At 41.2% G+C, this 144179-nt stretch overlaps 1 protein-coding gene across 2 annotated transcripts; it reads right to left on the reverse strand.

The window, feature by feature from the left end:
• Nucleotides 1-17576: 17576 nt before the first annotated feature.
• LOC126298367 (uncharacterized) lies at nucleotides 17577-121575 on the reverse strand. 2 transcript variants are annotated; one of them, XM_049989667.1, is made up of 4 exons: nucleotides 121475-121575; nucleotides 121306-121402; nucleotides 109678-109813; nucleotides 17577-23922 (listed from the first exon to the last, which is right to left on the reverse strand). In XM_049989667.1, exon 4 carries the CDS (start codon nucleotides 23808-23810, stop codon nucleotides 21765-21767), a length of 2046 nt encoding a protein of 681 aa, XP_049845624.1. In that variant the 5' UTR covers nucleotides 23811-23922; nucleotides 109678-109813; nucleotides 121306-121402; nucleotides 121475-121575; the 3' UTR covers nucleotides 17577-21764. The 2 variants fall into 2 exon arrangements, with proteins under 2 accessions (XP_049845624.1, XP_049845625.1); XM_049989668.1 differs by having other exon boundaries at nucleotides 121293-121402.
• Between the last annotated feature and the right edge of the window lie 22604 nt (nucleotides 121576-144179).

Here is a 144179-nt window from a genome sequence, read left to right on the forward strand (position 1 = left end):
CACGGGGTACAGATGGGAACTGCTTCCCGGAAGTCAACCTACAAAGAACATCAATCGAAGATACTATACACATATCATGTTTTGGCGTATCGATCCGTGTGTCGACGCCACATAGCCCCCCCTTCAGTATGGAGTACATACCCGAGGGTGGGGGGGGGTGGCGGGGGGGTTGATAGTCTAAGTTGGTTACAATGAGTTCCTCCGCATCTAACGGCACGGGCCGTGTGGGAGGAGAGCATGGAGCAAATCCTGGGATGTTGATTTCGAAGTCGTGAAGCGACGTCGGCGGTCGAAGTCATCGGCCGGTGCGGGAGCGCTGGTATGGAAGGGCGTCGGCGGCGGGGAACCTGATGATCACCTTTCCACTCGGCCTAATGTAAGCACGTAGTTTACCACACGTAGCACTTCGAGGGATTTTGAAACGCTTCACTACACGTTGCGACACACCACCTAACGGGTCACATGAATCGTCACACGCAAGCAGCACCGACACAGTATCACCACTAACGACAACAGACAATCCACAAATGTCATCAGGATGAACGTGGGTAGAGAGCTCGTAAGTGGCGCCTGCTAATGGTGAGGCATGCTGAGCCGGTGGGGTGGGGAAACCGTGGCACAGCGAAGGCGGAGTGTTGTGAGTAGAGAGGGGTGTGTCTGTGTGGTGGGCGTGGGATGGTAGGGTCTGGGTGGGCACGGCGGGAGCCTGCGTGCTACACCAGTTAGAAGAGCGGCGCGGTGTGCTGTCGCATGAGGACGGGACTGTTATATTAGAGTCCTGGGAGCCGGGGACTGGGCTATGGGAGCCGGGGGGTGAGAACCCCCGGAAAGAGTGTGGGCTCATTGATGGGGCTTGTGCAGGCGTTAGTGTACTTGGATCATGAGCGGAGGAAGAGGGCCGATGACAGCCGGAGGGTGTGGTGTCTTCACCGGTAGGCGAGATAGGAGAAAATTCAACATGAGCCGGTTTAACCCTGTTGAGGGAGACGATAGTTACTGTGCCCTTAATTACAATGTCCATCGTGTTACTCGTTCGTTTGATGACTCTGAACGGACCTGTGTAAGGGGGCTGTAACGGGGCTCTTACAGTGTCGTCCCGAAGGAACACAAAGTCGCACGTGTCGAGCGCCTTGGGGACATATACGTGCGGAGGAGTGTGGCTGGAAGGGGATGGGGGTTGAAGCTTGTTACAGTGTAACCTCACCCGTTCTACTAGGGACGGCAGTTCAGAGGGTTTGGCGACTGGAGTAGGAGCAACAAGTTCGCCTGGCAGTGTAAGGGACTGACCGTAGACAAACTCCACGACTGTGCCTTTAAGGTCTTCTTTGAAGGTGGTCTGCAAACCGAGTAAGACGAATGGCAGGGCTTCCGTCCAAAGGGGGCCATGGCAACGTAGGGCCGTCTTAAGTGTCCTATGCCACCATTCCACAAGGCCATTGCTTTGAGGGTGGTACGCTGTGGAATGAATCTTCTTGATGCTGCACAGTCTACATAGTTCTGAAAACAAGGCCGACTCAAACTGACGGCCTTTGTCGGTTGTCAAGTAAACAGGGCAGCCGAAACGTGAAAGCCAAGTGTCTATGAAAGTTCGTGCCACTGATTCAGATGTAATATTAGTTAGTGGGGCAGCTTCCACCCAATGGGTGATTCTGTCTATGACAGATAGCACGTATCTGTAACCCTCAGAGGGGGTGAGGGGGCCCACCAAGTCGATGTGAACGTGCTGGAAACGACTGGGAGGAGCAGTGAAGCTGCCTAGTGGGGGCGATGTGTGCCGCGAAACCTTATTCCTTTGGCACGGAATGCAGGCACGGGCCCATGCTTGGCAGTCCCGCCGCATGTCGTGCCAGACAAAGCGCTCTGCAACGAGCCTGGTAGAGGCCCTCACTCCCGCGTGAGCTAGGTTGTGTAATTTGTCGAACACTTGCCTCTGCAGAGGTTTGGGTATGAAGGGGCGCAGTGTACCAGTTGACTCGTCGCACGAAACCTCGCCTATGACACCTGGGAAGGTGGACCGTACCGGTTTGAGTGCTGAGCTGCTAACAGAAATGAGGTCCATGGTATCCGTATCGGCAGTCTGCAGCTGAGGCAAGTTAGATAGGTCTATCAGAGTTGTGACAGCACCAACACGGGACAAAAAATCTGCGACCACATTATCCGCACCCTTGATGTATCGTATGTCGGAGGTAAATTGCAATATATAGTCTAAATGACAGAAGCGTCTAGGCGGAGGGTCGGCCGGAGGGTTCTTTACAGCAGCGACCAAAGGTTTATGGTCTGTTAATATGTAGAAGTCCCTGCCCTCGACCTCAGCGCGAAATTTTTTAACGGCCTCGTAGACGGCCAAGAGCTCCCTGTCAAAGGCTGAGTACTTTTTTTGAGCGCCGTTGAGCTTCTTAGAAAAGAACTGCAAAGGGGAGGTAGTATCTCCAGACGGTTTGGCTGAGGACTGCGCCAACTGCGGTATCACTGGCGTCTGCAGTTATGAACAATGTAGCGTCCGGATGTGGGTGGGCAACAGTCACTGCATTGGCTAGAAGGTGCTTCAGCTTGTCAAAAGCTTGTTCCATGGCGGGGGTCCAGGGAACTGGGCGGATACCAGTTGTATTTTTGCCAGCAAGGGCGTCTGTTAGGGGAGCCTGAACCTCAGCTGCGGCTGGCAAATGCTTCCTATAATAGTTGACTGTTCCAACGAACCTGCGTAGTTCTTTGAATGTGTGAGGGCGTGGCAAGTCCAAAACAGGTTTAAACAGGTTTGATTTTATCCTCGGGAGGAGTGAGGCCCTTAGCTGACACTATGTAGCCTAAGAATCTTACCGAAGTCTGGTGCAACTGGAGCTTCTTATTATTTAGTTCAACACCAGCAGCGGTAAGGGTGTCTTTAACAATCTGCAAGTGTTCCTTGTTCTTTTGCAAGGTGGGACTGAAGATTAGAATATCGTCTAGGTACACAAAACAAAAATCCAAATGAAACAACACCTCGTTTATGAATCTCTGCCAAGTTCGTGCGGCGTTGCGGAGGCCAAAGAGCATGAATCGGTACTGGAAAAGGCCGAAAGGTGTTGTAACAGCTGTTTTCTCGATATCCTCGGGAGCCATTGGAATTTGGTAATACGCCCTCTTACAGTCCACTACTGAGAAATACTTGGCGCCTGCCAGAGCATGGTTAAAATCCGCGACGTTAGGAACTGGGTACTTGTCTATGATAGTCCGTGAGTTCAACTTAGTATAGTCGCCGACCATACGCCAGGTGCCGTCGCTTTTTGTGACGAAGTGGATAGGCGACGCCCAGCATCCGGCAATTGGTTCAATCACACCAGCCGTTAAGACCTCGTCTATTTGTTCGCGAGCCACTTTCATTAATTCTGGCTTGATACGGCGTGGGCCGCAAGAGATAGGCGGTCCGTCTAGCAAGCGAAGTTTGTGGGCGGTTCCGTTGGTAACCACGGCAACGCACGACGCTGTGCGAGAGGCGTCTGCCTGTGGCGTAGTGCGCGCAGCGGCCGCTAGGCTGGGTTGTGGCGCGGACGGCGAAAGTTTGTATGAGTGCCAACTGTTGGTTAGCTGGGAGTTGCCAACAAGTAAGCTACGCGAAACAAGGTTGGTACACTGTGTACTAGTAACCGAGGGTGCCGCTGTCGAGCTTGGTGGCGCTAGCGGGCGCGAATGAACAGCTGGTGGCAGTCTGTCAAAAACGTTAACCTGCGCCGTGGAAGTTAGCTGCCTGAACGAGGAAGGAGATGAATCAGCACTCGGATTTACACGGTTCGGGCTGGCGGGAGCGCGGAAACTGTACAGTTTATGCGGTATACTGTCACAAATGCACTCGGGTGCGAGAACACTGTAGTTGCACTGACTAACCTTGTGTGGCGCCGATGCGTCGTCTGCTGCAAGCCGCTGCCGTGCTGAAGATAACTCGTTACTTAAGTCGTTGAGGCGAAAACCTAACTCCAGTTGTTCCAGACGCAGGCGTGTAGACTCAACACGCTCCGTGAGCCACTTATTGGTCCATGACAGGAGCTCGGGGGAGGGGTTGTTACACTTCCTAGCCAGGCGGACCTGTTTTGTGATAGTATTCGCGCATGGCAAGGCACACGGGATGTGTTTCTGCTTAGGATAGTAGAACACTGTGTTTTTGACGAGGTCAGGCCACAGTTTGTGGTGTCGTAGGAAGTCTATTCCCACAATGGGCTCGCTGATGTCAGCCACCAGGAAGGACCACTGCAGGTTGCACTCAGGCGAGAGGGACACTGTATACGAAGTAGAACCCGAGCACGACAAATTAGATGAGTTCACCGCACGTAGGACAGTTTTTTGTGGTCGGATCTTGTCAGTAGCGAGACGGGGTGGAAGTAGGGAAACATCTGCGCCCGTGTCGATGAGAAAGTTTGTGCCCGAGTTCCGGTCGCGGACATAGACGCGCCCTTTCGAAGCATTAGCGTTGGACACAGAATGGAGCGTGGGACGGCGCCTGTTGCTTACCTCGCAGGAGGTGGCGCCGCTGCCTACCTGCGATTGAAGTTTGGGTATGAGCATGGCGGTTTACAATTGCGTGCTTGTTCCCCGAATCTTGAGTGGAAGAAACAGTATTTATGGGGGGACGCCTGCTCCTGCGAGTGGTCAGGCGGCGGCGGCCCAGAATCTTCTGCTGGGTCAGATGCACTGTTGTTTCGCGGACTTGAAGTTGCCGGTAGTGCTGCGAGCTTGACTGACTTAGGTTTCGTAGGGCGTCCACATTGGGATCCGGGCTGTGGTTGGAAACTGGCATAGCTGCCAGACTGTTGGGCACGGCGTTCACATTGTAGAGCGGAGTAAGCTCGGTCGGCAGCGCGCAAGCGTTCGCTGTTAGGTCTATCTTCGTAGGCGGAGATAGCGGTTTGAACAGACAGAGGCAGCTTTTCCGTCCAAATCTCGGTGAGTGTGTCGTCTGGCATGTCGCGTTCACCGACGAGAAGTCGAAGACATCGCCACAGCTGAGACGGAGACCTGTCGCCGAGGCGTTCTTCATAGACGAGCTGCCGAACGTTTTCTCTTCTTGTCTTCGAGACACGTTCCAGTATTGTTTGTTTAGCTGTAACGTATTTCTCGTTCGGAGGAGGTGACTTAACCAAGTCGTAAATTAAGTCGACGCGGTCGTGTAGGTGGTTCATGAGACATGTGAAACGAGCGTTGTCATCGAGTGCACAGACACTGAAAGTTTGCTCCACCAGGTTGAACCAGAACTCCGGGTAAGCAGGTTTAAAAGCTGGAAGTTTCGGTAGGTTAGACAAACCGGAGGTTGAAGCGTGCTGACGGACGCTCGCGCACGCAGGAGTAGGCAAGTCAAAGTTAACTTGGCGTCGTGGAGGCGGTAGAGAGGAAGCTGATGTGCTGGCTGTGTTGGCAGTTCCTGTAGGAGAAGCGAAGTCCGTTAGCACGAACCCCGGCGCGGAGCGAAGCGGGACCGATTGCTGTGGCGGAAGGCCAAAGTTGTTCGACAGGTTGTGATGCCATTGATCTTCAACGTCTGCAGCGAAATTGTCCATCACGGAGTCACTGAGAGGTTGCTGGGGCCTGACACACTCAAATTAATGCACTGATGAACACTCGGAGTAACGGACTGGCGAGTGTCATTCACGTAGCGTGCAGCAGGCGCGGAGTGATACACAAGTGAAGCTTGCACATTCGAACAGGTGTCCTGCTGTGGCACATTATGAAAACTATGCTCCCCTATATTTACAGCACTTGCATTAACGTTCGGCACCCATGTATAAAGGCTTCTAGTACTGCTATGTGGCGAAAACTGGATTACTTCGGGGCTGACAAAGCCGGAGTCGGAAACCGCTGGCGGCATGTTCAAAACAACTGCACCTGACGAGGTCCCTGGGTTCTCAAGGCTGTAGGACTGTGGATATTCACGTCGGACGCCGAACACAGCTTGCGTGCTCGAACCTACTTGCTGTTGCTGGTGAAAACCGGGCCATTGTGTAATGAACAGAGGTCCATGCGGAACACGGAAGCCGGCGCGGCAGTCACTTTTAACTCGAAATTCGAAAGTCGGGGTCACCACTGAGGAAGGCGCAACGGTGGGAAGGTAATAACCACGTCTCTCGCTTCCTATCACAATACTTTATTCATAATCAACTGTACAGCACGGGGTACAGATGGGAACTGCTTCCCGGAAGTCAACCTACAAAGAACATCAATCGAAGATACTATACACGTATCATGTTTTGGCCTATCGATCCTTGTGTCGACGCCACATGCCTATCTACCGGCGCTTTCCCACTTGGTAAGTCTTGGAATCTTTGTTTTTAATATATTTTTCCCATGTGGAAGTTTCTTTCTATTTTATTTACATCATCATTATATATTATATAATTATATATGTATTAAACTCATAAATTATGAATTGTGAAATAAGAAAATGTGCAAAGTTTTATGGCCTGACTTAAATGTTTCACAGCTATAGACACGAATGTCACATCTGTGGTCACACCATGTCTATGAATGTGACATCTGTGGATGTGAAAGATTTTATAAAATGCTGAATTTAAATAGCTACATTCAATTCATAAATAATGTATTGTGTATTTAATTTAAACTAATCAACACATATCTTTCATGCAATCATAATCACAGGTGGTTTTACTTCTAAATGTAATGTAGTAATGGGCATAGACGTAGCACAGTGAAGATAACCATGCACAAAAATTTACCTTAACTGCAGCCTTTCCTGTTACAAGTATGTCAGCAACTACGTACATAATGTCCTTGACAAAACGGCTACTTGCTAGTCTTCATCAATATTATGAAAATACTAATGCTGCCCTCTGTTGTGATTTATAACAATTAACATCTGTGTCTATGGACATGGCATAAAATTTAAGACATAAGTTTAGAATATTGCAAAACGTAGCCCTTTTTACAATTTCTTTTTATGTTAATGTTATGTCAATGTCTGATACGTGTATTTTTAGAAAATAATGTGTTAATACTTGTAACATATAAGAAATTTGTTTTAAACTAATTACAACTGTTCAAAGTGGAGCTAAGGACAGTCCACAGATGTGACATATCACTTTCTGTGGTCATTAAATGAAATTAAAACACAAATTTTTTGCCATTATAGAACCTTACAACATATATTTTAATAACTTTTATATAGATTTAATGGCCTGTAAAGATTTGTATACAACATTGTGCTGGAACACGAAAGATCCCTTTTGTTATGTCATTGTTATGTTATTTATTGAGCATCCATTTTATCATATACAATGATATAAGAGTTGTCATGATACATTATATGAGTTTGTAATTATACAGAAAATTAATAACATAGGCCTACAGTGGTAAAACATATATAAATATATATCTTGAGCAGCATATAGTAGAGAATAACAAAACGAACAATAATTAATTATTTATAGTGCATACTAATTTCATACATTTGTTTTTCATATATGTCTTATCATTATCATTGATGACTGTAGTGGACAATACCAGAACAAACAATAATTAATTAATAATAGTGTGTACAGGCAGACTATGTTCATACATTTGTTCAAATATGAATTATCATTATCACTGACCACTATGAATAACAGAACAAGCAATAATTAATTAATTATAGTGTGTACAGGCAGACTATTTTCATACATTTGTTCAAATATGAACTATCATTATCATTGGCCACTTTTATTTATTTATTTATCTCTTGTTCCAGTGATGCATGTTGTGACACTATCACAGGATATGGAAAGTGTCAATTTCACAAGTTTTTGGCCAGAATTTATGGTAATACATAAAACAAAACAAAAACTGTAAACAGTAACTCAGGTCCCACTACAAAAAATACATTTTAGGTATAGATTACACAACAAAAAACAGTAAACAGTTCCTTAGGTCCCACTACAGAAATACATTTTAGAGAGAGAGAAAGATTACAAAATATTAAGTGTTATAGAGAAATAAATATTGCAATATACATGTTTACAATCAAATGTTCTGAAAATCCATGTACTCTGTAACACTGCAAAAACATTCTCTTAATAACATTTTTAAAAATGTGAAACTTTTCCATCTTTTTGATGCTTAAGGGAAGAGCACTAAAAAGGATTTTGGGGTGATATATTGCACTTTGTGATATTGGGCTGTTTTGTGTGTTTCTCTGTGGAAATCATTGTTTTGTCTTGTTGGGTAGTCATGGCACTCACTATTTAAAGAAGAAAATTGGGGGTGATATATATATATATATGAGAGAGAGAGAGAGAGAGAAGGAAGGAAGTGACATTATCTGAAATTCTTTGAAAATTTCCATGCAGGGCTCTGTTGGTGCAGCCCCTTTCATTATTCTTAATGCTCGTTTTTGAATACTGAATGACCGGTTTGCCAGACATGAATTACCACAAAATAAGGCACCATACCACAATAGACTATGCATAAGAGCATAATAAGCATGTATTACTGTTTTTTCACTGCAGCAGTTTTTCAGCATTCTGAGCATGTAGCAGCATTTACTTAGCTTTTTATTGAGCATTTCGATATGTTTATCCCACTTTAGATGCTTGTATAGCCAGATACCTAAAATTTTTGTCTTTGAAGTTTGTAAAATCTTCTGTTCACCAAGTTTTAAAACTAAATTGGGCTTTACTTTATTCGATACATGGCTGAAATTCATCCATACTGGTTTTTTTTTCTCATTTACAAATAAACAGTTATCTCTAAACCATTTTCCTGCTTCTTCTTTCGTTATTTCTACTTTGTGTTGCAAGTCAGTCTCATTTTGAGCTCTAATAAAAAGACTTGTATCGTCTGCATACAATACAGCATTAGCTAGTGTTAAACAGTTTGGTAGGTCATTTATGAAAATCAAGAACAAGAGGGGTCCCAGCACTCCATTATTAACTTTCTTATATTCTGAAAAGTAAGAGGTTCCTTCGTGAACTATTTCTACTTTCTGGTATCTGTCTGACAGGTATGATTTAAACCAGCTGTGAACAGTACTGTGTACACCAAAGCTATATAGTTTCCCAACCAGTAATTCATGATCAGTCACATCAAACGCCTTTGATAAATCTAAAAACACCCCACAGTTTACTTCATTGTGATCTATAGTGATCAGGAGAAGTATTAGGAAATTATATACAGCTGTTTCAGTTGACCTATTTTTTCTGAAGCCATTTTGCTCACTGATTAATATTCTACTTGTGTTCAGGAGAGCAGAGAGTCTTTCATGCATTATTCTTTCAATAACTTTTGAGAAGCAGGATATCAAGGATATGGGTCTGAAGTTTTTTACATCGTGAGGATCAACATTTTTATATAATGGTTTTATTATTGACAGCTTTAGTTCTTTAGGGAAAATGCCAGTGCTGAAAGAGGCATTAATTATGTCTACAAGAGGATGAGCAATATTTGTGCTGTGTTTAAGTATTTTATCTGGTATGCCATCAGTGCCACAAAACAATTTATTTTTTAGTTTGTTGATTGCATTCTGTACTTCTTGTACACTTACAGGGTATAAGAACATAGTTTTAGGATTTGTGGAGATGTTATGTTTAATCTTTGTTTAAAGTTTGGAAGGGAGGAGACGAGGTACTGGCAGAAGTAAAGCTGTGAGTACCGGGCGTGAGTCGTGCTTCGGTAGCTCAGATGGTAGAGCACTTGCCCGCGAAAGGCAAAGGTCCCGAGTTCGAGTCTCGGTCGGGCACACAGTTTTAATCTGCCAGGAAGTTTCATATCAGCGCACACTCCGCTGCAGAGTGAAAATCTCATTCTGGAAACATCCCCCAGGCTGTGGCTAAGCCATGTCTCCGCAATATCCTTTCTTTCAGGAGTGCTAGTTCTGCAAGGTTCGCAGGAGAGCTTCTGTAAAGTTTGGAAGGGAGGAGACGAGGTACTGGCAGAAGTAAAGCTGTGAGTACCGGGCGTGAGTCGTGCTTCGGTAGCTCAGATGGTAGAGCACTTGCCCGCGAAAGGCAAAGGTCCCGAGTTCGAGTCTCGGTCGGGCACACAGTTTTAATCTGCCAGGAAGTTTCATATCAGCGCTCACTCCGCTGCAGAGTGAAAATCTCATTCTGGTAATCTTTGTTTGTCTTTGGGTTTTTATGAGGCTTTGTACAATACTTGCAAAATGAAGGTTGAATATATTGGCAATACATAAAGGATCACTTATAGTTTTTTCCTCACTTTTAATAACAAAGCTGCCGTCTCTTACCTTACTACTGCCTACAGTTGTATTTATCACATTCCAAACTGATTTCGTTTTCTTGTTGCCCTTGCTTCTACTGATGTATGAGTCATTATCTAACTTTTTTCTGGATTAATGACTTTCCTGTACAATTTTCTGTAACAGGTGACATACTGTTTCGGAGTTGGATTTAGCCTGTACTTAGCTTTCTAAGTCACTCTCCAGATTTCATTATCCCTTGTGTTACCCAAGTATTAGGCTTGCTTTTTGTTTTAACTTTCTTAAGAGGGAAAGCAATTTCATAGTTATGTTTATAAGAAGTTAAAAATCACTCAAATTTCATATCCACGGTGTCAAGTTTGTCTAAATCCGTCTGAGTTTTTTAATAAATAATTAAAAACCCTAATATTGTCCTCATGTTACATCTTCTGTAGATATATTTCTCATGTATTCTAGAATTTCTGCCCAGTACATTATTTATTGCTTTGTGGTCGAAGAACCCTGTGTCAGTTACTTCAATCTAGATTTTGCAAGTCAAAAAATATGTGATCTATTATCATTTCAGTGTGTTTTCCATATCTAGTGCATTCATGGACAGATGGCGCTAAATTTCATGAATATAACAAATTGTTTAGTTTTGATACTTTTTGACAGTTCATTTTAAAGTTGACATTGAAATCACGAAGTACAACAATGCTCTCTGTAAAATGTCTTAATTCACTAAAAAGTCTTTCAACACTGTCTAAAAACATCATAAAGTTCCCTGATGGGTAACAATATATGCACACAATAATTATTTTGGGTTCTATAAGTTTGCACATACTGTATTCGAACTCTTTTTCAATGTGTTTTATCTTACTGAGTTTAATTTATTTACATTCAATTCCTTGTTTAACATATATACATGTTCCTCCCCATTTAAAATTGTCTCTACAAGAGCTACTGATCATTTTGAATCCTGTTATTGTTTCTGTACAAGCTTGGTTTTCTTTCAGCCAGTGCTCACTTATACATAAAACTGAAATATCCTTTAATTGACCCATCAAAAGCACATCTAGTTCATCAATTTTACTAATCAGACCCTGGACATTTTGATATAATATAGCTAATGATATGTTGTCTTTTCGAATCTCTCACACTGCTGACCCCGTTGTTTGATTGCTCCCTGTCTTGAATAAAAAATCCTTTAGATGGCCTGGTGGAGACACTCTTCTTTTGCTGTAGGGGCGGGTGGTTTCTTAAGCTTCTGGAGATGTAGTTGATACTGCTGTTGCTGATACCGCTGGTATAGCCTGTTCCGTTTCTGATGACAATTTTTGTGTTGCAGAAGATACTGTGGACTTGTCTATCAGAGGCAGAACAGCAAAAGGTTCACTGTTCATGCATCTGTTTAATGAGTGAAGTAAGTTTTGAATTTTTTGTCCTAGTAGTGTTTTTCCCTTACCGTTCAGATGTAGACCGTGCTGTGTGAAATGTTCTCTCTCTAGGGCATCTATAACAGGAAATGTGAATTCTGGAATGCTTTGCAGATCTTCCCAAACTGTCGATTGGCCTTAGTGATCTCTTTATTCACGATAGAAGCGTTCATAAGGTTGTGCCTATGTGGAATTCCAACAACAATAATTGCTGGTATTCTTCTTTCAGTGCTCATAAGTTTTTTTTTTTCAGATTTTTAGTGGCTTTGGATAACTTGTTCATGTATACATCATTAGCGCCCCCAATTATGACTGCGTATTGACTCGAACTGGAGAATTTTTCATCATTTATGTTCCGTGTGATTTCCGCCATGGGTGCCCTTGGTTTTACAACGGAAGAAGCGTTTACACAATAATCGTCACATAAGATTTCAGCAACGCCACATCCATGGCTATCAGAGTGTATAGTCACATTATATCTGGTAGCTTGTGAGGTTGTTTGAACCTGTTTATGTACACATTTCACAGTAACCTTAGGTGTTATTGTCTTCTTCACTTTCTGCGTATTTAAAATTGTGGTCACTTGCGCATGTGTGTTTGTACTGTTTTCATTATATGTTTCAGTCTTCCGTGCACTTATTTCTGTTTCACGTGCACCGAGATGACTGTTTACTACTGTATGGAACAGGTTTTCACACAGTTTATGATGCATAACATAGTCACAGTTGTTGGTGTCATTTGTATTAACATATTCACAGTTGTTATCTTCACTCGTATTGTCATAATTACTATGCAGGGTTTTCATCATATTTTTCAATATATCTGACTACCATTCACACATTTCCATATCACGTTGCAGAGAAGTCTAAAAACACTTTCATTTTGTCCCTCAGTAAACATTTTGACTGCCGCCTGATGACTGTTGCACGACAGCACACCACACTCGCAAATAGAGTTATTAAAGGGACTAACAGCGAAACATTCAGTATGGTACCATTTTTGGAATGTAGAACAAATTCTGATCCCTTTACAAACAATTCTGCTGCACAATATACACTTTACAGACGCACAGAATTTACTTTTCACAGAACAGTTCATAAGTACTTCTATACGAGACGCCATCTCTAGTCCTGATCCTTTGTTATGCTGTAATGCACATTGTAGTGAAGATTAACACGGATAATATATTACTGGTAGTTGTTTCACTTTATGAAACTGCTTACCACATATCCTTGTTCTTTCCTAAGGTGTTGTGCACAGAGTGTGAAGCTTGCACATGCTCAAAATGCCAGGAATTGAGATCCCACCTGGAAAATATGCATGGAAAAGAAATGGTGACAAAACGAGTTGAAGTCTGTGGCAGATAAGGAAACATATCTACAGTGTGTTTTGTTCTATTTGCATTGGTTTGTAATTCTGCGGTATGAAACTTTGAGATCGGGCAATGCTACAGAGCAATCTCTTACTTCCATCGTATTCACAAACCTGTAACTAGGCTGCCATCTATCAACGTAACGTAGATCTCACAGTATGCTAGAGATCAATCTGTCACCTCAGATGGAGTACCGTTATTATTATTATTATTATTATTATTTTGGGGTGGGGGAGGTGGGAGGGGGGCGGGGCAGTATTAATACTAGTCTCCTTGCGTGTGGCTTGTTCATTGCCGACACTTTCTGTGTAGTAATTGTTTTTCCCCAATTGTAACTAGTGTGATATCAAATCTCTCCCCCATAAAAAATCATGACTCAGGTATAGTTCTTTGATTCTTCAACCAAAGACATGTTCTCATTGTGGTGTAAAATTTTGTACAGATGTGAGGTGCAATTCAGGTTAAATGTATTTTCTTGAGAAAGACAATTTTATAAAACTGTTAAGTGACTACTGATTTATCATAATTGATACTTGTATATTTAGAGTAGCAAGCAAAAGGCAGAACATGTCTCTTAATAGGGTGGGTGAACTCAGCAGAATGCAAAACATACTCTTCAATGTGCTCCCAGGCTGGCCACAACTTTGGTAAGAGTTCTTGTGGTAGGGGGTTCCATATTGTAATCACTGCAGGAGTAAACGATGTATTTACTAACTATCCAAACAACACATAATCTTAAGACAGTAATAAACACTATTAGCAAGAAAACTGTCACTGTTGTCGGAAGTCCACGTAGGCATGATCTTTCGGATTAGTCATGTGTAAACAAAGAAATAAAAAAAAGCCGATAGGAAATACTAGAAAATATGCAAGGCCTATTGAAAAGCACATTTCTTAAGTGTGGATTCCATAGAAATAAATTGCTATACAAGGCATGGCATGCATTTTAATAAAATGGGCAATATGTTGCTGTGCCAAGAAATTAACCAGATGCTGGAAGCAGTAACCAGGCAAGACGATATAGTTTATGTTGTTCCAGCTCCTCCACTAATGCCAGCAAAATCTACAACAGCAGCAAAATCCACTACCCGTACAATAGAACCAGTCAACAGGCAAGATGATTTAGCAGTTTCAGCTCCTTTATCAACGCAAACAAACCACACCAGCAGCAGAATCTACTACAGTTGGACAAAAATAACTGCAAGAATATTGATCAGTAGAAGATGAAACACCATCCACACCACCACCAGCTGAAGAAGTATCAGAAGGAAACATTAGACTTCGACTCAGAAGAAAAACAGCTCCACCAAAACCTTTCCATGTTTTTTTATTGGCAGGCAGCTCACACAAATAGTAAGGTAAATGGTGCACTGAATTTGTATCAAAATGTGCAGGGATTAGGCAGCAAGCTAGGTGAAACAGAAGTCCTTCTAAATGACTATTTAAAAGAAACTGCAGTCTTATGTGTAAACGAGCATTGGTTGAAAGAGACACAGTCATGTGCTGTCATTATTCATGAATTTGAAACGATAAGCGTGTAGAGTTAATAGTAAGGATAGTGATAAGTGGTACATGCATATATGTTAGGACAGGTCTTGATGCAAAAGAAATTAAATATAGTAATGCAGAATGCATAGAAAAAGACTTTGAATACTGTGTATGAGGGTTAAAGAAACTGAAAATGTTTATTGTGTGCATATATAAATCACCATCAGGGAATTTTACTTTTCTTCACAACCTTGAAATGCTGCTAAATCAGCTCAAACAGCAATTAACAAATACAATTGTTCTTGGAGATTTTAACGTTAATTTTAAAACTAACTGCAGTAAACAACAACTGACCAGTGTGTTCTTATCTTATGATATGACAGCAACAGTAACAAGACACTAGATGTTTAAATGGGTCTGAAACAATAATTGATCAAGTATTTGTCAATAAGAATAAGTGTGAGCATCTTACTGAAGTAATAGATACAGGGTTCTCGGATCATAAGGCAGTCACGTTAACATTATATAATATATCCTTTTCGGATCCAGTGGTATATGAAAAACACAAGAGAGAAAATATTTGTAAATGAGGACAGCATAAGGGTTTTTAATCACACGTTAAAATATATAAATTGGTACATAGAATCAAACTGTGATGTAGATAAAAAATTTGAATCATTCCTAGCAAGTTATTGGCATTGTTATGATATCGCATTTAAACAAGTCAAAATTAAAACCAAAACAAAGACATGGGTAACACAGGGAATAAAAAAAAATCTGCAAAAAATTCTGTTGCATTAAAACAATATGTGAAAATTTACAGGAAAGTATATAAAAAAAGTTATTATAGTGGCTAAGAAACTAAATAATGGCTCATATATCAGGAAAGGTACTAACAAAATAAAATTAACCTGGGAGATAATAAAGATGAGCATAGGTACACAAAAAAGTAAAAACAGCATTCTTGTAATTAAAAGCGAAGGGAAAACAGTTGAGGGTCCATTGCAGATAGCCAACATATTCAACACATATTACACAAATATCGCAACAAAACTAATTCAAGGAAGATGTGATTTCAGCTCCAGAGTGCAACTATCAATTAATGATAATACCATGTTTCTATACCCTGTTACTGCATTAGAGGTACAAAATGCCTTAAATCAGCTAAAAAATAAAATTACATGTGACTGTGATGGGATTCCAGACAAAGTAATAAAGAACAGCACAAGATACATACATTCTCCACTTGCTGACATGATTAACGTGTCAATTAGCACAGGAGACTTTCCAGAAAAACTAAAGAAGTCTATTGTCAAGCCCATTTACAAGAAGGGTGACCAGTCTCATGTTATCAATTACCAGCCTGTATCATTGTTATCTAAATTTTCAAAAGTAATTGAAAGGGTAATGCATTTTCTTAATAAAAATCTAATTGTAGTTAAGGGGCAAAATGGTTTTAGGAAAAATAGGTCAACTGGCACAGCAATTTATAACCAGTTTGGCCAAACACTCATTTGTGCTCCAAAAGAGGGCTACAAGGATAATCAGAGGTAGGACACACACAGAATCATGTAAAAAAGTTTTCAAGGAACTACAAATCATGACTCTACCATGTATCTATATTTATGAAAGTATATGTTTTATGAAGGCACACCAGGAACATTCTTTGTTAAACAATCAAGTTCATAACTACAAAACGAGAAATAGAGACAACTTTCATTGAGAAATTCACATAAAAGCTATATATCAAAAAAGTGTTCTTTATCAGCCAAAAATTTTATTTAGTGCACGACCAAAGGAAATTAGGAATACTTAAAATCATCAGCATTCAATATGCAGTAGCTTATTTCCTTTGCCATAATGACCCAAAATGCTCATTGAAAACTAAATTTTATTCATTTATTATTCTAATCTAGCATATTATGAATGTTGTTATGCATATGGTTTCATGTTATATGTAATAATATTTTATTTATGGACATATAACTGTAAATCTTTTCATGTCCTATTTTCTATGTAAGGCAATGTATGACAAATCATTTTTATAATGATGAGATACAAGGATTTCCAAGTAAATAAATAAAAATTTCTTCCCAGCAAAGTTTACAATTGCAGGATGGTCATTTGTGGATCTGCTGCAACATGTCTTCCCAACACATCCCACAGATAACAGATAGCAATTCAGACGGGAGAATGGGCATTCCAGTTCATTCCCCATATATCCTCTCGTCCTGGAAGCTCCTGCACCTGTGGTGTCGTACATTGACATTCATAAAAATGAAGTTTGGGCCGAGTCGAATGTACTCTTGGAAAGACACATGTCAGGAAGCAGTAGAGTGTCACAATGATGTTGACTGGTGAGTGCACTGTGTTCAAAGACTTGGAGGTAGTACCTCCATGCAATAGTATGCCTCCCCACACCTGGACCAGCAAAACAATCATGTTCGATGGTGTTCCTGGGTGTGTTGTGTGTGGCTTCACAAGGCAAGAAATGGGAACACATAATGCACCCAAAAACATTGTGTTAACATGATTGTTTTGGTGGTACAGGTGTTCTGGTGTGTGATGGTGAGAGTGTCTTGGTGAGAGTTGATCCGGGTGTTGTAGTAAAGATGGGGGAATAATGTTCCACCGATAATGTGTATCCAATAAAAACATTTTGCAAAAATGAATGTTGATCCATTTGTAATAGTGAATGGTGCTTGTTAGTCTTCATATACTTGCAGTATACTGAAATATAAAAATAATAATGCCATTAAGTCCTAAAAAGCTTTAGTGATGCCTTATGACTTGCTAAAGTATTATTAGATTTTACTATAGAATAAATTTATGAAAGCTGCTCATATGCACTTGAAAAATCAAACTGCTGTTCTTACTGGAGTTGACTACACAATACGCTGTGTGTTCCTATAGCAAAAAGTTGGAGGCGAGTTCAGGGAAACACTTGTGAAGGACCTGGCATCCTCTTGTGTTTACTCATCAATTGAAAGCAATTCCTTACTTAAATTGAGGGCTGTAACTGAATAAACATCTTGCATAAAGTGTCAAAGTATGGTTGCATTGTTGTTTAGGATGGGAAAAACATGAACTATTTAATAAACAGTTGAGTGTATTTTATATACAAAGAATGTTTCAGAACTGCTCAATTATTTAATTACCAGTAGCTGTTTACTATACAGAGCATGTTACTATTTGACGAACTGTTCTGGAGAAATTTAAAGTTTCACTAAACATTTAATCAAGATCACGACAGGGGTTACAACTATGAAATTTCACAGCAATATGTTTATATAATTTGAAATTACAGTCCTTCCACTCTTGAATATATGTGTTACTTGCATTACAGTTGATTTTGCATATGAAACAGCAGAATTCACAATTATTAACTAAAACTACGTTATTTTTCATAGAGAAATATGTATTGTGCTACATCTGAAAAGTATGTTGCATCACACTAAATTCTCTTCATTGCATTGCCTGTACAACTGAACACCAAAACATAAGGTTTCATAGACTTAAAAAATTTGTATATATTACCAATAACCAATAAAAAACATTTTTAATATATAACACTTTTTTGTAGAACAGAGAAATCATTTGCTCGCATTGGTCCAAGTCAGCTAGTTTGTTAAAGAATATGCCACATTTTGTATATCCTTCATAAGAAGCATTTTTCTGCTGTTCCTTTCTGTTTCGATGGTTTCAGTGCAATAAGAAACCATAATTATTTGCTGAGACCTGGGAAGAATTTATACCTAGCCCTCCATCTCAGTAACAAATTTATGGTAGGCAATGAAAATCTCTTTAACTCCATTTTGTTAAACTTTACAGGAGAAGCAAAAATGGTTTATTTATATATTTAGTCATACACATAATGTTGCAACATATGTAACTATATAGTAGAAACCTAGCTACTGACAGATTAGAGAAATCCATGCACTTTCAAATCTCTCTCTGATAACAGAGTTATGAGGTTTTTATTGCCTACCATCAAAATGCAATATTTCATAAAATTTGACTGACTACTTACATAAAATACACAAGTGGTACCACAATTAATACTCTAAGCACACTTTTGCATGTAGAGATCATGATTTCAAGTTTATGTGAGAGAGCATTATAGTATTTGTTTTTTAATCAGAACTATATATTGGACAAATCATATCTGCGTAAATTTCCACCAGTTTAAGATTTGTTTCCACAACACAGATATATTGCAACATACTAACTACAAGCAAAAACCTACACTCCATTATATAAAGACTTTCGTTTAGGTAGTAGGGTACTTTCAAAAGAACAGTATGACCATACTAAACATCAAACATGGTATGAGTTCATACTTTATGGTCTAAAACAGTGGCCACCAGGATTTGGAATCTAGTAGAGGTTTATTTTTGCTTCTAAAGTAATGTTTAAATGGCAGGATCTTTAGCCACTGTAACACTGTGTGTCATCAATTTCTGACTTCTGGTAGAATATCTTAACTACAGTTAGAATGCTTTCCATTTCAATTGACAAAACAACTACATATTACATGAATCTTTGTGAAGCCACATGGGATCAACCAAACATAACTAGGTAAAGTGCTGCTAGCCTATCTACAATTGCATGAAATCTTGCAGCTGCATACACCTTCTTACACATATGAATCTTAATCAGGTTTGATTCCATGGAATTTTTTTCTACATATGAATGTGCTATCAAGTGGTGCCTCACTTCAATAGAAAATATAGTGACCCCAAGTATTTGAAAGCAAACATCATGTCTGTGTCATCTCTACTCGCAATTGCCACTAAATCATCCTTATTCTTCCTCACACATGTGTGGGTTGCTAGATTTCAGTATGTCATCTAAATGTGTACAAATTACTAGAATCTGACATTTAAAACAAACACTGAAGACAAGCAGCTGTTCATCTGCAGATAACTGATTTGTGGTGCACAGATCTACACAAAAAATATGTAATGGCTCAAGTTTTTGAGTATGTAGGTTCTAGATTGACAATGACACATGCGCACCTAGACTGAATTTTCTCCTTGTTTATGTGACCAGAAGAGTGGTCAGCCAGGTTGTGTGCCGCTGATCGAAAACAATTGTAATCAGAGGAATACTGTGGGTGGGGTAGGATTTCCCATTTTAATGCGTGCAATATCAATATGAAGAAGATGAATGGACAAAAATAATAAAGGAAGACTGAAACATGAAACTATAAGTTTTGTGTGGCAAAAGCAGGAACAAGATCAGAGGCTGCAAAAAGGCAGCATTGAACCACTGACCAAAGTTGTATGGGCCCCAAGTACTGTAAAATTAATTTTTCTTTTTCTTGAAAGAAACAACTGGACAGCATTGGAACTTGGACTTAGATACCAATTCCAGCAAATAAGAGACATTGACAGTAAGTGGATTTCAGAGTAAAAAGACTTGCATCTGGAAATATCAAAATGTAGACTATAAGGACATTTAGTTATCAAAGGGTGTGCTCAGGTAAAAGTATGTGACCATGAGAGGACATATACTCCACAGGATGAGAATTTTTCTTAGTGTGGTAAACGAACATGTTTATGGAACAAATGAATGTACACAATGCATTCCTGCATGGAGAACTGACTGAAGAAATTTATATGGAATTTCCTCATGATATATAGATTAAGGAAGGACTTGTGTGCAAACTAAATAAAACTTTATATGGACTGAGGCAGGCACCACAAACTTATAACTCCACATTTGACAATTTCTGATGGAAATTAGATTTCAACAATCCTAAGTTGACAGATATCTCTATGTTGAAAGCACTGATTATTATACTAATTACTTGATACTGTATCTAGATGATGTAATTGCTGGGAATCATAGAAGGAAATTCACCAATATTGAGAAGAAGTAAAACTTTTGAATGTGAGAACTTGGGGGACCAAAATTATTCCTTAGCAATATACAGGGGAACCATGACAAAATGTTTTAGTCAACATGTTTACCTTGAATACTTACTGAAAAGAATTAACATGGGAAGGATTTACTGTAAAAGACCGATGGAAATCAAACCCAGTGAAAACACTTGTGGTGACACAGTTGGAAACAGACTGCACAGAGAATTAACCGATTGTTTGATGTATATAATGACAGCTACAAGACCAGACATACACTCCTTTAGCACAGATAACAATGATGAAGCATCACGGCATGGGAGCCATGAGGCCATGATAGACCTAATTTCCATAAATTCTGGGGAGGGATGGGGGAGGGGAGGAGGCAGCACAATGAGCTCTCGCGCCACGTTGTTCAATCACAACCCAGATGTGTTCGATCAGGTTCAGATCTGGCCAGTTAGGGGTCCAGCACATCAACTGGAACTCGCCACCATGTTCCTCGAACCACTCCCTCACACTCCCGGCCTTGTGACATGGCACAGTTTCTTCTTTACCCTGTTCTCAACTCACCACCTCAAGAACACAACAAATGGTGCACGATTCTATATTTAGGGAAACTCTCACTGAATGTAGTCATAAAGCTTAAATCCAGGAACTTAAAAAGTCATTTTATGCACACAACACTGTTAGACACTTTTTGCCAATGGTAAAGACAGCACGACAACACTTCCTGGTAAAGACAGAACGACAACACTTCAGTTTTGCAAAAGAGTGCAGAACATATAAAATTACTTGTGATTGTAGCAAATTCTACGTAGGTCACTCTGACAAGGCAATGTGCACTCGTTTGAAGAAATACCACAGGAGCTGAAAACTTGAAACAGGAGATTCCACTTGTGCAGACCACCTGCTTAAAGAAGGCCCTAGTTACAATGTGCAACATGAAGTATTACATCACATCCATAAAGGAAGGAAGATGAACTACATTGAAACAATGGAAATTAATATACATATGCTCATCTGCCCAAGCTTAATACTGAATGAACAGACATAGCTCCCTGATTTGTCACTTTAACTGCTGATACTCATAATCCCACCAAGGCCATGCTGAAAATTACTCCTCTTACTCATACTATTTTAATTTGTTTTAGGTAAAATTTCACTGCCTCACAATCTTATCTTTGTAGCCAATGATAATATAACACGCAAAAACTGGTTTATGAAATAAATAATAAATACTGTAGAATATTACATAAATGTTGTGTGTGCCTACAATCATAATACATAAAATATTCCTTCAAGAACTGATAGAACAGACAGTTAAGGTAATATCTAACATATTGGACCACTTGTGAGCACATTCAATCACTTATTCTCTAGATAGATTAATACAAACTAATTGTATTCAATGCTTTTATTTTCCATACAGTCAAAATGAAAACTGCAGTGGATTACAACTTCTTGCGTTTTGCAACCCTATCCTCAAGACATAAATTATCCCTTTTATTTCTCTCACGGGAAATGGACTCCCATCTGGAAGATTCCCCCTTAGGAGAAACAATGACGCTGGTATAAATAACCTTGCCTTTCTCGTAACTAGTGTTAGCGGGAGTGACGTTGCTACGTCTGGAATTGTCACCTCTCATATTTCCTCTTTCGCACTTGGACTCTTTAGTGTCGTCTGCCTCAATAATTCTTTTGCCAGGTCGAAGTGTAACAGTGCCGGGACCAATAAAATAAAAATATTTGTTAAATGTCTCTAAATTAAAACATTTTGGGCAAAGAACGATTTCTTCGCTACTGTCTTCAGTGCTACTGTCTTCGGCACTACTGTCTTCGGCGCTACTGTCTTCGGCGCTACTGTCTTCGGTGCTACTGTCTTCGGCGCTACTGTCTTCGGCGCTACTGTCTTCGGCGCTACTGTCTTCAGAAGTGGCTGCACTCTGGCCACTTGTATTTCCAGCGGTGGTGCCACTTGCTTTTCTGATAACCGTTGTCGTATTTGCTTTTCTGATGACAGTGGTCGGATTTGCATTTCTGATGACAGTGTTGGTGCCTGCTCCACTAGCATTTCCAGAAAGGGTGACACGTGGGACATTGGTGTTTCTGGGGACGGTGGCACTAGGCCCACTGTCACTCCCGGGGACGGTGGCGCTCGGGCCACTGCTGCTCCCGGGGAGGGTGGCGCTCGGGCCACTGCCGCTCCCGGGGACTGTGGCGCTCCCGGGGACGGTGGCGCTCGGGCCACTGCTGCTCCCGGGGAGGGTGGCGCTCGGGCCACTGCCGCTCCCGGGGACTGTGGCGCTCCCGGGGACGGTGGCGCTCGGGCCACTGGCGCTCCCGGGGACTGTGGCGCTCCCGGGGACTGTGGTGCTCAGGCCACTGGCGCTCCTGGGGACTGTGGTGCTCTGACCACTGGCGCTCCTGGGGATGGTGGCACTCGGGCCACTGGCGCTTCCTACGACTTCTTCCTTAGCTGCCCGGATGGTGATTATCTCAATCCACTGACTGTTGTCCCTGGTGGCAGTGGCATTGACATCGGTTCTCCCACGTGAGTTATCAGTGGTTGTTAAATTACCATTGCCTACTGCACTGTTACGATGATGACAGCGACGGTGGTGATGACGGCGATGGTGACCTGCGTGTGGCACTGCGAGATTATAATCGGCATTCACAGGGGCAACTACTGCCAGTGGTCTATTTCCTGTAGACGGCTGTGGACCGAGTGGAATAGGTTTAGCTTCTGGCAGTTCTTCGGGTGAAGAAGTATTTGACTGGGACAGTGCTGTGTCTGGTGAACTTGTAGCATTTGCAAATTGGTTAGCGACAGGAGGATGGGTAGCTATGTGCATGCAGGATCCTCTACGTTCTACTTTTGGGGATCTGTTAGCTTCTGGTGGACGACGTGCTGCTGCTGTTCCTGCTCCTCCGCCTCTTCCTTCTGACTTGTACCCTCTTGAACTTGTTCCTGCTGCTGTGCCACCTGTATCACCACTAGGTCGAACTTGCCCTGCTCTTGCAGTGCCCCTAGCTTCTGCAGCTCCATCAGCTTCTACAGAACCATCTTCCTCATCATCCTCAAGAGATACTTCAATCCATACATATTCCTCTTCTCCATCAGTTTCACTAGGTCCTGCAAACCTATCATCTACTACATACCCACCAGGTCCTACATATCCATTATTTGTTATAAGAATCTCTTCCTGTTCACTATCACCATTCAGATCAGTCCTTATCAGTTGTTCTCTACCTCCTTCATCGCACACAGGAATAAAAAACTGTTGCTCGTAGACAATTTTATGTTCTCCTTTGGAATCACGGAGCATAGAGTTGTAAATAGGACATTCTTTAACGCATTTTCTAGAGTACTGCCAAACTGGGAAGTGCCATACATTAAAAGTAGTCATCCAATGGATGGTTCCATTGCAGCTTTCATCTAGCGGTGCTCTAGTTCGTGGCGGTGTTCCGACAGGATAACCACGTACACGTACAACCATGATCGGAGTCGGCTGACCGCACGGTTTCAGTGTTCCATCGATCTCATGACTGCAGTCTCCTTATAAGTTTCTCTCGTTGATGTTCTTAGAATGAAATCTGGCAATTTTTAACCTGAAACAAATGCCAAAGATAACAATAATTAGTTGAAGCAAGCTTTATGATCATTTCCAGGAAAAGTTCTCAAATGTATAGATCAGTCTATATTTATTTACATCTACCGCCACCATGGAGGAGTGACTTAAGGTTTTTTTTCTAGGAAATGTTTTAATTTGTAACTCGTGCCACATAAAAAGTTGACTGTCACATCATTATCAAGTCTACAAACTCAGTGATATTAATGACATCTCATTTCCAATTTAATGAAGCCATTATACTGCAAAAACACCATGTAATATATTGTAATGTCCGTGGCTAAATCTGTATGCCATATACACTGAAGCACCAAAGAAACTCCTACAGGCATGTATATTCAAATACAGAGATATGTAACCAGGCAGAATATGGCGCTGTGGTTGGCGACGTCTATATAAGACGACAAGTGTCTGGCGCAGTTGTTAGATCACTTACTGCTGCTACAATGGCAGGTTGTCAAGATTTAAGTGAGTTTGAACGTGGTGTTGTAGTCAGCGCACCCGCGATGAGGCACAGCATCTCCCAGGTAGTGATGAAGTTTAGATTTTCCCGTACGACCATTTCACAAGTATACTGTGAATATCAGGAATCCGATAAGGCATAAAATCTCCAACATTGCTGTGGGCGGAAAAAGATCCTGCAAGAACAGGACCAACAACAACTGAAGGGAATCGTTCAATGTGACAAAAGTGAAACCCTTCCGCAAATTACTGCAGGTTTCAATGCTGGGCCATCAAAAAGTGTCCAAGTGTGAACCATTCAATGAAACATCATCAATATGGGCTTTCAGAGCTGACGGCCCACTTGTGTACCCTTGATGACTACTTGACACAAAGCTTTATACCTCGCCTGGACTTGTCAAGCTGGCGGAGGCTCTGTAATGGTGTCTGGCATGTGCAGTTGGAATGATGTGAGACCCCTGATATCTCTGGATATGATTCTGACAGGTGACAAATACATAGGGATCCTTTCTGATCACCTGCATCCATTCATGTCCATTGTGCATTCCGACAGACTTTGGCAATTCCAGCAGGACAATACGACACTCCACATGTCCAGAATTGCTACAGAGATGCTCCAGGAACACACTTCTGAGTTTAAACACTTCCACTGGCCACCAAACTTGCCCGACATGAACATTATTGAGCATATCTTTGATGCCTTGCAAAGTGCTGTTCAGAAGAGATGTTCACCCCCTTCTACTCTTATTGATTTATGGAGAGCTCTGCAGGATTAATGGTGTCAATTCCCTCCAGCACTACTTCACAGTTGTGTCCATGCCACGTCATGTTGCACCACTTCTGCATGATTGCCAGGGCCCTACATGATATTAGGCTGGTGTAACAGTTTCTTTGGCTCTTCAGCGTATTATAAAAATGGATGCATCATATTTCTGTAGCAAATTGTTACATCTGTTTGGCAGCCAAAGCCTTTTTGAGTCTAAAAATGTATTGTCCCGGGGCAGTAAAGTTAAATAAGAAGAATACTGGAAAAGAAGTTGTATCCACAACAATGAGAAAGGTCATATTATTGATCGATATTTCCTAGTCATGATTGTCGGGGAGTAAAAGGGCAGATAAAAGGTTTATTATGCTTCCACAGAATTTGTTAATACAGTGGTAGACGCTGCACACATGTGCCAGCAAGTCACCTCCTGTCCATTGCCAGAACAGGGTACATATACCAACACAGTGCACAAATAAAGAAATTGTTCCATAAACCCCATGTTCTACTTGAATGCTGCACCATTATGCATAATAGTAAAAATCTCATATTATAATGGCAATCCATTCTTTCACATTATTTTTCAACTGACTTTCTTGTGTAAATACTTGAGATTTGTTCAGTTTTTTTCTAAGTGTGATGGTGCGATTTTTTGCCAAAGATGCAGTTTCGGTACTAAAGATTAGAAGTACTGGTATTGCTGAAACTGTTTGAAGTAATGTACCTGAGGCTTGGAAGAAGTGGACAGCATGCAGAATATAATTTCAGCTGTAAGGTTATGCATGCCTGTAAATGTCAGTATCAAGGACTCATAGTTTGTACTGACACTTCCAATTTAGCAATAAACGGCATGAAAAATTCAAACTGTCACTCATACTTAAATAGCCAATATGGAAACGAGACTCCTAAAGTGACCTATATCTGATTTGCAGGATGAAAAGACTTAGCACTGTTGAAGAACTGATATTGGAGACCTCTAGAAGTGCTTGGATTCTCTTAGATGAGTTGTCACCAATTACTATGAATCATGAGAACAGTTTCAGTGAAACCACATTTCAGATAGCATCTTAAACAGCCAAGGAATTAACATAAATGGACATTCACTATACCTAGAAAAGTGACTTCATCTACAAAGAATACTTGCAGAAAAAGCTGCTCTTCACTGACAAAAAAGCTATCACGGAGCTTTGTTCATATACATAATAAGAAAACATTCATCAAACTAACTTATCACAACACCTGATAAAGCAAACGGCAATCACTGGACAGGCACAATTTTTTTTTCCATGAAAACAACAGGAGTTCAAGCTGTTTCATTCTGAAAATGGATGTCTGCTTATTTCTTGGTGGTATCAAGGGTATTACTCATTGGCATCTAGGTACGGAACAAAAGCAAAATTGCTGATTGGCTACTGTACTGCTCTTCAAGTGGCTTTGTCAGATTATGCAGAACAGCTGTAAACATTTCCTCTCACTCTGTTCTTGTCACAGTGTATGACCACATTTCCACTACCAGACACAGACATAGTGTCATAACCGATTCTTCTGTAAGAACCTTAGTACTTTCCAGACCTGACACATTTGAACATTCACCTTTTTTTGAGGTGAAGGAGTATCTTGGTGGTAAATTTGTTGCACAAGATAAGGACCTCCAGAATATTGGTGTAAACCGTATGAGTGTACAGCAAAGTATCACAAAGATACACTCAGCAGCGAAAATGGTTCAAGATATTCAGGATACAGTGATAACAAAATGGGAATTAAGTCATTTTGCTGAGCAATAGGAAGGCTGGAAGATTAGGGATTAACCTACCATTGACGACATCATCATTTGAGATAAAGCACAAGCATGGTCACCATGCAGATGGGAAATGAAATCATCCGTGTCCTTTGTAAAGGAACCATTTCGAATTTCATCTTAGTCACCTTCGGGAAACTAAAGAAACCAGAATCTGGATAATTGGTCTGGAATTTGAAACTCATTCCTCCCAATTATGAGTATCTTGATCTGTCTGGGTGCCAGTACCACTGCACATGAGAATCTAGGGAATGAAGAAACTGACAGTGGTCAAACAGGAGTGTAATGTGGGATTTGTTAAAAAAATATCCCATACCCAGCATGTAATAACTTCAATTATTAAGGTGGAAAGCCATATGTGAAATAGAAATTGATGGTTAGTGGAAGAAACTATGAGATTAATGAACATGGCACTGACTACACAACTTAGAAAAACATATAACGAACCTCTTAGAGAGATGGAAAGAAATGGTGTTAACTTCATTTGTAAAATAATTGCATAATTGAGTGAATTGAGAAAGAGTCAACTCAACATCCTCTGTAAACATGCAGAGACTGGAACATGTTCTGTAACACCTGTTGCCAACTTTACACCCATATGGTAGACAGTACAGTATTGTTAGGTAAAGATCTGTAAGTCACAAAAACACAGACCAACATAAATTTTTTTTTATACAGCTGCAATATGCAGGACATATCAGCCTCATAGGTCCCACCACTGATGCAGTTACAGATAATCATCATTCCAAGTGTAGTAATATGTCATTCACAAGAGTTTCTCATTAAAAAACCCTAAGTGTTCCTCAGCCAAATATGCAATATTAAAAATCAATGAGAACAAATAAATTATACACATACACCTGAAAGTTAAAATGTGTGTGTACTACAACTACTCGGCCCAGCTCTGAAGTTTCAATTACAGTTTAAGATACATATGCTGAAGGATACGCAAAAGATAGAAAAGTCATCTATAAACAGTAATGAACAGTGCAGGCTATATTACAGATACTATGCCGATTATTGAAACACCAAACCAAATTACTTCCCTGAAGGGTAACTTGCTCTGATGGATAAATTTTTGTGAAAGGAAATGCCCAAATTTGTAGCAGTATTGCTCAGCCCAGAAATATTTTTCAAATGTTAGCGGTTATGAAGCTGTTAAAGGATTCTAAGTCTGCAGCAGGTAGCATAAACTTGTTTAATGACCAAGAAGATGCCTACAAGACTTTGCCTCCAATGAAAATGTTTGTGTATTTCAATCTGCAGCAGGTATCATAAACTTGTTTAATGACCAAGAAGATGCCTACAAGACTTTGCCTCCAATGAAAATGTTTGTGTATTTCAGTCTCCAACTGAATCAATGTATCAAGAGTTGAACAGCACTTCTTGGACCCACTTTACAAAGGGTTACTCAATTTTGATGTCTTTACTGACATGATCACACACCACTTGTTACAGCCTCTTCACTATACAGCTCATCAAAGTAACAGTGGATACCTACTTGGAGATCCAGAACTTGTTTCTTAGCTTTAAGAGGACATTACAATGGTCTCTCACTACATGCTGACCACTTGTCCTCCATATGGAGAAGGAACTGTAACAATCATAATTCACACTTGGTGGAATCAAGTACAACAGCCTCCTAATTCCAGTCTCTCTATGTGAGTAGAAAGTAGAATCCTATGCACACTGTATGTAAAAATAATAATCGGCCACTCTTTTGGACAGGATAAGTTAAGAGCAGTCTCCCTTTGAGCAAAGCAGTAACCACACTGATCTGCCTGTGCCAAAGGTCATTCTGACAGACACCAATATTGTGGTTGTTGAAGTGAATTCAGGAATTTGTCATGAAATGGGACAAGAGTTATCATGGTGGTCTCTGATAAAGTTAACCCCATCCTGTCATCCAAATTTGGGGTTTCTGTGGTTTCCCTAAATCAAAGGCCGTGATGGTCCTTTGAAAAGGACACAGCTGGCTTACTTAACTGTCTTTGTTATATTCAAAGCCTGTGCTCTATCTCTAATAATCTCTCATCAACAGGCATTATACCATAAACTTCCTGTAGTAGCTGGTTATAAATGGGTGGTAAGCAAGACTAGGGAAGAGAGTTGTATTTTGTTAGCAAACGCACCCAGTCAAGTCCACCCCACCCCTCTTTGACTAGTCAGCCTAAAGCTCACCCGTTTTATGAAGACTACAGCCCTCAAGCACGAGTGAGTCAATATGTTCAATAACTTTCAAAAAGTGTTTCTTGACAAAGTCTCCCCTGTAGAGGGAGCCTCAGTTCCTCTGTATAAGTCTCGAATCCACTCCCACACTAGTAAAATCAATAAGTCATTCTAATGGAGAAAGTGCTCTCTATGTTTTCTTATCTTGGTGGTGATTCCAGGATGATTAAGGAAAGCTTGTAGAATGGATAATTCCTTGGAATATATGTCTAATTCCATTTTAGAGCCATCTCCTTCCGATGTTGAGTTTTTCTTTAAGAAAGCTTTATGCTTTGCACCAATTCATTTCTTTACTTGAAGAATGGAGTGTAGGTTGTTAGGGAAGTGGATCACATCGTTCCATATTAAAACAACCCTCATTAAACAAAGGGTAGTGTAGAATTCTATTAATATGTTTTTATTACAAAGCATGGTGGTCTGTTTATTTGAGTCAAATGTGGAACACTATTTCATACGCAGACAATGGAATACACATTTTCCTGGGTGAATATACACTAAACCCGAGTTAATGTACTTTTTTTCATGTTATGTGACAATACACTTTCCATCAGACCTGAAAAAATTGTGGTGCCGATGAGGTCGACACCGGCATTGATATACGTTTGTCTCTAGACTCCGAGCATCGTCTTTGGGTTTTTCCGCCATGTCAGTTTTTTGTGAGCCTTTGATGTGTTTAGGTGAATAAATGAACTACTGTTAAATTGGTGTTGTTTGGTGTAACCCACCCGAACATCCACCTCACTGGTGACCCCAATGATTTCGGCCCAGCGCATAACGCCGGATTTTGTGATCGACATGTGTCGTGTTCTGGGTGATGTACACCCGCCAGGACTGCAACATGATGCCTCTCGCTCCACGATTACACCGATTTCACTGGACGATTTCGAGCCTGCAACAGTAAGTGAGGTTAGGAGTGTGCATGACTCTGGCTATGAGACGCCTTTGTTCCCGCCACATGTGCCATCCCTCATTGACGGTGCATTTACCTCTTACGGATCTCCGTGCAGTGCGGGACCAATGCCGATTTCTGCAAATGCTTCGTTGGACAACCTATCACCACCAGGACAACAATTTGCCATGCCGCAATCCGTACAGTATCACGCAGATTCCTGCATGTGCCTGGAACTGCTTCGTTCACAGGTCAACCTCCTCAGCATCCAACCACGCCTGTGCCTGCCTCGGTTCAGCATCAGCACATGCCTTCCTACTTCGATACCTCGGCCTGCAACACCTCCATCTCTGTCCCACTGCTACGCCTCAGTGTTTTGTGCCATGACATTCACCTTATCCGCACACCATTTTGAGTGGAGTGACTATGTACAGTGAACATTCACACATTCCATCCCAAGTTCGACATCATTTCCCACACTGTGCTTTTGGACAGCCCGCACCTCTGCAGCCTCCCTGCAACACAGGTGGCCCCGGCTCTGATCATATGTCGAGCTTTCCGCAGACTAACATGAGTTCTCAAACTTTGAACTTTCTCTCACCTGCCTCCCATGGGCCGGCTTCCGCTACCATTCTCGGCGCATCTCGGTGCCTCATCCACGTCGGTCTTCCTCAACGTGTCAATCTGAACACACCTGCAATGTGTTGAGCTTCCACAACTGCAAGCGACACATTACGGTGTCTCACCCGTACCAGTCATCCGCGTCGCGACGGATTTTGCTCAACCACAACGCGTCACCTTCACACTGCCATCTGAACAGCCATCATCGCCACATTCCCTGGAGGCACACTCTCCTGGAATACTACAGCAACAACAGCTCATTTCAGGCAGTGCCCCGGCGAACTCAACTCAGCCTGTTCTTCCGAACATTCTACAACACTTACTGACGCTGCCGCCATTTAATCCCGACAGAGCAACGACCTGGTTCAAAATTGTGGAAGAAGTGTTCGACCATTACAAACTCGACGAGTCAACCAGGTTTCTGTGCTTCATCACCCACCTGCACGACCAGGACGACTTGATTGCTGACCTGGTCAACGCCCTGGACTCTGCTACCTGGTACACTCTAGCCAAGAAGACAGTTCTACATCAGCTTGCACGCTCAACTGAGGCAGCGATACAGCAAGTGCTCCACGTCAAGCAACTAGGCAACAGCAAACCTTCCCAGCTCTGGAGACGGCTACGTGCCCTGGTCAGCGACGATCTACTCTCTGACACAGCTCTCCTCGCCATCTGGTCAGATAAACTATCTCCTCACATCCGCTTTGCTCTGGCTCAGAGGTCTCCCGAACCTGTCGAGCAAAGAATGACAATTGCTGACAAGCTACACGATGCATCACTGCTCTATTTCACCAGCCTGACAAGTCTCAGGTTCAGGATGATCGTCTTGTGGCTGGGGTCGCACTGTACCGATTGTTCCACTCGCTCCGGGAAGCAGTAAACAAGCAACTGGGACATCACTGGCTCCGCCCACGGTCACACCCCCTCCTGCAACCGAACCTGCTGCAGCCACTGAACCTCAGCCACCACCTCTGGCTACAAACTTTTCACAGGAAATGCAACCGCACTATCCATACTGTTACTTCCACACACAGTTTGGTGAGGCGGCATGGAACTGCAGACCACCCTGCTGTTCCCAAACGCAAATCGCAGGTAGGTCCGGGTGCCGTCTCCTGCGCACAACATGACAGGCACCCCCGAGTGCTCCATTCTGTCCGGGAACGGCCGGATAATTGCGGACGACTTTATATTAAAGACATTTAGTTGGGACACTTTCTCCTAGTGGACAAAGGCGCTGATGTTTCGCTGCTGCCTACATCCTTAGTGTTGTTGAACATCCGCCCTCATCATACTTCACTGCAAGCCGTGAATTCAACTAAACTACAATGCTCAGGTTCAATTTGCCATGTCGTTTCACTCTCCGCAAACTGCAAACTCAAGTGGACTTTTTTTAGTGTGCATTGACTTCTTGCGACACTACAAACTTTCACCGGACCTAGTGCGAAACACCATGTTTCATCACTCGTTCAAGACTCACTTCCCCTGTGTTCCATGGAGCAAACCCCCACGTGACACATCAGTCTGAGCTCATCTCATCTGTACATGCTCGTCTCTGCCGACGACGTTACAAGAAACAATGCACAAGTGCCTTGTCAAGCTTGAAAACGTCGCTCGCCTACACAAGGAAAACTTCGAGCTCTCCCTCCGGCTCCATGAAACTCAGCTCCAGCTCTCCGATGCAGCAAAGGAATTACAGACACTACAGCAAGGACAAAGCAAGGTCAGTAAGTGCACCAAATCCGCTTACAGCCCCAGAAATCGAGCCTCCGTGTGCTTACCTCCTGCTACCATCCCTCGTAACTGTACTATCAAGTCTGCCATAATGTGTACTGACAGTTCCGCAGGGCCACACCCCCTAAACACGGCAGCGCAATGAGTGTCATGTGTTCCCAAACTGACGGCTCCTATCCCGCCCCTTGTGGACAGCATCTCAAACTATGCAACCTTGGCTCCTGCGCGCCGCCGTGCGACTGCCACTGAAAACACAAACAGTGCACTCACGCCAAGCGCTTCCCTCGTGACCGTGCTCTCGGACAATGGATTCACTAACGGCTCACGAACTCTACCGAGCTCACCTGACCATGGTGCCACTGCTTTGGGCCGGCGGCCGTCTTGTTGCTTTAACTCCTGAGACACTTTTCTGCCTCGGCTCCTGCTGGATCCGCTGAGTGGCTCTGAACACCACGAACACGCCTCGCCTGCCCCGCCCGCCACACTTTGTAAACAAACCGCCTCCTGCGCTGCCGGCAACATTTCTGTCATCACCAATGGCACGGTTCACAAGCTTCGACTCACGCCATGTCCCCTGATCTCCAGTAAACCACATTGACTTTGCCCCGAGCACCTCTCTGACCTTAAAAATCAGAGATCTGAACTACTAAGCTCTGGTGTCATTGAACCCTCTGCCAGTAGCTGGTCTACGCCCATACATATGACACCCAAGAAAGACGGGTCCTGGCGCCGTCGACTAAATGCTAGAACAATTATGGACACCTACCCCATACCCAACATTGCCAACTTTACCAGTTCCCTCGCACGTGTGACCATGTTCTCTGTCATTGATTGCAAATGGGCCTACAACCAGATCCCCATGGCACCTTAAGACATCAAGAAGACAATTCTGCTTTGCATATCTTGACGACATTTTTGTGTTCAGCTCCTACGTCGAGGACAACATTTGACATGTGCAAACTGTTATGAACACTCTCGCGGCAGCAGGCATTGAGACCAACCGGACAAATTGCAGCTACATCAACTCGCTGTCACTTTTCTTGATTTTTGGGTCTCTGCCGACGGCATTTCGCTGCCCCCTGAGAAAGTACAAACAATACTGAACCTACCCAGACCTTCGTCATTCAGAGAGCTCCAGTGCTTTCTGGGGATGGTTAATTATTATCACCCCGGGCTGCGGAGATTCAGGATCCACTGACAGATGCCTTGGCAGGCAGCAAGACTTCTGGATCTCAGCCCGTTCCATTGACCCCTGCTACGACTGACTCTTTCACTGCCATCAGAAATCATCTTGCCAAGGCCTACACCATTGTGCATCCTCATCCCAATGCGCAGCTTTTCATCACCACAGACGCGAGCAATACTGCCATCGGCGTAGTCCTTAGCCAGATGATCAATGGCCAAATTTCGCCTCTGCAGTTCTTCTCGCACAAGCTCACCAATGCACAACGGAAATATTCCACATTTGACAGGGAGTTGCTTGCTGTCTACGAAGTGATTAAGCATTTTAAAACAGATGTTGAGGGACACCTTTTCCATGTTTTAAAGGACCACAAACCCCTGGCTGCAGCCATTACAAATCCGCCAGCTGACCCGCCTCCTTGCCGCTTCAGATAAATGGACTTCATATCTCAGTTCACCACCGATGTCAGACACATAAAGGGTGCTGACAATATAGTTGTCGATTTCCTTCCACGAGTCAACGCCGTCCATTCGCTGTTAGACCTCTCTGAACTGCCTAACCTCCAACCCGCCGACAAGGAAACACAAAACCTGATTTCAGACTCTACTTCTTCACTACACTTCATCCGCAGGACCTTCCGGTGAGATCTGGTGTGACGACAGTACGGTCATGTTACGCCCCCTCATCCCAACCAAGCTCCGTCAAGCTGTCTTCAACACATTGCATAATTTATGCCCACTCCAGTGTTCGTGCGTCCGCCCACCTCGTAGCAGAGCGCTTTGTGTGGAGAAATGTCAACAAGGACTGCAAGCAATGGGTACGCTCCTGCATCGCGTGGCAACACTGCAAAGTACACATGCACACTTCACCCCCCCCCCACCCCACCCCCCGCCCTCGGCTCCTTTCTGATCCCTCCTGGGCACTTCCAGCATATTCATATTGACACTGTTGGCGCTCTCTCCCCCTCTAACAGCAATTATTATGATATCTCATCTATCGACCGAACAACTCGCTGGGTCGAGGTTGCCCCCCCCCCCCCCCCTCCAATATTACGGCAGAAACTGTTGCTCGAGCTTTCGTCGAGTCATGGGTATCACGTTTCGGATGTCCAGCTATCATCATGACTGACCAATGCAAACAATTTGAGTCGGCCCTGTTCAACGGGATTTGTAACATTTGCGGCATCTGGTGCATCCATACCACAGCACATCATCTGCAAAGTAATGGGCTCACTCTCAAGGCGGCTCTTTGATGCAACTACTCTCTATGGACAGAGGCCCTTCCCCTTGTGCCACTTGGCATTCGTGCGATCTATAAGGAACACCTCAAAGGCACAACAGCTGAGTTCGTATACAGCTAGAACATTGTTCTCCCTGGCGAACTTGTGAGCCCTTCCGCTTCTTTCCCTCAGTCTGATTTACTTTCCTTCGTGGACCACGTCAGACGCCACTTCGTCAACCTCCACATCCCTCCGCCCGCCAACCATTCCCGCCCTAAGGTTCACGTCCCAAAATCTCTGGACAATTGCGAGTACGTCATGCTCCGAGATGACACTGTCCGTGCTCCCCTCCAACCTCCATATCCCGGCCCATACCCAGTTCTCTGGCGCTCAGCCAACACCCATGACATCCAGATGAAAGATTCAGCTGTCACAGTCTCTCTCAACAGACTTAAGCCTGTTCATGTTGAGCCTTCTTCTACCCCCCTTCAGGCCACAATCACGCCACTCACTGTCATGGCTCACGACTGGTGTCATCTTTCTATGAATAGAGCGAAGGAAAATTTGTTTACCACTATGACAAATAACTGAACAGTAGTGGAAACTATTTAGAAAAACAGTTTAAGAAATGCTTTTCTTGTAAAAATACATTTTGTTTGAAAAAACGTTTTATTAGTTTTTTCCCAACCGTGTCTTAATTCCCAGACATGTCTTTTATAACATTCCACTGTGCCTCTTAATGGTGTCACTTGATCGTCCCCTGTTCACAAATCCCAAGTTTGCCAAACCTGAATTCAACTGTGACCATCCGGGAGAACAAGCAGAGCTTAGTAATGAGGCACTGAGAATTATCTCCCTCACACGCATGTTCTGCATCAGACCAAATTCACTGAGAGCGATTAAAATCCCACCAAGGCTGAAACAATGGAAGATCTCGTTTTTCCTCCTCAAAGTTACAAGGTGCCACAGGCTTGATGAACAGCAACGAAGTTCAATCTGAATGGAATCAGGTACACAACAAAAATTGTGAGATGTCAACAAAAAGCAGTTGGAGCAATTTTATTATTGAATATTTTACCAACAAGAAATGGCACTGCAGAATAAATACAGGATACGAATTTATAAATTTCCTTTACTTCACGCCTATGGTCACAAATTTTTTTGTCATCAGACTACCAGTTTTGTTGTATAACGACCATTTTCAGATCTGCAGTAAAACATGGGAAAAACATAAATACAACAAGCAGATTGTCTACAACTTAAAACAATAAAATAGACCGTGATGAAAAGTATTACTGACATACATGCGCATTTGCGCGCTTTAATTATGATGAGGCATAACTGTTTTATAAAAACATGCCCTAATATACTGGAACCATAGTGGCATTGTCAAATGCAAAACAAATCAGCGTCAGCATTGTCAAACATATATAAATAATAGTATACATAATAGTCGTCTAATCAGCAGCAATACTGTTCAAAACAAACTTTTGCCATACAGTAGCCACAAAATGTTTGTGTTGCAAAAATGGTTCAAATGGCTCTGAGCACTATGGGACTTAACTGCTGAGGCCATCAGTCCCCTAGAACTTAGAACTACTTAAACCTAACTAACCTAAGGACATCACACACATCCATGTTTGAGGCAGGATTCGAACCTGCGACAGTAGCGGTCGCAATAGTTAACTGTCTACAAGGAAAAAGTTAACGAGACAGCAACTGACATACGCTCATGGGGCGATATTGTAGATAATGACATAAATAATAAACAGCTTTCCGAGTACACAGAGCAATATAAAAATAACAAAACAAATAGCTAAAGAAACCCAATGAATGAAAACACAGTGCCCCACGTAATCAGCACCCTCTGTTGGCGCTAACGCCAGAACTCCGAACACCGCATAGGCAAAAAATGGTTAGAGGAATGTGACCGCTAGAGGGCCCTTCGTACCCTGCAGCACGCCCTTCCAAGAAGAGAATGATAAAACCCTGTCCAGTGCACGAGCAAGATTATCTAGTTAATGAAGTATATTATGTAAACAGAGAAGAACAAGAAAACACTAGAATTACGCGCACAACGTAACAAAATGAAGTAAATACATAAGGAACTCTGTCCTACGTGAAACTACCAGGAAGATAAATAAAACAGAGGCGTCATCTGATTAGCGTCGAACATTCCAGACAAAGTAAATTATATGCTGGGCATGAAATAGCCCAGACAATTTAGCACTTTTGTTGGCGCTTGTTTTTACACTTTAAAAATTACAAGCTCTTCTAATAAATGAAGAACACGCATACTATTCTCAGTGTTCCCTAACGAATGTCAGATTCAGATAAATGGTGACCCAAAGCAGTTTTATTCCGTGGATGTGAATGTTCTTTAAACCTCATGTTCAAAGAGCGGCCTGTTTGAGCGATATAATACTTGTCACAGTTACCACAACCAATCCTGTGTACTCTGCATCTATAAAATTTGTCATACGTCCTTTTCAGTTTATGTTTTACTTGCAGTTGTAGGATGTTGTTAACCTGAAAGCCACATCTCACATCAGTTTTCGTAAAACATTTTTCTATTTGCAGGGACATTCTGCCATTAATTTCATAGGACTGGTTTTCGTTCCTTCTTTACCGACTCTCTGTGTGTGTGTTCTTTGATGTACCAACAACAGCCGGAAAACTGCGCTGCGGCACGACGCGGCGCAGCGCGGTTCGCCGTCCACACTGAGCGCGCACAGCCTTTTTGGGCAGCGCTGCGCGCTCAGTGTGGACCCGCCTTTATGCGTTTCTTTAGCCGACTGTAAGAGCGCATGACGTCGTTTACATAAAACCGTCAGCTACAGCAATTTGCTTTAAAATGCTGAGTTCTTCACATATTTTACTTTTGGCCAAAGTTAGACGAAGGAGCCGGTGTATCGTGGAGGTGGAGGAGGCCTTTTTGTACCTGGGAGGATAGTAGAAACTGGCACTGATGATACTATCTTTACAAGAAGGTTTTCTGAAAATCGAAAACTTATTTGTTGTGAACTTTCCTAATAGTAAGGTCAAGGTAGTTAATGTAGGTATCTTTTTCAACTTCAGTAGTAAAAGATACTTTTGGATGCATGCTACCTATTGCTTGGGCAAATGCGTTGACCTCACTGGTGTCGCCGTCTATCAGTAATAAATCTTTTGCGACAAAAATGAAGTGTCCATAACGACAACAATGCGAACTAGGTATTGAACTTCATTTCTGCCAAACAATTCCACCTGAAAATTAATGTTTACTAAATGCATTTCTTAGCAACAATACGACAGAATTTGCTTTATGCGCAGGAAAAAATTCTAAGCATATACAGCCGACTAATGGTTTTAAATATTTTCCATGTTACAAAAGGCAGAACAGAAAGGCCACGGACATTTTGGTATCACTAAATTCCTGAAATATTGGGTGTTCCATAAGTGCACAAGCAATGTTTCTAGCTCTGCAAAGGAACCGGCACACCTGTAGGCATTTTGTGATCACCATAAAACACTCCAGTTCGTTGCTCAGACAGTGTGGCACGTGACGAATTGGTTTTAAACTAGTATGAACTAGCAAATTATGAATGACCTTGGAAATAAGTCCGAGAAAATAGCACTTCTGACTGGTGTGTCTGTAGCATCTACTAATAAAACAGCTGCACAAATTAGAAGCTTGAAAAGTAGGAGAAGTTCATCAACTGACAATCTGAGATATTTTTGCTTCACTCCAGTACTGCAACTGGCTTTTTCTGTCTGTGTAAGACGGAGAAGTTGATCCTGAAGTGTTCTTTTTTTCTGACGAAGTGTTGCTGCATTTATTAGGGTATGGGAACTCCAGTGGCGTAGCATGGTCGTAAAGGTTGGGGAGACTCTGGAGTTATTATAGGGAGACAAAATAGTACAATATACAATAATTTAAACAAATGAAACAAAATTCATCAAATAAAACAACAAAAGCTACTACTAAAACTACCACCGCCACTAATAATAATAATAATAATAATAATAATAATAATAATAATAATAATAATAATAATAAAATAATACTAATGAAATAATATAAGAGCACTCATGCTTCGTTCACTACTTGCTGTAGTTGCGGATAGGGTCAAAACCAAACGCAAGTACTTAGTTGTTTCTTCATAAACGGAGTCCAAATCATTGTTGGCAATGTACTTTAAGAGGATTCTTGGAGATAAAGTGTTATTTCTCATCAGCGTTTGTTACATAGTTCATTTTCAAGTTGATCTTGACGGAAAAAAGGTACTGTTCTAATAATTGAAGCAGTTTCAACTTTGGGAATTCTTTTTGATAGCTCGGGAAACAGTTTCTGTTCAAAAGTTCAACAAACTGAATTTGGGGAAAAATCTTCAAACCACCTTTCCATCTGAACAATGTGCAAATCCAGTATCTCGTAAGTTAGTGCCCTAAGAGATGGCTTGACTGTCACTGAATGATTAGTTGCAATTCAAACACAAGCTGCATTTAATGCATTCATCAACTAATGTTTCCGTTCTTAAATGTCGTAAGTTTCTCAAAACAGTTCTTATTTCATCGAGGCAAGCAGTTATACTGACAGATTTTGACTGAAGAACATTATAGAGATGATCAAAGCACCCTCGGTAGAAGCAAAGCAAGTAGACAAACGTAGGATCATCCATCCGTCGTTTCATTTCCACAGCACAGCTCAAAGATTCTGCATCCCACTGAGAGTGTGTATCATCAAATATATAATTAAAAAACACTATATAGCCCAGAGAAATGACTGGATGTTCTTGAAACTGCCCTGGAACGAAAGTTCCAGCTAGTGTTGCTTGCATGTAGCAGTTCAAATCCTTTCCCAGTTAGCAATACAGTTCGTTTTGATGCTTTGCTGAAAAACGAATGGAATGCAGTAAGGTCACTTACAAACATGCGTACTTGTCGTATGATTTTGGAGGTGTGTAACAGTACCAAATTCAGTTGGTGTGCGTGACAATGAATAAACAGCGCATAGGGACAGAACTGCTTCACCAATTACTGTCCTCTTTCTCTGCCCGCCATTACTGAAGCGCCATCATATGTTTTTCTTTTCCTTCCACCCTCCATTCTTTCAATACTGCATGGATAATGTTTGACAAACCTTCAGCAGTTCTATCTCCAGAATCATCGTAAAATCCAACGAATCTTTCCTTAATTTTGTCTGCATTACAGTACATGAATATTATTTGACTCTTGCATGACACGTCTAATGTTTCATCAGCCTGAATCGAAATGTAATTGCAGTTCTGAATTTCATATTTTTATTTTCTCATTAACTACCAGAGTTATCATTACTATTACATCATTCTGTATATCTGGAGAAGTTCCTTTAAAGGTTGAAGATGATGACAGATGGTCTCGGATTAACTGATCTCCTTGAGGTAGTAAATCCAACAATACCAGATAGTTTTGTTGCTGGAGGATTCGTCTTCTCGATGGCCGCGAAAGGCTAGTTCTTGTCTACAAAGAAATACAATTGCCTGAAAAAGACGAGCGAATACTCTCCTGCTGGATGCAACTTGTTTGTTGTATTTTATTGCTGTCAGACGAGCGGCTTCAGAAAGGGCGTGCTCAATTCTACTTTTACCCAATAACTGAAATGCTTCTTTGTTCTGCAGGTGACGTTTTGATATCCGATGCTTTTGTGCTTTCCTGTCAAAGCTTTTTAATTGTACAACTGCCCTCATTGCATCATTCCTTTTCACCACCGAACAGAAAACATATATAACAATATAATCTGTTATTAACTGCATTCGCAGTCAGCCATGAATACTTTTCGTACCAGGCAGACTAAAAAGTGTGTTTTTGTTTGGCTTCACGTAAAACTACACTGATTGTAGGTGTAGCTCGTTTGTCCTCCAGTTCGTACTTTTCTTCGTACGTTAATGCAGAAAAAGACGTTTTTACTAAATATTCTGTAAGGTTGGCGACACAACGAAAATATGCACAAAAATCACACAAGAATGTCTATGAACACAAACTGCGAGACTGATCACTTCCGTGTTAAAAGCCAGCATAGAAGCGGCAGAGACTAGTCTCGATACCTGCTAGCAAGTGCAGCGCACCGGCCTTCGTGGAAGAGAGAAAAATGGAGGGGAGCCGAGAATGCCACTAACACTCAGGCGCACACAGCCAGGTAAGGGAAGGGAGGCAGAGACAGAGCAGTCGAGTCTCAAGCAGGCGGATACACCAATACTCAGGGTGCGGCGGCGCGGGCTACAAAACTGATGTCTCCACACATTTAGTGCTCTCAGTAGAAAGTTGTTTATATTTTTTGTTATGAATTACTATTGCATCTTTTTAACGCAGGAATTCAGGGGAGACTAAGTCTCACGATACGCCATTGGTGAACTCACAGAACGGCTGGCATTAAAGTTCTGAAAATCCTCTTCAGTTACATCAAGCAGCTCAACAAGAGAGAAAAACAAGAGACCTGTGTGCAACGCTAATTACTAGACTGAACTTTCTGCACCAAACCATATGTTCTGTGAGGTACAAAAATAATATACAGCAACTTTAACACCCCCCACCCAAGGGAACTAATATAATCTGCAAACTTACCTGAAAATTTATTCTTATTCTCATATATATTTGCTGCGCATAAGTCTGAAGGTTGTTCCTGACTTACACACACACACACACACACACACACACACACACACACACACACAGAGAGAGAGAGAGAGAGAGAGAGAGAGAGAGAGAGAGAGAGAGAGAGAGAGAGAGAGGGGGGGGGGGGGGGGGCGCTGCTGCAGCATCGAGTATCCCACTGTTTGGCTGGACAGTGCCTCAGTTGCCTGCAGTCAATAGGGCCGCGCATCGGCTTCATTCGACAGTGTTGTGCATGTTACTAGTCTGTATTGTTCTACCTTACATTATGCTGTCACGCTGTGACTCAATAAATAGTTGTTGGTTTCTCATGATAATGTCTTTTGTTGTCTTCAGAGATAGACCACAAAGGGGTGACGAGTAGAACTTTCATGTGCTCACATTCACGGGCTGTTTTTTCGTGTAACTTCCACATCTAGACAGCTTCTCGAGCAGCAGCAGCAGCAGCACCAACACCAACAACTTAACCCTACACTGCATACTGTAGCATTTTTGCTACATGTAAGTTATTTGTTCGTAAATGTGTAGAATTCCAACAGATGGCAGCAGCACTTGTGTCAGAGTGTGTCCTTGACTTCTGTGAGCTTATGTGTTAACACCACAGTTTAATATATACAGTCGCGACACTCCCACTGATTTTTGTTATACACCGCGACAACAGCGCCCCAAGCGGTGAAGCTACGCTGCTGAATACGGTATTCAGTAAATGTAAACACTATCGAAATTTTTAACACGGTTTTTACCAAAGGCAGCGTACGTAGCGCAATCAATTGCAGTAATAATAGTAAGAAGACACCACATTTGTCATACTTCAGGTTTCCCAGGGACCCTGAGAGGTATGAAACATCACATTAGACCTCTCTTTATTTACGATTTTTTTCTAAACTTACGGTTTTTTCCTAAATGTATTGAATTACTGAATTTGTTTTTCCTTCTTAGGAGCAAGAAATGGTTAATAAATAGTAGAAGACAGGTCCTGCTGCAAAAAGATGTTTTTTACTTCCACAATAACGTGAAGTTTTGTGCGTTACATTTCGAGTCCCAACCAGTACATGAGCGCGGAAAAAGAAGACATTGGTATGGAATGCAGTTCCTACGGTATTTGACGTGCCGAATAAGGCACAACTAGTGACGATGAAGAGAAAGTTGTCATACAAACGTGAAAGTGTTACTGCAAAAACAATAAAACTGTCTCCTGACACAGAAGAAACAGCTACCACAAGTGTTACTACACGAGAGAAACATATAAGACCACTAACAAAGGAATCTGCAACACAGGCATCTTTTGAATATGGAATGCTTAGATTACGTGAAATTATTCGTGTGTTGGAAAATCGTGTGAAATCTAAAAATGTGCAAATCATTAGACTTCGTACAAAATTATTACATGACAAGGAAAGTGCCCATCGCAAGAATAAACTGCGATCACGTCACAGGACAAGTACAAAGGGACAAGCTCATTTTAAAAAGTTTTGGTTCCAAGTACTTGAAAAAAAAAGATGCTCTCGATTTATTGATAAGCCAAATCAGTATACCACTGAATGGAAAACGTGGTGCTAGATGGAAAGATGAAACTAAATTATTTGCCCTTAATTTCTTGTATTATAGTACTCAGGCATACAGTTTTTTATTACACTGTTTTAGCCTTCCATCAGTACGTACCTTACAAAGGTATGTGGAAGATATGCAACTAAATTGTGGGATAAATAGTAACATATTTCATCTTGTAAAGCAGAAAGTGCAGCAGTTACCAGAAACTGATATAATTGTTAATTTGTCTACGGATGAGATGTCACTGATGGAAAATTTGATATATGACAGCTCTATGGATCGTGTTATTGGATTTGAAGACATGGGTTTCATACGTACATCTGTGGTTGCCAATACTGCATTAGTTATAATGATTAACGGCATATTCTAAAATTTTAAACAGCCATTTGTATATTATTTGTCCAAAGAACCAGTAGGCACCTGACGCGCATATTTTGTGAAGTTGTCAAAAAATTCACTGAGATTGGTTTGGTTGTAAAAATATGTGACTGACCAAGGCTCGAATTTTGTGGAGTGGAGGCACAGACTGGGTATCACACCAGTTAATCCATGCTTGTACACGAAGGGAGTAAGATCTACTTTTTTTTATGACACCCCACACTTGATAAAAAGCATACGTAATAATTTATTCAGGTATAACATTATCCACACAACAGATGAAGGATGGATTGGCACTGCTTCATGGAAGGACATTTGTCAGTTGTACTCAAGTGATTGTGAAAGGAAGTGCAAGTTGGCCCCCAAGCTCACTATAAGAGCTGTCCAACCGCCAGCATTTTCAAAAATGAAGGTAAGCACTGCAGTTCGTGTGTTTAGTCATACAGTAGCAACAGGGTTACTTGTTGCCCCATATCATCTGCTACTGCAGATTTTTGCCAGAAAGTCAACGATATTTTTGACATATTTAATGCATATAGTGTTTAAGGGCCTGCATCCTTAAGCAACTGCATTGCAAGTGCCTCAAGACATTTGGAAATATTAAAGACAATGAAGCCATGGATACCGTCATGGAAATTTGTAGACGTTTCCCATCAACATCTACAAATTTTCCATCTGGGATGAAGTGTATTAAAGGACTTCTGGGGTAACATAAGCGCTTTGAACATGTTTGTTGATGATGTTTCGGGTGGAACCAAGCTATATTTATTAACACGCAAAATTTATCAAGAACCACTGGAAAACGTTTTCTGTGATAAGGCACAAAGGTGGTTTTTGTAGCAACCCATCACCGCGACAGTTTTGGGCTGCATTCAATAATTGTGCTTTAAGCAAATTAATGAACACACAGTGTAGCTACCTCCAATTGTGTGGGGATCAACTGCGGTCAGACAATAGTGGATATGAAAGCAGCACCCAAATTACTTGTTTCGCCACTATTGGACATCAGTGGCACGAGTTCAGTGATCAGACTACCAAATGTGGAAGTCCAAATAGACCTCGGAGAGGCAAACAGCACGATATACACGTTTGGTTACGTATTATAAATGTAGGACAGTACTTTTAGATGGCAGCCAAGACTTAGATGCATATGACAAGGTTTATTGTCATTTTAAAGGTTATGAAGGCAACTTTGGAAGCCTATTTATTTGTACAGAATATGTCAAAGAATTTTTAACTCATTGTGAGAGTAAGATGACTTCTACTTTTGATGAATATGCTCAAATAAGTAATTGTGGTGCTTTCTTTGTGAACATGTTGATGGACATCCACAATTTTCCACCTGGGTGCTATGCTGAAACCAAGCTGCTGTTAATAAGACTATGTGAAAGTGAGGCTCTTTAAAATTATTAAATTGAGGAAACAGGACAGTCTGTAGGAGCAAGCGAAGAAATAAAAAAGGTGATGAGGCTGGCTCATTTGGGTTGCTAAAGTGTTAGGACTGACTCATTCATTTAATTTTATTTTCAGTAAATGTATCAATGGGATATAATAAAGTTTTGAAACAGTCATGCTTTTTGTTGAGAAAACCTGATACCACGAAGAATAAGATGGTAATTGTTTTTTTGGAAACAGGCTTCCCGCAAAACAGAACGCAATGAAAAGTGATCTCTCTCTTCATTTTTACACAAGGAAGAGCATCTATATACTTCATATGTGGGATATACAGTATGTATTCTCTTACTTTCGGTGGAATAAGTGTGATTGTATGCTACTTCTTATTTCTTCAAGAATGTTGCAGCTTATGTCACTTCATTCAATAGTTTGTGCTCTGTTTACTTATATTTCACAATCACTTATGTCTCTCGCTGTTCTCCTAACACTTGTGAGGCAAAAATATACTATTTTGTAAATTACATACAAAACGAATAAAAAACAAACATTATTTTAACGCCGCATCTGCCGTCAGAGGAAGGCGAGCTTTCTGGCTGCCTGCTAGTGTCACTTGAACTTTCAAATGGTAACAACTTTCAAATGGTAACAACTTTCACAGCAGTGAGTGTCGCGACTGTGGTAACACTGTTGTTCCTGAAATCTCTTAAATCTCCGCTGTATTGTTCATTGTATCTTTGACAAATGTGTTCTGTGATCTGTAATAGCGGATGTCTACTGATATCGAATTAGTGTCTGCATTTACGAAGCAAATACGAAATTGTGAAGTCTTCAAAAATCATTTTTCTACAGAAAAGGTATGGAATTATAGATATCATTGTTGAATCTGTTTTCTTTTGGTTCTATTGGGGAAAATAGATCAAAATGTAAGTGTAGCATTTTTGCTACAACATCCAACAAAGGTATTTTTTACTGTGTACAGTAATTGCCAGATTCATTTATTTGTAGTTGTTTCTTACATAGAAAATTGCTATTTGAATCTAAATAAAAGCTTTTGTTGCTTATGGAAGTAGTAATAGATGTAAATTATTTTTATTTTAGAGGCACGGACGTATAATTCATTGACAAAGGTCGGAAAAAAAGTTAGAGGAGGATGATATTCTTGCCATCCTTGAGAAATCTTCTTCACTTCCAGAATACATCTCATCAGATGACTCAATTGCTGACCCAACTGTAAACACACACACACACACACACACACACACACACACACACACACACACACACACACACACACACACACACACACAATAGTTGACAATACTGAAGAGCATTGTCCAACAGACTCTGAAAACTGTAATAATGAAACTTCACACGTCTCCACAGTTCCAGAACCAGATTCCTTGCCTCATATGCCTAACCTGAATGATAAATCTGTGTCATTAAGGAAAAAGCTGAGAAGATATCATGTAACATGGAAGCTGCGTAGTTTTGATTTTCCAGTTGATAAAAAATATTCAAGGGGGACCTCCATCTACCAGATGAAGTTTGTGCTTTGGAAACACCATTTCAGTTCTTCAAATGTGTGTTTACAGATGGGTTACTTAATCACATTGCAGAACAAACAATATTATTCAGTGTTCAAATAGATACAACAAAGCCATATAATACAAACTCTGAAGATCTTTCAAAATTCATAGGAATCTGTATCTATCATCTCTCATGTCTGCAAGAAACACTATGCTGTATTGGAACCCAACCGTGGGGGGTTATCTGTGATACGTGAAACAACGTCGGTGAATAAATTTGAGAAATTGAGGCAGTTTTTGCATTTCAGTGACAACACCAAGGAAATTCCTTATAATCAGCCAAACTGTGATAAGCTGCATAAAATTCGTCCAGCCGTAGAGTCACTAAAGAAGCAGTTTTCCACAATACCACTTGAAGATAATCTTGCAGTAGATGAGCAGATGTGTGCAACAAAATCAAGGCACAATCTAAAGAATTATATGCCTGATAAGCCACACAAATGGGATTGCAAAATTTTCATGCTGTGTGGTATATCTGGCTTCACTTATGATTTTGAAGTTTATACTGGACAGGAAAATCTTCCAGCACACCACTTGCAAAATGAACCGGACTTTGGTGCCAGTTGCAATGTGGTTGTCAGATTAGCACGATCTACTCCATAGCGTGTGGCTCATAAGTTGTACTTTGACAACTAATACACATTACCTCTAATGACATACTTGGCATCTCAAGGAATTTTGTCTCTGGGAACTGTTAAGAGAAACAGAATTCCAGACTGTAAACTTCCAATGGATGATGATTTGTAAAAGGAGTCAAGGTGAACATCTGTGGAGTATGTGACAAACGTAAGTGGAACAGATGTATCCTCTGTAGTATGGAAAGACAAATGTGTAATATTACTGTCAACATATGCAGGGGAACTACCAAGGTGTGCAGCCGAAAGGTACAGTCGCAAGAAGGAACAGAGAGAAGTGATATGTGCTCCTTATGTGATACAGGAATATAACAAACACATGGGGGGGGGGGGGGGGGGGGGGTACGGACCATGTCAGTCTGCTTGGACGCTAAAAAATTGTAATGAGGAGCAAAAAAATTGTACTTCAGACTATTTTATCATCTAATAGATGTTGCAACCATCAATGCCTAGATTCTCTATAAGTGTGTTGCAAAGCAAAATACAGGTTTAAAAATACTTAAATTGTTTGCATTTCGAATGGACGTTGGGAGAGTGTCTGCAAAGTAGGGGGAACACAAGGAAAGCGAGGTAAACCAACATCCAGTCCTCAGAATGAAGCGAAAAGGTCTTCTGTTGCAGCCCAGCCAACAATTGATGTACCGAGAGATAGTGTTGCTCATTGGCCAAAAGTGATGGAAAAGCGTCAACGTTGTAAGCGTGCCAGCTGCAAGGCATTTACGGTAGTCCAGTGTGAAAACTGGAGTAGCTCTGCGTGTGAAGAACATTGATTGCTTCAAAATTTATTACATTGAATAAGGGTGTTTTTTTTTTACAAGGTTTGTTTCTAAATATTTCATGGTGACTGAGTTTTGCAAAAATGTGACTATTTTTTTTATATTGTGCTGAATTACATCTCAGAAGCTATGAAATATTGATTGTACAGTTTGTTAAATGATGCTAATATACCCATTTCATGTCACACTGCATATGTAGCATTTTTGCGTAGTATCAGATATTAGTCTCACTGCATGATATAGTGTTTCCACACATTTTTGTATTGTACCCATAATGTAATAATAAATGAAAATTTGAGAAATCTTTAAAGTTATAATTCATTTCTTTGCACAAAATTACTGAAATAATTTTTTACCATGATTTAATAACTAAAAATAAATTATTCGTGCAGTGTAGGATTAACATGACAATTTCGATAAAGCTCATGGCTATCTTGAATGTTCAGGCTCCACTGTCTCAGATGTACCCACCACCATTTCCGTTGTACGACGATTCTGCTGAAAATTCGGAAACTTATGAGCAACGGCTCCTCCAGCACTTTGTCGCATTTAGAGCAACAGATGCAGACACTTGTGAGGCTTTGTTTTTGTCTTTGATACCTCTGCTCATGTACCAATTGTTGGAACCAGCCGCCGCCCGCAACCACTATTGCTCATCATTTGCAGCTGTTGCTTCATAAAAGTGTTCCTTTTCAGTGGTCGCTGGCCTGTACCTGGTGTTGCCTTGCCAACTTCCAACCTAGTAAACATCTAGTCGTGACCAGGGGTGCTTCTGGAGTAGTTCTGGCCCATCGTCATATGGATGGCTCAAAGCAATGTACAGATTTTGTGTCTAAAATGTTCAATGCAGCTCAGCAGCACTGTTCACAAGTCTAAAAACAAGCCCTTGTAATAGTTGATACCATATGAAAATTTCATATATTTTCTAAGGTAAAAAGTCCCACATAGTCACAGATCATAGACCTAGTTTCACCCTTCCACCGCTTTACTTAACAAAGATGCTTACCACTTTCAACATGGGGCCTCATCTTTGTCAGGATACAGTTATGAGACCCATTTGTACCCTACATTACAGCACCCAATCGTGGATGTTCCATCTCAGCTGCCCACCAGTGCTGATCCATGTTTCATTGGGGAGAAATTGTGTTTTCAACTTTGAACAAAAGAGGGATAGACTGTCAATGCTTTCCCTATTAACAGCTCCAGGACTGCATCTGCATTAGCTGCAGATCCAGGGCTTTAACAAGTTGGCAAGATACGACAAGGGTGGCCTGACGGTCCACCTGGCTGGACACCCGACCTGTTGAACTTCTGTGCCTTCTGTAATGTCTTCTGTGTTCCGTGGTGTCATTCTGTTGTCAACGGAAAGGGGTACTCTCCATATTGTGATTACAGCAACACTGCATAGGGAGGTTCTCAACTTGTTACATCAACATCACTGGGTTGCCTCTCTCAATAAAAAAATTGAGACACCAGCATGTCTTCTGGCCTGGTATTGATTGTGAGGTGGAATGCCTGCTGCAACGATTCAAATAGACAGGCAGCACTGCACACTACTTTTTCCCTTCTGGCCAGGGCCCATACTACCTTAGGAAAAAATCCATATAGAGTTTGGACCTTTTTAGACACTTTTTGGTTGTTGTTGTCTTTTCCAAATTTCCTTGTGTTGTTTGTTGTCCCTCTACTACAGCAGGTGCAACAGTCAAGGTGCACTGTTAAGCATTTTTTCTATTTAAAGCATACCTTACACAATGGTTTTAAACAATTATCTATTTTTGGCTCAATACTTTCAAAATTTCTACTAGTGCAATGGCATCCACCACATTACGGCACTTCCTTTTCATCCGTATCCAATGGCAAGGTCAAACATATCGCGTGGACTTTCAAAATGCAAATGCATAAATATGTTGCAGAATTTCTGGCAGAAGAGGACATTACATCCTTTCTCAGTTCTTATAAAATGACCCGAACCAGGGGAAGGAGCTTGGGCGAAATCTTGCAAGGCCAGTGTACCTTCTCCTGCTGCTGTCTGCAGTGGCACCAATGTCTTCACGGTTTGCGCCCCCAAATCTGATCTGGGCCCTGTAGCGTAACATGAGGGAGGAACACGCATGTGTCTACACTTCTGCCCCTACTCACTGGTTTGGGCCCAGGACAACTGCTTCAGACACTATGGATATGTCACCATCAGCGTGTCATCAAGGAGCTGGCATGTGATCACCCTCCCCTCAACCCCCCCTTCCCAAGGAAAGAGTAGTAATCAAATGGCTCTGAGCACTATGGGACTAAACTGCTGAGGTCATCAGTCCCCTAGAACTTATAACTACTTAAACCTAACTAACCTAAGGACATCACACACATCCACGACCGAGGCAGGATTCGAACATGCGACCGCAGAGGTCACGCGGTTCCAGACTGTAGCGCCTAGAACCGCTCGGCCACCCAGGCGGCGAAAGAGTAGTAATCCACACATTACTACACCTCCACTGACATTATCATGGCACACATCACATATATGGCTATTGCACTTATAGTCAACCAGAGGCTGATTACGGTAGACGGTGCCTCAATTACCTGTGGCCAACAGCAGTTGGCTCCTGATAACCGACTGCTCTTTTGTATATGTCACTAATCTGTATTGTTCTACTTATGTTATGCTCTCATGCTGTGACCTAATAAATAGTTGGTGGTTTCTCACAACCATGTCTTTTATTGTGGTCTGAGTTGGAACAATATGCTCTTATCCTTAAGACTTAATACTGCAATCCAGTAACCCCTTTAAATGTTGACTGTCATCTGGCTGCCAGCAGCCACAGCAGGCAGCTTTGTTGCACTGGCTGTAGCCTTGTAGCTGTCAATATGTTAAGCAGCGCACCATTGTACTGCAGGACAACAGTGCTATGGAGTTTGGTGTAGTTATGTACTACAAACAATCAATTGTTCACTGAGTTCAATAGCATTTCCTCTTTCAGGCTACAAGGAATAGTGCATCGCAGGAGACAAAATTGCAGAACTAGGGGTTTGAAGAAGTAAAGGGTACAGCAATCAGTCACAAACAACATTTATTGCAAATTCAGATTTCAGTCACTGTATGGTCATCTTCAGTACAGTAAATGTAAGTAAAAACATTAAAACCACATGTACACATACAGTCCAACTTGAGTAGTCCAGTTCTCACCTGGTGCCTGGGAATGATCATTTAGAAAATAGCAAAGCTGAAAGGCTGTCTGCATGCTACTTTTCTGAGCATCTGTGAACAAGTTTAAGGATAGTGAAATCACAAGTAGCTGAGAAGTTGTACGACATAAACACATCATAACTCAACACACAATCTTAACAGCATGACAAGTGGCATATCTGGCAACAGATGACAACAGAGCATAATACCGCTGCTTCAGACAAGTGTTTCCGAACTCACCAATCACAGCACATTGTTGATCATGGGTCTCCACAGCAGACAACCTTTACATGTTGCCATACTGACCCAACGAAATAGTCAATTACGACTGCAGTGGGTACTAGGTCATGGAGGTTTAAAATGGACCAACAGAAACTTGTTACATAGCCAGAGAAATCACATTTCTTGTTACACCATGTAGATGGCCACTTTCAGAAATATTGATATCTAGGTAACCAGCTGCTCGAAACACACATTGCCTGGACACAAGCTGGTGGGGGGCAGTATTATGCTGCGGTGCACATTCAGGCAGTATTATGCTGTGGTGCACATTCGGCTCAGCTTTAAAGGGAAGTGTGGTAGTAATCGAAGATACCATGATGGCTGTAGACCTCTTTAACATTGTTGCAGACTACTTGCATCCCTTCAGGATTGGTATCTGGCCTGACAGCAATCACATCTACCATGACACGTTAACTGTCCATGTTACAAGACAGAACAATGCTACAGTAATATAATTGTGTAGGCTTCCGCAGCCTGAGTCAGTTGACATAAGTTCTCTGGTATGGTACCGTGTCATAATGTATAAAACTACTGCTGCTCGAGACAAACCAACGTTTCAGCCACAGTTGAAGCAGCCTTTTTCTGGGCCTATATGTGCACCAGTATACCCAGAAGGAGGCCGCTGCAACCATGGCCAAAATGTTGGTTTCTCTCCAGCAGCAGTAGTTTTATACATTATGACATGGTACCATACCCAGAAAACTTATGTCGAATGTTGCAGTACTTTGAGGAGCACAATAGCGAATTCATGTTGATGTCTTTAACCACCAAATTCAACTGATCTGAACTGCACGGGACACACATGCTACACTATCATGCACTCGCTCCTTGGTCACTAATGTCTGGCCCTAATTGATGATAATTGCATTACCTGTGAGAAAACATCTGGTGTCACATACATCCAGAAATCTATATCAAGCACTTGTGGAGTTCATGTCAGCACAATTATTTTTGCAAAGCATTCCTAAGGTGGACACCAGTGTCGTACTGAGCAGGTGGTTGCAATGTCAAATTAATTTTCTGCTTTATAGAAAATGGGAGAGGGATCAAAGTTGATGTGATTTTATCATGTAACCCTTTTAATAGCAACACCAGTTTTGTAGTTGGTTAATGTTTAGCAGTATTCTCTTTCCAATTAATTTATGTAGCATTACAAAGCACATTTGTGTGCTATTAAAAATCTCTTAACTGTTATATGATGCTACGACAAAAGCCAAGAAACTGTCTGTCTGAATAAAATCTGTACATCATTCAAAAATTGTGACTTTAATGAAATATAGCTCTTCATATTTTATGAAATATTTGTTTTGTTAAAAGTGACAAAATAATTACTTAAGGTTTGTTTGCAATGATATATTTCATACATTTCACATGTTACGAGCACTTCATTTAGTTACGAACAATCACTAGAAAGCACTGACAGATCTTTCCTTCAATGCCACAGCCTGTATGTATTTGAAGATTTTCAGTTTTAACAAGGTTCAACTTTTTGCATACATGCTCTTTAGCAGTTGACATTGTCAGTGTGCACTAGAGTAAAGTAAATAAGAACTGATCCTGTAGATGCTACTTGAATGGACATGATGCAAGAATCATGGCAGAACAAGAGGATTTGAGAAAGTGTTGACCGACCTTCCACATGATGAGTTAATGATATGAAGATTTGCATGCAAACAAACCAAGATGTGCTAGTTCCAAGCTATTTAAGTATTTTATAGTTTGTAACATTTTTCCTACCTTGGCTACCTGAATCTGTAGATTTCAGCAGACACTGGGCTGTTGGTGTTTTATATTTTAGTGCTGCCAGCCAAAGCTATACTGAGTGCTACAGCATTGTAATAGTTGTTGCTGAGTGCTGTGTTACATTTACACTGATGCATAATTTTATAAGAAAATTCTCATCACAGAAGATATTAGGAAATATGATTTTAATTTAGATTCTGTGAAACATGAGTTTTCATTTCCAGCAGCACTAACAATACAAACCCTCCAGAGAATTTAGGCATCTGGGAGTGCTGATACATCATGGGGCAGCATATTGTGCAGTGGGGATGTAACTGCATCCACATTGGTGTGGCCAGTGATGGTTGCAGAAGAGCTCATGGACACTTGTGGTTAATGACTCCAAACAAGCTACTCACCTCCAACATTCACCACACAAATTCATTTACCAAAACTGCTGCTCAAGGACTTAGCTTCTGGGCCCACCTGAAACCCTTATCAGTCAAGTTACAACAACTATTGCTATGGACTCATTTGAGAGTAGGAAGCAGAATGCAGAAATTATTATTATTTGCCTACTGATTTACAAACTATGCCTTGTGGCATGAATGTTTTTGTACAGTGTTTAACTTCAATGAAGTCTGGCCTGGATTTGACAAAAGTGACAGAAGTTAAAATTTTACAAGTGAACCAATAAAGAGAAAAATGGTAAGTTATCAGTGACAACAAATGATGTTGCGACAAAACAGCTCCGGTAGCGACAGCGACAGCGACAGCACCAGCAACAGTGACAGCACCAGTGACAGCACCAGCAACAGTGACAGTGACAGCACCAGCAACAGTGACAGTGACAGCACCAGCAACAGTGACAGTGACAGCACCAGCAACAGTGACAGCACCAGCAACAGTGACAGCACCAGCAACAGTGACAGCACCAGCAACAGTGACAGCACCAGCAACAGTGACAGCACCAGCAACAGTGACAGCACCAGCAACAGTGACAGCACCAGCAACAGTGACAGCACCAGCAACAGTGACAGCACCAGCAACAGTGACAGCACCAGCAACAGTGACAGCACCAGCAACAGTGACAGCACCAGCAACAGTGACAGCACCAGCAACAGTGACAGCACCAGCAACAGTGACAGCACCAGCAACAGTGACAGCACCAGCAACAGTGACAGCACCAGCAACAGTGACAGCACCAGCAACAGTGACAGCACCAGCAACAGTGACAGCACCAGCAACAGTGACAGCACCAGCAACAGTGACAGCACCAGCAACAGTGACAGCACCAGCAACAGTGACAGCACCAGCAACAGTGACAGCACCAGCAACAGTGACAGCACCAGCAACAGTGACAGCACCAGCAACAGTGACAGCACCAGCAACAGTGAAAAAACAGCAACAAAAACTAACACAGCAAGAAACACAATACCACAAACAGCAAAAAGAAGTCTGGGATTACACACCACATGCTCTCCATTACCCAACAAAGGTCTTCTACCATTACCTTCTACACCTCCTGTGTTGCCTCCAGCTTCTCTATAATGACCAATGACCAACAGTACTAGGAATCACACTGAAAGACAATTACACCAACAATTCTCAGTGTTTAATGTAGATGAAACGCACAGCCAGAAGGCTTCTTTTTTCCTCCCTCATCAGAGTCAGACATGATGACACCACATGCTGATGTTTTACTGTCATTTGCAGAAATGTATGATTTGCCAACAGCCAACTACTGTAAGACAAGTGTTCAATAAGTAATGATACACTTTTTTTTCTTGGACAATTTTGGATGTGAAATTTGCTATTGGCATTGTGGGATGTTCTCACTTCTGCCCCCATAGTTTCATTAACATTTGATAGGTGGAGGTGCTATGCATAACCTTCAAAAAATGGCATCTGTATCAAAAGCACGTTCCAAACAGAGAGCTGTTACCAAGTTTGTTTTGGTGGAGAACCAGAACATTGCAAATATTCATAGGCACTTGCAGATTGTCTACGGAGACCTGGCAGTGAAGAAGAGCATGGTGAGTCATTGGGTGAGGTGTCTGTCATCACTGCAACAAAACTTCATTGGACTGTTCATCTATCCTACAGCCCAAATATCTCACCTTCCGACTTCCTCTGTCTGGCCCAATGAAGAATGCACTTCCTGGGAAGCAGTACATGGATGATGCAGCAAGACATTGGTGTCAGAACCAATAAGTAGTGGTACCATGAGAGCATACAGGCGCCCCCAATAAGGTGGCATAAGGCCACTGCATTGAACGGCAATTGTTGAAAAATAGGGTTTTATACGCAAAAGAGTGGATAGTAATATGGTGTATTGGCATCCTGAACAAAACCCAAACCAACCTGCTTTCAGAAGGGGGAAAAAAAGTGCTCCATTACTTATTGAATGACCTCTAAATAAACACGTGGTATCTGGTAGACCTCTGTGCTTCACACTGCAAGTGCTCATTTGTACATCAAGAATGTCAAAACTGATTCAACATCAGAACAAATTCTGCAAATGGAACAAGCATTTAAATCACTCAACAAGCCAATCCACAAATAGATCACCACCACCACCACCACCACCACCACCACCACCACCACCACCACCCCCCCTAGTTTGGCATCACAAGAATTACCCTGCTTCTGTGGCACTCAAGAACAGGCAGTCCACATCAGCCACATGCAGTTCCTCAATGCCCACTATGTTCTGTTTCATATAACCAACGTAACAGCCATTTCTGCAACAGTCTGCCCGTGCCATAGTAAAATAAGACACTTAGTGCTGGAACAGTCATACTCTGAGGAATTATCTGCTGAAATGAACATCCATGTGTTAGAAATTCTGTGTTACTCATGTTCAGATATACAACCACTTTGTTTTCAGTTTAATACCCATGCAGCAGTTAATAACATGGAAATTTTCAGCAGACTGTTCACCATTATCACCAGGAGCTAATAGTAAGTTGCAGGTTCATTTGCATGCCCACAGGGGGCTCCCTGGTGCAGCTAGCTCATTCATTATCCCATATAGGCCAAATTGAGATGGCACATATCACAAAACAAACAGCATTTTTTGTCTCCATTTCAACAGGTGCAATGCAGTTACAACTGAGTGACACGAGTTTTGTCAAGAGTATAACACTGCTGCCTGTACACCTATGGATCTCTCATTGCACCACTGGCCTCCAAGGTATCATGATCTCATGGTATGGGATTCTTTTTTTCGTGTGGTTGTTGGTCAGAATCTCTCCGTTCATGCACCATCCCTCTCCCCCCCTTCCAATATCTCTGGATGAACTGTGACACTGTGTACAACACCAGCAGTGAATGCTCTGACTTGAGACATGCTCAGAAAAGGAAGGGATGTGTTTCATTACTATAGTCTCAATTGGGAATTGGCAACCATTTGTGACCTGCGGGCCTGATTCACACACAAGCTCGCATGCTGCCTCATCCCATGATGCAACAGCATCACTCCTTGTGCCTGTATCATTAACATTTATCGGACAAAGTTCACCCCATCTTCAGATGTTTACATTTATTTGTGTGTCAGTATTGTTTATTTATATACAACATTTTACAACAACTGTTTTAAAATCTTCCAGTGCAAAATTCTGCAGTGCCGTTAGTAAAGAAACTATGTTCATGTTACATAAATAAAGGCAAACATCTTAAAATGGGATGCCAGGCATTCTCAAATGTTATGGAAAAATACATGCCAATAAAGCCACCTGGTTGCCACTAATTTGTTATAAATTACTTTCAGTTTCAACAGTTGTAGTATTCTAATACGTGCACAACAGACAGGAGTTATTTACTCATGTTAATACGAGAAAGAATAGAAACAAAAAATGCGGAAACAAGATAGATAGGAAATCCCAGTTGACAACCAATTAGGAATAACTTTGTGAGTTTTGGCGATATGTAGGTCATTCGAGTGTTTAAAATACAGGGTGTCTCACTCAAACCTCCCAGATTTCAAGGACCCAGGAGAGAAAAACCACAGTAGATACGACAATGAAAAATGCACCACATTGTAGAGCATCTCAAAGATTTTATATTCCTGCATCAGAAGTGTCAAGTATCATTGCCAGAGTGCAGCATGGTCACATGAATTGAAAATGGAAACTCCACAGTAGCATGCGCAAGCAGTAGTGTGGTTTGCAGAAATAAAATCGCCGATTACTGAGCAAATAAATTATCGTCGTGTGTATGAATTTGATCCACCTGATGTGAAAACAATTAAGGAATGGTACAGGAAGTTTCTAGCAACAGGAAGTGTTCTGAAACATACTGGCGGTGGCACGTTATGAAGTTTCAGAAGAGACAGTGGAGGATATGAGACAAACATTTCTCAGGAGTCCACGTAGGTCAATTCGCCAAGCATCTAGGCAACCTGATGTACCTTTATCAACACTGTATCGTGTAGTTCACCAGCATCTTCGTATGTGTGCTTACAAAGTGCAAATTTTGCAACGTCTGATGCTGAACGACAAACCACACCAACAGCAATTTCCTGCGGATATGCTGCAGCTTATTGATAGGGATGCCAGCTTCCTTGAAAGATGTTTATTCTCAGATGAGGCAACCTTTATCAGGAAGAGTTAATACACATAATATTCGGATTTGGGGTTCGCAAAATCTGCACGTCATCACTGAACATGTTCATGATAGCTCTGAACTAAATGTCTGGTGCGGGCTAATGCACAACAGGATTGTTGGACCATTCTTTGCAGAACAAACAGTGAATGGGTCAGTATCTGGGCGTGTTAGAGCAGTTTGTGTACCCTCGGATACAAGACTTGCAATCCAACATCATTTTCAACAAGATGAAGCTCCGCCGTATTGGTCAATGGCTGTTTGCAAGTTCCTGGATAGGAAATTTCCCAATCATTGGATTGGATGTGGAGGACCCATTGCCTGGCCACCATGTTCTCCCGACATTACGCTGCTCAATTTCTTCATGTGGGGATTTGTGGGGGCCCGCGTGTATGCGACCAAAGTGGACGATATTCCTATGTTGTGACATTGTATCACTAATGCGATTACAACAATAACAGAGGAAATGTTACAAAGAACTTGGCAAGAAATTGAATATGGACTCTACATTCTTTGCACTACAAATGGTTCACATGTAGAGGTGTATTGATGATAAATAAATAAATTCTTTGATATGTTCTACATTGTGGTGCATTTTTAATTGTCTTATCTACTGTGGTTTTTCCCCTGGGTCTTTGAAATCAGGGAGGTTTGAGTGGGACACCCTGTATAGTGTGCATTATCCACAAGTACTATTAGCATGCATTTTTTAAATATTTGTCCAAAAATACTTTTGATGGCTGATTGTATACACACAGGTTGTTTCTAGTACACTAAGTAATTCATGACATCATTTCTTTGTTCATTGTAAAAAGTTTGAAAGTCTAAATCACTTGAACACTTCGTATATTGGCTCTATTACACAGAAATCAAACTGGTAAAGTGTGAACAGAATGCCAAGTTGTTAAACACACACACACACACACACACACACACACACACACACACACACACACACTCAATACACATTGGTAATACTGAGAATATTTTGGTCAGCTTCAGTACTGTTCATCAATATTTCTAGTATTGCAAATACGACAATATTCACTCTCAGACAGTCACTATATTGACATACTGATAATACTACTAAATGTATGAGGGCCCCTGTTCTGTGTGACTTTCTAACACTGCAGATAATAGGCTGAATCTTATGTCTTTAGCACTGTATGATTGAAACCAATCATGGTTCAGTCTGGACCACAGTCCACCTGTTGCCCACCCACGGTCTAGATGTTTGTCCTGAAAGTGTTACAAGTCACACTGAATATTTTACTACAGTGTCACCATCCAAGACTCAATAAGTCAGACAAAAGAAAGCATTCCTGCCACAACACTAAGAAATGTGTAGAAAATCTGAACCACTGTTCACATTTGGCCTACAGTGTGCTAATAATCTGAAGGCATGATTCACCTGAGCCTACAGAATTGCTGAATTTCTTTAGGATGTGAATGGTACAGGTTGAAGTTAAACACTCTACGAACTCTTCAAGCTGTTCATGGCTGCTCTTCTCATAGTAATTTATGCAGTCCACATGTTTAAATTGCTCACATGCAGAAACAGGAACTCTCAAAAATTATTAGTAGCATTTTATGACTTCTTCCTGTTCCATTTACATATAGAGTGCAGGAAGAATGATTGCTAGCACACCAACTGCTGCAAGGCTGAGAGCAGACACAGCAGAGGTTTACGCTTGTCACCCTAAGCCAACCAGCGGCCATAGAGTTCACTATGTTTAGTGGAGTAAATAGTGCAGCACTGTGCATTAATTTGTATTTCTTGATTGAGTTTATACTGGTGCACAGGAAACTGGGTACAATATCTTGTTCAACATTTGGACTTTTTTTTTTAACTTTACACACCACCACAAGATATTCTGTACTTAAAGTGGAGCACATGGCTGCTGGCAAGCGTGAGCCGCTGCTGTGCAGCTGGCAGCATTCCATGTTTTTAACACCTCTGAGAATGCTGCAGTTAGTCTAATCTTGTCTTCACTATCCTTATGGCAGTAATACTTAAGAGGTTGTAGTATATTCCTATTCAACACAAAGTTGTGTCTTTAAACTTTGTAAGTAGGCTCTCACAATGTAACTTCAATCTATCTTTTTAACATTTGCCAATTCAGGTTTTCCAGCTTCTCTGTGACAACCTCTCACAGAAAAAGAAGTCACCATTTGTGCTATCCTTTGTATACATTCAGTTTACCCTTTCAGTCCCATCTGGTGTGAGTTCCACACACGATCAATATTCCATGCATAAAGGTTTTTAAAGCACTGTCCTTTGCAAATTGATTGCATGTCCCTAGTATTTTATGAATGAACCAAGGTTTGTCACCTACTTTACCTATGACTGAGCCTATGTAACTACTCCATTTCATATCTCTACAAATTGTATGAGTTAAGCGATTCCAAATGTGACTCCATAATACTCTAGCCACAGTACATTACGTTTATTCACTTTGTGAAGTGTACAATTTTTCATTTCTGGACATTTAAATCAAGATGGCAATCTCTACACGTTTGATGTTTTCGGGACCCGTGCTGGTTGACATGGAGCATGTCATTCTGTTAGAGATGTCTCAATGTCTCATTAGGTTTGAGCTCAGAATATATTCTAAGACTCTACACAAATGGATGTTAAGTTCACAGCATGAGGGGAGGGGGGGGGGGGGGGGGGGGGGAAGGCTCTCTTGCGATTGCGTGACTGCCGGCAGACACTCGGCACTAGATGCGATGCTCTGCTGTGGCTGCTGGAGGCCTCATGGCAGTCATCAAGTTGTACAAGAGATTGATCAATTCCAAAGTTTGAGTGTCAACTAACCCATAACAGGGAACACAGATAGGAAATATAAGAGCATAAGTTTTAGAATACTCGGGACCTTCACAATGCATTTCTTCTAAAGCGTGCTTCATGGGACTGTCGAGAGTATAAACATTTTTGATGCCACGGTTTCTTGGCACTCAGACTGAGAACAAAAGGATCAGACTCTCGCAGAACAGGTTGATGGGCTGAGCCATAAAAGGGGGTGTAGTCCTCTTCTCAGGGAATAGCATGTATGCACCCTGGTAGGCCTGCAACATTAAAAGTAAAAGGAAAATTTGATCATTTTATTTGAGATAAGTCACGCGTTTGGCAAGAGTAGAAGAAATCTGTACTAAACTCATTACTTTTAGCATGTGCTGTTGACAGGGAATATTGAATCCTGGGTTTGAGAGTATGCAAATTCAGTGCAGCATCTTATTTATTCCTTGTATATTAGTTTCAAAAGCCAAAATACAATGGGCAAGATCTGCCATTTGAAGAACTGTGAAATATTTCAAGGCAGTTGGGCACCAGTAGTCACTCCTTTTTTCTACGTTACTAATGTACCTGTGACTACTATTGACAGAATGTTAACTTATTTTCTGTGGATGTAAGTTTTTTATTTATATATTTACATGAGAGAAACTTTTTCGAGTGAGTCACTGTAAGTACGATATTACTCAGCAGGTGAACCATATACCTGGCAGTAGTGAATACTAATTGGTAACATGCCTAGGTACAGCCGTGCTCAAATTAAAGTAGTGCACATTGTTACCTTACAGTGGAAGCTTGCTGTTAATAAAATTGAATTAATTTATGAACAGAAGGAGAATGCTGTGACAATGCAGATGATGGAAAAGGTGACAAAATGTGGAAACTAAGCAAGTAAATGGTGCACAAATTATGGTAGAAAGGAAAAGATGCTGGGACAAGCAGAATTGGAAGTATTTAATCCACAGAAAAAGTGATCGTGTTCTTGCAATAAATATGCCCTGACAGCATGAGTAACTGTGCTATTTGGTGGCAGTTTTTGGAATATTATTAATACAAAGAAATAGTAATTTCACTAAACCTTTACGGCTTATGTCGTACAAAATTGAAAGCTACAAAGAAACTGACAAGGGGGAGGTTTAGATTAGTGGTATTCTAATAGACTTCTGAGAAGACTAGTGTTTACAAACTTATTCTCAAGTTTTTTTTGTCAATTTTGGTGTATATCTTGGTGTGAGGCAAGTTTCTCAGGTAGCTCCCTGCTGCCAGAAGCAGCACATCATGTAAGTCCATTTAAATCTGTGTTATTACACACCGTAGAGTTTGATCAGTGTTTCTACTAAAAAGTAACTGTTGGTAAATCCATTTTTAGTAGAGAAATGTGTATTTTAAGAGCCTGTACAGCTTCTGACCTTAGCCTACAGTGAGAACTCTGCAGAGCATATTTTAGTGTTTGTTCTCATTATATTTTGTGAACATACGAACTTCAGCAGCACCATTGTTAAGTAATTTTCTCTCTTGCAGAAGTCTGTCTGTACTTTCCCAGTTACTCCTGACTCTTTTGTTTATATTTTTGTCATTCAATTTTTACACAGCACAATAGGCATAGGGACAGTGCTAGTTGTTTGCGGACGCAAGGAATCTTAGCTGCTGACCGTAAACAGATGGAATTGCATTGACCATGTCAACAGCTGATTCTCAAAGCTTTGGCAACATCAGGATGCTGGTGTTGTGACCTGTGACACCTCTGGTGCCATTGGAATCCTCTAGTGACCAGGTTGTCACTGCATCTTGTGATACACAACATCTGACTGTTATGTCTCCACTCGAGTGTGTGTGGCGGACAGTGGTGAGTCCGCACGTGTCTGGATGGAAGACCAAAGAGGAACAGGCCATACGCCTGGCTCCTTAAACCACAGAAACAGGCAAGAGGTGTTACCCAGTGTTCGTAACACTTCTGAGAAAGCATGGGATGTTTCCCCTGGTAGTCCAGCAGCCGATTTTCCTGCCCAGTCTGTGTCAGTGCAGACAATGGGTATGCTAGTCATCGTGAGCTCCAACATTAGGCAGGTAATTAAATCTCCTCACAGAAATAAAAGGCAGTGTGGGAAAAAAAATGCGTCTGCACCCTGTAGGTTTCTAAGCGGTCTTTTTCCAAAATATGGAGGAGGCCCTGCTGTCGGCTATCGAGTGCACTGGGTGCAACCACCTACAAATAGTATCATGTGATGGTATGAATGACATGTCCTGTTTAGATTCATAGGCCATTCTCAATTCCCTCTGGCGTTCCAGAGAGATACTGAAAATTCTGTGAATATGTTTCCTGATCAAGCTGTTGTAATACTGGGTGACTTACACTTGCCATCCACAGATTGGGAGACAGATTATCAAAACTAGTACCAGAGACAGGCATTCTTGTGGCATTATTCTGACCGTTAGGTCCAAAAATTGATTCAAGCAGATAGTTAACCGACGAACATGTTATCTTAGATCACCTAGCCAGAAACGGAACTGAACTTACCGAATCAGTTAATGCACAGGAAAACTGTGATAGCAACTACAACTACAGGTATTACAAGAAATGTTAAGAAGGGTAGGAAGAGTGAAAGCATACAAACAGCACAGTACCTGAGTAGTCAACATAAAAAATGGAAAAATTCAAAAGCATCGTTCAATATGCCTCACACAAATATGTTCTGAGCAAGGTCTGAAGGAGCAGGAGAGACCCCACTATGATTTAATAGCAATAGTTAGAAAACTGCTACGTACACAAAGAGAGCACTACAAATCCAAGAGAAGTAAATGCCTAGCGGACAATCAAAAGCTGAAGGGAAAAAAATGAGGTTAAGGAGAGCAATGAGAGAACTGATCAGAGGTCTGGAAAGTGAAATTTTGTCCACTGATCTGACTAAAACCATAAAAGGTTTTGGTCTAATGTAAAATTAGTAAGCAGTTCACAATAATCAATTCCGTTACTCAGCGGCCATACAGACATGAAAAATTAAGAGAACAGGGAGGGCGAAATACTGAATTTGGCCTTCTGAAATTGTTTCACTGTGGAATATCATAATATGGACCCTTCTTTCAATCATCATCTGAATGTTGAAATGGCAGATCCTGACAAACAATCGCAGAATAGAAAAGCAACTACAATCACTTAGCAGTGGAAAGACATTGGGAATAGACGAGATTCCTGTGAGATTCAACAAATATTATCTTCCTGTGAGATTCAACAAATATTATCTGAAGGAACTTGCACCTCTTCTAGCAGCAGTTTATCATACATAACTGGAGTAACAAAGGGACTGCGAAAAAGCTCAGGTCATTCCAGTTTGCAAGAAGGGTCATACGACAGATGCATGTAATTATAGGCCAAAACTGTTGATATTCGTCTGTTGAATTATGGAATATTTTTTATGACTTTCTGGAGAACGAACATAATAACAATGGATTTTGCAAATGGAGACCTTGTGAAACTCAGCTCACTCTGTTCCTCCATAGAGCTGTAGACAATAGGGCTCAGGTTGATCCTACCGCAGAAAAGCATTTGACACCGTCCTGCACTGCTGTTCAGTGGGGAAGGGGGGGGGGGGGGGGAGTATCAGACCAGATTTGCAACCAGATTCAAGATTTCCTTGCAGATAGAACACAAGAAATCACTCTTAATGGAAGAAAATTGACATATGTAAAAGTACTTTCCATGGTATCCCAAGGAAGTGCGATAATGTACATAAGTGATCTAGTAGAAAGTGTCAGAAGCCCTTTAAGACTGTTCGCTGATATGGTTGTCTACAAGAAAGTAACAAGACCATAATAAGTTCATACAGATTTGCAGACTTACCTATATAGGATAGATGAATGGTGCAGGCTCTAGCAGTTGACCCAGAACCTAAATAATGTAACATATTGCGAATACATATGAAAGGAAATCCACTGCTGTACAACTACGCTATTGATGACAAATGGCTGTAAACAGTGTCTACAGTAAAATGTCTAGGATTAACTACCCGGACCGACCTTAAGTGGAATGACCACATAAAACAAATAGTAGGAAACACAGGTGCCAGATATATTCACAGGAAGAATCTAAAGGAAACTTCCTACATAAACTGAAGACATGGCTTACAAGGCACTTCTTCGATTGATTCTTTAGTACTGTTCATCAAATTGGGACCTCTACCCAGTAGGAATCATGGGGGGGGGGGGGGGGGGGGGGGCAAAGGGAGGGAGGGAGGGAAAGAGAAGAGTGATGCGTTTTGTCACAGGATCGTTTAGTCTGTGCAAGACTATTGCAGAAATGCTCTAAACTCTCTGTTGGCAGATGCTACAAGAGAGGCACTGAGCACGAGATGTTTACTACTGACATTTTGAGAGAGTTCTTTCTGTGACAAGTCAGATAATGTAGAAGTTCTTCTACACCTATCTCTCAAAGTGACAATAAGGACAAAATTCAAGAAATTGGGGGTAGTCACTCTTCCCATGTGCCATTTATGAGTGGAAACAGGAGGGGGGGAGATCACTTAGTGGTACCAGAAGTACCTTCCGTCACACACAGATAGTGTGGAGTAGTGATGTAGATTCAGAGTAGAGGGGAAGGTGTGGGATTGGACTGAATGGTTCAGTGTTTTCAGGTATGTAGTACCTTACCCATAAACTGTTCACCTTAGTGGCCTTTCATTCATGAGATGTCTACCAGATGAAATGGCAACATTCTGTGAAAGTCCATAGCATGTAAGGTCACCATCTAGTACGATGATGTTTTGAGCCTAACGTAAAACCATCTTTTTCTTCTATCTCTGTTTATTGTTGCTCTACTTTCCCTTCTGATTACAGCTTTGATAGTGTTTCTTACAAGAAAGGACATAGAAATAAAATACACCTTATTTCATATTTAATATGCAGCAGGCATATGGCACATAGCTGGCACCTTACAGGGCACTACCATTCATCTCTAGTTGTGGAAAAAGTATGTGTACATGAAATTTGTTTTTAAATCTTGCCTGCAGAAACGAGTTATCATTACAAATGAGTTGGTTTCAAAAAAGACTAACTACATACGATTTTTACGGAAACATTACGCATGAGGAGCCCACTAGTTTAGTTAGACAAAACGGATTCACACATGTTACTCTGTGAATAAACACTGCCAAAGTAATAGTATCTGAAGAATACAATCCAAAGTGCCAGTCAACGTTTATTGGTGGTTGTATGCAGGGCACTGATGTTACAACATGTACACTACGTGTAAAATGTTGTTTTGGAGTGTTACAGAGGAACCACATTATAGAATTAATGGCAATATTTTTTAGTACCACTGCTTTGTTGGAATATTTAACAGCAAGTGCACATATGAACAAACTGAATATCACTGAAATGGAAAAAAAAAAACATTATTGCTTTCATTTAGAGCTGAATAAAATATTTTCTTGTATTATATCTAACTAACCATGTAATAATGTAAATAAAATAGAAAGAAACTTCCACATGGGAAAAATATATTAAAAACAAAGATTCCAAGACTTACCAAGCGGGAAAACGCCGGCAGACAGGCACAAGAACAAAACACACAAACACACACACAGAGTTACTAGCTTTCGCAACCGATGGTTGCTTCTTCAGGAAGGAGAGGGAAAGACGAAAGGATGTGGGTTTTAAGGGAGAGGGTAAGGAGTCATTCCAATCCCGGGAGCGGAAAGACTTCCCTTAGGGGGAAAAAAAGGACAGGTGTACACTCGCGCACACACACACACGCACACATATCCATCCACACATACACAGACACAAGCAGACATATTTAGGCAAAGAGTAAGGGCAGAGATGTCAGTCGAGGCGGAAGTACAGAGGCAAAGAAGTTGTTGAAAGACAGGTGAGGTATGAGCGGCGTCAACTTGAAATTAGCGGAGGTTGAGGCCTGGCGCATATCGAGAAGAGAGGATATACTGAAGGGCGAGTTCCCATCTCCGGAGTTCGGATAGGTTGGTGTTGGTGGGAAGTATCCAGATAACTCGGGCGGTGTAACACTTTGCCAAGATGTGCTGGCCGTGCACCAAGGCATGTTTAGCCACAGGGTGATCCTCATTACCAACAAACACTGTCTGCCTGTGTCCATTCATGCGAATGGACAGTTTGTTGCTGGTCATTCCCACATAGAAAGCGTCACAGTGCAGGCAGGTCAGTTGGTAAATCACGTGGGTGCTTTCACACGTGGCTCTCCCTTTGATCGTGTACACCTTCCGGGTTACAGGACTGGAGTAGGTGGTGGTGAGAGGGTGCATAGGACAGGTTTTACACCGGGGGCGGTTGCAAGGGTAGGAGCCAGAGGGTAGGGAAGGTGGTTTGGGGATTTCATAGGGATGAACCAAGAGGTTACAAAGGTTAGGTGGACGGCGGAAAGACACTCTTGGTGGAGTGGGGAGGATTTCATGAAGGATGGATCTCATTTCGGGGCAGGATTTTAGGAAGTCGTATCCCTGCTGGAGAGCCACATTCAAGGTCTGATCCAGGCCCGGGAAGTATTCTGTCACTAGTGGGGCACTTTTGGGGTTGTTCTGTGAGAGGTTCTGGGTTTGAGGGGATTAGGAAGTGGCTCTGGTTATCTGCTTCTGTACCAGGTCGGGAGGGTAGTTTACAAAACCTTTCACCTGACTCCACCAAACTCCTGACCCCACCGACACCTTGCACTCCTACCTTCTACCTACTTCCTAAAATTCACAAACCCAAACATCCAGGCCGTCCCATTGTAACTGGTTACCAAGCCCCCACAGAACGTATCTCTGCCTACGTAGATCAACACCTTCAACCCATTACATGCAGTCTCCCATCCTTCATCAAAGACACCAACCACTTTCTCGAACGCCTGGAATCTGTACCCAGTCTGTTACCCCCGGAAACCATCCTTGTAACCATTGATGCCACTTCCCTATACACGAATATCCCGCACGTCCAGGGCCTCGCTGCAATGGAGCACTTCCTTTCACGCCGATCACCTGCCACCCTACCCAAAACCTCTTTCCTCGTCACCTTAGCCAGCTTCATCCTGACCCACAACTTCTTCACTTTTGAAGGCCAGACATACCAACAATTAAAGGGAACAGCCATGGGTACCAGGATGGCCCCCTCGTATGCCAACCTATTTATGGGTCGCTTTGAGGAAGCCTTCTTGGTTACCCAAGCCTGCCAACCCAAAGTTTGGTACAGATTTATTGATGACATCTTCATGATCTGGACTCACAGTGAAGAACAACTCCAGAATTTCCTCTCCAACCTCAACTCCTTTGGTTCCATCAGATTCACCTGGTCCTACTCCAAATCCCATGCCACTTTTCTAGACGTTGACCTCCATCTGTCCAATGGCCAGCTTCACACATCCGTCCACATCAAACCCACCAACAAGCAACAGTACCTCCATTATGACAGCTGCCACCCATTCCATATCAAACGGTCCCTTCCCTACAGCCTAGGCCTTCGTGGCAAACGAATCTGCTCCAGTCCTGAATCCCTCGACCATTACACCAACAACCTGAAAACAGCTTTCGCATCCCCCAACTACCCTCCCGACCTGGTACAGAAGCAGATAACCAGAGCCACTTCCTCATCCCCTCAAACCCAGAACCTCTCACAGAAGAACCCCAAAAGTGCCCCACTTGTGACAGAATACTTCCCGGGACTGGATCAGACCTTGAATGTAGCTCTCCAGCAGGGATACGACTTCCTAAAATCCTGCCCCGAAATGAGATCCATCCTTCATGAAATTCTCCCCACTCCACCAAGAGTGTCTTTCCGCCGTCCACCTAACCTTCGTAACCTCTTGGTTCATCCCTATGAAATCTCCAAACCACCTTCCCTACTCTCTGGCTCCTACCCTTGCAACCGCCCCCCGGTGTAAAACCTGTCCTATGCACCCTCCCACCACCACCTACTCCAGTCCTGTAACCCGGAAGGTGTACACGATCAAAGGGAGAGCCACGTGTGAAAGCACCCACGTGATTTACCAACTGACCTGCCTGCACTGTGACGCTTTCTATGTGGGAATGACCAGCAACAAACTGTCCATTCACATGAATGGACACAGGCAGACAGTGTTTGTTGGTAATGAGGATCACCCTGTGGCTAAACATGCCTTGGTGCACGGCCAGCACATCTTGGCACAGTGTTACACCGCCCGAGTTATCTGGATACTTCCCACCAACACCAACCTATCCGAACTCCGGATATGGGAACTCGCCCTTCAGTATATCCTCTCTTCGCGATATGCGCCAGGCCTCAACCTCCGCTAATTTCAAGTTGACGCCGCTCATACCTCACCTGTCTCTCAACAACTTCTTTGCCTCTGTACTTCCGCCTCGACTGACATCTCTGCCCTTACTCTTTGCCTAAATATGTCTGCTTGTGTCTGTGTATGTGCGGATGGATATGTGTGCGTGTGTATGTGTGCGCGAGTGTACACCTGTCCTTTTTTTCCCCCTAAGGGAAGTCTTTCCGCTCCCGGGATTGGAATGACTCCTTACCCTCTCCATTAAAACCCACATCCTTTCATCTTTCCCTCTCCTTCCTGAAGAAGCAACCATCGGTTGCGAAAGCTAGTAATTCTGTGTGTGTGTTTTGTTCTTGTGCCTGTCTGCCGGCGTTTTCCCGCTTGTTAAGTCTTGGAATCTTTGTTTTTAATATATAACCATGTAATAATGAACATTCTGGTCACCTTTGCATTGTTTTTCAATTTAATATTGACTATTTTAATACGAAGTTTAGAACAAACAATCACAGAGAAAGTAAAGCTGAAGAGCAAACAACTTTATTTAATAGACAAATTGCATTTTTTCCTGAATAACATCAAAACTTGTTTTAGTTTTATGTCATTTCTTCTTACAAATAAACTTATTTCCATATTAATTAAGAGGTTAAAGCAGGTCAATTACAATTGGTGACATTTGAAGTCACATTGATGTACGTAACTGCATTTTGCACACAATCGCAGCTTGTCCATGCACAGCTTAACTAAAGCTATCTATGCATATTATATGTCTTAACCTGATAGTTGCACTCCTATAATGAAGTAATTCTTGCAGTAACAGTACAATGACTTGCATACGGGTTAAGAGACGGTAGCACAGTTTAACATTTATCATGGTGCTTCACAAGATTTGACATTCTGAATATTTTTCTCGGGATTAAGTTAGGTAAATTCCCATGCCTACGCAAATAGTTGTCATCAAGGAGCTGAGTAGAACACTTCCATTATATGGGGCAAAGTCTACAATAAACATGCACTTCATCACAAATTCATATCCAATTTTTATACTGGCAGAGCTGTCCAGATTATTAGGAGGAATATTATTAAGTATCTACCTCTCCCAATTGGTGTTCGAAACACTCCAATATTTCTAGGTCCCTTACTGCAACTTTGAACAAATTCTGTAAGCGCCACCAAGTAATTCAACAAGATCATTTTTACTGGCTAGAACAAAGTATGACATTTCAAAAATTTACAATCCATGTTAAGACAATGAGTTTAAGATTAATTTTTACAAACAGAAGTTTGGGAAGAAAAACTGGAATATCTATACTCTGAATGGTGAAAGAAGATTCCTGACATGTAACAGCACTACTATAGTCCACAACAGTGGCCTCTGGGCCGGGAACGTGCAGGACAGCTGCGCTGCTAGCTAATCAGTGCTTGGTCTATTTCTGTGTTCTGTACTGTGTGAACTCCCGTTATATTTGAGCATTATATTTTGGTGGTTGTGCATGAAACTGAGTGGTTTCTGTGGTATTCCGTGTATTCTTCGAGTTTTGTCAAAATGGCTGAAACACCTAGAAGGATCCAAATATTTCCCAACCAGGCAAGGAAACCTATTTCTGAAGTGTTCATGTTCTTCAGTTGGGGGACAGTTTCTGGTGGGCTGGTCTGTGATGTTGTCAATGTGCAGGAACATAACGTAGTTGTTGCCTGTGCACTTTCAGTCAAGCTGACAATGCAACATTCCTTGTGAGCCACAGAGCCAGGAGCCCCATTAATGCTGTCGCCCACTACAGCAGTTTTTAACTGTGAAGGGCGAACGACTACCATAACAAAGAGACATTGCCACATAGGAACAAACATGACTGGTTGCGGCAGGCCCATGAAGCAGCCTTGCTAAGCCCAATTTATCTGTCGAGGCTCTTCTCTGGTTGTACAACTATAGTGTATGCACTCAATGCAAGAGACACAACATGCATGTGCATAGAATGACATGTAGCCACAATTGACGCACACTCTAACCCAAAGAACCTACTATAAAATGTAAGTAGTCCTCAAGAAGATTAACTTCTACTCAAAATTCATCTCTTAGGCAGCAGGCCTTGCATCGCCTTAACTGTGTCACAGGGCCACTTTTTTTAACACATGTGGAGCATAGAATTCAGACATCGAAGAATAAGCAGCTCCACTGGCTATGTACTCATGGGAATATGCTGGTGGAAAAGGCAATTTATTTCTTTCGCCTCAAAGATATTTGAGTAGCTCATGGCAGCCCAATTTCTGCCATTCCCAATGAAGCCCCTTTGTGTCAGCAGTTAGAAATTCTTCATTTCTGGATGTTTTATTAATAATTGTGCACTAATACAGGGTGTATACACAGACAAGGAAAAAAAATTCAATTTTTTCCAGATTTCCCAGCTCAAAATAAACTTTCTCCCAGGTGAAAATACACTTAAAAAATGACAGTATACTTTTCCTCAGAACTGTAATACTTATCGATCCGTTGAATCATTATGGTTTTATACACCAGTGTAGAATTTTCCGGCACATTACAAAATGAAACTTGGGCGGGAGAAAAATCACTTTTTTGAAAGATCCATGATTTGCAGTAACATGTACGCTGCATATTTTCGTATTACCAATTCCACCAAACACCACGTGTTACTTTCCAAAGCATTGAAATCTAGACTGCGAGGTGCTTGTGTAAGAAAGTGATAGGTCATGTCTCGTGATCTCCCCAGCCAATGACGGCGGATATTCAGTACATAGGACACGTGATGTAGTCCGCCAATAGCGTTATCAGTCAAGTAGCGCGGCCACAAACAGGGAGAGTTAATGGTTTAAATTACTATACATGGCATTGTTAGAAAAAAAAAAAAAAAGCAAAGCTTTTACATATAATATTGGTCTCAAAGATTAATAATCTAAGATAATGTAAGGTTTCACACATAAATTTGATCTTTTATGTGTGTTACACTTTAAGATACATCACACAAATGTGACAGTAAAATTTTTACTAACGACACAAATGTCTGATGATCTGGGCTCGAAATTTTTCTAAATGGTCGTCCTCAAAGAGGTTTTATTTATTTATTTATTTTTAAGTGAGTCAAATGGTGTGTTATTTAAGAAATTCATTGTACATTCTCACACACAGTTCATCTTGTGTAAAAGAAATTTACTTTGGAAGTAACACTTTTCAAACCATTTGCAATATTTTCCCACAACGTATTAGGAATAGGTTCGTTTTAGTAATAGCCAGAGAGCGCCAGATATTGCACGTCACCGCACCTGTGCAACTACAATAACGCTGGAAGCCCATGTGTTCATAAGTGTAAAACATTAAAAGAACTTACATTATGCCATAAAAGAAACAAGACATAAGAGGACAATCCAAGAGCATCGGAATTTTGTGAACCATACCAAAATGCATGATTCAGCTTAAAGTGTACACTTGTATGTCCAAATTCAGATGTAAATTTTCTTTGAATACCAGTACTTTATTACCTAATGTTTGATTCTTTAGTATGGCTTAATGCCATACGTGCCAAAAGATGAAAACATGCACTTTAAACTCAGCCAACAATTGAAACTAGCCAATGGTGTGGAATGAAACACTGTTTCAAATAAATAGACTGCCCTCTGTGAGAAAGGTTAATAAAAGCAAAATTTCTTTAGCAAACTGACAAAAATAATTTCATTGTTGTGCAAGACGAATAATGCTGGATTGTCAGAAAGATGGAAATAAAATATAATCTGAAACTAATAACTTATTTTAGCCTTCCGTAATTATGTGAATGTATTTTAATTCACTTGATAGCTCCCAGCTACAGAAATCCATCTTCTTTTCATTTGATGTGAGCGCAATAAATGAAGAAGAAACAGCAAAATCACTTGATATCTACATTTACATTCATACTCCACAAGCCACCCAACGGTGTGTGGCGGAGGGCACTTTACGTGCCACTGTCATTACCTCCCTTTTCTGTTCCAGTCGCGTATGGTTCGCGGGAAGAACGACTGTCTGAAAGCCTCCGTGCGCACTCTAATCTCTCTAATTTTACATTCGTGATCTCCACGGGAGGTATAAGTAGCGGGAAGCAGTATATTCGATACCTCATCCAGAAATGCACCCTCTCGAAACCTGGCGAGCAAGCTACACCGTGATGCAGAACGCCTCTCTTACAGAGTCTGCCACTTGAGTTTGCTAAACATCTCCGTAATGTTATCACGGTTACCAAATAACCCTGTGACGAAACGCGCCGCTCTTCTTTGGATCTTCTCTTTCCCCTCCGTCAACCCGATCTGGTACGGATCCCACACTGATGAGCAATACTGTAAGCCTCTTCCTTTGCTGATGAACTACATTTTCTAAGGACTCTCCCAATGAATCTCAAGCTGGTACCCGCCTTAACAACTAATTTTATATGATCATTCCACTTCAGATCATTCCGCACGCATACTCCCAGATATTTTATAGGAGTAACTGCTACCAGTGTGTTCCGCTATCATATAATCATACAATAAAAGATCCTTTTTTTCTACGTATTCGCAGTACATTACATTTGTCTATGTTAAGAGTCAGTGAAAAGCAATGGTCCCATAACACTCCCCTGTGGCACGCCAGAGGTTACTTTAACGTCTGTAGACGTCTCTCCATTGATAACAACATGCTGTGTTCTGTTTGCTAAAAACTCTTCAATCCAGCCACACAGCTGGTCTGATATTCCGTAGGCTCTTACTTTATTTATCAGGCAACAGTGCAGAACTGTATCTAATGCCTTCTGGAAGTAAAGGAAAATAGCATCTACCTGGGAGCCTGCATCTAATATTTTCTGGGTCTCATGAACAAAGCGAGTTGGGTCTCACACGATCGCTGTTTCCGGAATCCATGTTGATTCCTACAGAGTAGATTCTGGGTTTCCAAAAACTACATGATACTCGAGCAAAAAACATGTTCTAAAATTCTACAACAGATCGACGTCAGAGATATAGGTCTATAGTTTTGCGAAACTGCTCGACGACCCTTCTTGAAGACTGGGACTACCTGTGCTCTTTTCCAATCATTTGGGACCTTCCGTTCCTCTAGAGACTTGCGGTACACGGCTGTTAGAAGGGGGCAAGTTCCTTCGTGTACTCTGTGTAGAATCGAAATGTAAACATGGGTCATGTGGAGACTACCCACAACAACTCAGACTGCACTGTGTATCAGTCCCGAATCTATGGTATTTCCAAACCGTGGGAATCCAAACACTAAAACAACTTTTCAAAAAGTGTTCATTTTGTAGTATACATCTTTCTGAAGAGTCTCAAACAGAAAACTTATGTCTTCGAGGAAATGTAAGCCACGCTATTTGGTCTTGATGTCCCTAAGTGCAGTGCTACACCTCTTCACACAGCATTCTTCTATTGCAAATCACTATTTAATTCTGTAAAATTCAAACGTGTTTATTTTGTAATGGATGCCATCAAACTATACCTAGGACAGTGGAAATTAGAATGTCCCGTGGTGCCTCTCCTGTTTCCAGTTGGCCAGTTTGACATGCTGCCCCTCCTTATAAAACTCTCAAGTCTGGATGGGATTATTTTTGACCAAGAGAACAAGAATTCCTCAGAAACTTAGCACTATTTATTGCTTATTAGCTAATAACTTTCTCTTTTTATGACATATTAAATATAGAATACATAAAAGCCAGTAAAGACAAGATACATGCAAGACAGTGCATGTTTTTTCAATCCGTAAGTCATGGCATTTTTTTCCTCTCTGAACTTGCAACAGTTTTACATGGCGTGCTTTTCTTTCTGGGAAAGAATCTAATACCTCATCAGAGGCTCATCAAACATTTTGCTACATGAAAAAACGAAATGTCATTGTCTAATACTAAAAAAGTTGTTAATACAAATAGTACCCAAGACTGGTGTGGTTTGTCAAGTTGATTACGTGTATTTTGTCACTATCTTCCAGATAAAATGAAATACTGTCTAATATTGCAGCAATTGTAACACACACCAAATAAACGAGACTGTTTTGGAACAAGTGGTCATATAATTCACAAAGTAGCAATATCAAATGCCAAGGCCTACTACAAGCAAAAAGCTTTATGTTAAGAAATAGTTTCACATTCCATTCATAGGCACCAGCTTCTCAAGCACGAGATCGTAAAGTAGTGGTTCAAAATTTTTGTAAAAATTTTGAATTGTCATATTCTTCCAGAACTTGTGTGATGTCCCCATTTCTTTTCCTTCCTCATTCTAACGAACAATATTGTCATCACTAATTCTGTAGCTATTCCTGCCAGTGTCTAAACTTATTCTCCGGTCAACTTCACTAACCCTGCCACAATCACCAGTTTAGTTATACCGCACTTATTCTCCTGTTAGGCATTATTACGTGTTCGTCCAACGCGTTTTCAGCAGTACTCCCACAACAGAACTTATGCACCTGCTAGCCAGGGACTGTACAACTGGCCCTTACTGGTATTGCAGTCTGGCCAAAAACTTTGCCAAAATTTCATTTTCTTGGTTACACAGAGAAGGTAACATGTAATCTTTTTTACCTGCTATTCCTGTTAGTCATTCATTTCCACTCTGGTAGTTTGAATGTATGGCTTTCACTAGTAATTACAAGAATGTTGATCATTCGCAAACCCAGTCAACAATCTAAATAAACAGTGATTGGCATTCACCCATTCGGCTTTATTCCACTCAGCACATGTAGCCCCGTCCCCTTTTGTTTGCAGGAAAGTATCTCTAGATGCAACAGGGATTCTCCTGGCAGAAACCTCTTGTACAATATGCACACATTCAAAACTCAACTTGATACATTCAGATCTCAACTTATAATGTGTTCAAAAACCATCAGGGATGCATTTCAAAATCATATGAATAATCGATAGACCAGGGTGCACTGGATGCTAGGTGTTTTGTGAAAAAAAGGTTTTTTCCTCTAGAATATGAATCTGTATTTGCCCCATCACCATTGCCTGGCATTTTCTACCTACAATTTCTGTTTCATAAGGTACAATAATTGCTTGTGCCGAAAGTTAACAATACTGCTTCTGCTGTAGGATTCCTGCTGGATGAACTATCAACGTTTTATTTCTGTTTGTGCCCATCTGATATTATCAGGATGTTTTGAATTCAGCCCTGATTTTACTACACATATGATCCCAGAAATTTGCTCTCTATTGTCCCTGTCCCTAGTATGTGGCAGTGCCTGCTATGAATTTGCCTGTCCAGCACATTTCATTTAGTGAGTTTTTATGGCTCTTAAGTGGTGGTCACTACAGTTTAAAACAGAGCTAAGAAGTCAAATTTATGCTGTTCTTGCTATACAATGACCATTGTTCATTTAATTTTTTTATTTACCCACGAATTCTCATCATAGCAACAATTCCATTGTGTCCAAATCTTACAAAGTAAATATTCAAAAGCCAGGATTAAGGAAATTACACTAGAAATACTATTTTAACTATTATTTACAGTCTGCTTGATATTTTCCACTTCTTCCATCTGCTTATCCCAGAGCTCACTGTATGGTTTACGTAATAGATCATTATAATTTATAACAAATTTTGTTGCAGTGAAGAACACACCTCTGCCACTTGCCCCACTTTCAGCTCTCTATTGAGAATATCCACTATTGAGAATATTCACTTTTAATTCCCTTTATTTATGTCTTTCACAAATATTACTCCTTTAGTACAATGATTATCTGATGTATGTACTTATCCACCCTTCATAATACATACATTTTGTATGCAAACTGTCTGCATTGTAATGAAGTGGTAAATGATGTACATGCCTTTCATGTATGCCTCTACATAAGTGTGGATGTTTCTAAGAAATACATTGTAATAATTTCAGAGAAAACTGAATTGTTTTGTCTTTTATAAACCACAGTTCACACCTCTATTTTTATATACCTCAGCAGAATAATAGTACCTTTGATTTCTTGCCACTGCATTTAAGAAAGTTCACTGTATTTTCTTAAAAGTTGGTTAAAAAGCATATGGTTCCACCATTGTGGGAGTAATTATCCAATATTCGGTTCAGTTCTCTATTGCGTACCCTTTAAGTTGTCCTTGTATGGCCGAATGGATTCTTTCCACATCAAACGACAAATTTGGGGGTGGGTACTATAAAGTAAATAATTTTTTAGAATTATCTTTTTTCTACATCCCTTTCCTGCCTAACAAGAACAATATTAAGTCCACCTCTTTTTCTGAAGTCTCATCCAACTGAGAAAATCCTATCATTTTCATGGTGTCAATATTTCAGCTCCCAGCAAAAAGAAATCACATCTGTCACTTATGTGTCACATCAGATACTAGGATCTTTGATTGGCAATGCAGAACAATGCCTTTGGGTAGAAAATTTTTTTTACTGAATGTTTTAGCAAAACGCTTAGTGAACTATAATTGTAAAATGTGTATTATGATGACAGAGTCTGTGTTTCACATTTGTTGTTTCATCATAGTTATTCCTCTTCATATTGGTGCACATAAATTTGAGGTATGAAAGCAGAAGTGCTTACTGCTGCTATTTTAGTATGCAGCTGAGTGAGATGTGACTGTAATATATGAAGAGATGTAGCTGCTTCTTGAAGTTGGACCTGAGATCTGAGAAGCTGTTGGTTTGTCAAGTTCAGATCTCTACTTACACTTGTGAGGGTGCTGTATGCAAACTCCGATATATTATTATGGAGTGAAACTTTACGTTCACCTGAAACAGCAAATTTTCACGTAATGTGCTGCAAACTGTATTCCACTCAATTTTACAAAATTAATTTTTTTTACAATCAATCAATATTAGACCCTTCAGAATTTATTTTTACGTAATTATAATATTACTGGTCTCATTTCCTTCAACCTGAAATCAAATATTCAACTGAAATATTCTACATTTGCAAAATTGTTTTTGTTACCACTAGTATTTTGCACAATCTTGCGAGTCTACAGTCATAGTAATAAAATTTATCGAATATACCATTGCAATGGTTAACACGAAATTATAGAATATTTGAGGAAAATGGCATTTTACATCTGTACGAAGTTTCTTTACGAACACAGATGGTGTCATTTAAATGATGTTACATGATTAACAGACCATAATGATGAGAATAAATAAGTACACTGGAAGTGGACCCTATTCACAATTCACACATCATTTTAAAAATGTTGAAGGATAACCAATATATTTTAAGAGAGAAACTGTTGGCCATGGGGAAAGCATTTCACAATTAAGAGTTTTCATCTAGACATTTTAAAATACAGAACAAAGATAAAAAACAAAAATAGAAGCCAGGTTCAGTTCAGAATAAATTGAACTTTTCTTATAAAATGTTGGTTTGCTTGGAAAACATTTTGCTTTCCTTTCCTTCTGTTCATTCTCAAAACATGTACGTTCGGTTGTATAATTTGTCAGAAACATTACTTTCCTCACTACTTTTGGTCAAAAGAATGGATATATTTACTTGAATGCTAACACCACTACAAACATCAAACAAAGTGCCAGAATGAGATTTTCACTCTGCAGCGGAGTGTGCACTGATATGAAACTTCCTGGCAGATTAAAACTGTGTGCCGGACCAAGACTAACTCGGGACCTTTGCCTTTCGCGGGCAAGTGCTCTACCGACTGAGCTACCAAATCACGACTCACACCCCGTCCTCACAGCTTTACTTCTGACAGATTTGTAGGAGAGCTTCTGTTAAGTTTGGAAGGTAGGAGACGAGGTACTGGCAGAAGTAAAGCTGTGAGGACGGGGCGTGAGTCGTGCTTTGGTAGCTCAGTCGGTAGAGCACTTGCCCGCGAAAGGCAAAGGTCCCGAGTTTGAGTCTCGGTCCAGCACACAGTTTTATTCTGCCAGGAAGTTTCATTAAACAAAGTGCTTCTGTATATCAACAAGGCCACTACAGCAAATGCATATTTCCGCTGTGAAACTGTCACGTAACTACCAACTATATACATCAATCACTGATGACAACTGAAATGTTAAATATTGATTATAAGTATATAGTAATTGCTTCAGCTCTTAGTCGCTCAGATTTGAGCATCGTCATGAAGGTTGTTCTTACACTTTTTGACAATCACTCAAAAGGACAGTGAGATAACGCTGGCAATTACTGAAAAATCAAATGTTTGCCGAATATAAGCTGCTGTACTAAAATATTGGGGTTATCCAGCAAAATCCTATTAACAACAGCTACTTTCTTAATGAATCAAGGTCATAATAAACAAGCCTACATAGAGCTTTCTTGGGGAGAAGGATCAGCAGCAGCAGCATGTGCAAAAAGCTTTCTGTTTCAGAATAGTAAATTTGAAGCTAAGAGCAAATGATGATGTATAACTGACTTTTTAAATGACTACAGAACATGAATGCAGTCTAAAGAGATTATACTTCCGAATGACAATATTTTTGTAATTGAAATTTCTCTGATGTTTTCCATATAATTATTCTACAACTGTTGCTTCTAGAGAAAATGTTCGCCAGGACGAAATTAACCCGTAACTCATGAGGTGTTGTCTCTCAGACCGCACGAAAATTTTCTAACTCGCTCGCCAAAGCCAGTTGTGGAATACTTCTATACTCCCCCTACCCTGCTTAAACTGCCAAGCCTACGATGTTTTGTCGCTGGCTGCATTATCGCATTCTGTGTTTATTGCTGACATGTTATTGATACATGTTATTGATACATGTTGGAGTCTCCTAGACCGCACCTCGTGAACTAGGTACCTGGTTTGTTCAGTACAGTAGCCAAAATGTGTTGGCACAAATGTGTCATTTCCAACTTTCCCGGGCTTGATTAAACTGTTGGTTGGTCTACGGAAGAAGGCGTCAGTGATATAGATTGAGAAATAACTGAAAAAGACGACAATTTTAGATTAGTCAGTGATCACAATTCTGCTGTCTAACAAGAGTATCATTCAGAGGACGGACTTCAGGACAGTTGTGATGGGGATCTGTCCGTTTCTTCAATGAGATACTTAAAGTGTCTGTTAAAATCTAACGTATTTTGAGTGGTGATAAAAATATAGTTCTCAGCAATGAATGTCAATTTGACGGACTTTCTTTTTGTACTTATTGGGTGGAATTTTTATGCACAAATTTAAACCATGGAATTTAGTTTTATTTGGAAATTAATTTGCTACAGAGATTGTATAATTTTTCAGAGTGTAAAATTCAGTATTCTAACAGTATTTATGTGTACTATTTAAGAGAACCACACAAAATTATGTGCTTTTGTGTGATAAATAGTAAAGTGCTGCAGGCTTTGTTTAGTGCAATAAAATAAACTAGAAGTATTTAAACACCACTTAAATAATTGTAAAAACAGATGTTATACAGCATAAATTAAAAATTTCAAATGATTTTTGTCTTTTAAACCAAGATTGAACATAGGGGTCCCATCGAAGTGCACTAGGACTCAACTGAGGGATAAATAGTGCTCTGGGGATGCAACACACACACACACACACACACACACACACACACACACACACACACACACACACAGAGAGAGAGAGAGAGAGAGAGAGAGAGAGAGAGAGAGAGAGAGAGAGAGAGAAGCTAGGTCAGTGCATGGTAGTCATGCACTTCCCTCCACTGTAGGACTGCAAACTGAAGAGTCAGCAGCCAAGTCCTCACTCATTCTACTCTATCAGATCACAATAAGTAACTACAGGTTGTTTCACGAAGCTATACTGACCTTTCCATAGTGCAATTTATGGACCACTGGGGACACTGTGCACAGACATGCGTAAGAGTACTATTTTCCACAAAGTGTGTTAACACTACTTGGAATGCAGACATGAGTTACCACCAACACTGATGCAAGAAACACATATGGACAGGAATCACTTTAATCTCTTCACACTGTTCTCTGCATGAGCATAAATTCACCCTTACTCATCTTGTATGGAAGCAGCAGTGTTTTCCTGGGAAAAGTGAATTCCTTGCCACATGCGCTGCTTGCTTTTCAGTTTACAGACTGTACCTTTCCAACATTTCCTATGTAGTCCTTTTATGTGAGTAAGCAAAATAACTTCATTGATTTCATGTTTATATAGTGGAGTTATTTTCAGTTTATTATATAAGTACTGATTTGTAGTTGCTAAATGAGCTATTATGTAACAGACATCACTATAAATAGTGGCTGAGAAGCACATAATTTGTAAGTGTGGTGATGTCAGCTACCTATGTGGTGGTGGTGGTGGTGGAAAACGGATTGAATTCATGGATGCGACACCTTGCTGCTACGTATCAGTGACAGCGTATTGTGGAGCTGTGCTGTAGTCACTTGGAGGTGAATTACTGAATGACCAGAAAGTTTCTGCACTTCTCTCAGCATTAATTGTGTTACGGGTAGATTGCATCAATCTCTTCCATTCAGGAATTGCTGGCACATTTAGAGTGTGAAAGTAACTTGCCACACATCCACAGTGTATCTCAGAAAGTGGATGTGGTCTGATGGAACGGAGTGATTATGTTCAAATCTAGAACAGTAATCTATTTTAATGCATTGCTTGACATGTACTGAAATATATTAAGTCACATAACATCTACATGACCTGGTTCTGTTGCAGAGCAAGCCAACTGAGGTGTTCGAGTCTCTTCAGAGATTGGGAGAGCTAGGGCTGCAGTGACTCATTTGATGTCTCTCATTCCATGAAAAGTATTCCAGCAAGTGATAGTAGAGATAATGAAATCTACATTGTCAAATATATATTGACAGCATGTTACACTTGATGCAGGTGGTCTTCAGTGTGGTAGACAGCTCCAGCTGGTGAACTTTCATGTAAAAAAGCTCATCTAACAACTGCAAATAAGAACTCAATAAAATGAAACTAATTCCGTTATATCAAAGCCAGCTCGGTGAAGTTACTTTGTCAACTCACATCAAAGAACAGGGCAGGAAATGCAGGAGAAATATAGCCTGCGTGTAAACTGAAAAGCGAGCAGCAATCATGGTAGAGGAAGTTTGTCTTTCCCAAAAAATGCTGCTGCTGCTGCTGCACAGGATCACTAAGAACCAACTTTCCCTCTAGCAGTGTGGAACAGAGCAGAGATTTACATAGACTTAGATCATGTGTTTTCTGCATTAGTATTATTAGTTACTATCTGTATTCCATGTAGTGTTAACAAACATTGCAGAAAATAAACACTCACCAGGTATGTATGTGCACTGTGTTGCCACTGATTCATAAGATGCACTGTAGGAGGACTGGTATAACTTCATGAAACAACCTGTAATTACTTCTTGTGGTTTAGTGGGATAGATAAGAGTAGGGAAGGACCTGCTCACTGTTCAGTTTGCAAGCCTATCCAGGATGGAAGAGTGTGACCACAATCTGGCAACCTTCCCTCACACTTCCAACCACCCTGTTACATTCCCAGAACACAATTTATCTGTTGATCTGGTCCTGCTGCACTTATGTGGCATGCATTGAGTGTGTTTTTAACCTACTTCATTTAAAAATAAACATTAATTTTACACCATTAAAAATATTTTTAATAATCTGTGATTTTTCCATCCCCTGCAATGCAGTCCTATGAATAGGAACTTGCCTGTAGTTTAATTTTGTGCTGGGAAACATTTTCACTAGAAAACGGCAGTTTTCAAATTATTCAACAAAAAACGTAAAAAGTGACCTCTGAATACTGTCCACCCATCAGTCAGGATTTTTAGTAAGTTGTTCATGGCACTCCCTCCTAACACTGTACAAAAATCTGTAGTTATATGAATTTTTCCCTTAATTTTCCTTCATTGACTGGACTATATTACCTACATTGTTTATAATTATTCCAAAGATAACCACACAATCATGAATCAAATGTACTTTTAGTGTATATTAAAGACTGTCTAGTAGTAATCATTGTATTACAATCCAGGGATGTTTCCCATTAACCTGTTAAGTGGGTAGATTGCACACGTGCACGCCTCTTCTACAGTGGGTAATATACGCCAGCGCCCCTGTTTGTGGTGGTGATGCGCACTGTTCTCAGGTTTTCCTTCGAGTTTTCATTGTTGAATTTAAATTTATATTAGGTGGAAATGAATGAAATATATTGCTGAAGTTAACAAAACTTTATTTTCACAATATTACATATTGTTTTCAGTGTGAAACATTTTAAAATAAGGTACTGCACACAAGGAAACTTCGCATTCTGCATACCAGTATGAAGTGTCTTTGCGAAGGCCTTTTCTCGTACACACCACACACCTACTTGTTGGTCTTTTCTTCGTTGTGGGTGGCAGAAGGTTGTGAAAATGCCTGGCTGTAAGGTGTGTTGCTTTTGGTGTATGAGGTGGTCGTCCTACTGATGTCCCTTGATGTGGTGAAGATATGGTCAACTGTTCACCATGACTAATCAGGAAGCTCATTCTACTTTGTTCACCACCATGCTTCTTGTACAGAATATATGCATTGTAGCATGGAATGTCCGACAAGCGGTGGAAAAGCTTCTGATAGAATTTTATCAGCCTGTTTCTGGCCATCTGGTAGCTTTGTAACTGAGAATCGCACCTATCCAAGCTCTCCATATTCTTGTTCTTGTTGCAGTCAACGAAAACTTGTGGCTTTTGAACGATTCCCTTATTTGAGTTTACATTAACAATGCACCGTCATGGAAGGTGCTGACCATAAAAACAGTCTCTTTTTGTCTTCCCATTTCATTACCATCTGCTTGCCTTTGTACCCTGTTATGTACTCCCCTTTCTTCAGTTTTTCCTTTTTTACGAAGTCAGGGAACCCCTTCCTGTCTTGCCGCATTGTGCCGACAACATCGGTGTTATTGCTGGTTAGTTTGTCCACCAAATCTGTACTGGTGTATCAGTTGTCAGGGTAAATACAGGGGCCTTTCCCGAGTGGATCGTGTGCAAACTCCGAAGCAATTCAAGAGGTTATTTTTTTTGTCTGGATAGTGGCTACCATAATTAGTGTCCTTTCCAGTGTAAAAGAAGTCCCATACATACCCTGAACTGCTTTCACAGAGTTCGTACAATTTGATGCCAAATCTGCTACACTTTGATGGAATATATTGCTTCCATCCAAGCCGTCCTTTCCAGAGCAGAATTATTCGTCAACAGTGATGTTCCTTTCTGGAATGTACAATGATCTAAATTTACACCACAAATGCTCCATAATGGGGTGAATTTTGAATAGTTTTCTGCTGATAGTGCCTAGTGGATCATATGAGGTATTGTCAGCAAAGTGGAGGAATTTCAATAGAAGATGAAACTGCTTTTCACTCATCACTTTCCTGAAGAAAGGTGTCTCAACTGATTCCCTCTTTTAAAAGTACATTTTGTGGTCTGGTTTGTGAAGAATTCCTTGAAGTACAAGCATTCCAATAAGTGTTTTTACCTCGTTGCGTGTAGTATTCTGCCAACTGTGAACCCTGGGGTGTGCTGCTAAATTTGGATGAGAAGCTATGAACTGTTCTGCACTGAAGTTTGTCTGTTCAGCTATCATTGTGCACAAAGCATCATCCACAAAACACATAAAACAACTCAGAACATCGTTTTGTTTTAGAGGCACAGCTGTACCACTATTACCACTGAACAAATATTGAATACATCTACATCTACATCACTACTCTGCAATTCACATTTAAGTGCTTGGCAGAGGGTTCATCGAACCACAATCATACTATCTCTCTACCATTCCACTCCCTAACAGCGCGCGGGAAAAACGAACACCTAAACCTTTCTGTTCGAGCTCTGATTTCTCTTATTTTATTTTGATGATCATTCCTACCTATGTAGGTTGCGCTCTACAAAATATTTTCGCATTCGGAAGAGAAAGTTGGTGACTGAAATTTCGTAAAAAGATCTTGCCGCGACGAAAAACGTCTTTGCTGTAATGACTTGCATCCCAATTCGCGTATCCTATCTGCCACACTCTCCCCCCTATTACGTGATAATACAAAATGAGCTGCCATTTTTTTGCACCCTTTCGATGTCCTCCGTCAATCCCACCTGGTAAGGATCCTACACCGCACAGCAATATTCTAACAGAGGACGAACGAGTGTAGTGTAAGCTGTGTCTTTAGTGGACTTGTTGCATCTTCTAAGTGTCCTGCCAATGAAACGCAACCTTTGGCTCACCTTCCCCACAATATTATACGAACTGAACTAGCACGCACAAATTCACTAAGTACCGTCTGCTGCAGTACTGTCTCGTCGTCAGATGTTTCTGAATCGAAGTAACTTTCACTAGCCTCAACATCTGTATCTTGAGAACTTTCATAACTGTCACTGAAATTTTTGTCACTTTCTAAAAGCAGCTTCTCAATCTCCGAATCTGGTGAACTACTTTTTTCGCCATTGCAAAAGATCACTCACTAACGCTGCGGTAAATACAGACGAAAAAGGTGCTCTTTTGCGGCTGCTTTACAGGACGCATTTTCTCGAAGTGCGCTCGAGTGGACAATGTTATAACTAGCCTAGAACACTGTGTTGCGTGACAAGAGCTGCCATCTAGTGGACAAAGCTCAACTAATACCACAGTGTCAACGGCAGGCTGATAACTCTTCATTCCCACTAGCTACTAGCCACAGAACGCAGTGGACAGATATATCCGTCGAACCCACTGTGCAATAGCAGAGCATGGACGGATATATCCGTCATACCTACTTAAAAGGTTAACATTAGTAAAAGCTGATACTAACTTTGGGTATTTATTTATCATTTTCTGCAACGAGTCCTCAAGTGGATGCCTTTTTCCAAATGGCAGAAATAATCATAATAAAACAATGTCACATAAAAAACTGATCATATTACATCTGTTTTATATATTTACAAAACAGTTCACACGATAATGCTTCATTCTCAGTCACAATGGAAGTGATAAATTAACACTTCAGAACCACCACCTAAAATTTCTTGGGAGAATACGAACACTGTCCTGTCAAAAACTTTATTTCTTAAACCACTTCCTATTGATCTGACGTACACTACTGTCCATTAAAAATGCTACACCATGAAGATGACATGCTACAGAAGTGAAATTAATCTGACAGCAAGAAGATGCTGTGATATGCAAATATTTAGCTTTTCAGAGCATTCACACAAGGTTGGCACCTGTGGTGACACCTACAACGTGCTGACATGAGGGAAGTTTCAAACCGATTTCTCATACACTAAAAGCAGTTGACCGGTGTTGCCAGGTGAAACGTCGTCGTGATGCCTCGTGTAAGGAGGAGAAATGCGTACCATCATGTTTCTGACTTTGATAAAGGTCCGATTGTAGCCTATCGCGATTGTGGTTTATCGTATCGCGACATTGCTGCTTGCATTGGTCAAGGTCCAATGACTGTTAGCAGAATATTGAATCGGTGGGTTCAGGAGGGTAATACTGAACACCGTGCTGGATCCCAAAGGCCTCGTGTCACTAGCAGTCGAGATGACAGGTATCTTACCCGCATGACTGTAATGGATTGTACAACCACGTCTCGAGCCCCGAGTCAACAGATGTGAACGTTTGCAAGACAAAAACCATCTGCACGAACAGTTAGACGGCGTTTGCAGCAACATGGCCTATCAGCTCGAGGACCATGGCTGCAGTTACCCTTGACACTGCATCACAGATAGGAGCACCTGCAAAGGTGCACTCAACTATGAACGTGGGTGCACGAATGGCAAAACATCATTTTTTCGGACGAATCCAGGTTCTGTTTACAGCATCATGATGGTTGCATGCACGTTTGGCGTCATCGTGGTGAACGCACATTGGAATCTTGTGTTCGTCATCGTCATACTGGCATATCACCCGGTGTGATGGTATGAGGTGCCATTTGTTACACGTCTGTCACATATTTTTCTCATTGATGGCACTTTGAACAGTGACCATTACATTTCAGATGTGTTACGACCTGTGGCTCTACCCTTCATTTGATCCCTGCAAAACCCTACATTTCAACAGGATAATGCACGGCCGCATGTTGCAGGTCCTATACAGGCCTTTCTGGATACAGAAAATGTTCGACTGCTGCCCTGGCCAGCACATTCTCCAGATCTCTCACCAATTGAAAACATCTGGTCAATGGTGGCCGAGCAACTGGCTTGTCACAATACGCCAGTCACTACTATTGATGAACTGTAGTATTATGTTGAAGCCGCATGGGCAGCTGTACCTGTACACACCATCCAAGCTCTGTTTGACTCAATGCCCAGGCATATCAAGGCCGTTATTACGGCCAGAGGTGGCTGTTCTGGGTACGGATTTCTCAGGATCTATGCACCCAAATTGCGTGAAAATGTAATGAGATGTCAGTTCTAGTATAATATATTTGTCCAATGAAACCAGTTTATCATCTGCATTTCTTCTTGGTGTAGCAATTTTAATGGCCAGTAGTGTAGGTACACTTTAAGACGGTATGAAACTCATGACATCAAATGCAAACCACATGAATGAATAGTTCCACTCTCCTATGCAACTATTTTGCCTTGCATCTGACTTAAGTTCGAGGACTTCAGAATTTTATGTATGCTTGGTTGGGTGTGGGATTGAAGGGACCAGACTGCTAAGGTCATCGGTCCCTTGTTCCACGATAAAATCACACGAAATAAAAACTGTCAGTCGTTAAAAACGGAGAACTGAGACAAGGGACGACACAATACAAGAAAGACAGACAAAGACCAGACAAACGGAACTAAAAGCACACCGAGTGTGAAGGTGGTTGGCCGACCATGAAAATAAGGAAAAGCCAGCCACCAAATGACATTAAAACCCACAGTTTAAAACCACAGGCCAAAGGCCCAAGTCAATACAGGAAATAAAAGGACAAACACTCAAATCATACGATAAAAACCCCCTGCCCGAATAAAACTCAACACGAGGTCCGCCATAGCAACGTCATCACATAAAAGGGCAGGGAGGGTATCAGGCAGCGCAAACGTCTGCCTGAGTCCTGTTAAAAGCGGGCAGTCCACCAAAATGTGGACCACCGTCAGAGCTGCCGCGCAGCGACATAGCGGTGGGTCCTCCCGGCGCAACAAATGGCCGTGCGTCAGCCACGTGTAGCCAACGCGCAGCCGGCAGAGGACGACAGAGTCCTTCCGAGAGGCCCGCATGGAGGAGCGCCACACACCGGTCGTCTCCTTCACCGCCCCAAGTTTGTTGGGCGTGGGCAGGGTGCGCCACTCGTCACCCCAGGCACCAAGCACTTTCTGGCGCAAAAGCGACAGAAGATCACACTCCATAAGGCCGAGTTCCAGAGCCGGTGAACTCACTGCCTGTTTAGCCAGCGTGTCAACCCGCTCACTGCCTGGGATTCCGACATGACCTGGGGTCCAAACAAAGACCACGGAGCGGCCGCAACAGGCGACTTGTGGATGGCAATCACCAGACGGGAACGAGGAAAGCACTGGTCAAGAGCTCGTAAACCACTCGGAGTCACTACAGATGACAAAGGACTCACCTGAGCGGGAGCGGATATACTCTAGGGCGTGATAGATGGCAACCAACTCGGCAGTGTATACACTGTTCCCGGGTGCCAGCGACCGTTGCTCATAATGATCCTCTAGAGTAAGAGCGTAACCAGTGCGACCAGAGACCATCGAACCGTCGGTATAGGCCACGGCAGATCCGGGAAACTCGGCAAGGAGAGAAACAAAGCGGCGGCGGAGGGCCGGAGGAGGGACCGAGTCTTTCGGACCCTGTGCCAAATCCAGCCGAATGCATGGTGGGCGCACACACCAAGGGGGCAGACGGAGATTGGCCTGGAAAACCGGCGGGAGAGGAAAAAACTCAATCCCACACAGTAGAGCCCGGATGCGAACCGCGATCGTACACCCTGACCGGGGGCCGCCTGTCTGGAAGATGGACGATCGAGTGCGGGAACAGGAGACGGTAGTTGGGATGCCCTGGCAAGCTACAAACGTGGGCAGCATAAGCGGCCAGAAGTCGGTCGCGCCGGATCCGCAATGGAGGAACACCAGCCTCCACAAGTAAGCTGGCAACAGGGCTTGTCCGAAATGCTCCTGTGGCGAGTCGGATCCCGCAGTGATGGATGGGATCCAGCAATTGCAACGCTGATGGCGATGCCGAACCATAAGCCACACACCCATAATCAAGGCGGGACTGGATCAGCACTTGATACAGCCGGAGAAGGGTGGACCGATCGGCACCCCATCCGGTGTGGCTAAGGCAACGGAGAGTGTTTAAATGCCGCCAGCATGTTTGTTTAAGCTGCCTAATATGAGGCAGCCAAGTCAACCGGGCATCAAATACCAGTCCCAAGAACCGATGCGTCTCTACCACAGCAAGAGGTTCACCGTCAAGGTAAAGGCGTGGCTCAGGGTGAACCGTGCGACGCCGGCAGAAATGCATAACGCAGGTCTTAGCAGCCGAAAACTGGAAGCCGTGCGCTACAGCCCACAACTGCGCCTTGTGGATAGCGCCCTGCAGCTGGCGCTCAGCAACTGCAATGCCAGCGGAGCTGTAGTAGAGGCAGAAGTCGTCTGCATACAACGAAGCTGCGACGGACGATCCCACCGCCTCAGCGAGCCCATTGATCGCAATTAAAAACAGGGAGACACTGAGGACAGACCCCTGTGGGACCCCGTTCTCCTGCACCCGGGAGGAACTATGGGACACAGCAACTTGCACGCGGAAGGAATGAGACGACAGAAAATTCTGAATAAAAATCAGGAGCGGGCCCCTAAGACCCCACCCATGAAGTGTGGCCAGGATGTGATATCGCCAAGTCGTATCGTACGCCTTCCGCATGTCGAAATAGACGGCAACCAGATGTTGGCGGCGTGCAAAGGCTGTACGGACGGCAGACTCTAGGGAGACCAGATTATCGACGGCAGAGCGGCCTTTACGGAACCCACCCTGAGACGGAGCCAGAAGGCCTCGAGACTCGAGGAGCCAACTCAACCTCCAGCTCACCATACGTTCTAGCAACTTGCAAAGAACGTTGGTGAGGCTTATGGGGCGGTAGCTGTCCACCTCCAGCGGGTTCTTGCCAGGTTTCAACACGGGGAGGACGATGCTTTCTCGCCATTGAGACGGGAACACACCCTCAACCCAGATGCGGTTGAAAACATCTAGGAGGCGTCGCTCGCAATTCACAGAGAGGTGTTTCAGCATCTGGCTGTGGATGCGGTCTGGCCCAGGAGCCGTATCAGGGCAAGCAGATAGTGCACTCTGGAATTCCCAGTCGCTGAAAGGAGCATTGTACGACTCCGCGTGGCGCGTGTGAAAGGAAAGCCTCCAACTTTCCAACCGCTCTTTCCGGGAGCGGAAGGCCAGTGGGTAATTCGTAGATGCGGAACACTGAGCAAAATGCGCTGCTAACCGGTCCGCAATCGTGTCTGAGTCAGTACACACCACTCCATTCAGCAAAAGCCCAGGGACAGAGACAGGCGGCCGATAGCCATGGAGTCGCCTAATCTTAGCCCAAACCTGCGATGCAGAGGTACGGACGCCAATGGTGGAAACATACCGTTCCCAGCACTCCTGCTTCCGTTGGCGAATAAGGCGTCGGGCACGGACACGGAGCTGTTTAAAAAAGATGAGGTTCTCCAAGGACGGGTGCCGCTTATGACGTTGAAGAGCCCGCCAGCAATCTCTAATCGCCTCTGCGATCTCTGGCGCCCACCAAGGCACAGTCCTCCGCCGAGGGGACCCGGATGAACAGGGAATCGCAGATGCTGCCGCAGAAACGATGCCGGTGGTGACCGACTGAACCACCGCATCAATGGTGTCAGGGGAAGGAGGTGCGATAGTGGCGAGAGAGGAGAACAAGCCCCAATCAGCCTTATTCAGAGCCCATCTGGAGGGGCGTTCAGAAGAGTGACGCTGTGGTAGTGACAGAAAGATGGGGAAATGGTCACTACCACATAAGTCGTCATGGACACTCCAGTGGATGGATGGTGAAAGTCCGGGGCTGCAGATAGAAAGGTCGATGGCCGAAAATGTGCCATGGACTACGCTGAAATGTGTCGGCTCTCCCGTGTTTAAGAGGCAGAGGTCAAGCTGCGAGAGAAGAGTCTCGACATCTCTACCCCGGCCAGTAATCGCGGCGCTACCCCACAGGGGGTTATGGGCGTTAAAGTCACCCAGTAACACAAAAGGAGGAGGCAGTTGTGCTATCAATGCAGCCAACACATGACGCGAGACATCACCATCTGGCGGAAGATACAAACTGCAGACAGTAATAGGCTGAGGCGTCCACATCCTTACAGCGACAGCCTCTAAAGGTGTGTGAAGAGGTACACATTCGCTGTAGACAGAGTTAAGGATGTAGACGCAGACTCCACCAGATACCCTCTCATAAGCTGCCCGGTTCTTCTAATAACCCCGATATCCACGTAGGTCAGGGGTCCGCATTGCCGGAAACCAAGTTTCCTGTAGGGCAATGCAGAGGAAAGGGTGACTGCTGATGAGTTGGCGAAGCTCAGCAAGGTGGTGGAAAAAAGCGCTGCAGTTCCACTGCAGTATCGCTTTGTCCATGTCCGAAAAAGGCGTGAAGGGGCCGAGGAGGCAGATCACGCCACTGGGTCACCTGCTGCCACCGATGGAGAACCAGTACAATCTGCCTCCATGGTGTCTGAGGGTCCGGCGAGATCCAGGTCCTCAGCGGACGCCCGGATCTCCACCTTATCCTCGGACGCAGAGCCTGTAGGGAGCAGTGGGGTGGATGCCACCGTGTGGTCCTTGACCTTAGAGGTCTTCTTCTTCGTCTTGTCTCTCTGGTCCTTGGGTTTCATTGGCTGGGAGGGCTCCAGCGAGTCAGTCTCCGGGACGGAGGAGGAGCGGGAAGCCCTGCGACCAGCCGCTGGTCTGCTTTTCTTCTGACGTCACCCTTCCCAGAGGCGGAAACCTGGGAAGGAAGGGACCCAAGGGACCCTTTCCATGCTATTCGAGCCGGGGAAGTTTGAGGCTTCCCCAGCTTAGAAGTGGGGACTGATGTCCCCGATGGTTGGGGGGTTGCTGCTCCTGAGGCAGGTAGTGCAGGAGCAGCAGGGAGTGAAGTGCCCCCCACCATCAACGGGGCAGGTGTAGCATTCCGGCTCTGAGAGGTGGCAGTCTGAGGGAGAGCTAATGGGGCCATAACAGTAGTAGCCGCGGTGTAAGAGGCAGTCATTCGAACAGGATGGAGGCGTTCGAACTTCTGCCTGGCCTCAGTGTATGTCAGGCGGTCCAGGGTCTTATACTCCATGATTTTGCGCTCTTTCTGGAAGATCCTGCAGTCCGGCGAGCAAGGCGAGTGGTGCTCTCCGCAGTTTACACAGATGGGAGGCGGAGCACATGGATTATTGGGATGTGATGGGCGTCCACAATCTCGACATGTGAGGCTGGAAGTACAGCAGAAAGACATATGCCCGAACTTCCAGCACTTAAAGCACCGCATCGGGGGAGGGATATATGGCTTGACGTCACAACGATAGACCATCACCTTGACCTTCTCAGGTAAGGTATCACCCTCGAAGGCCAAGATGAAGGCACCGGTGGCAACCTGCTTATCCCTTGGACCACGATGTATGCGCCGGACGAAGTGAACACCTCGCCGCTCTAAATTGGCGCGAAGCTCGTCATCGGACTGCAATAGAAGGTCCCGATGGAATATTATGCCCTGGACCATATTAAGACTCTTATGGGGCGTGATTGTAACCGGAACATCCCCCAGCTTGTTACAATCGAGTAACCGGCGGGACTGGGCGGAGGACGCCGACTTGATCAAAACCGAGCCCGAGCGCATTTTGGACAAGCCCTCCACCTCCCCGAACTTGTCCTCTAAGTGCTCGACGAAGAACTGAGGCTTCATGGATGTAAAGGATTCACCATCAGCTCTCGTACACACCAGGTAGCGGGGCGAGTATGGTTCGCTGGCATGGTGTAGCCAGGGAGGGGAACGATTTGGGGTCATATGTAGTTGCGCAGTATTGAGCCCTGGAACGCTTAGAGACTGCTGGCGGCTGGCCGCCAGCTAGAGATGATGTACCACGCTTCATTGCGGGTCATCCGCCCTGATGCCACCTACTCCGACCAAGGGCCCTCCCCACGGGCGCCACCCAGCCTCAGCAACGACCACCTGGAAGGATGGCCATTGCCGGGAGTCCCAATGCCCCAAGGAGATAGGCATCTACTCCTTGGCATACGTGGGGAGTTAACGGCGCTGGCATCAGCAGAGCGATCCCTGTGTAGTCAGGGGGCTACAACCAACAGGGTACATGGCGGCCCCACCACAACGGACTGGCTACCGTGCTGGATTTCAGGGGATGTAGTCCAATATCGTCATTGGCGCATAAAGCGACACAGCATAGCAGACTGCAATAAACTGCACCCAAGAACAAATCCACGCCCAAGGGACGGTAGGTGAGCGGGACTGCTAAGCGATGACGACAAACCTGGCTAGAGATGGTAATGCAGGATGGACACATCGCTCCTTGTAAGGCGCCCTTCCCCAATCGGCTCACTCTTCGGAAAATTTAGAAGGATGGAGGTCAAACCCGTTAGGGGACCATCTCACAAGGCCAAAACGTTTGAGACTCCTTTTAGTCGCCTCTTACGACAGGCAGGAATACCGTGGGCCTATTCTTACCCCCGAACCCACAGGGGGGTATGTATGCTTTGTTGGGTGTGATGCCTAGCTGATCGGGAACAGCTTTCTATCTCTTTTTCAGATCACAGTTTTTGTATTCTTCATTAATTTTGACATCCGACAACAGGTTGTAGACAAATCGCATTTATAAAATTCATAGCTTTTTTGTTCGTTCACTTCTCCATTGCTGTACACAACAAACAACTGTAACACATTTGGGTACATGTACATGCACAAACTTCCAAACAAAAGCAGAACATGTGACTGAAGTACTTTAGGAGAGAAGTAGGAGACAAAGATCAGAGCAAAAGGGAAGTAATTACAGACAAGGACAGAAACAGATGTTGCCTTGCAACATGAAATATTCTCCATCATTGGTGGAAAACACCAGCAACCCCTCGGCAGTAAGTTGTCAACTACCTTCAACAGCCAGTAACACCAATATTACTGCACAGCCATACTGCAAGGTTGAAGTCTACTGAAGCAACATTGATGGCAATTTTATTGCCCCCAAATATTGCCATAAAACATGGCTCATCTAAATGCACCTTTGTAAGAGAGCTGACAGCATGGTCTCAGTCTTTCCAGCCACAGCATATGCCACTCAATGACAATGCAGGAGGTGACACACTGGAAAATCAGTGCAAGAGTTCAAACGAATGGAACAGACACTGAGTGGGTGTGAGGTGGGAAGCAGAAGAATAGCTAATTACTAGTACCAATGTAAGTAAATTATTCATTGTGTGTTTCCTAGAGGGCACCGGCAGTAATTTATTGCAAGCAATGATGAATGACACATTTGTGGCGACACATTTACGTAGGTAACCAAAACGTGCAGCAGCTAAACAGGCTGAACTGTTATGACTAAGTGAAGTAACCAGACACCACCTGTCCAGGGCAGTTCTGCAGGGAAACTAATACGTTGAAGATATTCACTATACAAAGGCTGTTTTGCAAGCCTCTGCTATCGACCCTTGTATCGTACATGATTTTGTTTGTTTTGGTTAGTATAGCTCAGTATCTGATAGATCGTCAGTGACAGAGCACCTTGTGTTCCTGCTGCTAAGAAGGCGAGTACACAGTTCATTTGTTGTATATTTTTAAGAACTTCAAACGGGAGCAACTGCAGTAATGGATAGGAACTGTGATTGCTGTGTACAGATGTGAGCTGAGTTGGCAACCCTTCGCTCACAGCTCCAGACTGCGTTGGATTCAGTCACACAGCTTGAGCATGCTGCCATGGGGCATCACTGTGGAGGGTAGGACGTGGTGATGTGAGATACATCGAGCATGTCACACATGTCCTCTGTTCGGCCTACTGCTGTGGCCACCCTGGATACTGCCTGCACTGAAGTTGACCCCTCATCTACATCTACACCCATTCTCTGCAAGCCACCTGACAGTTTGCAGCGGAGGGTACTTTGAGTACCTCTATCAGTTCTCTCTTCTATTCCAGTCTCTTATTGTTTGTGGAAAGAAAGATTGTCGTATGCCTCTGTGTGCGCTCTAATCTCTGATTTTATCCTCATGGTCTCTTCGCGAGATGTACATAGGAGGGAGCAATATACTGCTTGACTCCTTGGTGAAGGTTTGTTCTTGAAACATCAACAAAAGCCCGTATCGAGCTACTGAATGTCTCTCTTGCAGAGTCTTCCACTGGAGTTTATCTATCATCTCCGTAACACTTTTGCGATTACTAAGTGATCCTGTAACGAAGCACGCTGCTCTCCGTTGGATCTTTTCTACCTCTTCTATCGACCCTATCTGGTACGGATCCTACACAGGTGATCAGTATTCAAGCAGTGGGCGAACATGTGTACTGTAACCTAATTCCTTTGTTTACGGATTGCATTTCCTTAGGATCCTTCCAAAGAATCTCAGTCTGGCATCTGCTTTACTGATGATTAATTTTATATGGTCCTTCCATTTTAAATCACTCCTAATGCCTACTCCCAGATAATGTATGGAATTAACTGCTTCCAGTTGCTGACCTGCTATATTGTAGTTAAATGATAAAGGATCTTTCTTTCTATGTATTCACAGCACATTACACTTATCTACATTGAGATTCACACTTGTCTACATTGGGATTCAATTGCCATTCCCTGCACCGTGTGTCAATTCGTTGCAGATCCTCCTGCATTTCAGTACAACTTTCCATTGTTACAACCTCACGACATACTACAGCATCATATGCAAAAAGCCTCAGTGAACTTCTGATATTATCCACAAGGTCATTTATATATATCGTGAATAGCAATGGTTCTACGACACTCCTCTGCGGCACACCTGAAATCACTCTTACTTCAGAAGACCTCTCCACTGAAAATGACATGCTGCGTTCTGTTATCTAGGAACTCTTCAATCCAATCACACAATTGGTCTGATAGTCCATATGCTCTTACTTTGCTCATTAAACGACTGTGGGGAACTGTATCAAACGCCTTGCGGAAGCCAAGAAACGCAGCATCTACCTGGGAACCCGTGTCTATGGCCCTCTGAGTCTCGTGGATAAATAGTGCGAGCTGGGATTCACACGACCGTCTTTTCCAAAATTCGTGCTGATTCCTAGAGAGTAGATTCCTAGTCTCCAGAAAAGTCATACTCAAACATAATACGTGTTCCAAAATTCTACAACTGATCGACGTTAGAGATATACATCTATAGTTCTGCACATCTGTTCAACATCCCTTCTTGAAAATGGGGATGAGGATGACCTGTGCTCTTTTCCAATCTTTTGGAACACAATGCTGTTCTAGAGACCTACAGTACACCCCTGCAAGAAGGGGTAAGTTCCTTTGCGTACTCTGTGTAAAATAGAACTGGTATCCCACCAGGTCCAGCGGCCTTTCCTGTTTTGAGAGGCTTTTTCTATCCCCCTGTCATATATTTCGATATCTACAATTTTGTCATCTGTGTGACAATCTAAAGAAGGAAGTACAATGCAGTCTTCCTCTGTGCAGCAGCTTTGGAAAAAGACTTTTCGTATTTCGGCCTTTAGTCTGTCATCCACTGTTTCAGTACCAGTTTGGTCACAGACTGTCTGGACATTTTGTTTTGATCCACCTGCCGCTTTGACATAAGACCAAAATTTCTTACGATTTTTTGACAAGTCAGTATATAGAACTTTAGTTTCTAATTCATTGCACACCTCTCGCATAGCCCTCCTCACACTACATTTCGCTTCATGTAATTTTTGTTTGTCTGCAAGGCTTTGGCTATGTTTATGTTTGCTGTGAAGTGTTCCCTTTGCTTCCGCAGCAGTTTTCAAACACGGTTGTTGATCCACGGTGGCTCTTTTCCATATCTTACGATCTTGCTTGGTACATACTCATCTAATGCATATTGTACAATGGTTCTGAACTTTGTTCACTGATCCTCAACACTATATGTACTTGAGACAAAACTTTTGTGTTGAGCCATCAAGTACTCCGAAATCTGCTTTTTTGTCACTTTTGCTAAACAGAAAAATCTTTCTAACTTTTTTAACATTTCTATTTATGGCTGAAATCATCGATGCAGTAATTGCTTTATGATCACTGATTCCCTGTTCTGCGTTAACTATTTCAAGTTGTTCGGGTCTGTCACCAGAAGGTCTAATGTTATTGCCACGAGTCAGTTCTCTGTTTAGCTGCTCAAGGTACTTTTCAGATAATGCACTTAAAAAATTTCACTGGATTCTTTATCCCTGCCACCCATTATGAATGAGTCTCCCAGTCTGTATCTGGTAAATTAAAATCTCCACCCAAAACTATAACATGGTCAGGAAATCTACTCTAAATATTTTACAAATTTTCCTTCAGGTGCTCTGCCACAACAGCTGCTCAGCCAAGGGGTCTATAGAGACGTCCAATTGCCATGTTTGAGCCTGCTTTATGAACTATGACCTTCGCCCAAATTATTTCACATTTCGGATCTCCGTCAATTTCCTTCGATAGTATTGCACTTTTTATCGCTATAACCATGCCTCCCCTTCACTGTCCAGCCTGTCTCTGTGGTGGTCAAGTGGGAGATCATTCCAAAGTCTGGCAGGCAATGAAAATTTTCCGAAGGGCTGTTCGTTGCGCCTCCCCAGTTCATTTGACGAACAGGTTTGGGGTGTTATCTGTGGCTGACCATGTCTCTTAGCCGGATACAGAGGAAGCTTCTCTGTCCACAAGGTCTGAGCATTCACAGAGGGTGGGTTTGCCGGTAGTTGGGAGCTTCTACATCAGGTGTGTAATGAGGCCCCTTAGGAACTTGGCTACCAAGGGGGGGGGGGGGGGGGGGGAAGGGGAAGGAAGCCAGTGTGCACTCTGTGTGCATTTCGGGGGAGTCATTCCAGATGTCACGAAGAGCACAGGGTGCAGCCAACTGCAGGTGGTGACTCATGTCAGTACCAATGACGTGTCAATTTGAATTGGAGCCGATTGTCTGGTTTAGGGCGGCTAGCAGAAATGGTACATTACCAGTCTTGCTTGAGAGGTTAAGGCGTAGCTCTCAATCTGCAGCATCGTCGATAGAACAGATTGTGGTCTTTTGGTGCTGAGCCGAGTGGAGGGTCTGAATCAGAGGCCCAGGTGGTTCTGTGACTGTGCAGGCTGCAGATTCCTTGACTTGCACCATTGGGTGGTGGGTTTCCGAGTTTCACTTAAATAGGTCAGGAATCCACTACACACAGGAAGTGGCTACACGTGCAGCGGGGGGCTGTGTGGAAGGGACTGGGCAATTTTTTAGGTTAGACAGCCTCAGGAAACCACAGAAAGAGCATCCATCTAAAACAGGGCAGGTAAAACACAGTAAGTTAGTTGTAAAAATGATTAGTATTATAGTTGTAAATTGTCGTAGCTGTGTTGGGAAAGAACCAGAGCTCCAAGCCCTAATAGAAAGCACTGAAGCTCTAATAGTTGTAGGTACAGAAAGCTGGCTACAACCAGAAGCCAGTTCAGCATAAATTTTTTTCTAATGATCTAACAGTGTTCAGAAAGGATAGATTAAATACAACTGCTGGTGGAGTATCTATTGCCATCAGAAATAGTTTTCCTTGTAGTGAAATTGAAGTAGATAGTTCCTGCAGAATAGTATGGGTAGAGGTTATACTTGACAATCTGACTAAACTATTAATTGGGACATTTTACCAAGCCCCCAACTCAGAAGATATAGTTGCTGAGCAGTTCAAAGAAAACCCGAGTCATTTCAAATAGGTACCACATTCATTATAGTTGGTGGTGATTTTAATCTACCCTCAATATAATGGAAAAATTACACATTTAAAGCCAGCAGCAGGCATACGTCGTCATCCGAAATTGTACTGAATGCTTCCTCAGAAAATTATTTTGAACAATTAGTTCACAAGCCCACTCAAAGCACAAATGGTTGTGAAAGCATAGTTGACCTCTTAGCAACAAATAATCCTGGACAAATAGTGAGTATTGTGACAAAACAGATTAGAGACCACAAGGCAGTAGCTGCTAGGCTGAATACCGTAACTCCTACAACCATCAAAAAGAAACGCAAAGTGTATCTATCCAAAAAAACTGAAAAATGCTCTTAACGCCTTTTTAAGAGACAGTCTGCCCTCCTCCTAATCTGATTATGTAAGTTTAGAAAAGACGTGGAATGATTTCAAAGAGATAGTATCAACAGCAATTGAGAGAAAGAACGTATTTATTGCACAAAAACGTGTTATCAGAATAATGTCTGGGGCTCATCCAAGATCATCTTTTAGACAATTATTTAAAGAATTAGGGATATTTGCCAGTAGCTTCACAATATATATACAGCCTAATGAAATTTGTTTTTAGTAACCCAGATCACTTCAGAATTAATAGCACAGTCCACAGCTACAATACTAGGAGACAGGGTGACCTTCACTACCGTTCATTGAATTTGACATTGGCACAAAAGGGGGTGAATTATACTGCCACAAAGATTTTTGGTCACTTGCCAAACAATATCAAAAGTCTGACAGACAACCAATCGGTATTCAAAAGTAAGTTAAGGGAATTCCTGAATGACAACTCCTCCTGCTCCATAGATGAATTTTTAGACATAGGCTAAAGAAATACAGTAAGTATTAACAATTGTACCATATATAAGACTAACAAAGATTATTTGGGATTAATGAATCTTTTGTACTTTGACACGTTCCACATCATTACGGAAGAATCGTGTTCATGATCCATGGAACAAGTAATATAACTAACTAACTACCAAATAAATTAATAAATGATGATACTGATCCCCCACAGTACACAAAACGGATCCGATTGCTGTTGCAGAAGCAATGAAAAAACATGCCAAATTTAAAAGAATGCAAAATCTCCAAGACCAGCAAAGTTTAGCAGAAGTTTGAAATCTAGCATGTACTTCAATGCGAGATGCTTTCAATAATTTCCACAATGAAACTGTCTTGGAATCTGGCAGAAAACCCAAAGAGATTCTGGTCATACATTAAGCACACCAGTGGCAAGACGTGATCAATACCTTCACTGCACGATAACAATGGTGAAGTCACTGATGACAGTGCCACTAAAGCAGAGTTATTAAACACGATTTTCCAAAACTCCTTCACCAAAGAAGACTAAGTAAATATTCCTGAATTCCAATCAAGAACTGCGAAGATTAGGAACATAGAAATAGATATCCTCGTCGCAAAGCAGCTTAAATCACTTAATAAAAGCAAGGCTTCTGGTCCAGTTTGTGTACCAGTAACATTTCTCTCAGAGTAGGCTCATACAATAGCTTCATATTTAGCAATTATATACAACCGCTTGCTCACAGAAAGATCCGGACCTAAAGACTGGAAAATTGCTCAAGTCACATCAAAACCCAAAAATGGAAGTAGGGTAATCCATTAAATTACAGATCCATATCACTAATGTAGATTAACAGTAGGGTTTTGGAACATATACTGTATTCGAACATTGAAGAAAACTTAGTCATCACAGATTTAGGAAATATTTGTTCTTGCGAAATACAACCAGCTGTTTATACTCGTGAAGTAATGAGTGCTATCGACAGGGGATGTCAAATTGACTCCATATTAATCATCTTGGTATTGAAGCTCTTTTCTTCCGTGTTTGCTTTAACAATACATATGTTTTTGGATAGGGTCCGCCTTTAGCAAAACAGTTTTGTTTTTTAACCCAAACATGTTTCACTGCAGTTGCAGCATCCTCAGTGGGCTTTTATTTTACATCTGTTAAAGATAAAGAACGTTCTTTGTTGTTTTGTATACATGCAGCTATTAGTTTTTAAAAATGTAATTACAGATATTTGAAAAAAAAACACAAATTATGAAAAATTCATACCTTTTTACCACATGGTGTGGTTTTACTGACTTGTGTTTCTACAGTGACTGTTTGTTCCACAATTTGTCATCTGCAACCACTTATACCTTAAAGTAGATAAATTGTTTGAGCCAAAAATATTCAGTGTTTGACAGTGATGAAGACGAAAAAAGTGTAAGTGAAACACTATTTAAACAGACGCGCACACACACACACACACACACACACACACGCACACACACACACACACACACACACATTGAATTAAATAATTTCAGGCATAGTAATAACATAGTTCTTAAAATCGTAATTTTTGGCTCAAACAATTTATCTACTTTAAGGTATAAGTGGTTGCAGATGACAAACTGTGGAACAAACAGTCACTGTAGAAACACAAGTCAGTAAAACCACACCATGTGGTAAAAAGGTATGAATTTTTCATAATTTGTTTTTTTTTTTCAAATATCTGTAATTGCATTTTTAAGAACTAATAGCTGCATGTATACAAAACAACAAAGAACGTTCTTTATCTTTAACAGATGTAAAATAAAAGCCCACTGAGGATGCTACAACTGCAGTGAAACATGTTTGGGTTAAAAAACAAAACTGCGTTTTGCTAAAGGCAGACCCTATCCAAAAACATATGTATTGACTCCATATTTTTAGATTTCCAGAAGACTTTTGACACCGTCCCTCAAAAGCATCTTCTAACTAAGCTGTGTGCCTATGGAACGTCGCCTCAGTTGTGCGACTGGATTCGTGATTTCCTGTCAGAAAGGCTCGTAGTAATAGATGAAAGTCATCAAGTAAAACAGAAATAATATCTGGGGCTTTCCCCAACGAAGTGTTATAGGCCTTCTATTGTTCCTCATCTGTATTAACGACATAGTAGGCAATCTCAGTAGCAGTCTTAGATTCTTTGCAGATGATGCTGTCATTTGCCATCTTGTAAATTCATCAAATAACAAAAATATGAATTGCAAAATGATTTAGATAAGATATCTGTATGATGCAAAATGTGGCAATTAACTCTGAATAAAGGAAAGTGTTAAATTATTCACAAGAGTATTAAAAGAAATCCGCTAAATTTTGATTACACGATAAGTCACAAATCTGAAGGCTCGAAATTCAACTAAATACTTAGGCATTGCAATTACAAATGCCCTAAATTGGAATGATCACATAGATAATGTTGTGGGTAGAGCCAACCAAAGACTGATTTACAGGCAGAACACTTAGAAGGTGCAACAGGTCTACTAAAGAGACTGCTTACACTGTTTGTCCACCCTATCCTGGAGTATTGCTGTGCAGTGTGGGATCTGCATCAGGTGGGATTGACAGATGATTTCAAAAGAGTTGAAAGAAGGATGGCTCATTTTGTATTATTGTGAAATAGGGGAGATAGTACCACAGACATGATACGTGAAGGAGTGGCAATCATTAAAACAAAGGCATTTTTCCTCGCGACTGAATCTTCTCATGAAATTTCAATCACCAGTTTTCTCCTCTGATTGCAAAAACATTCTGTTGGCACCCACATAGTGAGAAATGATGATCATGATAAAGTAAGAGAAATCAGGGCTCGCACAGCAAAATTTAAGTGCTCCTCTTTCCCCTCTCACGCTGTTCGAGAGTGGAATGGTAGAGAGACAGCTTGAAGTTGGTTCATTGAACCCTCTGCCATGCACTTTATTGTGAATAGCAGAGTAATCACATAGATGTAAACACATAGATGTAAATGCAATTCCAGATTATTCTGTTTGTTAGTAATACAAAACTGATTTCAGATTTATTACATAGTGTGTAGACACTACATGTCCAGCAAACACTGGATAGGAAACTAATCTTCACCATCAAGATACTCATGGAATTACTTTACAGGAGGGTTGCATTAATCACTATCATCAAATTTCAAGTGGTTTATAATTCCCATCCAATCTACTAGACAAATGTATTAATAAGAGGAAGATATGGTTTAATAACCATACATACAGCACGGAGAAGACCCAGACAAAGACAGTATGAATAAGACAAAAATAGTAACCCAACTTCCATTACCTCATCAAATACTGCATTGGAAAAGTAAAAGAAACACTGCTGGGGTCTACTTTGGTCTGCGATATCAGGAGACTAATATTTCTTTCTAATTCAAACTGTCTTCCCTATATTCAAGATCTGTATAACCTGCTCACTTCGCTGAGACTGGAGTACAACAAAACATTTTATATGAGTTTAAATTTCGACATTAGCCATCTGGAATTTTTAAGGCAGGATACTGTAACTAGCCGAAGTTTTTCTCTTGACAACGTGAATCAGACTTGTACAACAAAATATTATACCGGACTCAATTGTATCCACAATCTTGGGTGTTTCAGGGTGAAGCAAACTATTGTGTATCATGAGATCAGAAATCAGAGAGAGAGAAAAATCAGATGGCATATAGCACCAGGCAAAAATAATCTTCCATCACACATCTTGTAATAATAGTTCCTGATACAGCTGACACCACACCGGCACTAATACAGAATCAACTGAGGAACAATCTGTAACATGTTCAACCGTTATGTAAACGGCTGTGTAAATCATCTTACATAAGCTATGAGAAGAGCTCCAACCACCTACATGCAGCAAATGAAAATGACCGAAAGCGTGTCAAGAATAAATTAAGAGTATGTGTGCCAATTACTGCATATGTTATGCACACACACACACACACACACACACACACACACTAATTACTTAGTCATTAGTTTTTTATGACACACATTACATCTTCTCTGTAAGATTCTGGAACTTTGTGATAGGAGTTACTGCAAACTGTGTATACTATCCCAACAGTGCTCAATAACACACTTCTTGAGCTGCTACCAAATGCAGAATGTTTTGTACAGATTTTTAAATTGCTTTCAAGATGGCAGCTAGGCTAAAAGTTAAGCATAGGTCTTTCCAAAAGAAAGTGAATGATGGTGTATAAGGAAAATTTGTGGAAACTAAAGATGACATTAGCAAACTGAATGAATGCATACCAAGTTTAAGGTTTATAATCGGTACTTTAAAAATGGGAATTACCAAACCATAGCATAAAAAAGTCAACTGAAGATGCTAAAATTTGTGTGTAATAGTGCAACACTTACAAGAAAGTGGACATCACTTATTATGTAAGTGCAGTATACAGTTCTTGTGAATGATGTGAAAAGTAAAAGGACAATGTGAATAAGGTTGGAGAAGAAAATATACTGACACAGACCAATAATAAATCAAGCATGAATTGGAAAATGCAAAGCTGCTGTCACAAAGTTGTGTTTAAGTGTTTAGTGGAACAACACAAAATGACAAAAACTGTGAACTCCAACTGTTAGTTGTTTATGACAGTCATGACCATGAACTTGCAAATAAACTAGCAGAAATTCCACATAAAACAAAGACTACATCTGAATGGCTTGCAGAAAGTATATTTGGAAAACACAATAACCAAGGGGAGGGGGGGAAAACACTAATGTAACTTCAAAACTAAAGTGACAGTCAACACCATCACCAGGCCCAAAAGGAACGGCAAAAACACCTTAAAAAGAAGTATAAGTGGTAGAACCATTATCAGTGGCAAGAAAACATGCAAAAAAGGCTAGGAGTCAGCAGAAGCAACAGTGGATAAGAAAACTATAGCTCCTCATCTTCCAAATACCTTTCTCACAAAGAAAAGAAAAACAAAATGTTTCCAAAATAAGCACAGCTCAGTGTTTCTCAGTACTCCACCACAATATCCTGTCCACAAGAAAGAGCAACATCTAGAAGTGCAGCTGCATACTACTGACAGCTCACTTGTTTGCATAACGACACCGAGTAGGGGATCTGAAATAATACATGTGGATCTAAACTCATAAAATCTAACATGCTGTTACAGTAAAGCCACAAAGAGGTGGTGGATCATGCATATATGTAAAGGAAGGGATTATGTATTAAGTTAGAAGTGACATTTCATTAAGTGAGGAACAACATGTAGAGGTATCAGCTATAAAGACATGAAAGCCACCTGTGCTTCAAAGACTAACTGTACTAAGCATTTACAATTCTCTCAACAGTAAAAGGTAAGTGTGGTTTGATAAGCCTGGTAAAAAAGGACAGAAAAATTGTTTGTTTAAGAAACAATCCACCTTGATTTTCACCTTACCACTAGACAATCTCCTCTGAACAATTTACACTTGGTCCAGTAATTCTCCAGTTTTTCCATCCCATCGAAAAAATAGGTTCTGTAAAACTCGGTAAAATATTGTTCGACTGCAATTCACTTCCTCATTCGATAAAAGTTTTTTCCCAGCAAGCCAAAGTTTCAAGTGAGGGAACAGGAAAAAGGCAAATGGGTAAGTCTGATTAATACCATGGACGAGGAACCACATGAAAGCCCAATTCATGTACATTTGCCATTGTTATCACTGATGCGTGGGATGGTGTATTATCTTGGTGAAGGAACACTTTTTGTGTGCCAACTTTGGTCTCTTTAGCTGATGCTAATTTTAAAAAATCCAATTATAAATCATAAGAGTCCAGTTACAGTTCTGACTGTTTCCTAATAATCTATGAAGATTATTCCCAGGGGGAAAGAGAGAGAGAGAGAGAGAGAGAGAGAGAGAGAGAGAGAGAGAGAGAGAGAGAGAGAGAGAGAGAAGGACAGTGGACATCACCTTACCAGTTAACAAAATGGTCTTTTACCTTCTTCAGTGCACTTTCACCAGGGTTCGACCATTATTTTGGCTGTGGTGTGTTATGAATGATCCAGGTTTCATCAACAGTCACAGTTCAGTACAAAAATTATAGTGGATTGTGACTAAGTATCACCCGACACTGTTCAAACATTGCATAAGATGCATTTTTGGTCAACTATGAGCAATCACAGCACCTATCTTGCACACAGCTTCTGGTCTTTCATTACCCTACCACAGATTTTGTCAATGATTTCCTTTTTAGTGACCACAACTGGACAGATGGAGTACGCTTCGTCTTCAGTGCTTGTCCGACCACATCTGAATTTATTAATCTGAAAGTAAATGGTCTTCAATGATGGCGCACAGTCCACATGAACTTCATCTACCTCTCATTTGTGTGCCAGTCCAACCCTTCAAATGAAAACATCTAGTAACAGCAAAAACTGTTTCCTTCATTTTCAATCACAGTTGACACATAGACCAAATCAGACGGCTGTCCATGAACTGTATGCTGTACATTGTTTAAATTCTTTATATGATCTTTGGAATAATCACACTTACCAACTATGAAGGCACAACAAAAAATTCCCTTCTTACATGGAAATTTACCAGACTTATAAAACCACCTTGTACCTTCACAGCAAAACTATTCCCAGTACTGGACAAAGTTAAGGTAAAATGCCTATTTGTAGAGGTCTACACAACACGTTGAAACCAGATGGGTCCTGCAACATTACGTGTAAGTATTGAATATCACCACTGATTAACCACAGCCACAAGGGTAACAGAGCATTTAGCATTAATCACTGACTATATACTAACTGACTTTGAGAAAGAAAATTGTGATGATGTAATAGATAACCTTGGACTTACTTACCATTCCAGTCAGTTCTTAAAATTAAACATAAATGTACAAGATGAAACTGTTTTCTCTAAGCCATAAACGGTTGCATTTGCCACACAAATGAACAATGAAAGATGAGGAGCAGTGTACACAGACACTAGTGCGGACGGGAAGATTTCAAAGGGTCCATCAATATTTAAGTCAAGTTCAAAGAAGTGTTCCCAAAAGCACTGAGTCATTAAAGCATAAAATAAAAGCAACTGGGTGATGAATGGGATAAGGAAATCCTCCCAGCCCTCCAGCACCTCACCAGCATAAAAAAAACCGAAATGATACTGCATTTCAAAAATATTACCAAACATGTACACACAAAAGTTTTGCTAGCAACAAAAAGGTTGCTAATTGATAAATTTATAGAAAAGGCAGAAAACAAAACAAAGGCAGCCTGGAATATCACTAAACAGGAAAACAATAGAAAAAATGACTAAACAGGTAAACATACAATTCAGCACAATGGTACCACAATACATGACCCCAAAAACTAGCATGCTTCGCAAATCAATACTTTAGCAACATAGCTACCAAACTACAACACAAATTTTACAAAATACAGCCTGTAGAACACTGAAATATGTTCCAAACGCAGTGGTGCTGCAACCCACCACAGCAGAAGAGCTGTACAAAGTTCTGTCTAACCTAAAAAATAAAACCTCAGTAGGTATTGATGAAGTGCACGTATGCTTGCTAAAAGACTGTATAGACATCAAAGACACTTTACATGAATCATTCACCACAGGTTGCTTCCCAAAGACACTAAAGCATGTAAGTGCCCTGCCTCTACATAAGAAAGGCAGCCCTGAAAAGATATATAACTATATGCCTATCTCTTTGTTGTCATTGTTATCAAAAGTAATACAATCAACAATAAAAATTAGGCTCATGGGGTACCTAACGAAGTACAATCTTCTGTGTAAAGGACAGTTTGTTTTCAGGCCTGGCACAAGCACAACACCAGCTACAGCTCACTTTACAAATGTACCGGAAGCACTAAACAAAGGAGATCGTATAAATTAGATACGATTCAGTTTTCATTCCATAGACCCAAAAAATGAGATGATTCTCGTGGGTGTGGAACATGTCAAAGTATGGCATAAAACATTTGAATATAACACTTACTACCCTGATCATTTGTCAGGAGATAGTCGAAAAAAAAGTTAATACAATGCAGTAAACTGGGGCACCTAATATTTACAGAATTAACACTGTCAGAAAGTAACACTGTTATATACTATTAATAAATTTATTGTATGAAAAATATCTAATATTGACTGTTGTGACCAAGTGTTGTCACAACTGAACTCTAACAGATATTTTTACTTAAGCTGACTTAACAGTCTGTTACAATATTCATCTATAGGGTATGAGGAGTTGCTTATCAAAAAGTTTTTCAAACTCTGTTTAAACCGTACTTTATCTACAACCAAGTTTTTAATAGTTGCTGGCAATTTATTGAAACTGTGTGTTCCTGAATATTGGACCCTTTTTGGACCAAGGTAAGTGATTTTAGGCCTTTATATAGATTATTCTTATTCCTAGTAGTGATACTGTGTACTGAGCTATTGGCTGGAAGTAGAGATGTATTACTTGAAACAAATTTCATTAAGGAATAAATATACTGAGAAGCAGTGGTTAGAATACAAAGTTCCTTTAACAGGTTTCTGCAAGATGTTCTTGAATTTACACAACAAATGATTCTCATCACACACTTTTGCACCCTAAAAACTTTTGCTCAGTTTGACGAGTTGCCCCAGAATACGATCCAATATGACTTAATAGAATGAAAGCAAGCAAAGTATGCAATTTTTTTTTTGTATTTATATCTCCTACATCTGACATATTTCTCATGGCAAATACAGACTTGTTTAGGCACTTAAGCAATTCTGTGGTATGCCCTTCCCAACTGAATTTATAATCAAGTTGTAATCCCAGAAATTTAACACTGTCAACTTCTTCGACCTGCATGTCTTCATATGTTATACTCATGCTGGAAGGAAATCTATTACAGGTTTTCAACTGCATATAGTTTGTCTTCTCGAAGTTTAATGACAAAGAATTAGCTTTAAACCACTTATTAATGTCAGTGAAAAATTTCACTTGCTACTTATTGCAGTGTTTGTATCATCTGCAAACAAAACAAACTTAGCATCTGGCAATATAACAGATGAGAGGTCATTAATATACACACAAGAAAAAGCAATGGACCCAAAATGGAACACATCATGTAATTAATTCCCAGTCAGATGAAGACAGACTGCTTACTGCACAGGTATTTCGCAACGACACCCTTTGTTTCCTATTAGACAGATAAGACAAACCATTTCACAGCATTGCCAGTGACACTATAATACTATAATTTACTTAGGAAAATGCTGTGGTTCACGCAGTCAAAGGCTTTTGACAGGTCACAAAAAGTGCCAGTAGCCTGTAATTTATTATCCAATGAATTAAGTACATTCTCACTGTAGGTGTTAACAGCTTTCTCTATATCAGAACCCTTCAGAAATCGTAACTGTGACTTGGACAATATATCATTTGCAGTCACATGCTTAAGGAGACACTCGAACACAACCTTTTCAAATATTTTTGAGAAAGCCAGCAAAAGTGAAATTGGTCATTAGTTTGATGGTGTCTCTTTAGCCTTTATACCAGGTATCTTCTTTGACTTCAGCAAAGCCTCTGATACAGTAGACCACACAATTCTGTTAAACTGGACACTACAGGTGTAAGGAGGAAAGAAACAAATGGTTTCATTTGTACCTGAAAAACAAAGTGCAACGGGTAGAGATCTCTCAAATTCCAACCATATCATAAAACACCTCACTAACCCAGAATACATTAATATTGGAGCCCCCCCCCCCCCTCCCAGGAAATGTGCTTGGCCCAATACTCTTGATATATATCAATGATTTTCCCCAGAGTGTCAAACATGGTGAAATATTACTGGTTGCCAATTACAGTAACATTCTTATTGGTGATACACCACCACGTAGGTAGACAACAAATTCACATTAAAAAAGTATTGGTTACTGCATAAGCAGAAAACCCAAAAGTAACTCAAAGTGAAAGATGAGCTCAAAGAATGTGTAAAATAGAAAATTTCTAGGAATTCATGTTGATGCACAATTAAGTTGACTGAGAAAAATACTGCCATTGGAAAGCTAATAGCTTCAACGCGCTTTGCACGCAGAACAATAAATTCAGAGTATAGTAGCTCATGCACAAGAACAACATATTTTGGATGTGTTCAGTCTCTAATTTGTTATGGGATAATATACTGGTGAAGAAATGAGCAGAATATACAAACGATCTTTAAGCTACAAAAAAGGTTTGTACAAATCATGACAAAAAGTAGCAAGAAAACTCAACGTGAGTTGTTTAAACCTAAGGGTATCTTGACTGTTCTGTGTGAATTTTGCAAACAGAGAAATCTATCAGTACTGACAGAAAAGGTCGTTACATGAACATTGAAATAGATTCAGTCACCACTTACCTCTTAGCATGTATCTTTGTTTAAATAAGTTCAATGACTTCACTCCTTTACATGAAGCAGACTTACCAAAGCCACACAAAAGCAATAATTACAGACACACAGTTATCCGTGTAGTATTACTTCATGCATTATTTATTCTATGATAAACTCACGCAATTTTTTTATGCAGCAATGAGTTGTATTTGCTTTCCGATTTCTTTCCCTTATATCCTTCCTTCACATCTGCTGTCAGCGAAGATTCTGAAGAAATACTGGCAGCACTACTGAGGCTGCTCACAGTACCCGGTTCTGAAATATGGGAAATGGACACTACTGTTGAGATTTTTGAAGTAAAAATGATGAGTGTGTGTGTGTGAGAGAGAGGGGACAGAAAGGGGGGGGGGGGGAGGGGGAGGTTAAAGCACAGGAAAGACAAGTGCCAGTTGCTGAATGTTGTTAAGAATTAAAGACATAAATCCAACTTTTTTTAATCCACTGAAGGCAGTTTCTTGGTTTAATTAGGAATAAGCCAATTATTTTCAGATTATTAAATAGTCACTCAACGAGAGATTAGATAAACAGTGTGGGAGGCAGACAAGTGAGTAATGTACAATAGTCTGATACTGTCCAACATTAAATGAGAGTTAACCAGCCAGAACTCAAGATGGTGCTGCTATCAATACGACACTTAACATGTGTAAGTACAAATGTCTTTCACATCCGTAGTATCGCAACAAAAATTAAAACAGACACTTTAAATATCTGTTTTCTAAAAGTGGAGCACTCAAATGGCTTGCTCTGCAAATTCTGTGGCTTTACGTATACTCCAACACTGATTACTTGAAACACTGAAGTATCCCCCCTCCCAAACTACAAGGAGAGAGGAAATTTAAGATTGCCCTCCCTCCCCACGGCCCAAAAGTCCTAGTTCTGGCCCTTACTGGGATAAAGGGGAATATTTGATTCTGGTTGTCAGCTTTGACCAGTGACATAGGATGAACATTGTAAACAGCTAAAATGTGGTATCACTTTTTTTTTCACATGGGCTTAGTTACAGACCAGTTTGTCACACACCAGGTTTGGTGCCTCCACACGTATTGTCTTGGCAAACTTAGAAAAACTGAAAATACACACCAAAAGCTCTGAGGTCACAGCAGCCACTAATCTAACGCCACTGTTCAAAGCTGACAACCAGTATCAAACAAGCCTCTTGATCCGATCACTGTAGTGTGAATATTAACTCAAGCTTGTACAGATTTCTTAAGAAAAGTTCTGTGAACAGTGAAAGCCTCCGGTACCCACAGCAACTTTGCTACTATGCAGTGCTATGAATTGAATTTTTTAAGATTTCAGTGCTTTTCTCTCTCAAGACAATCTTATCAGGAAGGAAGGACCGACCCACAAGCTCAAGCATGATAGGCACCAATCACAATATCTTACTTAATCATCTTAATACAAACTGCCAAATTCGTGATACTTTCTAACCGTCTCAAGAGATGTGAAGACTACTACTACTACTACTACTACTACTACTACTACTACTACTACTACTACTACTACTACTACTACTCCTCCTACTCACTCAAGCATGTTTGCAAATTTTAAAATACAGCTACCATTAGTAATGTTTTTAAAGTACTGCACAGTGGCAGTTTTAAATGATATTTTCCATTAGTGTGCTGTGACATTCGAAACATTAACTTTGACTACATTTACAATGCATAGAAGGCTTCCAGACTCAGCTTATTACTTTATTGAGCAAGAAGTCAAATCCTCTTATTATTCTCATTTTTCTATACAACCATGAAATAAAGAACTTCACCTTCTTGACAATCATGGTGCAAGGCATAAGAACAGCCTTGCAATAATATTTAGGAATATTCTGAATGAAATCAAATACTGAAAGAATCAGGAGCAGGCTAAAAATTCACATGACATTTCTGGTAACACAGAAAACCACTAGGAAAAAATGATTCAGAACCATCAAAACTAAGCATTTAATTGCAAGCATGTGATGATGATGAAGTCCCATACTCCTTGACAGAACGTACGAGACCGACACCGCTGTACTAGGCAAGGTCCTAACGGATGTGGTTTGCCATTGCCTCCTTCTGACCATAATGAGGACGAATGAATGATGATGATAACACAAGACCCAGTTATCTTGAGGCAGGTGAAAATCCCTTACCCCACTGGGAATCAAACCCGGGACCCCGTGCTTGGGAAGCAAGAATGATACAGTGAGACCATGAGCTGCAGACTGCAAGCATGTATTAGTAACAAATATTTGTTACTTTTTAGGGAGATGAAGCTGTGCAACATTCATGCCTACTGAAGTCTAAGGAAGTGATTTCAAATATTTCAGCATTGGCTTGAGGATTCCCTACTGTTATCGATGATACATTGTAACAGTCAACAGTTTGCAACTAAATTTTCCTCTAGAAAATATGACATTACTGACTGGCTAAAATGGAAGAATATTTGGATTCTAGCCAACATGGGTAAATTGATGGGTTTTGTGAATATGGAAATTGAGTTCTAAGGCTGCCACTACATCTACATCTATACTCTGCAAACCACTGAAGTGCATGACTGAGGGTATGCCACATTGCGCCATTTATTAGGGTTTCTTCCTGTTCCATTTGTGTATGGAATGCAGCAAGAATGCTTGTTTGAATGCCTCTGTGCCATAATTATTCTAGTCTTGTCCTCACGATCCCTATGTGAGTCATTCAAAGGCATTTGTATACTCCTAGAATAGTCATTTAAAGCTGATTCTTGAAACTTCATTAGCAAACGTTTCTTGGGATGGTTTATGCCTTTCCAAGTCTGACAGTTCACTTTCTTCAGAATCTCTGACACTCTCCCATGGCTCAAAATAACCTCCGACCATCTGTGCTGCCCTTCTTTGTATAGGTTCAATATCCCCTTCTAGGCCTATTTGGTACAGGTGCCACACACTTGAGAAATATTTGAGAATGAGTCAAATGACTGATTTGTAATCAATTTTCTTTGTAGATGGAGTGTACTTCCAAAGTGTTCTTCCAATAAACAGAAGTCCACCATCTGCTTTACTCATGACTGGGTCTATGTGACTATTCCATTTCGTACCCCTACAAAGTATTACACTCGGATATTTGTGTAAGTTGGCTGCTTCCAAGAGTGGCTCATTGATATTATTGTCATAATATATTTTTCATTTTGTGAAGTTCACAATTTTACTTTTTGAACATTTAAAGCCAGTTGTCAATCTTTGCACCGCTCCGAAATCTTATCCAGATCTCACTGAATATTTCTGCAGCTTCTTTCATACATTACTTCATTGTAGTTAACTGCACAATCTGCAAAAAGCCTGGGATTACTATTAATATCATCTGCAAGGTCATTAAAATAAAACATGGACAACAAGAGCACCAACACACTTCCTTGCTGCACACCTGATGTTACTTCTACATCTGATGATGACTCTCCATCCAGCACAACATACTGCATCCTTCCTACCAAAAGGTCCCCAATCCAGTCACAAATTTCATTTGATACCACACGATTGTACTTTTGACAATGAGCATAGGTGTGGTACCGAATCAAATGCTTTTTGGAAATAAAAAAATACTGAATCTGACTGCCTTGGCAACAGCCTTGCCGCAGAGGATACACCGGCCCATCATATCACCGAAGTTAAGTGCTGTCAGGCGTGGTCAGCACTTGGATGGGAGACCATCCTGGCCACCATGCACTGTTGCCATTTTTCGGGGTGCACTCAGCTTCGTGATGCTAATTGAAGAGCTACTCGACTGAATAGTAGCGGCTCTGATGAAAGAAAACCATCATAACGACCGGGAGAGCTGCCACCTCCTATCCGCATCCTCACCTGAGGATGACACAGCGGTCGGATGGTCCTGATGGGCCACTTGTGGTCTGAAGACAGAGTGCTATCTTACTGCCTTAATCCACAGCTCTCAGTATGTTAAGTATTAACCAAGTTTCAAATAATCTATGTTTTCAGAATCCATGCTGTTAGAGAAGCCTCATTATGTTTGAGCTTGGAATATGTTCTAAGACTCTACAACAAATCTATGTCAAGGATATTGGGCAGTGGCTTTGTGGATCACATCTACTACCCTTGTAGATTGGTGAGACATGTGCTTTTGTCCAAGAACTGGTCATGGTTTTTTGTTCGAGGAACGTACGACAGATTAAAGTTAGAAGAGGTACTAACTCAGCTACAAATTCAGTACAGACCCCGACAGGGATTCCATCGTGCCCTGAAGCTTTGTTCAACTTTAACAATTTCAGCTGTTTTTCAACACCACTGACACTAATACTTATTTCACTCATCTTTACGGTGGGACAAGGAATAAATCATGACAGTTCTCTTAGGTTTTCCTTTGTGAATTAATATTTGAAAACAAAGTTAGGCATTTCACTTTTACTCCCTCAGCTTCAGTTCCAGTATCATTCGCTAGGGACTGGATACTAACTTGGGTGCCACAATAGCCTTTACATCCAACCAAAATTTCTTTGGCTATTGTGAAAGATAATTTGACAATATTCTGCTATAGTAGTCACTGAAGGCTTCAAGCATTGCTCTCTTGACAGCTAAACCCGTCTCACTCACCTATTTTCGATGCAGACATCCTCCAAGAGCTCAGGTCTATTTGCTGCCATTCGATCCATCATGAGTGGGTTCTGAACTATCTGTTGTAGGCAGTTTTCAGAAAAGCATTTAGAAATGCATCACAGGATGTCTTATCACACCCACCACTGCAAAACTGTAATTTTCCCATTTTCCCTATTGATTGTGAAACTTATGTACAATCAAACTGGGGTTTCCTCTAAAATTTTCAGTTACATTGGGAGATGAGTCTGCTGGGTGACAAGAATCTAATTACTGTTTTATGCCCACATCCTATATCACTGTCATTTAGTAACAGAGCACATCTAACCTGTAAGAATTGTGCTTCACAGAATGAAAAATGGTAAATTGACAGAATGGCTGGGTCAACTCAGCCTACCAATACCGGACTTCAACTTTGTTCCATAATGTAATGGTGAGGTAGCGTGTGACGTCACAATTTGCAAACAAAAAGAGAACAGTAAACTGATAATATTTCTCTAGCATCTACATCTTCAGAATGTAGGCTGTGGTGACAGACTGATCTGTAGCGCAGCCTAAGGTCTGGATTAGGCTGGAAGATGGCCATTTGACAGTTTGTGTAGTGGTATTTTACACTTCAGTTAACCCATATGATGGTAAGTGGCACCATAAATGTAGCCTTGCCAGTTAAATGGCATAATACAACACACCACAGACATCACAATATGACTATGGGCTGTTTTTTTTATTTTAATTTTAAGCATAATCACAATATTATCAATAGTGAAAGTGTTTCAGGAACTGTGAAGAAGAAGTTGAGTAGGAGTAGGAGTAGGAGTAGTAGTAGTAGTAGTAGTAGTAGTAGCAGCAGCAGCAGCAGCAGCACCAGCACCAGCACCAAGCTATAGCACTTTAACAAAGATTTGGGGCAGGTCTTATTGCAGTTCATAAGAAAATTCATATATAGAGGCATTTTTTATCAGAAGAGATCTAGTTTGATAAGGCTAGGCCATGTAACTGGACATGACTTTATAGTAGGAACCATTCTGGGTTTTGCATGCACTAATTTAAATAAAACATGGAAACTAAATCGGGATGACTCAATTTGGATTAGAGTCCCCATACTTGTTACTAGCAGTACAGTCTTATTCAGTTCATTCCTGCTGTAAGGAGGTGAGGGTGTTTTGTACTATATACTAGGGAGCAGTGAAAGTGGCAGCTGAAGGGAGTAGGTCAGCTCCTCCCATCCCACATCTTCCCTCCATTTGTAAGTGACAATTGGACACCTTTGGCCTAGTCCGGCTTAGCCTGTGACTAAACTCTCACTTCTGCCACTGTGCCATTTCCATCACGGATACTTTCTAATATGGATACTGCCCAGGCAGCATCTTAAGAAGCAACAGCTACCCAGTGCTTACCTATCATTAACATAATTTATGTGGTAATGCTGCACTTCATTCATGCTGCCAAAAGAAAATCTTCTGGGCACTGCAGAAAGCAACAAGGGCATGTGGTGTTTCACTATGAACTTTACAGAGAATATTTGTAGAAGTACAGGCAATGTAAACCTGTGGTGAAGAAATGAAGTTTCAGTCTTTATGAAAAGATAAGTGGAAGAACAATTCAACAATTTGGAAGACTTCCAGAAAGAAGTTGTTTTATATTCAAATTCCGTCACTGTGGAAAGTATTCTACAATGCAAAAGGTAGCACATTTTTCACACAACATGATTGCTGTCACAAAGGGCCATCATTTGAGTGGTAAAATTCCAAAATCTTTGGGATTTGGGCACAAAGTGCAACGATGGAAGACTCATTCTGATGGAGATATCCAACATTGTAGGAAAGAAGAAAATATCACTCTCGATGAGACTTAGCTCAATCAAAAGGCACTTGCAGGTTGTAAGAACTGACTGGAAAACTAAACAGACATTGTCATGCAGGATCATCTGAATATGCTTTACCAACAGACCAAAGCTAATATTTGTACCTTGCAAATCCAGCAAGAATATTTCATGAATAAATGAATAGTGTTACTTAAGCAACGCATGTAACAGCAATAAATGTTATGCTTTTTGTTCCTCACCATTCCGAAAGCTGTGAACTCTGTCCCCCTCTCAGATCCCTTTCCTCACCTTCCCAAAAAATTATCAGTACAAGGCAGAATAAATGCCAGCATATACCGCTGGTCAGTGTTAGTTCCGAGGGGCAGAGTACTTTCTGCTTTGTACCGAAATTTAAAATTACACTCTTAGAAGTTCACTTAATCTAAAACAGGTTTAAAATTTTACCAATCAGCAATAATAATTTATTTGTCAGCAATATACATTCTAAAAAGCAAGAGAATATATTCACATAGAAGCTCATCTTTCACTACAGTATTTTCGAAAGTATTTTCCCGAGACACGCTTCATGACAATAATAAATTCTTTAAATGAAGTCAGTCTGCTTATCCTAAATTCACTACTACAATGGGCTATCTGCAGATTGCAGGTACTATCATTCTCAAGTCAGCACCACATAACATACTGGGCGCACATGTGGCAGACAGCATTGCCTGCTGACAGTTTGTTGGGATTTGCTGGACACACGCAGGGCAGAGGCTTCTGACCTGTCGCAACTGAGGTGTGCAGTGAGATTACAAGTGAGTAAACTATGCAGAAAAGGGAGTGGGGTGTCTTCTACACCTGCCCCTCCAGCCACCACTTTCACTCCTCCCTAGCATACTTCATTTTTCACCTTCAAATATGTTATTACCATTTACATATTCATTTCTATGACTTACGCTGCAGCAGTCTCCAGTACATGGAACTTGCTGTACGTATAAGTTTAACTTTTTTTTGTTTTTAACAGCAACAGCGTAACTGCCAGCTGCAAGAATATATGGCATTCTGCATCTCAGCCAGCAATAACACTGCCTTGTCAAAAAACATTTCATTGTAAACATTGTCATGGATTATGACGTAAGGATATAAAACTTGTAGCGTTGAACCGGGATATAAAACTGGATGAAAGAACATTGGTGCTGGTGAGTTCTCCAAATTCCCCCAAACAGATAATTTGCTAACTGTTCTAGTGATTGGTTTATGATAGTGTGGTCAAATAATTGCAACCTTTTAAACGTATTTTGGAATGTGATTCTTGAGTTTCTCCCAGCATATTTGATAATCAAAATATCCACGGGTGTACTGCTGGCCTAGTGTTGGACACTGTAGACCAGCAGTACAGATATTTTGAGTATTTTGGAATGCCTTGTTTATTCTGACAGTTACCTGTCAGTTTCAACAGAGAAATTATCAGCTACAGGTACCATCTTTCTTAACAATTCTTAAAGTATGCGATACTTCCGTACATAATTCCATTGTCCTCCGAACATTCATGAACATACTGATTGAACAGACCAATTGCACTTCCTCAAGGTACTCCTCTTACTACCTTCTTTGCAGCAAAGATATACCTAGGTGTGAATATCTAAGGCAATACAACGCAAAAAAATTGATTGCAGGAGAGGCATAAGCCAGTTTTGTTCCCTGGAGGATTTTGGAGAGGTGAGTAACCACAGAATGTTATCTAGGAATTTGTACAAGCACATTTCACAGATGTTCATAGGAATACACGAAGATTACTCTTACAGTAATGCCAATAATGAGCTAATTACAGATGAAACAAGACTAATGGCCCCATGGAAATTTGACTTCTCTGAAATGACAGTTCAATGCCATCACATCGCCAAGCAGGTGAACAACAAAAACCAATGTGGGAGATTGCAAGGAAAGAATTACTTTGTGAACTAGACTTCAGAATAAAATTTCACACATGGTTCTGGAACTACATAATCTATCTTCTCACCACACCTAATAAAGTGCACACACAAACAATATGGAAAAGGAAATAATACACTACTTTCAACATTATGGCCTACGAAGTATGAACGCAATGTAGGTAATAAACGGAGTATCTAGTAAATGACAAAGTAGCTGTTCACACAAAAAGCATGGAGAAGAAAAAGTTTGTAAAAGTGACTTAACAATCAAAGAAATGTAAAGATAAGTTCTTTGCATAATGTAGAGTTTTTAAAGCTGGCAGTGATTACAGCAAGGTTTCCTGTCTTTCTCCTTTACTTAAGTATTCTGTAGTATGTAATACCATAAGTAATATTGTTCACATTATTTTTGTAAACCTTACTTTCTTCTTGGTAGTTATATTTGCTTTTAAAAATCCAGCACTCCCGACATTTTCTTCCTGTTATCTGCACTTATTAAAACTGTATTTTCAGTACCTGACCATCCAATTATGCTTTTTCATGGCTTTCCCTAATCGCTGGAGCAAAGGTAGGTGATTCCTTTGAAGAGACTATTTCCACAGACATGTAGTGTGTGACTGGCGATAGACATTTTTCTTTATGAACTGTAATTTTATCTACATCTCTATGCAACTGCATTTTTTTGTAATGCAGCTCATGATTTGTCTCATTGTTAAAATGGTCCATGGACAAACATTTTCTATTCAGAAATGTGAATTTAGTGCGCCTGCAAATATGGCTACATGCTGAACATTTTGAAGTTTAGTTTTTTAAGAAATATGCAGAGGTAATTCTTATCCACCAACTTTTACACAACAGAAATTCTACAGATTAGGAGTAATTGTCATGGAGAAACTTTTTCAGTTAACGAATTTTACTTTGCTGTCTCTCAGACATTTTGTATCACTGGATGAGTGAACTTGTGTTGAATCATTCTGCACCACTTTCTGTGCTAATGACAACCTTAATGTGGAGTAATGAACGTCAATTTTCCTTCTGGAATGGTTATTATGTACATCATTGTTCTTATGAACTGTAGAGGGTTATTTACAACATACTTTATGAGAGAATATATATACTGTGAAGTAGCAGAAGCCCTAGTCCTTGAACAAATGTCTACAAGATGAATGTGGGTGAGCCACACACATTAATGCACCATGTTTTTGAGCAACAAAGACAGTCTTCCTTAAAGATGAGTTATCCGAGAACATTATTCCTTATGGCATTAGTTAATGAAAATATGACAACATAGTGATTTCTCTCTTCCAAGATCTGCAATGATGCCAAGTGCAAATGTAGCTAATTAAGTTAGGAGTTCCAAAATGTGCCTTTTCCAGTTGAAATTCTCATTATTGTGGACACCAAAGAATTTTGAAGTTTCCACCCTGTTTAATTCCTCACCATGCATTATACTTTTAATTTGGCCATGTACCCCTCGATGTGTAGAAGTGACTATGTTGCCCCTTTTTCACTTGAGGGTGAGACTGTTTGCAGAAAACCAGTCAATGACACTTAAGAATGTTGCTTACCATTTCTTCTGTTCCTGTAGATGTGCTTGGATTGACTACAATATTAGTCTCACCTGAAGAAAAAAATTCTGCTTCTTGAGTATCAGAAGATTGTTTACATATATGAGGAACATTTGTGGACCTATTGTGAAATCCCTTATGTGATTTCTCCCCAGCCAGAATTAGATCAAAAGGCAATGTTGGTTAAAAAACAAGTATCTGCATTCTTTTGGTGGTATATGACATCACACATTGGTTGGGCATATCAAGCCCATGAAACTTCCATAGAAAATAACAACCAGCACTATTTTCTTTTTTAATGCTTGTAAAATTTGGAGAGTGAACACACTAATGGCACTCTCAGTAGAGCAACACTTCTGAAATGCGAAGTGTGATTTGCTGAGGATATTATTGTTGCTAAGATGAGATACTAGTATAGAATAATCACCTTCTCAAAGATTCTGGAAATTGATGTCAGCTGTGAAACAGGTCAGTAGTTAACATCTCTTGTCTTTCCTAAAGAGGGGTTAAACAATGCCATATTTCAGTCTGGAAAATTGCGTTGAGTTACTGATGCATCACACATCCCAGATAAGACGGTTTATTACATGGTAACAATTTTATATTACCCAATTTGAAACGCCATCAAAACCAGATGAGAATTTATTTTCGAGACTCATAACAGAATTTTACAAGTGTTACTTTTTCCACATATTGCTGCAATTTTTCTCTTTAACTATATCCGGGCTTTTTAGTATATTTAAGAAACTTAATATATTTGCTGCCTGTGACGTTGTTTATAGCCCTCCCATTCAGTCCAATGGTGATGTTATCCTGTTCTGTGGCTGGCGTTGCATGTCTTGTTCCCCTACATTCCACATAGCCTTATGCCTATTGTCGGAATGACCGATTTCTGAATTATGTGCATGTTACCTTTTTTTAAAATAATCTTTCTTAGTAATTTCGAATAGTTTTTATAGTGTGCAACTACTGCATGATCTCTACTTGTTCTTGCCAACACATTCATTCCCCTTTTCCTTTCACCTGATATTTTACTCCCCCCTAGTGATCCTTTTAACATGACTGTTCAATGTTCTTTCTGCTTAGCTTATATGGAAAGCTATTTTCAAATGACAATATAAATTTATCATGGAATTGATTTTGTTAACATTTGCTTCAATATATATTTAATCACCATTCATCTCTTTTCAGCTATTCGTAAAAGCATCTGGCCTGGAGTCAATTATTCTGACGCCCACTGAAGAGTGTCCATACTGTAAGGCACTATGTTATTTATCCCCATCAAAGAAGTTTAGAAATGAAATGACAGTATCTCCCCGTTGGAAATAGTAGCCAGAAACAAATCCCACTTAAGATATTTTGTACTTCAATTTCTTTGTTCAAACTAAACAATGCTGAAAAACTATTTGGTTATGCACCAATCTATCACTTATAAAATGGGTACAAGCTGTTCAGTACACACAGCACAAAACATGAATTGGGGCTTGTGTACTGCTAATTTAACATAGGGTAGACCAATTTTCTTTTATCTCCCTATGTAGTTTTAGGTTGTGTAGAATGGAAAGTAACTACGTTTGACCCAAGTGCTAGGCGCTATTTCTGTGAGAAAACACTTCCCATTGTAATTTGTAATCTAGTTCTTAAATTGTTCATCATAAAATAAATTTATTTCGAAAATAATTTCTCCACAATTACTTCAGTATTTATTAATGGGCTATTGACATATTTCATATTACACGGAAAAACAACTTACGGTAGATACCATTATATGATGAAGTGCGATCGATACAAGGCGCAACACAGCATCGTCTTTAAAGTATTACACATTCAATAGGCTGCATAAAATCGCGAATGAGTTTACCAAAGAATATTACCCGGGCTTTCCTTGTCCGACTCGGGCGCTTCTCCTGCGACTATTATGCCCTGTAAACTGCTAGCCCTCAAAATTCCAGCCTGTTGGAATGGGGCATCCTGAAAAACAATGCATATACAACAATTGCAATACACATACGAAATATACACAACTGAAATACATCACACTACCAAAACAGCTAATGACTCGCCACTACTGTCAGATTCAAGATCTTCTCCAGAAACTACGCCCGGCCAGCTTCCTTCCCACACTCAATCGATCTGCAACGCACTTCTACGCACAGACATTCCAACGGTCGTCGGATAACAAGCAATCACTGCCGTCAAGGAGCTTCGTATATAATCACTGTGATGAAGCACCCTTACTTCGGGTACACACACCCAACTCACGCAACTAATGCGCCACCAGAGCTCGTGGCATTTTGTAACGGCATCGTGAGCTACCGTTCACACAAATTCTATGCAGTTGCACACCTTTCAGTATGGTGTCAACTGAAATCATATGGCTGGGTACGAGTGTTATGTGCAGTTTATGGCATTAGAACTGTGACAAGAGTTAAGTACAAGGAAACCGAAACCCAAATATTGGACGAGAAAATAGATTTCACACAGGGATAAATCAGGGGCACAAACACATTTATAACAGAAGTAACACTCAGAGATGAAAATGCTGTCTGGAGTGGCAATAACCAGTAGCTGGCATCTAAATAACATCTGCAGACACGCCACTCTTCCAAGATTTGAGAATGTTATTGTATTCGTTGATATAGGCATTTCGATTATTAATTTTTAGTGTAACAGCTGCCACATCATAGTAGGGAACTATTTCCTGCATGTAACCAACAATTTATATAATGCTTGGTCTCACAAATCATGAGGTTTATACTAAAACACATTGAAATCGAATGGATTACAGCAGCAATTACGCCACGATAACTTTGACAGAATACTGGTGCTTGGAAATACTGCCACCAGGGAGCAGTGGGAGAGGAAAGTTGCCCAACGAAGTACAACCAAGTTGAGCTTTTTGTGGCGTGGAGAAAATGATGCGTCTCCTGAGTTGCGCTACTAAAAACTGGGAGTTCACGTATTCAACTGCATTGGAACTGCGTTGCAACTGTAGTATGCTACCATCTGTGGCGACACATTTGTTGCAGATGTGAACGCGGTTTTATTTCAAAGTGATTGACTCCTTTGCTTAGAGGTAGAGCTACAGTGGCTGGGGAAGATTGCTGTGTTGTACCTCGTTTGGATTGTGGAAATATCCACTTTTATGTGAGATATAAATATTTCATTTTATTTATTTATTTATCTGAATAATCCTTTTGGATGATATGAAATATCAACATTGGTTTTGTATCTTTGTGTTTAATTTTTGTTGCTCCCAGACTTCTTTCATCTTTCGAGGGTGTCATTCCTTTTCTTTATGGGTCCATTTTCTTCCTTTTGCAGACCTCTTTCTTTCCTGAAATCTTGCCTTTTGTGTTGCTTCTCTAAAATATATTCTATCTATCATGTCCGTTCTAATTCCACTGTTTTTCACATCTTTTTCAATTTCTGTGAACCATGTGGGTTTGGATCTGTAGCTGTTCAGTAAGTTGGAGATTTGCATGGTTAGGGCCGACTGAATGAACACCGAATAAATCCCGATTAGGGTCTTGTTGTGTACATAGTTCTACGTAGTCAGCGCGTACACAACTTTCCCACTAGAGCGCGCCCCGCTAAGCACAACAGCGCAGGCGCAGAGCTCGTCCGTCTCCGCACTACGAGATGGCGCTGCCTTAGAGACAGACCAAATTCTGCTTCCGCCGATCCGGAAATTAATATGTAACACAGCCAATGAGATTGCTGCTAACGTAGAATCTTTTCTCCTCGCAGATCACACTCGCGCAGTGATACCTAAACGCATAAGGTATTATAACGAGTGTACAGACCTCCAGTTAGTCAGTCTGCATTTGTCTGCACCAGTCTGTACCAGTCTGCATTTGTCTGTACCAGTCTATAGTCAAGTTTCAGTCTGCGCCTAATAAGATTACCATATACCTGTACATAGCCATGAAGATAAACGAATAGTCACTTTTGTCAAGTTATCAGAGATATATGTGAGAATAACATTAACGGACCAATACCAAAGGAACATCAGATTGTCAATTGTAAATAGTATCCAGAGCCAAGTTAAGTAAATTTTATGCTTGTTATTATTTTAATAAATGTGTGTGAAAATTAATCAAGTTCCATTTAAAGTTGGTCACCGTCAATCTGCAACTCTAAGCATGCAAGTGGCATGTCTATCGTCTGACCTAACAGCAGAAGACGATAAGGCCATGAGACATATTCCTAACTCTCGCCTACTTCGTTAGAGCGACAAGTCAAATAATCTGATGGTGTGTGTACCGAAGGTCTTACAGTACGCACACCACAGGTCTATTCTCGAATTAGCACAGAAAGCACGTTGTACAAGTACGGAACAGCGCCTAACCTGCAATAAACTAAGATTTTTGTCTTGTTAGCGATGTTATCTGGAGAATAGCCGATGGCACTTTGAGAGTATAGCCAAGAATTATTGAATGACACTATTGATGAAGAGATTTTAGCGGAAATGCTTATCACAATGAGAAAGCAAAAGAAAATGCGACGTCGTCCTAATTAATTCGAAGAATATGACGAATGTGCGTTTGTGAAACAGAAACTGCGGCATCTGATTGACAGGAAAGTCTGCAATGGTGTTTCATTTCATAATTCCATTATTCATTACAATAAACTGGAAAAATATGCCCATGAAGGTATCTCATGCCTATTGTTGTGGTGTTATCGCAGCATCAGAAAGCAATGTATCTTCGTCCTGTGTAGAATATAATAGGAAAATACGCCCAATCAAAGTAAAAGCCTCACTGTTCTCTCAGATACTACAGGCGGCACTCCTGTTAATATTTTTGCCAGTTGTTAGAGAACATTTAGAGTTTAGTAGTAGCAAAAAGAGGGTGCCAGATTTTTCTCTTCCGCCTCCCCCCCCCCTCCCTCTCAAACTAAAAGTAGTTTTTTTTTTTAATATTCCCATAGCCATGTTATATCACAAGCAGAAAATATGACTTAGCAACATTCCCAGTTGCAACAAAATAATAACTTTTAATCGTTTTATGCGAAATATTAGTGTAGGTCTATTTTGTGATTTAGAGGTCCCTCTAATCAACATTCAGTCACGGACTTATGAATAATAGTAAACGTTTATTCGACATACAAATATTCACTGCATACAGAAAAAACAGAAAACTTCAATTCTTGTGCAATAGTTTAACAGGGCCTACATTCCTCAAGAATTGTCAGCGAGTAATATTAGACAAGAAGTATGCATAAATGGTATTTCACCATTCAGATACACGGTGGAAATTATTGAACTATATCAAATAAAATCGTCATAACTTCTCAATGGTTTGCATTATGATGCTCAAACTGCATGGTTGGCCATCAGGTGTAATGGGAATTAGTACGCTCTGTATGGTTCGCTTTAGCAACAAAGCCCACTTTCAAATGGATGGGTTTGCCAATAAGTAAAATTGACGCATTTGGGGGATTCAGAATCCGCATTTCGCGATCGAGAAATCTCTTCACCCTCAACGAGTGACTGTAGTGTGTAATGTCCAATCACTGAATAATCGATACAATATTCCTTGATGGCATAGTGACTACCGAATGACATGTGAGGGTTTTAGAAGATGATTTCATCACTATTATTTAAAGTGACCCTGATTTCGACAAGATGTGGTTCATTCAAGACTGAGCTGGACCCATCGAAGAGAGTTTGATGTTCTAGAGGAGCACTTTGAGGACCACATTCTGGCTCTGGGGTACCGAGAGACTACTGGCATAGGCTTCAATTGGCCGCCATACTCTCTGGATCTTATAATGGTCGCTTAGTCGTAGGTATTGCTATAATCGCACTATTTCACTCCCATTTACGGAGCTTGTTAGCACTTGATGATGGGTTAGCGCCATTAAAATGCATTGTGGTAATCCCTGCTGCTTGTTGGATCGCTGCTGTGTCTCGATGTTAATGCTGGCTCTAAATCTGGTTGTCTAGGGGTAAAAAGATAAGTTCCCATGTTTTTGATGTGCTTTTGATGATAAATAATGAGCGAAACCAACAAATATTTAAACTTCAAATATTTATTACTCTGGTGGCCATCTTAATTCCACTGTCCACCAAAGACAATGACACAACACAAAGTAGCACTTATTTTACATGTTCTTTGCAACGTTTATCCACCTCGAACAATAACACACATACACTTTACCAAAGTGACATTCAGGCTCCACTCCGACCCTTCTTGCTGGTTGTATTTATAACCTTGTCAAAGAACTACTAAAAAGAGATATAGTTTATGAGTCACATGTACATCTGTTATCGTAATTTGTGTAGAAAAGTTATTAATTTATATCGAGTGACGTAATTTAACAGGTTATTAAAATGACGGACAGACTTGTTAACTTGCCAGAATAATTCTTTGTTACAAAAAGGTCGTTTTTACTCCTTCTAACTATAATATTCATTTCTCTTTTCTTTCTAGAAGATATCTTTTTCCCTTTAGCAAGCCATAGCTCCTTTATCTTACAAGTACGTTTCACTGTTTACTTAGGGAAATTGTTTTGTAATATATTCACAAAGGTATCATGAAATAGGTTAAAAATTAAATTAGAACCAGATTCCTTGTACGCCTCATCCCAGTCTAACTATTGAAAGCTTTCCCTAAAATTTGCAATTGTTAAATCGTTAATTGCACTACTTTGCACTACTTTGGAGGACTGTTTTTCATTAGTACATGAATCTATGTCATGTACTGTAACTAGTTGTGCATTGTGGTAAGACTGTCCATTCTTAACAGGAAAAGTTTTTATTTGATTAAATTTATTGTGGTCTATAAAGTCATTATCTGTGTGCTGTTTTCCTGTACTAACCATGTAGGAAAATAAGTTACTGACAACAAATTGAAAGAACCAAAAATGCTTCAGGGTTAAGCTTACAATCGAACTTTTTCAGAAAATCTACACTGAAATCCCCACAACCAATGATTGGCTACCTCTGTCTGACAGATAAGCAACAAAGAATCCAAGTTTTTCGAAATTAGCTGAAAATTTCCCAATGAGGACCTATAAACATCTACAATTATAAAAGTACAGTCATTCAGTTTAAGCTCATACACACATGCTTCTATATGTTGCTCTACACAATTTTTTTAGTTTTCAAAATTTTTCACAGTATGATAAATTTTAATATACATATGGCAACTCCAACTCTCTCCATAGTGTCTCTACATACCTGTGCTGAAATCTTATATCCACCTACATTGACTTTTTCCATATCTGATGTTCAGACAGGTGTAGTACACTGTTTCTAAATCTTCTGAACAAACAAGTAGCTCCTCTACTTTGTTTTTTAATTCCCTGATATGCTGATGCAATACACTAACATTCTTTTTCACTGTACTTTTATGAGTCTTGTGATATTTTAACATCTATACTGGTCTGTCTGAGCTTCTCATTAAGCTTAATTTCATTCGATGCTGAATCACTGAACACTGATCTTAGCCTAAAAATGAGGTACTCCCATGAGTTTCAGTACATCTACATCTACATCTACATCTACATGACTACTCTGCAATTCACATTTAAGTGCTTGGCAGAGGGTTCATCGAACCACAATCATACTGTAATGACTTCCATCCCAACTCGCGTATCATATCTGCCACACTCTCTCCCATATAACGTGATAATACAAAACGAGCTGCCCTTTTTTGCACCCTTTCGATGTCCTCTGTCAATCCCACCTGGTAAGGATCCCACACCACGCAGCAATATTCTAACAGAGGACGAACGAGTGTAGTGTAAGCTGTCTCTTTAGTGGACTTGTTGCATCTGCTAAGTGTCCTGCCAATGAAACGCAACCTTTGGCTCGCCTTCCCGACAATATTATCTATGTGGTCCTTCCAAGTGAAGTTGTTCGTAATTTTAACACCCAGGTACTTAGTTGAATTGACAGCCTTGAGAATTGTACTATTTATCGAGTAATCGAATTCCAACGGATTTCTTTTGGAACTCATGTGGATCATCTCACACTTTTCGTTATTTAGCGTCAACTGCCACCTGACACACCATACAGCAATCTTTTCTAAATCGCTTTGCAGCTGATATTGGTCTTCAGATGACCTTACTAGACGGTAAATTACAGCATCATCTGCGAACAGTCTAAGAGAACTGCTCAGATTGTCACCCAGGTCATTTATATAGATCAGGAACAGTAGAGGTCCCAGGACGCTTCCCTGGGGAGCACCTGATATCACTTCAGTTTTACTCGATGATTTGCCGTCTATTACTACGAACTGCGACCTTCCTGACAGGAAATCACGAATCCAGTCACACAACTGAGACGATACCCCATAGCTCCGCAGCTTGATTAGAAGTCGCTTGTGAGGAACGGTGTCAAAAGCTTTCCGGAAATCTAGAAATACGGAATCAACTTGAGATCCCCTGTCGACAGCGGACATTACTTCGTGCGAATAAAGAGCTAGCTGCGTTGCACAAGAGCGATGTTTTCTGAAGCCATGCTGATTACGTGTCAATAGATCGTTCCCTTCGAGGTGGTTCATAATGTTTGAAAACAGTATATGCTCCAAAACCCTACTGCAAACCGACGTCAATGATATAGGTCTGTAGTTAAATGGATTACTCCTACTACCCTTCTTGAACACTGGTGCGACCTGCGCAATTTTCCAATCTGTAGGTACAGATCTATCGGTGAGCGAGTGGTTGTATATGAGTGCTAAGTAGGGAGCTATAGTATCAGCGTAATCTGAAAGGAACCTAATCGGTATACAATCTGGAGCTGAAGACTTGCCCGTATCAAGCAATTTGAGTTGCTTCGCAACCCCTAAGGTATCTACTTCTAAGAAACTCATGATAGCAGATGTTCGTGTTTCAAATTCTGGAATATTCCATTCGTCTTCCCAGGTGAAGGAATTTCGGAAAACTGCGTTCAATAACTCCGCTTTAGCGGCACAGTCGTCGATAACAGTACCATCGGCACTGCGCAGCGAAGGTATTGACTGCGTCTTGCCGCTTGTGTACTTTACATACGACCAGAATTTCTTCGGATTTTCTACCAAATTTCGAGACAATGTTTCGTTGTGGAACCTATTAAAGGCATCTCGCATCGAAGTACGTGCCAAATTTCGAGCGTCTGTAAATTTTAGCCCATCTTCGGGATTTCGCGTTCTTCTGAACTTCGCATGCTTTTTCCGTTGCCTCTGCAACAGCGTTCGGACCTTTTTTGTGTACCACGGAGGATCCGTTCCATCTCTTACCAATTTATGAGGTATGAATCTCTCAATTGCTGTTGCTACTATATCTTTGAATTTGAGCCACATCTCGTCTACATTCGCATAGTCAGTTCGGAAGGAATGGAAATTGTCTTTTAGGAAGGCTTCTAGTGGCACTTTATCCGCTTTTTTAAATAAAATTATTTTGCGTTTATTTTGATGGGTTTGGAAGAAATGGTATTGAGCCTAGCTACAATGACCTTGTGATCACTAATCCCTGTATCAGTCATGATGCTCTCTATCAGCTCTGGATTGTTTGTGGCCAAGAGGTCAAGTGTGTTTTCGCAACCATTTACAATTCGCGTGGGTTCGTAGACTAACTGCTCGAAATAATTTTCGGAGAATGCATTTAGGACAATCTCGGAAGACGTTTTCTGCATACCACCGGTTTTGAACAAGTATTTTTGCCAACATACCGAGGGTAGGTTGAAGTCCCCACCAACTATAACCGTATGAGTGGGGTATTTTTTTGTTACGAGACTCAAACTTTCTCTGAACTGTTCCGCAACTGTATCATCGGAGTCTGGGGGTCAGTAGAAGGAGCCAATTATTAACTTAATTCGGCTGTTAAGTATAACCTCCACCCACACCAATTCGCACGGAGTATCTACTTCGACTTCACTACAAGATAAACCACTACTGACAGACACAAACACTCCACCACCAATTCTGCCTAATCTATCTTTCCTGAATACCGTCTGAGACTGCGTAAAAATTTCTGCAGAACTTATTTCAGGCTTTAGCCAGCTTTCTGTACCTATAACGATATCAGCTTCTGTGCTTTCTATTAGCGCTTGAAGCTCAGGGACTTTTCCAGCGCAACTACAACAATTTACAACTATAATTCCGACTGTTCCTTGATCCAAGCACGTCCTGTAATTGTCAAGCACCCTTTGACATTGCAGCCCATCCCGCACTTTCCCGAGGCCTTCTAACCTAAAAAACCGCCCAGTCCACGCCACACAGCCTCCGCTACCCGTGTAGCCGCCAGCTGAGTGTAGTGAACTCCTGACCTATTCAGCGGAACCCGAAACCCCACCACACTATGGCGCAAGTCAAGGAATCTGCAGCCAATACGGTCGCAAAACCGTCTGAGCCTCTGATTCAGACCCTCCACCCGGCTCTGCACCAAAGGTCCGCAGTCGGTTCTGTCAACGATGCTGCAGATGGTGAGCTCTGCCTTCATGTCGTAAGCAAGACCGGCAGCCTTCACCAAATCAGATAGCCGCTGGAATCCAGAGAGAATTCCCTCAGATCCAAAGCGACACACGTCATTAGTGCCGACATGTGCCACCACCTGCAGCTGGCTGCACCCTGTGCTCTTCATGGCATCCGGAAGGACCCTTTCCACATCAGGAATGACTCCTCCCGGAATGCACATGGAGTGCACACTGGATTTCTTCCCCTCCTTAGCCGCCGTATCCCTAAGGGGCCCCATTACGCGCCTAACATTGGAGCTCCCAACTACCAGTAAGCCCACCCTCTGCGATTGCCCGGACCTTGAAGGCTGAGAATGATCCTCTGAAACAGACAGGCAGATACCTCCCCCCCCCCCCCCCTCTCTAAAGATTTTCTTATAATCCCAGCCAGTTTTATTCCTTTTCCTGTTGAAATGCAGGTCATGCCTTTCGATGTCTCATCATCATAGTATAATATCCCATCACCATAGTTGATCATAGTATCAACAGGAACCAAATCTATGCCTGCAAAGTAAACACCCCAAAGTAGCTTATGTAGCTCCATATTGATCCTCGTAACAGAGCTGTTAAATTGGAGCTAATTTTACCGCATGAAACCAACAACCAAGCCAACATTTGTATGGTTCGTTGCAGTTGCTATTTTTAACAGGTCACACTCAATATAATAGTTCTGATCCCTGAAAATACTATTTTCCACTCCTTGTAAAACCCTTACACAATGATCCTACATCCTCTATCACTTGGTTAAGACATGCACTGAGCTTGAAAACACTTGTGATTTAGCACCTCTCACCTAATTTTTCCTACAAGATCTTGCCCACACCTCTTTCCTGGCTACTACCTAACAATACAACTTTCCTCCTATTTTCTACTTTTTTCGAAACAGCCAAGGTATCCTGGTGAATGTCTGTATAATTGTATCAGATCACTTGAAAATCTATCATTGTGTTTTAATGACTTTGCAATAATCTGAGGCCGATATGTTTACAATATTCACAATTAGGAGATTTTTCTGGGTACATTAAATACATAATTTGCTGTAAGTCAATAATCTAATATTTATGAAGCAGTTCTTATGTATTACCTGTAGAGTAAATGGGAGTGCTTAATGGTATACTCACTCCACAAGTTTCAGGATCACTAAACTGAATCTGAAAATAAAAATTGTCAGTTTGAAGCTGAAATGATTATACACTAGTAGACAGACACGCCCCCCCCCCCACACACACATACACACACAACCAAAATAGTTAATAATATTGTCAAACATTAAAACTGTAGTTTCCAATTGCCATACAATTATTAACAACCAATACATAGCAGAAACTGGATTTGTATATGCAAATAACTTCAAAAGTGTATGACAAAGGTATGTACAAATGGTGATGAACATCATAAACATTGTGACTGCCCAGTTCTACTTCTATGAATTAATGATCCAGAACAACAGCAAACTAGCCTATGAATAACATACCTGAGAACTGTCAACCAAACTACACAATGTGACATCTATCGCTTACTTATTTGAATTTGCTGTAAACGCTGAAAATAAAGGGATAGAAACAAAGACTAACAAACATTAATGTTTCAAAAAGTACAGAGTGACACACGGGAGACGGATGGTTTTGAACTGCATTGTACTGAGGGCGTGGTGGTGGGAGGTGGTCGTGGTGGGGATAATTCTGATCCACACAAGACGCCATTTCATTTACTCAGTCACTATGGAGCAGTGGGAATAGCAGCATCGAGTGTTTGTCCATGACAGTTTCGTGAAAAGTGGTAAGCCTATTATTGGTATGCAGCGATTGTTTCGTGCGTGGTTTAATGTCAGTCAACATGGAGCTGTTCCGAGCCGTAACACAATCCTCAGATGTGTGGAAAACTTCAGAGCAACTGTAAACATACTGGATAAGAAGCATCCTGGCCCGAGACGCAGAGTAACGACACCAGAAAATGTTGAAAGGGTAAGGCAAGAGCAATCAGAAGCCCAGGACGGTCAGCTACACGTCATGCTAGTGAGTTACGAATCAATTGTGAATCGGTTAGACGAATTTTGCATAAAGAATTAAAATTCCATCCCTACAAAATGCTCATTGTCCAACAACTTAAGGAAACTGATTTTGCTGTGCGAGAAGACTTCGCTTACAGAATGCAAGTGATTTTGGGATCGAGTGAAAATGAAATTTAATTGATGAGCGATGAAGCTCATTTTCATTTCAACGGGATCGTGAATAAGAAAAACCTAAGTTACTGGGCTCCAGGGCATCCACACCTTATCCACCAGTGTCCTCTACACTCAGAAAAAGTAACAGTCTGGTGTGCTCTTGTCTCTGTTGACATTATTGGACTTTTTTTTTAAGAGAACGGGGCCACAGTTACTGTTACCGGTAATTCAGTTCGTTACATCCGTGTGCTTGAAACATTCTTGAAACCAGAACTAAGAAGACGACGAATCTCTTTAATACGGGTTTGGCTCGAGCAGGATGGGGCAACATCGAACACTGCAAACACTTCAATGACAGTTCTTAGACACATGTTTCCTGGCCAGATTATCTCACGTTTTGGCAATGTTCCTTGGCCTCCCTTGTCTCCCAAATTGTCAGTATGTGACTTTTTAGGGGTACCTTAAGAACTGTGTCTGTAGCCACAAACCACGAAATTTGGACGAGTTGAAGAATGCAATCATTGAAGAAATTGCTGCCATCCCTACAGAGATTTTAGTCCATGTGATGGAGGATTTTGAGAAGAAACTTGAGTCCTGAATTTGAAATGATGGACATCACCTTGATGACATTATTCTTCACAAATAACTTTTTTAGCTAAAATGCCAAATAATGAGCTTTGATTTTGTGTAAATAAACATGCATTAATTTTAAAGGTGGCTGAGTGTTATTTCACTAAAAACCGTCCGTCTCCCGTGTGTCACCCTGTACTTCATATTTACAAATCGCTTCTGCCTCTTTTCAAATTATAACAGAGAGGCAATAATTTCATTTAATACACACATTGTATTCGTATAATGTTAGATTACCTTGGAAAGTCGCATCAGAATGAAATTGACTCTGATGTTTCGCTGGTAAGTTTATCATTTCTAATATTGTACTAAATATTAAATGAAACTCCTGCTCCATGTAACACCACCACAGTCATCAGTCTCTGTTACCCCTGGTGGGTATAATATCTTCTGGTAACCCTTTTTAGAGATTCATATTTTTTTTCTGAACTTCAGATCGACAGGAAGTTGTTTGCTGATTGTGAGCTAGGCTTAAGCCAGGTTCAAACTGCAACTAATGTGGCCTTCTGTAGTGGCGCCATTAGCTACCATTGACACAGGATGCCACAAATTCTGCATAGTACCACACCTTTCAATATCATGTCAGTTGACATCATATGGGTTGGTATCATTGTTCTAGGGTAGGTTATGGTATTAGAACTGTGATACAGGTAAGACTAAACCGAAATACTGGCTTCAAAAGTAGGTTTCACACTGGGATAAATCAGGGTCCACATACACATTTATAAAACAAAACAATTGAAGATGAAATGCTGTCTGCTATGGCAAACTGAGCAACAGATGGTATGTAAATATCATTTGCAGACACACCACACTTGCAAGATATTAGAATTTATTTTATTCGGTGATGTAAGCATTTTGAATAACTAATTATTAATTTAAAGGCTGCCACATCACACTTGGACTCTATTTCCCACATATAATCCACAATCTATGCAGTACTTGGTCTCACATATTACAAAGTTTATAAGACTTATTGTTTTGGTTACATATTAAGTTTATTTATCTATTCATCCAAAAGTGTTTTAAGATTGTGAGATACATCGTTGGTTTGCAACACACACACACACACACACACACACACACACACACACACACACTGATGAAGAAAATCAACTTGTAGTTTCAGAAGCTAAGTGTATCTGTTTTCACTTTTTTTCAGTAATTAAATGAAAACACACTTAAACTGAATGGGATACAGCAGCGACTATTCTACGGTAACTGAGACAGAATGCTCATGTTTCCAAATGCAGCCACCGGGGAGCAGTGGTGGAAGGAAAGTGGTGCAACAAAGTACAACTAAGATGAAATTTTTGTAGCTTGACAGAAATGGTGTCTCTTAGGTTGCGCCACTAAAAACTTGGTGTTTGCACATGAAACTGCACTTGCAACTGCAGTGTGCCTCTAACTGTGGCGACACATTTGTTGCATGTGTTCCTTTCCTTAATCTCTCTAAGTTGCCTTGGGTTAATTAACTTCGAGTTTGTATTACGCGTTCATCTGCTAGTAGCAGCAAGGCAGAGATATGGTAACTCTGTTGGTTGGTTAGTGCCAACATAAATTTGGGGTAAAGGCAGCTATGATGCACCTGCTAGCTGCCCTCTGTGGCCGAGCAGTTCTAAACGCTTCAGTCTGGAACGACTCTGGTGCTATGGTCGCAGGTTAGAATCCTGCCTCGGGCATGGATGCGTGTCACATCCTTAGGTTAGTTAGGTTTAAGTAGTTCTGAGTCTAGGCGACTGATGACCGCAGATGTTAAGTGCCATAGTGCTTAGAGACTTTTAAACCATTTCATGCACCTGTTTGCCAGGGGTAGTTGAGAATTGGTAACAAGTTCCCCTCCTCTCCAGGGTGGAGGAGAATGGCTGGACAGGACCGCCATTACAGGATCACTCTGGGGGAAGCTGTTGAACTGAGTGGTTGGAATTGAAGACGATCTCCATCTTTGCCACCAAAGTATTTTTGGGATTAGGTATAACTTATTATGTTGTTATTAATCCGCTTCTTCTCAGGCTGGAAATAGTTAGCATGTCGTTCCGACCATTGTCATTTTTTAGAAATTTGCCTGTAAAAAAATTAGAATTTTAGTTAGGGTTTCTTTTCCAGCGGTGAGCATGGGGGGCCTCACGTTATCCATTTGTAGTAATGCAATCAGTTAGTGCCTTCAGCACGCGAGAGCAGCACTAGCATCAAAAATCATATAGTTCCACTTTTAGCAGTAGCATTCTGCAGTTTTAAATTTCTTACTGGTCTTGCTAAGGTAACATGGGGCCTCACTCCACCTGCTTAGCTCAACACGTGGTCATGAACGCTGGTGAGAAATTTAGATGATGATTCTGTGTGAATCCTACTAGTATATACAGGTATTTTGTATGAGTTACTTCAGGCTCTAAGTGTGTGATGTAATTTTTTAGCAAATTCATAAATTTTGTGCACTGATCTCTTGGTTCATGACTAACCTCCAGTTGCAAGCAGCAACCTAGACAATGCTCCACATCCTAACTAATTGGTAAATAATAATTTGTGCATGTGAATAATTGTATAGATTGAAAACAAGAATAAACAGTGAGGTGAGTACAAAAAATTTGCCGTTGTTGTCGATCACCCATGTGGTGTCAAATTACCAGTTTGTTCCTGAAAATAGTTAAGGTGAGGATGCTTGTGTGTGTCGTAAATTGTTAATTTTGTAGGAGGTTTTATTTTTAAGGAAATGGTTTTTTGTGTATACAAGAGGTGTTTGTGTCTGCCTTGGTCCTCCCATTTTCGTGCCAAGAATCTTTACAACAATTTTGACTAAGGGAACGGTGCTGAGAAGCCACATAAGGCAGTTTTTCTATGGCCATGGATAGCACCACTTGCCAACAGAGAGAAAGTATCTAGAGAGATCGATTCCATGTTAGAACAAGGAGTAATTGAACGTAGTGTAAGTCCTTATAATAACCCCATAATATCTGTTCCCAAGAAAGATGGATCAGTGAGACTTGTCCTGGATTCGAGGCAACTGAAGACTATTATCAACAGGGACACCGATCCGATTGGCCTGAAACAATTGATGAACAATTCCAAAAGTTCCGTGTGGTGACTGTTCTCAGTTCACTGGATATGAGGGCCAGCTACTGGCAGGTGGAGAGTGATAAATCTTGCCGGAAATATATGGCATTCCTTAAGTGTGGGCATTGTTATGTCTTTCGCAAATGGCCATTCGGCCTTAATGTGTCTTCAGCCGCTTTTATTCAAGCATTGAGCTCTGTGATTCCCAAATCATTGCGGAAGAAGATAACACTTTATGTCGAAGATATATTGATTGCTGAACAGACGTGGCAAGAACACAACAAAGTCGTGAATCAGGTAGTACAAGCATTTGGTAGGTACAGTGTTACACTCAATCTCCAAAAGTCCGAACTCAGCAGGAGAGAGATAAAATTTCTAGGACATATAGTGACACCAGAAGGTCTACACCCTGATCCTGAGAAATTAAGTGCAGTTAGAGAATATCCAATGCCAAAGTTGAAGAAACGGCTGTGAGCCTATCTGGGGTTAATTAACTTTTACAAGAGGTTCGTTAATATTAAGAAGATTGCTACCCCATTTTTGTGTAGCCTAACCGAAAAGAAGAGTTTGTGGAATTGGGATAAGGTTGTACAAAGAGAGTTTGAAAGTTTGAAGGCGGCATTATTGTCCGCACCTTTACTTGTACACTCAGATCTTAGTAAGCCTTTTTGCATGTCTTCAGACAGTTCCCAGAGCGGTCTGGGTGTGGCCTTGTTCCAAGAATGCGATGAAAATGGCGAATTAGTGCCTAAACCGATCGCTTTCGCGAGTACGGTGCTTAATAAAGCCAAACAATATTATACAGTCACCGAACTGGAAGCATTAGCGATCATATGTGATTTCGAGAAATTCCAGTACTATCTGTTTGGAAGAGTTACAAAAATATATATGGACCACAAGGCATTACAATTCCTTATGACAGCTAAGTTAACCCACAAGAGATTAATGAGGTTGGTCATGTTCCTTCAGGAATTTAAATTTAAGTTTATCTATGTACCAGGCCCCCAAAACGTGGGGGCAGACACTCCATCCAGAGGTCCGTTGGAGTTACACAGAAAGGTGATGCTGAACCTGACGAGAATATTTATGAACTACTGTATATGCGAGGTGTGGCCTTCAAAATTTTGTAGGGAATTCCATGACTAAGGTAGGAGGCGAACAGGACAAAGATCCCAATTGTCGAATAATTAAAGGAAAGCTAAATGATCAATGGGAGAGCGGGCTCCAAAAATTCTATAGAATGATGGATGGAATCCTGTTCTACAGAAAACATCTGGATAAGTAGACTGGGTGGTATGTATAGCAGAAAAAATGGTTCAAATGGCTCTGAGCACTATGGGACTTAACATCTGAGGTCATCAGTCCCCTAGAACTTAGAACTACTTAAACCTAACTAACCTAAGGACAGCACACACATCCATTCCCGCGGCAGGATTCGAACCTGGGACCATAGCGGTCGTGCGGTTCCAGACTGAAGCTTGGCCACACCGGTCGGCTGTATAGCAGAAGAAATGGTAAACAAATTGATTTGGTACTATCACCTAGGCTATGATCACCTAGGAGTCCAAAAGTGTAGTAGGAAATTGGGGGAAAAAATGGTTCAAATGGCTCTAAGCACTATGGGACTTAAGATATTAGGTCATCAGTCCCCTAGTACTTAGAACTACTTAAACCTAACTAACCTAAGGACAGCACACAACACCCAGCCATCACGAGGCAGAGAAAACCCCTGACCCCGCCGGGAATCGAACCCGCGAACCCGGGCGTGGGAAGCGAGAACACTACCGCACTACCACAAGACGCGGGCAAATTAGGGGAATCGGTGTACTTTATTAGTATGGAGTGGAGAGCAGAAAAGGTTCTATGTATGTGTGCAGTGTGTGAGAAAGTGAAGTCGTCTACAGTCTCGTGTATGGCTCCACTCTTTGCGATTATACCGGCCAGGTTAAGGGAATTTGAGGTCACGGATCTGTTCGAGCCTTTGCCGCTGACAGTAAACGGATATCTGTACGATTTTGCTGCGGAAGAACTAGTGTCCAAGTATGTGACCTTTGTACCGCTAAAGAAAGCTATGGCGAGGAACATAGCCACCTCTTTTATTAAACAATTCCTGAAAGAAGTAGGCCACGTGTAGAAAGTGATTGCTGATAATGGACAGGTCTAAACTGTGCTATTCCACATTGAAGAGAAAACGTATTAGGACGTATTTATATGCAAATTCAACCTGGCCTCGAACTCGACCACGATGGTTGTTAAGTAATTGGGTAAACTCTGTCCGATTTACTGCAATCAACATCACAGAACCTGGGATGCCTTTTTGGGTGATTTCCAGGACATCATTAATGAGTTGCCACATGGAAGTACAGGCCTCTGTCCCATCATGGTGCTGCCGAATCGGGCACCACCTGATGGAATTAGAGAGTTATTGGATTTTCTTCCAAGAGGGAAGCTAAGGCATAGTGTAATTGTCAACTTAGCAATTAAAGCGATTCAGAAAGAGGCTCAAAGTCGGCAGAAGAGACATAAGGGAAAGATATGCCTCTTAATATTGAAAACTGAAGACAAAGTGTTAGTTAAAGGTAATCGTTTATCTAAGAAACCCAGGTTTCTTGCTAGCAAGTTTTTTAATGTGTATGTGGGGCCGTTACGTGTGGGGAGAGTGGTCCACCAGAACGCTGCCGAAGTCGAAACTATTTGCGGAGGAATGTCATGAGGTGTGCACCATGTTTCAAACATAAAAGAATTCCGAGACTGAAGGAAAAACTTCTTATTGGGCAATTTCTAGTCTAGTCTAGTCTAGTCTAGTGTTAAGTGGGTGTAGAGAGATTAATTGAGGGGTAGTGGTCAAATTTTGAATGCTGTTGATATGGGAGAAAGACACACTTTTCTAAAAGGATATCTAAAGTATGTGAATGAAGGAAAGTTTATTGATGAGGATTTGTCCTAGTAGCGCCGCAAGTGTGAGGGCGTGGTTTTTTAAATTTTTTTTTGCCCTTGGCTACTGCTCAGGAAGCAGGGAGTTAGAGAGGATGGTGATTGCGCCAGTAGGAGCACATATTAATGGCTCAATGATCCCAAAGCATTTAGTGGAGATGAGACGTTTTTTGTGAGATTCGTTAGGGAGTTCCAGGAATAGAGTATGCTTTGTAATGTGTTCCAGAGGAAGTAAGAGAGTGTGTCAGATTCTGCAAAACCATGGATAAGAGAAGAACGACAGGAGCGAAGAAAAACTTAACAGATGATAAAACATGGTAAAAGGAATGGTAAGATCATAGCATTATGCCAAAGTGATCAGATAACCTGAATTGGTACCGTAAAAACTAGTTTATAATGCCCTATAAGTGAGATTTACGTCAGATGTGCTAAGGCGTTCTTGATTATTTGTATGTGGTGTGTGAATTTATATGTGCACTCTTCGTTATCAGGTTCTCATAAACTTTCAATAACAGGTGATGGAGGCGACGGTAACTTGAAAATAACCTTGATCTAACAGGATGACAATAACTGCTAGTGAAGTGACTGGAAAATAGATATACAATGGATTTCAATGTTAATCAGTATCCTGAGAAGAATATTCAAAAGAAGTAGTCTCAGTGAGTGAGTAAAGGTGGATAATGATAGTAACGAAATCGTTCTAATTAATCTCTTCATTGTTAAGTTGTAATTTGACAGATTTGCCTCTTTGGTGCATTAAGATGTATCTTCAAAGGGAGTCCTTAGTGGACTTTTGAATGTAAAAGATTTGGGAAATTCGAAAGATGCCATTGTTAATGTTTAAATAAGTGTAATTGTAAGTTCTAGAGAGAAGGGAGTAATCAGTCTTTGAAGGGTCTAGTGCTTGAAATTATAATTGTTCTAATATAACCTAGTATGGAGCCATTAGTCCATGTCAAGAGAGAAGGTCTAATGGCCTGTAAAGAAGAGGTGTGGTGACAGTTACTTAAAGGTGGTTTCCTTTTCTATAAAGAACCAGTGCTAAATTTTACCTTTACCTGAACCTATTGCGTGATATAATCCATAGGAGGATGTCAACAACATGATTTTCCCTTTTCCAACATTGTAGGCAGCCGCAAAACGTGCTGTAAATTCTGTGCTGCCTCGCTCCTTCCACACTCCAAACGAATGCATATCACTCGTTGCAAAGGAAGGACAGTAAAAATTAAGTACATATATGATTGGCAAAAGTGGACTGTATTGGTAGACTACATTGAGAAACACAGTTCCAGAAGCGTGCGCGCTGCTTAGCGGTCATGGCCCGTCGGATCCCCCTGGCCCTGGCCAGTTCGGCCGTACATTGTGTGGACGGGCGTGCAGAAAAAATCCTTACCTGCAGCAGGCGTCCAGTCGCTGTGTCACGTTGCACCAATACAGAACATTCTGCCCACCTAATTTATATAAATTACACTAAATGGTTCAAATGGCTCTGAGCACCATGGGACTTAACATCTATGGTCATCAGTCCCCTAGAACTTAGAACTACTTAAACCTAACTAACCTAAGGACATCACACAACACCCAGTCATCACGAGGCAGAGAAAATCCCTGACCCCATCGGGAATCGAACCCGGGAACCCGGCGTGGGAAACGAGAACGCTACGGCACGTCTAAGAGCTGCGGACTAAATTACACTGAAAACAAATAATCTCATATAGCACAAATTACACAAACAAACAAGGAAATAAAATGATTGAAGAAATTGTCCAGTGTAAACAAAAGAAACACATCAGTTAGTTGATAGTGATGTGTACTACAGTCTATGTTTCCTGTGGAACAACACAGATCTTCAACAGTGGTCGTTTATAAGTTCCTGTTGCTGTGTACACTGAAACAACTCGTACCGTACCATCAGGACCAGGGTGTGTGGCAATAATGACCCCAGACAACCACACGAGGGGTTGTAAATTGTCTTCCTTCAGTAGAACCAATGTACCTGGCTGTAGATTGTCCTTCGTTGATGACCACTTAGTTCTCTGTTGTAGTTGTGATAGATAATCCCTTGACCACCGTTTCCACATGTGCTGCTTGCACTTCTGGATGAGCTGCCATCTTGACAACCTGGATGATCGCACTGAAAGCGAGCCTGGCTCTGGGATAGTTGTTAAGGGTTCATCAATAAGAAAATGGCCTGCAGTAAGGTATGAGACTTCATCTGGGTTGTAAGGAAGTTGTGTAATGGGTTGGGAATTCAAACATGCTTCAATTTGTGTTAGAAGTGTGTATAATTCTTTAAACGTCAGCACTTGGTTTCCCACGACTCTCTTCAAATGTGTCTTGATGGCTTTTATGCCTACTTCCCACAGACCACCAAAATGCGGGGCATAAGGTGGGATAAAATGCCAGTGGATACCATTCTGCGATGTATAGTTCTGGATTTGGGTTGTTTGAAACTGACAGCTGAACAGTTCATGCAGTTCACTCAGCTCATTCCTTGCACCCACAAACGTCTTCCCATTGTCACTATACATGTTTACGCAAATGCCTAGTCACGAAATGAATTTTCGAAGAGCAGCAATGAAAGCTTGGGAGGACAAAATCAGTGACAAGATCGATGTGTACTGCCTTTGTTGCCAAGCAAGCAGACAAGGCAATGTAGACCTTTGTCCTAGTTTTGCCCTTCTTTCCCCCATTCCTTACATCTAGTGGCACTCCATAGGCAACCCCATAATTAAGGAAAGGTCTGGTCTGCTCTACATGCACTGACGGAAGTTGTCCCGTGAGCTGTGTTGTAGTGATTGCCTTCAGGTAGTAGCAAGGAAGGCAGTTGTGGCTTATTTGCCTGATTACAGATTTTCCATTGGGTATCCAGTACCTTTGTCTGAGGCTTGCTTACAGCAGCTGAGATCTAGCATGCAACAAACAAAGATGCTCGCTCATGACTATTAATTTAGTGACATGATGCTGAGGAGGATGAATCATGGGGTGCTTCTGACTGTAAGAAACTTTTGATTGTTCCAATCTGCCACCCACCCTTAACAACCATTCCTCGTCCAGAAAGGGGTGAAGTGAGTTCAGTTTGTTTTTATTGGGGATTGGTCGGCCATGTTTTAGTTCTTCAATTTCCTTGTAATAGTCTTGCTGTTGCATCATGCTAATGACTGCCTTCGAAGCTGTGTGAAGTTCTCCTGTGTTAGGTTTCCACTAAGCCTCTCAGTGGGTTGCCGCCTAAGATTGTTTACATATCTCAGCACATACGCCGTAGCTCTTTGCAGTTTTGACCATGAAGAATTATGTTGGGCTATCTCATTCACAATTAAAGTAGTTGCGAGTAAGCAAGCATGTTGAACACGTTTCTCTGGTGCGTCAGCTGATTCGTATGCATACTTCATGGTGTTAACAGTCCATGCTGATGGTGGCTGATGGAGCCAGCAAGGATCTATCCACCACAGCTTACTGACACCTAGCTGTTGTGGTGCAATTCCTCTCGGAATGACGTCAGCAGGGTTACTCTTGGAGGATACGTGGTTCCAGTCTTCTACTGCAGAGAGTTGCTGTATATCAGAGACACGATGTCCAAGAAACGTTTTCCATGATGTTGGTTCCTTCACCAACAATGCTAAGACAACAGTATAGATTAGCTTAGATTTACTTTCATTCCAATTGATCCGTAGTGAGGACGTCCTCTAGGATGTAGACAAGGGTAAGAAAAACAACAATACATGACAAATATTTACAACTTAAAGAAATAAGCTGATGTACCATTCCACAGGTCCCAAGTGGCATGGTCATCATTTTTTAATGAACACTACATCATTTTACAAATACTAATGCACTGAATTTAAAGTAAAAAGGTTTTTTATTTATTTATGAGGTAATAAACGCGTAATTCAATTACTAAATACTTATTTACAATGAAAAAATTACTGCACTGAACTGGTGCAGAAGTTAGATTGTACTTACACACACACACACACACACACACACACACACACACACACACACACACACATATGTACAATGAACACATTAGTGCACTGATTTTGTAGAGAAGTTATATTGTAGTTACATATATATACACACCAACTGGTTCTACTAAGAAATTCATCAATGGAGTAGAAGGGGTTGGCCACCAATAAAGCCTGTAGGCTTCTCTTAAACTGAATTTCATTGCTTGTTAAGCTTTCTATGGCTGCTGGCATGTTATTGAAAATGTGTGTTCCTGAATAATGCACACCTTTTTGTACAAGACTAAGTGACTTTAAATCCTTGTGAAGATTACTCTTATTTCTAGTACTGACTCCATGAATTGAGCTGTTGGTTTGCAAAAGTGATATATTTTTAATGAAAAATTTCATTAAGGAGTAAATAAATTGGGAAACAGTAGTTAGTATCCCTAGTTCCCTAAACAGGCTTCTGCAGGATGTTCTTGAGTTCACACCACATACTGCACATCTTTTTGCCCAGAAAACTTTAGCTTGGCTTGATGAATTACCCCAAAAAATAATCCCTATGACATTATGGAATGAAAGTAAGCATAGTGTGCCTGTTTTTTTCATTTTTATATCCCCTATGTCTGACACAATTCGCATTGCAAATAGAAATCTGTTAAGATGATTCAGCAGTTCTGTGGTGTGCTCCTTCCAGTTGAATTTATTATCAAGCTGTAATACCAAGAATTAAACAATGTCCACTTCTTTTATCTGCTTGTGATCGTATGTTAGGCATATACTCGTGGGACACCCCTTACAAGTTCTAAACTGCATGTAGTGTGTTTTTTCAAAGTTTAGTGACAAAGAATTGGCTAGCAACCAGTGAGTAATGTCCACAAATTTTTTTATTAGCTGACCTTTCTAAGATTACACTTGATTTGCTATTTATTGCAATGTTTGTATCATCAGCAAACAAAACGAACTTGGCTTCTGGTAATGTTACTGATGAAAGGTCATTGATATACACAAGAAAAAGTAAGGACCCTAAAATGGAACCTTGTGGGACCCCACATGTAATAAGTTCCCAGTTGGATGATGCCTGATAGCTTGATACATGTCGCTTTCCTAATAACACCTTTTGTTTCCTGGCAACGATATAAGATTTGAACCATTTTGCAGCATTTCCTGTTACATTATAATATTATAATTTACTTAAAAGGATATTGTGATTTATACAGTCAAATGCCTTTGACAGACCACAAAACATACCAGTTGCCTGCAATTATTTGTCTAATGAATTAAGCACATTTCCACTGTAAGTGTAGATAGCCTTCTCAATATCAGAACCCTTTAGAAATCCGAGCTGTGACTTTGACAGTATGCTATTTGAGATAAGATTGTTATAAAGCCGATTGCACGTTACTTTTTCTAAAATTTTTGAGAATGCTGGCAAAAGCATTTATACGGAAATTTGATGCTATTTCTTTATCTCCCTTCTTAAACAGTGGCTTAACTTCAGCATATTTCAACCATTCAGGAAATATTCCACTGATAAATGACTGGTTACACAGATAGCTTAATATGTTACTTAACTCA

Source organism: Schistocerca gregaria, chromosome X, assembly GCF_023897955.1.
Source record: "Schistocerca gregaria isolate iqSchGreg1 chromosome X, iqSchGreg1.2, whole genome shotgun sequence".
Lineage (NCBI taxonomy): Eukaryota > Metazoa > Arthropoda > Insecta > Orthoptera > Acrididae > Schistocerca > Schistocerca gregaria.

Bases quoted from the DNA above. Each gene is read 5' to 3' on its own strand.
- LOC126298367 (XM_049989667.1), bottom strand. From the start codon at position 23,810: ATGGTTGTACGTGTACGTGGTTATCCTGTCGGAACACCGCCACGAACT.